This window comes from Coregonus lavaretus, assembly GCF_964263955.1.
Source record: "Coregonus lavaretus genome assembly, chromosome: 36".
Classification (NCBI taxonomy): domain Eukaryota; kingdom Metazoa; phylum Chordata; class Actinopteri; order Salmoniformes; family Salmonidae; genus Coregonus; species Coregonus lavaretus.
The window spans coordinates 8,106,871-8,228,682 of NC_140023.1; the positions used below are offsets into that span (position 1 = coordinate 8,106,871).

The 121,812-nt window shown below is 43.5% G+C and overlaps 7 protein-coding genes and 1 pseudogene across 16 annotated transcripts; 2 read left to right on the forward strand and 6 right to left on the reverse strand.

The window, feature by feature from the left end:
• The first annotated feature begins 8,567 nt into the window (after positions 1-8,567).
• LOC311110880 (uncharacterized protein) lies at positions 8,568-22,273 on the forward strand. 4 transcript variants are annotated; one of them, XM_084153492.1, is made up of 6 exons: positions 8,568-8,582; positions 8,857-9,094; positions 10,344-10,461; positions 10,621-10,831; positions 21,205-21,502; positions 21,650-22,273. In XM_084153492.1, the coding sequence occupies exons 2-6, from the start codon at positions 9,070-9,072 to the stop codon at positions 22,051-22,053; spliced, it is 1,056 nt and encodes a 351-aa protein (XP_084009618.1). In that variant the 5' UTR covers positions 8,568-8,582; positions 8,857-9,069; the 3' UTR covers positions 22,054-22,273. The 4 variants fall into 4 exon arrangements, with proteins under 4 accessions (XP_084009618.1, XP_084009619.1, XP_084009617.1 ...); XM_084153493.1 differs by lacking the exon at positions 8,568-8,582 and having other exon boundaries at positions 8,802-9,094; positions 10,300-10,461; XM_084153491.1 differs by lacking the exon at positions 8,568-8,582 and having other exon boundaries at positions 8,802-9,094.
• An 8,692-nt stretch (positions 22,274-30,965) lies between these two features.
• Positions 30,966-36,415, reverse strand: LOC311110515 (protein ecdysoneless homolog; annotated as a pseudogene). The gene is made up of 8 exons (XR_014615911.1): positions 36,393-36,415; positions 36,108-36,300; positions 35,862-35,990; positions 35,629-35,753; positions 33,389-33,454; positions 33,171-33,280; positions 32,143-32,497; positions 30,966-32,003 (listed from the first exon to the last, which is right to left on the reverse strand). The product of XR_014615911.1 is annotated as a protein ecdysoneless homolog (transcript).
• A 285-nt stretch (positions 36,416-36,700) lies between these two features.
• On the reverse strand, positions 36,701-39,293 carry LOC311110751 (protein ecdysoneless homolog). 2 transcript variants are annotated; one of them, XR_014610722.1, is made up of 4 exons: positions 39,137-39,222; positions 38,522-38,747; positions 37,440-38,402; positions 36,701-37,246 (listed from the first exon to the last, which is right to left on the reverse strand). XR_014610722.1 is itself a non-coding variant. In XM_084153313.1 (4 exons), the coding sequence occupies exons 2-4, from the start codon at positions 38,724-38,726 to the stop codon at positions 37,234-37,236; spliced, it is 336 nt and encodes a 111-aa protein (XP_084009439.1). In that variant the 5' UTR covers positions 38,727-38,747; positions 39,137-39,293; the 3' UTR covers positions 36,701-37,233. The 2 variants fall into 2 exon arrangements, 1 of the variants encoding a protein (XP_084009439.1); XM_084153313.1 differs by having other exon boundaries at positions 38,285-38,402; positions 39,137-39,293.
• Positions 39,294-40,028: 735 nt separating this feature from the next.
• Positions 40,029-49,241, forward strand: LOC311110748 (protein FAM149B1-like). Of its 4 annotated transcripts, none has more exons than XM_084153306.1 (16): positions 40,029-40,113; positions 40,720-40,836; positions 41,086-41,233; positions 41,874-42,016; positions 42,406-42,567; positions 42,787-42,945; positions 43,175-43,356; positions 43,467-43,609; positions 44,014-44,082; positions 44,524-44,636; positions 44,866-45,096; positions 45,715-45,838; positions 45,962-46,087; positions 47,972-48,053; positions 48,136-48,288; positions 48,506-49,241. In XM_084153306.1, the coding sequence occupies exons 1-16, from the start codon at positions 40,067-40,069 to the stop codon at positions 48,586-48,588; spliced, it is 2,082 nt and encodes a 693-aa protein (XP_084009432.1). In that variant the 5' UTR covers positions 40,029-40,066; the 3' UTR covers positions 48,589-49,241. The 4 variants fall into 4 exon arrangements, with proteins under 4 accessions (XP_084009432.1, XP_084009433.1, XP_084009434.1 ...); XM_084153307.1 differs by having other exon boundaries at positions 48,139-48,288; XM_084153308.1 differs by lacking the exon at positions 44,014-44,082.
• A 352-nt stretch (positions 49,242-49,593) lies between these two features.
• On the reverse strand, positions 49,594-59,244 carry LOC311110750 (dnaJ homolog subfamily C member 9-like). 2 transcript variants are annotated; one of them, XM_084153312.1, is made up of 6 exons: positions 59,163-59,244; positions 53,996-54,182; positions 53,745-53,885; positions 53,197-53,451; positions 53,002-53,088; positions 49,594-52,908 (listed from the first exon to the last, which is right to left on the reverse strand). In XM_084153312.1, exons 2-6 carry the CDS (start codon positions 54,167-54,169, stop codon positions 52,798-52,800), a joined length of 768 nt encoding a protein of 255 aa, XP_084009438.1. In that variant the 5' UTR covers positions 54,170-54,182; positions 59,163-59,244; the 3' UTR covers positions 49,594-52,797. The 2 variants fall into 2 exon arrangements, with proteins under 2 accessions (XP_084009438.1, XP_084009437.1); XM_084153311.1 differs by having other exon boundaries at positions 49,625-52,908; positions 53,996-54,187.
• Positions 59,245-60,865: 1,621 nt separating this feature from the next.
• Positions 60,866-74,818, reverse strand: LOC311110516 (protein NDNF-like; the record flags this gene model as incomplete). Its single annotated transcript, XM_084153035.1, has 3 exons — positions 60,866-62,790; positions 73,270-73,394; positions 74,646-74,818. The coding sequence occupies 3 exons, from the start codon at positions 74,816-74,818 to the stop codon at positions 61,376-61,378; spliced, it is 1,713 nt and encodes a 570-aa protein (XP_084009161.1). The 3' UTR covers positions 60,866-61,375.
• LOC311110856 (uncharacterized protein) lies at positions 64,739-70,058 on the reverse strand (the record flags this gene model as incomplete). Its single annotated transcript, XM_084153449.1, has 5 exons — positions 69,838-70,058; positions 69,146-69,215; positions 65,560-65,637; positions 65,258-65,391; positions 64,739-64,872 (listed from the first exon to the last, which is right to left on the reverse strand). The coding sequence occupies exons 2-5, from the start codon at positions 69,166-69,168 to the stop codon at positions 64,739-64,741; spliced, it is 369 nt and encodes a 122-aa protein (XP_084009575.1). The 5' UTR covers positions 69,169-69,215; positions 69,838-70,058.
• Positions 74,819-81,969: 7,151 nt separating the features above from the next.
• On the reverse strand, positions 81,970-100,965 carry LOC311110517 (SPARC-like; the record flags this gene model as incomplete). The annotated part of the gene is made up of 8 exons (XM_084153036.1): positions 81,970-82,007; positions 82,374-82,468; positions 95,907-96,019; positions 96,547-96,701; positions 96,804-96,922; positions 97,031-97,142; positions 99,321-99,393; positions 100,903-100,965. 8 exons carry the CDS (start codon positions 100,963-100,965, stop codon positions 81,970-81,972), a joined length of 768 nt encoding a protein of 255 aa, XP_084009162.1.
• Between the last annotated feature and the right edge of the window lie 20,847 nt (positions 100,966-121,812).

Below are 121,812 nucleotides of genomic sequence, written 5' to 3' on the forward strand. Positions count from 1 at the left end.
AGACTGATAGAAAGAAGAGAACAGCCTTTTGTCTCACTCTGCCATATAGTCAGACCATGAACAACACCCCAAAGCAGGTCTTCCTCATGGACCCCTGTTGTATGACTCCATCCCTCCCAAATCAAATGATTCTATCAATAATTATTCTATATTATTCTACAATCGACAGATCCATTCAACACCTCCAACATGTTCAACAGATATTTAAATTGTTGATATTTTTATGAATACCTATGGCAGTCATAGACACTGAAATATATTAGGGGTGTACAGTGCTTTTTCCACATGTTGTTACATTGAAGCCTTTTATAAAATTGATTTAAAAAATATTTTTTTCCTCAGCAATCTACACAGAATTCCCCATAATGACAAAACAAAAACTGGCTTTTAGAAATGTTTGCACATTTATAAAAAATAAAAAACGGAAATATTAAATTTACATAAGTATTCAGACCCTTTACTCAGTACTTTGTTGAAGCACCTTTAGCAGCTATTACAGCCTAGTCTTCTTGGGTATGACGCTACAAGCTTGGTACACCTGTATTTGGGGAGTTTCTCCCATTCTTCTCTCAGATCCTCTCAAACTCTGTCAGGTTGGATGGGGAGCGTCGCTGCACAGCTATTTTCAGGTCTCTCCAGAGATGTTCGATCAGGTTCAAGTCCGGGTTCTGGCTGGGCCACTCAAGGACATTCAGAGACTTGTCCCGAAGCCACTGCTGCGTTGTCTTGGCTGTGTGCTTAGGATCGTTGTCCTTTTGGAAGGTGAACCTTTGCCCCAGTCTGGAGCATGTTTTCATAAAGGATCTCTCTGTATTTTGCTCCATTCATCTTTCCCTCGATCCTGATTAGTCTCCCAGTCCCTGCCGCTGAAAAGCATCCCCACAGCATGATGCTGCCACCACCATGGTTCACCGTAGGTGCCAGGTTTCCTCCAGACGTGACGCTTGGCAATCAGGCCAAAGAGTTTAATCTTGGTTTCTTCAGACCAGAGAATCTTGTTTCTCATGGTCTGAGAGTCCTTTAGGTGCCTTTTGGCAAACTCCAAGCGGGCTGTCATGTGCCTTTTACTGAGGAGTGGCTTCCGTCTGGCCACTCTACCATAAAGGCCTGATTGGTGGAGTGCTGCAGAGATGGTTGTCCTTCTGGAAGGTTCACTCATCTCCATAGAGGAACTCTGGAGCTCAGTCAGAGTGACCATAGGGTTCTTGGTCACCTCCCTGACCAAGACCCTTCTACCCCGATTGCTCAGTTTGGCCGGCAGGCCAGCTCTAGGAAGAGTCTTGGTGGTGCCAAACTTCTTCCATTTAAGAATGATGGAGGCCACTGTGTTCTTGGGGACCTTCAATGCTACAGAAATGTTTTGGTACCCTTCCCCAGATCTGTGCCTCGACACAATCTTGTCTCAGAGCTCTAAATCAAATAAAATCAAAATGTATTGGTCACATACACGTGTTTAGCAGATGTTATTGCGGGTGTAGCGAAATGCTTGTGCTTCTAGCTCCGACAGTGCAGTAATATCTAACAAGTAATATCTAACAATTTCACAACATATACCCAATACACACAAATCTAAGTAAGGAATTAATTAAGAATATATACATATATGGACGAGCGATGTCAGAGCGGCATGGACTAAGATACAGTAGAATAGTATAGAATACAGTATATACATATGAGATGAGTAATGCAAGATATGTAAACATTATTAAAGTGGCTAGTGTTCCGTTTCTTAAAGTGGCCAGTGATTTCTAGTCTATGTCTATAGGCAGCAGCCTCTAATGTGCTAGTGATGGCTGTTTAACAGTCTGATGGCCTTGAGATAGAAGCTGTTTTTCAGTCTCTCTGTCCCAGCTTTGATGCACCTGTACTGACCTCGCCTTCTCGATGATAGGGGGGTGAACAGGCAGTGGCTCGGGTGGTTGATGTCCTTGATGATATTTTGATGATCTACGGACAATTTCTTCGACCTTATGGCTTGGTTTTTGCTCTGACATGCATTGTCAACTGTGGGACCTTATATAGACAGGTGTGTGCCTTTCCAAATCATGCCCAATCAATTGAGCTTACCCCAGATGGTAAATCAAGTTCTAGAATTATCTCAAGGATGATCAATGGAAACAGGATGCACCTGACCTCAATTTCGAGTCTCATAGCAAAGTGTCTGAATACTTAGGTAAATAAGGTATTTCTGTTTTTTATATTTAAGAAATTTGCAAACATTTATACAAACCTGTTTTCGCTTTGTCATTATAGGGTATTGTGTTGAAATTGATGAGGAAAAATGTGTATTTAATCAATTTTAGAATAAGGCTGTAACGTAACAAAATATGGAAAAAGGGAAGGGGTCTGAATACTTTCCAAATACACTGTAAGCTTATATGATTATACAATACAACGCAACCACACAATGGAGAGGGTATCAGCTTGATTAATTATTTTAATATGTAGAAATGTTCCATGATGTTACTGATAAAGCATCAATCAATCTTGATGAATCCGTCTCACCAGGTTCCATCAAAGTACTCTATCTCCACTGTGTTGTAGTGCTAGTTTGATCAGGCGTGTTACTATAGTACCCTGGCTATGCATTAGGCTCTCTCCACTGTTTGAATACAGAGACCAGCCCCCTTCTCTTCTCAAGTCACATGAGTCTGTTTACTTTGAGCGCTTTGCCCAGATGGCTGCATGGCTTAGGCTACCCCTCAGAGCCTGGTTCCTCTCTAGGTTTCTTCCTAGGTTTCTGCCTTTCTAGGGAGTTTTTCCTAACCACCGTGCTTCTACATTACATTTTACATTTTCGTCATTTAGCAGGCGCTCTTATCCAGAGCGACTTACAAATTGGTTCATTCACCTTATGATAGCCAATGGGACAACCACTTTACCACAATATATTATTATTATTATTATTTTTATTTTTATTTTTTTGGGGGGGTGGGGTAGGGGGGAGGGTAGAAGGATTACTTTTATCCTATCCCAGGTATTCCTTAAAGAGGTGGAGTTTCAAGTGTCTCCGGAAAGTGGTGAGTGACTCCGCTGTCCTGGCGTCGTGAGGGAGCTTGTTCCACCATTGGGGTGCCAGAGCAGCAAACAGTTTTGACTGGGCTGAGCGGGAACTGTGCTTCCGCAGAGGTAGGGGGGCCAGCAGGCCAGAGGTGGATGAACGCAATGCCCTCGTTTGGGTGTAGGGACTGATCAGAGCCTGAAGGTACGGAGGTGCTGTTCCCCTCATAGCTCCTTAGGCAAGCACCATGGTCTTGTAGCAGATGCGGGCTTCAACTGGAAGCCAGTGGAGTGTGCGGAGGAGCGGGGTGACGTGAGAGAACTTGGGAAGGTTGAACACCAGACGGGCTGCAGCGTTCTGGATGAGTTGTAGGGGTTTAATGGCACAGGCAGGGAGCCCAGCCAACAGCGAGTTGCCGTAATCCAGACGGGAGATGACAAGTGCCTGGATTAGGACCTGTGCCGCTTCTTGTGTAAGGTAGGGTCGTACTCTGCGAATGTTGTAGAGCATGAACCTACAGGATCGGGTCACCGCTTTGATGTTAGCGGAGAACGACAGGGTGTTGTCCAGGGTCATGCCAAGGTTCTTTGCACTCTGGGAGGAGGACACAACGGAGTTGTCAACCGTGATGGCGAGATCATGGAGCGGGGCAGTCCTTCCCCGGGAGGAAGAGCAACTCTGTCTTGCCGAGGTTCAGCTTGAGGTGGTGATCCGTCATCCACACTGATATGTCTGCCAGACATGCAGAGATGCGATTCGCCACCTGGTTATCAGAAGGGGGAAAGGAGAAGATTAATTGTGTGTTGTCTGCATAGCAATGATAGGAGAGACCATGTGAGGATATGACAGAGCCAAGTGTCTTGGTGTATAGAGAAAATAGGAGAGGGCCTAGTACTGAGCCCTGGGGGACACCAGTGGTGAGAGCACGTGGTGCGGAGACAGATTCTCGCCACGCCACCTGGTAGGAGCGACCTGTGAGGTAGGACGCAATCCAAGAGTGAGCCACGCCGGAGATGCCCAACTCGGAGAGGGTGGAGAGGAGGATCTGATGGTTCACAGTATCAAAGGCAGCAGATAGGTCTAGAAGGATGAGAGCAGAGGAGAGAGAGTTAGCTTTAGCAGTGCGGAGAGCCTCCGTGACACAGAGAAGAGCAGTCTCAGTTGAATGACCAGTCTTGAAACCTGACTGGTTTGGATCAAGAAGGTAATTCTGAGAGAGATAACAAGAGAGTTGGCTAAAGACGACACGCTCAAGAGTTTTGGAGAGAAAAGAAAGAAGGGATACTGGTCTGTAGTTGTTGACATCGGAGAGATCGAGTGTAGGTTTTTTGAGAAGGGGTGCAACTCTCGCTCTCTTGAAGACGGAAGGGACATAGCCAGTGGTCAAGGATGAGTTGATGAGCGAGGTGAGGTAAGGGAGAAGGTCTCCGGAAATGGTCTGGAGAAGAGAGGAGGGGATAGGGTCAAGCGGGCAGGTTGTTGGGCGGCCGGCCGTCACAAGTCGCAAGATTTCATCTGGAGAGAGAGGGGAGAAAGAAGTCAACGCATAGGGTAGGGCAGTGTGAGCAGGACCAGCGGTGTCATTTGACTTAATAAATGAGGATCGGATGTCGTCAACCTTCTTTTCAAAATGGTTGACAAAGTCATCCACAGAGAGGGTGGAAGGAGGGGGATGAGGAGGAGGATTCAGCAGGGAGGAGAAGGTGGAAAAGAGCTTCCTAGGGTTAGAGGTAGAGGGTTGAAATTTAGAGTGGTAAAAAGTGGCTTTAGCAGCAGAAACAGAGGAAGAAAATGTACAGTGAGGGAAACAAGTATTTGATCCCATGCTGATTTTGTACGTTGGCCCACTGACAAAGGCATGATCAGTCTATAATTTTAATGGTAGGTTTATTTGAACAGTGAGAGACAGAATAACAACAAACAAATCCAGAAAAACGCATGTCAAAAATGTTATAAATTGATTTGCATTTTAATGAGGGAAATAAGTATTTGACCCCTCTGCAAAACATGACTTAGTACTTGGTGGCAAAACCCTTGTTGGCAATCACAGAGGTCAGACGTTTCTTGTAGTTGGCCACCAGGTTTGCACACATCTCAGGATGGATTTTGTCCCACTCCTCTTTGCAGATCTTCTCCAAGTCATTAAGTTTTCGAGGCTGACGTTTGGCAACTTGAACCTTCAGCTCCCTCCACAGATTTTCTATGGGATTAAGGTCTGGAGACTGGCTAGGCCACTCCAGGACCTTAATGTGCTTCTTCTTGAGCCACTCCTTTGTTGCCTTGGCCGTGTGTTTTGGGTCATTGTCATGCTGGAATACCCATACACGACCCATTTTCAATGCCCTGGCTGAGGGAAGGAGGTTCTCACCCAAGATTTGACGGTACATGGCCCCGTCCATCGTCCCTTTGATGCGGTGAAGTTGTCCTGTCCCCTTAGCAGAAAAACACCCCCAAAGCATAATGTTTCTACCTCCATGTTTGACGGTGGGGATGGTGTTCTTGGGGTCATAGGCAGCATTCCTCCTCCTCCAAACACGGCGAGTTGAGTTGATGCCAAAGTGCTCGATTTTGGTCTCAACTGACCACAACACTTTCACCCAGTTCTCCTCTGAATCATTCAGATGTTCATTGGAAAACTTCAGACGGGCCTGTATATGTGCTTTCTTGAGCAGGGGGAAATTGCGGCCGCTGCAGGATTTCAGTCCTTCACGGTGTAGTGTGTTACCAATTGTTTTCTTGGTGACTATGGTCCCAGCTGCCTTGAGATCATTGACAAGATCCTCCCGTGTAGTTCTGGGCTGATTACTCACCGTTCTCATGATCATTGCAACTCCACGAGGTGAGATATTGCATGGAGCCCCAGGCTGAGGGAGATTGACAGTTATTTTGTGTTTCTTCCATTTGTGAATAATTGCACCAACTGTTGTCACCTTCTCAGCATGCTGCTTGGCGATGGTCTTGTAGCCCATTCCAGCCTTGTGTAGGTCTACAATCTTGTCCCTGACATCCTTGGAGAGCTCTGTGGTCTTGGCCATGGTGGAGAGTTTGGAATCTGATTGATTGATTGCTTTTGTGGCAGGTGTCTTTTAAACAGGTAACAAGCTGAGATTAGGAGCACTCCCTTTAAGAGTGTGCTCCTAATCTCAGCTTGTTACCTGTATAAAAGACACCTGGGAGACAGAAATCTTTCTGAGTGAGAGGGGGTCAAATACTTATTTCCCTCATTAAAATGCAAATCAATTTATAACATTTTTGACATGCGTTTTTCTGGATTTGTTTGTTGTTATTCTGTCTCTCACTGTTCAAATAAACCTACCATTAAAATTATAGACTGATCATTTCTTTGTCAGTGGGAAAACGTACAAAATCAGTAGGGGATCAAATACTTTTTTCCCTCACTGTAGAGAGGAGGGAGTGAAAAGATGACAGGTCGGCAGGGAGTTTTCCTCCATTTCCGCTCGGCTGCCCAGAGCCCTGTTCTGTGAGCTCGCAATGAGTCGTCAAGCCACGGAGCAGGAGGGGAGGACCGAGCCGGCCGGGAGGATAGGGGACATAGAGAGTCAAAAGATGCAGAAAGGGAGGAGAGGAGGGTTGAGGAGGCAGAATCAGGAGATTGGAGGGAGAAGGATTGAGCAGAGGGAAGAGATGATAGGATGGAAGAGGAGAGAGTAGCGGGAGAGAGAGAGCGAAGATTGCGACGGCGCATTACCATCTGAGTAGGGGCAGAGTGAGTAGTGTTGGTAGAGAGCGAGAGAGAAAATGATACAAAGTAATGGTCGGAGACTTGGAGGGGAGTTGCAGTGAGATTAGTAGAAGAACAGCATCTAGTAAAGATGAGGTCAAGCGTATTGCCTGCCTTGTGAGTAGGGGGAGACGGTGAGAGGGTGAGGTCAAAAGAGGAGAGGAGTGGAAAGAAGGAGGCAGAGAGAAATTAGTCAAAGGTAGATGTAGGGAGGTTAAAGTCACCCAGAACTGTGAGGGGTGAGCCATCCTCAGGAAAGGAACTTATCAAGGCGTCAAGCTCATTGATGAACTCTCCAAGGGAACCTGGAGGGCGATAAATGATAAGGATGTTAAGCTTGAATGAGCTAGTGACTGTGACAGCATGGAATTCAAATGAGGAGATAGACAGATGGGTCAGGGGAGAAAGAGAGAATGTCCACTTGGGAGAGATGAGGATTCCTGTGCCACCACCCCGCTGACCTGATGTAAAAAGGGCTTTATAAATAAAAGTAGATTGAATTTGATTGATTTCTGAGGTCTTGTGAAGTTTGGTAGGGCGATACAAAGGCCAGCTAGTACACACACTCACATGCATGTTCTGTGTTCACTAACACATGTATTTTCAGTAATTTGTACAGGCAAATTATCAAGTATTTCTTGCTGTTCTCCTCTGCTGGAATATCACAGGAGTGTCAGTTGTGCGGAGAGATAGGAGAGAGAGAGAGAGAGAGAGAGAGAGAGAGAGAGAGAGAGAGAGAGAGAGAGAGAGAGAGAGAGAGAGAGAGAGAGAGAGAGAGAGAGAGAGAGAAGAGAGAGAGAGGGAGAGAGAGAGGAGAGAGATATTATATTACATTTTAAATGTCTCTATTCTTTTGAAATGTTTGTGTGCGTAATGTTTACTGTTCTTTTTGTATTGTTTATTTCACTTTTGTTTAATTATCTATTCCACTTGCTTTGGCAATGTAAACATATGTTTCCCATGCCAATACAGCCCTTTGAATTGAGTGTGGGGGGGGGGGGGGGACACCAACAATGTCACAAGCAGATGTCTGTACCACGCTGTGAATGATCAGTGATGAGATTCCCACCAGGGTTACTGTAGGATTAGACACACCTCCATGCACATATGAAGTCATACTAAGCAGTATGGCATGTCACATTTGTGTTCTAGTATCCTAGTTGAATTATAAAGTTAATCTGTACGGCTACAAATGCTGAGCATAGATCAGACAAATACATTGTTTATTTAGGAATTTAAGAAAAGAAAGTCAATGATAAGACATAGGTCTAACAGAACTTCCATATAGTATGTAAAGCATTCATGACACACACAGGTACAGTGTATAAGTGCTTTTAACACTAGGCTACATACAGTTTAGGTTCTATAACCCATGGGGCGGCGCGCAATTGGCCCAGCGTCGTCCAGGGTAGGGGAGGGAATGGCCGGCAGGGATATAGCTCAGTTGATAGAGCATGGCGTTTGCAACGCCAGGGTTGTAGGTTCGATTCCCACAAGGGGTATGAAAAAAAAATAATGTATGCACTAACTGTAAGTCGCTCTGGATAAGAGCGTCTGCTAAATGACTAAAATGCAAAATGTGTAAGCATATAGCTAGCATAAAACCATGACCAAGCCATGCTATTTGTACAATATGTCAAAGTTTACGACCGTCTACAATGTGGCAAACAGGTATTTTCCAAATAGCTTCAGGGTATACAATGCCTACAATTGCATCCTGGGTAGATAACCAGCTGACATGCATGGGTTAAAACCTGTCAGATTGTCTTATCTGAAAACACAACCGCCTCTCCTTTTAGGGATGATATCAGCAACCTCGGGGTGATCTATTTACATATGGTGTGTAGAACAACTATTATTCACTAATTTTAGAGGGCTACTGTTTCTTGATCCTTTTCTGTTAAACAAAATACAGATGGAGTTTAATGCAATGAAAATGTACAATTATTTCCCTATTTAAGAACATATAGATACATACTGTATTTGTTAGTGGTTTTTGCCCACCAACAGAGACACTACATTGACTGATGAGGTTAAAGTCCATCTAGATGTCAATACCTAACTGAGTGCTTAGTGTTCGTGTAGGTTCTCATGGAAAATGCATTCCGCTCAGGCCATTGGCCATCACACACTCCACCGCTGCCACACAGAACAGAGGACGGGCACCATTTTAAACCTGGTTGGTAAGGAACACGCTTCTGTGGTTAATATACTCACACCAACCTGTTTCATCTGTGGATATTGCTTGGAAAGGAGAAGAAGAAGAGGGAAAATGGAGGATATTGAACGTTGAATAAGTGGAATAAACACCTACTGTAAAAACACCATGATGGAACAATTGAGACTCAATGGTAAGTCCATCAGTTTGACATTTTTCATCATGTACATATTAAGTGTAACAATGTTAGATTTGCTGTTCTTATGCTTGAGACTATTTGAGTTTTATATGGTGCCTATGTCATGTGTTTATGATTCTTGTGTGTGAGGTTACATGCAGACTTGCTATGTACACTACCATTGTACAGTATCATCGTCCCTTCAATAAGTTCAGTTGATCAAGATGTAAAATAAGTATAACATGCATGGTTTATTTACATAATGACATTTCCAATCTGATAATGTTACAAACAGCATGCCCTTTTGTAAAAACAAACCAATCTTCCCACCCTATATTAGAGATCACAGATAGAAAGGTGGAGATGAAATGTCTAGGAAACAACAGAACATTTTCTTTTAAATCAAATCAAAGTTTATTGGTTGCGTAGACAGTTTAGCAGATGTTAACACAAACTCTGTTCAAAAACGTGCACACTTACTTCCTCGCTTCCTTAAAGTAGTCACTGATCTAATACATTTGGATAAAAAAACAAGGGTTCTTGTGTAGCGAAATGCTTATTTTACTAGCTCCTAACAATGTAGTAAAATGACAAACAAGTACACAAATAAAAAAATATTAAAAATAACAAGAAATTAAGAAATATAGAACGAAATAGCACTGCAACAGTAATCCAAATGCAATCTATACATATAACCACCGGAATACTTTACACAAGATATACTAAGAATGATATGTACAGCAGTAGATATATTAGAGTGAGCTATGTCAAGAATCCAGTATATAAATACATATGCAGTGTGTATAAACAGTGTAACTAAAATACAAGGTACAGTAGTAGAAATATTAGAATGAGCTATGCCGAGAATACAGTATATAAATACACAGTACAAAACCCCATGCAAAATGAATAGAATTGTGGGAAATGAGCTATGTGTACAGACAGTATGGACAGTATGTGAATAGAAAAGGTGTGTAGGGCAGCAGTCTCTAAGGTGCAGGGTAGTGTACCTGGTGGTAGCCGGCTAGTGACAGTGTCTGAAGTTCAGGGTTTATAGAGTAGTGTCTGAGTAAATATAGGGTATATTCCATTTATTGTTCTGTCAAAGTGTTTTGGCATTTACAACTACAGTGCCTCACAGCAAAGTTCAAATAATAAAGAAATAAAGATATCAATGTGATTGGTGCCATGGAAGTGATCGGTGATCGCCTAATGTTTAGGGAGGGGAGGAATGATGACTCTCTACCTCCATTACCTGCTGCAGTAGAAGGGTTGATAGTTTGGCTCCAGCCCCTCTTCCGCTCGCTGAGAGGCAGTTGGACTATGACAATGGACCCCAGGGGTACCCACCCCACTACCAGGGGCTGTCTCCTCACCGAATGGTATTCACCTGTTTTCTATAATAGTAGACAATAGTTGAATAGTACTTAATTGTAGACAGTTAATTGCAGTGCATTCCAATTAGTTTCTGTGTTAATCAATAATCTTCTGAAGTACACTCCATCTGTAACACTCTCTCTACCATTGTGTTCCCTGAGCAGTCCTTGGTGGATGAGATGGAGGAGGAGTGCTTGTACACTTAGGAGGCTTTCGTCTGATGTATGGAAGCCTCTGGTGCCATTACTCTGCTTTAGCGCCGCTCTAGTGGTCGTGGTGTTATATGCCCTGGTAGATCGGCTCCGCAGCTTTGTAGCTGATATCTTCATTCCCCAGTACCACTACCCGTTTGCTGTACCAATCACCTTTGTCCAGGTAGGTCACCATTTGCTCAGGGTTATTATAGGAATAATCTGTGTCGGGTTTTGAGTTGTGGTGTTGGGATTTTGCATGAGCCAACATAATGTTTATCATCATCATTAGGCCTTGCTATGTGGTAACTTTTACAAATAATAATGTTGGTAATGAAATGCATTTCTGAAATGTGCTTCTAGTCACATATTCTCAATCTGTTCCCATAAATTAGTATGGGTGCTCCCCTGATGCTAGTATGTTCTGATAGTGTCGTTATATGAGTGACTATGTGTGCTTGTATATTAGGGAGTGTCCATGTATATGTACACTTACAGCAGTGGTTACCAACCTTTTCTGAGTAAAGATGACTTTCTAAATGTCACGCCCTGACCTATAGAACTGTAGTTAGTTTGGTCAGGGTGTGAACATCATGTGTGTTGATTCTATGTTTGTATTTCTATGTTTGGCTGGGTGTGGTTCCCAATCAGAGGCAGCTGTCGCTCGTTGTTCCTGATTGGGGATCATACTTAGGCAGGCAGTTTTCCTGCCTGTGTTGTGGGATCTTGTTTTGTGCTCGGTGAGTTTGGCTGTGTGTGTGTGTGTGTGTGTGTGTGTGTGTGTGTGTGTGTGTGTGTGTGTGTGTGTGTGTGTGTGTGTGTGTGCCCTTCTGATGTCACGTTTCGTTGTTTTGTATGTTTATTCGGTTTAATAAACATGGATGCATTTCACGCTGCGCCTTGGTCTGACCCGTCCTTCAAGTCCGTGACAGAAGATCCCACCACCAATGGACCAAGCAGCGTGCCCAGGAGGAGCAGAGAGTATGGAATTGGAGGGAGATAAGAGAGGATCTGGCCAAGCAGATGGAGGCCCTGAAAGGGATCAGGGTGGAGAAGGAGAGACAGCCCCAATAAAACATTTTTGGGGGGCTAAAAGGGTGGTCGGGGAGCGACAGAGAGGAGCCCCGACCACTGCACTCGTGGGGGCTCAAAGAGGAGTCCGGGGCGCGGAGTGTAAAGGACGGAGACAGTCGTAGACCTCCAGCGCCGGTTCCCAGTCCGGTACGCCCCGTACCTGCTCCCCGCACCAAGGCAGTGGTGCGTGTTCCCAGTCCGGCCCGGCCCGTTCCTGCTCCTCGCACCAGACCAGTGGTGCGTGTTCCCAGTCCGGCCCGTGCCTGCTCCTCGCACCAAACCAGTGGTGCGTGTCACCAGTCCGGTATGCCCTGTACCTGCTCCCCGCACCAAGCCAGTGGTGCGTGTTCCCAGTCCGGCCCGGCCCGTACCTGTTCCTCGCACCAGACCAGTGGTGCGTGTTCCCAGTCCGGTCCGGCCCGTGCCTGCTCCTCGCACCAATCCAGTGGTGCGTGTCGCCAGCCCGGTACGCCCCGTACCTGCTCCCCGCACCAAGCCAGTGGTGCGTGTTCCCAGTCCGGTACGGCCCGTGCCTGCTCCACCGGTGCCTGGTCCAGCACTGGTCAACAGTTCCACTCCGGAGCCAGAGCAGTCCGCTCCACCGGTGCCCAATCCAGCTCCGTTCAACGGTTCCACTCCGGAGCCAGAGCAGTCCGCTCCACCGGTGCCTGATCCAGCTCCGGTCGGTTGCTCCACTCCGGAGCCAGAGTGGTCCGCTCCACCGGTGCCAGTCCAGCTCCGGTCAGCAGCTCCACTCCGGAGCCAGAGCAATCCGCTCCACTGGGATCCGGTGCAGCTCCAGTCAGCGGCTCCACTCCGGGTCCAGACTTCAGCCCCTCTCTAGGTTCGGAGTCTCCCACACCAGGGTCCAGACAGGGCATTGTGGGAGGACTGAGAGGGGAAGCTCCGCGTTGAGGTCCAGACCGGTCCAGGGGTGCAACGCGGAGTCAGTAAGGGAGGAGACGTCAAGCCCGGAGCCGGAGCCGCCACCGAGGCTGGAAGCCCACCCGGACCTGCCCCTGTTAAGTCAGGTTTGTGCGGCCGGAGTCCGCACCTTTGGGGGGGGGGGGGGGGGGTACTGTCACCCCCTGACCTATAGAACTCTAGTTAGTTTGGTCAGGGTGTGAATATCATGTGTGTGTTGATTTTATGTTTGTATTTCTATGTTTAGCCGGGTGTGGTTCCCAATCAGAGGCAGCTGTCGCTCGTTGTCTCTGATTGGGGATCATACTTAGGCAGCCAGTTTTCCTGCCTGTGTTGTGGGATCTTGTTTTGTGCTCGGTGAGTTTGGCTTGTGTGTATAGCCTTCCGACGTCACGTTTCGTTGCCTGTTGTTTTGTATGTTTATTCGGTTTAATAAACATGGATGCATTTCACGCTGCGCCTTGGTCTGATCCGTCCTTCAACGTCCGTGACACTAAATCAAAATGCAAGCCGAGATCTACCGCTCAGATATTTTTTAAACATGACTTAAAAAACGTAAGCTTATGCAACACTAACCAATTAAAAACAATTCTGTAGCAATGAGGTTTGTGCAGTAGTGTGAGAGTGTGATTTGAAGGAGTCAGGCGCAGGAGGGTAAATCACCGAATACAGAGTTTATTCCGTAGGACACAGTTACGCTGGATAGCATCAACAAAATACAGGCACACAGGGAACAATATCCCCGGAAATACAAGGTACGGGTAGCTCAACCGAGCTACACTCAACTCACATAACAATCACCCACAAGGACAAGGGGGGCAGAGGAAACACTTATACATGTACTAATGAGGGGATATGAACCAGATGTGTGTAATACACAAGACAAGACAAATGGAATGATGAGATATGGAGCGGCAGTGGCTAGTAGGCCGGTGACGACGAACTCCGAAGCCTGCCCGAACAAGGAGGGGAGGCAGCTTCGGAGGAAGTCGTGACAAGGAGGCTATAGGCCCAATACATTATATCTGCATATTGGCTATGCTTGAATTGCCCTGCCAATGTTGTTCTTCTCAGACCATTTTGAAATTATATATACACTACCAGTCAAAAGTTTGGACACACCTACTCATTCAAGGGTTTTCTTTATTTTTACATTGTAGAATAATAGTGAAGACATCAAAACTATGAAAACAGGGGTTTACAGAAGATAGCCCTATTTGGTAAAAGACCAAGTCCATATTATGGCAAGAACAGATCAAATAAGCAAAGAGAAATGACAGTCCATCATTACTTTAAGACATGAAGGTCAGTCAATACGGAACATTTCAAGAACTTTGAAAGTTTCTTCAAGTGCAGTTGCAAAAACCATCAAGTGCTATGATGTAACTGGCTTTCATGAGGACCGCCACAGGAATGGAAGACCCAGAGTTACCTCTGCTGCAGAGGATTAGTTCATTAGAGTTACCAGCCTCAGAAATTGCAGCCCAAGAAAATGCTTCACAGAGTTCAAGTAACAGACATCTCAACATCAACTGTTCAGAGGGGACTATGTGAATCAGGCCTTCATGGTCGAATTGCTGCAAAGAAACCACTACTAAAGGACACCAATATTAAGAAGAGACCTACTTGGGCCAAGAAACAATTAGACCGGTGGAAATGTGTCCTTTGGTCTGGAGTTCAAATTTGAGATTTTTGGTTCCAACAGCTGTGTCTTTGTGAGACGCGGTGTGGGTGAACGGATGATGTCCGCATGTGTAGTTCCCACCGTAAAGCATGGAGGAGGAGGTGTTATGGTGTGGGGGTGCTTTGCTGGTGACACTGTCTGTGATTTATTTATAATTCAAGGCACACTTAACCAGCATGACTACCACAGCATTCTGCAGCGATACGCCATCCCATCTGGTTTGGGCTTAGTGGGACTATCATTTGTTTTTCAACAGGACAATGACCCAACACACCTCCAGGCTGTGTAAGGGCTATTTTACCAAGAAGGAGAGTGATGGAGTGCTGCACCAGATGACCTGGCCTCCACAATCCCCCTGACCTCAACCCAATTGAGATGGTTTAGGATGAGTCGGACGGCAGAGTGAAGGAAAAGCAGCCAACAAGTGCTCAGCTTATGTGGGAACTCCTTCAAGACTGTTGGAAAAGCATTCCAGGTGAAGCTGGTTGAGAGAATGCCAAGAGTGTACAAAGCTGTGATCAAGGCAAAGGGTGGCTATTTGAAGAATTTGAAGAACACCTTTTTGGTTACTACAGTTGAAGTCGGAAATGTACATACACCTTAGCCAAATACATTTAAACTCAGTTTTTCACAATGCCTGACATTTAAATCCTAGTAACAATTCCCTGTCTTAGGTCAGTTAGGATCACCACTTAATTTTAAGAATGTGAAATGTCAGAATAATAGTAGAGAGAATGATTTATTTCAGCTTTTATTTCTTTCATCACATTCCCAGTGGGTCAGAAGTTTACATACAATCAATTTGTATTTGGTAGCATTGCCTTTAAATTGTTTAACTTGGGTCAAACGTTTCGGGTAGCCTTCCACAAGCTTCCCACAATAAGTTGGGTGAATTTTGGCCCATTCCTCCTGACAGAGCTGGTGTAACTGAGTCAGGCTTGTAGGCCTCCTTGCTCGCACAAGCTTTTTCAGTTCTGCCCACACATTTTCTATAGGATTGAGGTCTTTGTGATGGCCACTCCAATTCCTTTACTTTGTTGTCCTTAAGCCATTTTGGAAGTATGCTTGGGGTCATTGTCCATTTGGAAGACCCATTTGCGACTAAGCTTTAACTTCCTGACTGATGTCTTGAGATGTTGCTTCAATATATCCACATAATTTTCCTTCCTCATGATGCCATCTATTTTGTGAAGTGCACCAGTCCCTCCTGCAGCAAAGCACCCCCATAGCATGATGCTGCCACCCCCGTGCTTCACGGTTGGGATGGTGTTCTTCGGCTTGCAAGCAACCCCCTTTTTCCTCCAAACATAACGATGGTCATTATGGCCAAACAGTTCTATTTTTGTTTCATCAGACCAGAGGAAATTTATCCAAAAAGTACGATCTTTGTCCCCATGTGCAGTTGCAAACCGTAGTCTGGCTTTTTTATGGTGGTTTTGGAGCAGTGGCTTCTTCCTTGCTGAGCGGCCTTTCAGGTTATGTTGATATAGGACTCGTTTTACTATGGATATAGATTATTTTGTACCTGTTTCCTCAAGCATCTTCACAAGGTCCTTTGCTGTTGTTCTGGGATTGAAAGTGCGTTCATCTCTAGGAGACAGAACGCGTCTCCTTCCTGAGCGGTATGACGGCTGCGTGGTCCCATGGTGTTTACACTTGCGTACTATTGTTTGTACAGATGAACATGGTACCTTCAGGCGTTTGGAAATTGTTCCCAAGGATGAACCAGACTTGTGGAGGTCTACAATTATTTTTCTGAGGTCTTGGCTGATTTTATTTGATTTTCCCATGATGTCAACCAAAGAGGCACTGAGTTTGAAGGTAGACCTTGAAATACATCCACAGGTACACCTCCAATTGACTCAAATTATGTCAATTAGCCTATCAGAAGCTTCTAAAGCCATGACATCATTTTCTGGGATTTTCCAAGCTGTTTAAAAGGCACAGTCAACTTAGTGTATGTAAACTTCTGACCCACTAGAATTGTGATACAGTGAATTATAAGTGAAATAATCTGTCTGTAAACAATTGTTGGAAAAATTACTTGTGCCATGCACAAAGTAGATGTCCTAACCGACTTGCCAAAACTATAGTTTGTTAACAAGAAATGTGTGGAGTGGTTGATAAACAAGTTTTAATGACTCCAACTTAAGTGTATGTAAACTTCCGACTTCAACTGTACATGATTCCATATGTGTTATTTCATATTTTTGATGTCTTCACTATTATTCTACAATGTAGAAAATAGTAAAAATAAAGAAAAACCCTTGAATGAGTAGGTGTGTTCAAACTTTTAACTGGGACTGTGTATATATTTTTAAAAAGAATTGTGTATATGATCACACTGGTAATAGATCATTTGTTGTATAACTTGTGAGGCACAGCTGAGTGAACATAATATTATTATTATTATGTTTTTTTTTTATTGGACTGATGGCCTGCATCTGATGGTCAGTCTGAGGGGAGGTAAGGAGCAGCGGTGAGGCTGTCTCTCACCCGACTCATCGTCCCTCTGCTCTCCCTCCCTCCGCTGAGAAAAGGGGACACAGTCTTCCAGCTGATGGCAAAAACTCAAGTCACACTGCGTTATTACTGCCTCATGCACCAATTCATGTTGTTCCTCCTATGACCAGAGAAAGTGAAATATTCCTCGATAATAAAAAAAGACAGAAGCCGCAAATAATAACAACGCAAGCTTATCAGAACACTTTGTTACACTCATTCATTGCAGCTGCGGTGCTGGTTGTAGTGTGAGTGGAAGTAGGGAGAACGCGCATTTTATGGCTTATAAAAGTGTCTAACAAAGTGTTGACAGTGTTAAATAAGAACTTAAACATGAACTTACTCATAAAAACAGCAGTTCTTTGCTGTATTTATTGAGTCTCTCTCTAGTCATGGTTTTAAAATCTCACAGTATCAACTTTGCTGTGCATTCGAGGTTTCTTTTTACAATCTATGGCTTGAGGAAAATGTGCAGACATGGTGATCAGAGCTATCTGATTGACCAGCGGTAGGCCTATAGGTGCACTTGTGGGAACACTTTGTTCAAAATTGGAACACTTTGCCTTCCCGGCGCTAGGGCTGCTGAATCAAGTGAACATACCGGCAACAGCGCAAAAACCTAAATAAAAAAGGAACTCAAGGGTTTATCATAGTTTTTTTTACAGAAATGTTTGGTGATCGACTAAGAATGCCTTGGAGATCGACCAATTGGTGACCACTGACTTAAACTTACATACAGACACTTACCACCACACACACACCCACCACTTATTCTGCTGCCATACGGTTAATTGTGGGGCTTGCGCAGCAAAAGCCCCATCTTAGATATTCAACATACTGTACTTCTTCTTCTTCTTTAGCACGCTACTCCTCCTACACCATTTAAGCTAGAAACACCATTTGACCACAATCACACAACTTCTGAACACACCTAGCGACCACAACCACACAGCTACTGACAACAACCACACATCTTCTGACCACAACTACACAATTTATGATAACACACCTACTGATGATTCAACTGCTGACCACAACTACGGACCACAACCACACAACAACCACACTACTGCTGACCACATCTAGTGACCACAAAAACATAAATACTGAACACAACCACACAACTTCTAACCACAACCACACAACTTCTAACCACAACCGACTTCTCACCACAACCACACTACTTCTCACCACAACCACTGACCTAAACCACACAACTGCTTACCACATCTATTGACCACAACCACACAACTACTGACCACAACCACACAACTTCTAACCACAACCACATGACTTCTGACCACAACCACACAACTACTGACTACAACCACACAACTACTGACCACAACCACACAACTACTGGTCACAACCACACAACTTCTGACCACATCTAGTGACCACAACCACACAACTACTGGTCACAACCACACAACTTCTGACCACATCTAGTGACCACAACCACACAACTACTGACCACAACCACACAACTTCTGACCGCAATTACGCAACTGCTTACCATATCTAGTGACCACAACCACACAACTTTTGACAGTAACCACACAACTACTGACCACAGCCACACAACTTCTGACCACAAGCACACAACTTCTGACCACAAGCACACAACTTCTGACCACTCAACTGCTGACCACAACTTCTGACCACAACCACACAACTTCTGAAAACAACTACTGGTCACAACCACACAACTTCTGACCACATCTAGTGACCACAACCACACAACTACTGACAACAACCATACAACTTCTGACCACAACCACAGAACTGCTTACCACATCTGCTGACAACAACCACACAATGTCTGACCATAACCACACAACTACTGACCACAAACACACAACTACTGACCACAACCACACAACTTCTGACCACAACCACACAATGTCTGACCATAACCACACAACTACTGACGACAACCACACAACTTCTGACCACTCAACTTTTGACCACAACTACTGACCAAAACCACACAACTTCTGAATACAACCACACAACTGCTTACCACATCGATTGACCACAACCACACAACTGCTGACCACAACCACACAACTTCTGACCACTCAACTTTTGACCACAACTACTGACCAAAACCACACAACTTCTGAATACAACCACACAACTGTTTAACACATCGATTGACCTCAACCACACAACTACTGACCACAACCACACAGCTACTGACCACAACCACACAATGTCTGACCACACAACTACTGGGCACAACCACACAACTTCTGACCACAACCACACAACTTCTGACCACATATAGTGACCACAATCACACAACTACTGACAACAACCACACAACTTCTGACCTCAACCACACAACCTCTGACCACACAACCACTGACCACTCATCTACTGACCACAACCACACAATGTCTGACCAGAACCACACAACTTCTGACCAGACCACAACCACAAAACTACTGACCACTCAACTGCTTACCACAACTTCTTACCACAGCCACACAACCTCTGACCACAACCACACAACTTCTGACCACATCTAGTGACGACAACCACACAACTACTGACAACAACCATACAACTTCTGACCATGACCACACAACTGCTTACCACATCTAGTGACCAAAACCACAAAACTACTGACCACAACCACACAACTTCTGACCACACAACTACTGACCTCTCATCTACTGAACACAACTACTGACCACAACCACACAACTTCTGACCACAACCACACAACTACTGACCACAACCACACAACTTCTGACCAGAAGCACACAACTACTGACCACACAACTACTGACAACTCAACTGCTGACCACAACTTCTGACCACAAGCATACAACTGCTTACCACATCTAGTGACACAACCACACAACTACTGACCACAACTACAGACCACACAACTACAACTTCTGACCACACAACTACTGACAGCTCAAATGCTAATCACAACTTCTGACCACAACCAGACAACTACTGACCACAACCACTCAACTTTTGACAACAACCACACAACTTTTGACAACAACCACACAACTACTGACCACAAAAACACAACTTCTGACCACATCTAATGTCCACAACCACACAACTACTGACAACAACGACACAACTTCTGACATCAACCACACAACTACTTACCACATCTAGTGACCACAACCACAGAACTTCTGACCACAACCACACAACTACTGACCACAAATACACAACTTCTGACCAGAAGCACACACTTACTGACCACAACCACAAAACATCTGACCACACAACTACTGACAACTCAACTGCTGACCACAACTACACAACTTCTGACCACATAACTACTGACCTCTCATCTACTGAACACAACTACACAACTACTGACCACAACCACACAACTTCTGACCACAACCACACAACTTCTGACCACACAACTGCTGACCACAACTTCTGACCACAACCACTCAACTTCTGACAACAACCACACAACTACTGACCACATAACACAACTTCTGACATCAACCACACAACTACTTACCACATCTAGTGACCACAACCACACAACTACTGACAACAACAACACAACTTCTGACCACACCCACACAACTGCTTACCACATCTAGTGACCACAACCACACAACTACTGACCACAACCACACAACTTCTGACCACACATTTAACTACTGACCATATCCACACAACTACTGACCACAACCACACAACTACTGACCACAACTACTGAACCACTACTACTGACCACTACTGACTATCAATGGGCATTTAAAATGATTTAACTATTCGAATAACATAATCAAAGTACAACTTTTTAAACTTCTTTCACATAAATAATTTAAAAAGAGCTTTAGCATGCCCCACAACTTTACTTGTACAGTTACAATCTAGTTATTATTATTATTACTTCTGCTACCAGTCACTTTCTCATAATCCCTGCCTACATGTACATATATACCTCAAATACTCCAGTATCCCTGCACATTGTAAATGTGGTACTGGCACTGACCATGTATATAGCTTCCTCGCTTATTTCTTATTATTTGTTTTTTCTTTATTATATATACACATTTTATTTTTATCAGTTATACTATTTTGATATTGATTACTGCACTGTTGGGTTGAGCTTGCAAGTGAAGCATTTCACTGTACTTGAACTACAGTATATCTGTGAGTGAGACCCTGGGTGAATTCATACAGTACGTGTGTGCACATGCATGATTGGAAGACCCAGGCCCAAGACTAAAAATACCCTAAATCACCTGAGGTTATTTTTCTTGACACTGCAGGACATAATTGGCTACCTCTTGCAATCTCCAGGATGGTTAATGTTTGAAATGGCGAATGATGGCTAATGTTTGCCTATGTTTATGGCATGTCTCTCCCAGGTGCTGGTGACTCTGCTATACTTGCTGGTCCTCCATGCCGTGGGCCTGGCGCCACTGAAGCCCTACTCTCTGTCTCTGGGTGAGCGCCTGCTGGTGCCCTCTATTTGTGGCAGTGCCCAGGCTGTGCTGGGTGTGTGGGCAGAGGCCAATGCCCACTCTGGCGTGTACCCACTCACCATGGGCCTGCTGCCCCTGCTCTGTGTGGGCTGGAGCCACGGCCTGCGGCTGGCACTACTCCCGTCAGTCCACCTAACGGGCCTTATCACAGTCATCACTTTCACCTCCGTCACTATTACAGGTAAATGCGTTTACAGTGTTTAGCTTGAGGGGAAAGTCGTCTCTCTTACCAGCATTGACCAGTTAATAACAGACTCATAGCATCAAATGTGTTGGCTGGTCAATCATATGTTGTGTCAGTACACTAACTCACCCCTTCTCCCTGCAGTGTCTCAGGGTCTCCCGTCAGTGGAGGTTCTGGAGTGTCTCTACGCCCCGCTGGCCCTCCTTCTCCACAGCCTCTCTCTGACCTGGCTGGCCAAGGTGGCTGAGAACGAGCGCCGGCGCCACAGCAGCTCCCATACCTCGCCCTTTGACCTGTACTTCACCCTGATGGTGAACCAGAGCCTGGTGCTGGGTTTCCTGTGCCTGCTGCACCCGGAGGGCCCCCGGGCACTGGGCGAGGGTAGCTGGCATAGCCTGCTATTCATGGGGTACCTGCTGGTCATTCTGCTGCTGGGAGCTCTACAGAATCTCTTGGTCGACATGACCGCTATGGCCTTCTCACCGCTGGCTGCAGCGCTACTCCACACAGCACGTGGATTAACAAGACCTTTGTACAGCCTATTGTAGAGATCCAACATAGAGGAGGATGAAGTTGAGAGACTAGTCAGTCTGAAGTCAGTTTTGCATCCCTCCTAATGATTAAAGGGAGGATTTGTCAAGGATAATCTGATCCTAGATATGTGCCAGGAGCAAGATACATAGTTTTACTACAGTATTATTCACTCTAGGAGCCAAGACTTCAACTCCCATGGTGCAGCACTTGGGACTTTTATTACAATTGCATTTTGTTCCTTGATTGTTAACTTCAACCATACAGGAATTATCAAGTGACTTGAATCAAATCAAATCAAGCTTTATTTATACAGCAAATTTCAGACATGCAATGCAACACAATGTGCCTTACAGGAAAAAAACTAATGAAAAACAATGAAAATAAAAGCTGAAATATTTACTACACAACAAACACAAGATAAAAAAAACTAAAGAATGACACAAACTGAATGACTAAAAAGCAGCCTAAGGAAAAGCAAAGCTAAAAAGATGTGTTTTCAGATCTCTTTTTAAAATGTCCACAGTTTCATTCCCCCTCAGGTTCTCTGGCAGGCTATTCCAGAGGCTGGGGGCATAATAACTAAAGGCTGCCTCTACATGCCTCTTGGTCCTAGGCTTTGGGATAATTAAAAGGCCAGTGCCAGAGGACCTGAGGGACCTACTGGGTACATAACTGAAAAGCATGTCTGACATGTATTGGGGTGCACAATCGTGGATTGATTTAAAAACCTATAAAATAATCTTAAAATTAGTTCTAAACTCACAGGCTGCCAGTGCAGACCTTTAAACCGGTGTAATGTGTGCTCTCCATCTGGTCTTGGTCAGTACCAGTGCTGCAGCATTCTGTATGTTTTGCAGTTGACAAATGGCTTTCTTTGGTAGACCAGACAGGAGAGCATTATAGTAGTCAAGCCTGCTTGTAATAAAAGCATGGATGAGTCTCTCTGTGAGCAGCCTGAGAGAGAAACGGCTGCACCTTGGCAATGTTCCTCAGGTGGTAAAAAGCTATTTTGGTCACATTACTAATGTGTGATTCGAAATTGAGTTCAGCAATCTAAAATAACACCTAGGTTTTTTACCTGCTGTTTTATCTTTATTGCCTGTGAATTAAAATGTGTGGCTAGATTCTCTCTCTGTGCTTTGGCTCCAACAACAAGTACCTCGGTCTTGTCTTGATTTAGCTGGAGGAAGTTGTGAGCCATCTGTGATGGACATTTTTGTTGGTGTTTTCTATTCTATACATATCTATGTTCTATTCATGTGCTGTTCTAATAACCAATTTCTGTGTTCATGCAAGTGACTGACTGAACAAATCCTCACCATTAGTAGCTGCAATTTGGCAGTATGCCCAGACCTTTGTTTTGCGGTATCTCAGTTTCAAGGTCTCATCTTAGAGAGAAGAAGCCTTGTGAGGTATTGGTCTGTCACATGTTATTATTGGTCTGTCACATGTTATGAACCAGTATTGGTCGGTCACATGAATGAAACAAAACACTAATGATGAATTAATTATGCTAAATCATGCAAATATGACTTGTCTGTGTATAGCCGTATATAAGACAACTGCTGGGACTGCCCCGGCAGAGCTTCTGACAGACGTTCACTATGGTGCATTACGTTTGTTGGAACCTCTCCAGCACGCTGACAATAAACAATGATTAATTTAAGATTGACTTCGAGTGTCCCTGTGTAAAATAATTTCCTCAACATTTGGATTTTCTGTATTCACCTACTCAACTGTTTAATGTGCTAGGTAGAGACTTATTATGGACTGAGCATGCCATCTACTGGGGACTGATAGACAGTGCAACCCAATTAATACATATTGATCCCTCAAAAGCATTACATATGAATCTTAAAATAATATACATTTAATAAATATTGAAGCAGAAAGTGATTATCCAACAGAGATTGATAATAAAAAAATAGAGTAACTTTTTGAAGGTATACTAAAATGAAAACAATGCCTTCCAATATGGAGAAATCTATCACATTTGTTTTGTTTTGTTTTAACCCTTGGGGGAAAAGCAGAACGTTGTTTGAGAGTGGTCCGTGTGTATTCGCAGTAGTGATTGAGTTCTTCCTATATGGAAGGAAGTCCAAGTTGAGGGAAACAGATATGGAGACTATTGAAAATCAATGCTGTGCTTTCTGATAACGATGCCAAGGGTTAACATACATAAACTGAACAGTACCGGACCCAAAACCAAACCTTGTGGAACGCCATGTGATATATTTTTTCTCTGAGTTATGTTCACCAAGGGTGACAAAACATTTTGACCGGTTAAATAGGTCCTAAACCAATTTAGAACTGGACCGGAGAGGACAACCCATCTCTCCAGTCTGTCCAGAAGGACATCATGGTCAACAGTGTTGAATGCAGCACGTAAATCCAAGAGCTGTTTGGCATCTGTGTTGGCTCTAAGATAATTTACCACTTTAACTAAGGTTATCTGTGCTGTCGTGGGCACGAAAACCAGATTGGATTATTTATTTTTTTAATAGAGTTAGTTGGCACTTAATAAATAATTTTGCAGTTTGAACACCAATTTCTCCAGAATTTTGCTTAAGAATGGAAGGTTGGAGATTGGCCGAAAATTGCTAAAAGCTGAATAATCTAGATTGCTTTTCTTCAGAAGGGGTTTCATCATAGCAGTTTTTAGTGCAGTGGGGAAAGTGCCTGTGAACAGGGAGTGATTAACAATAGCTTGATATGCAAGATATGCAATTAAAAACAGTTTTGAAGAAGGTGGTGGGGATAGGATCGAGAAGGCAGGTAGAAAGCTTAAGTTGTGATATCACTTTCCTGAGAATGTCTGTGTCAACCAGGGAAAATAAATCCATAGTGCCTTTGCGTGGTAGGCTAGGGCACATATCAAACTTCTCATCAGGTCTTGCTTGACTGATACCAAGCCTAATGTTTGTCATCTTATCTCTGAAATATGCTGCAAACTCATCACATTTAGATGTGGAGGAAAGTTCACATAGGTTTGCGGGGGTAGGATTTATCAGGCCATCAATGGTCGAGAAGAGCACTCTCAAATTATTCTGATTAATAGTGATCAAGTTAGAAAAATGAGCCCGTCTGGCATTTCTAATTGCCTTGTTATATATGCCAAGTTGCTCTCTCGGAATATCATAATGGACCTGTAACTTACCTTTCTGTAATTTCTCTTTAAATGACTAGTTTCCTCACTCATCCAAGGGCTCTCCGTTTGGATGTGGCCTTTTTCAACATTAATGGAGCTATGGTCTTAATAATGCATTCAGTATTACCATGTGCTATGGGCAACAAGGTAGTACAAAATACACAGTGGTGATCAGATAAAAGATGGCGCCGGAGGAGATGGCTGCCGTTTTACTGCCCTCTAACCAATTGTGCTAATATGTGTGTTTTTTCACGTTATTTGTAATTTATTTTGTACATAATGTTTCTGCCACCGTCTCCTATGACCAAAAAGAGCTTCTGGATATCAGGACAGCGATTACTCACCTCGTATTGGACTAATATTTTTTCTTCAGCAAGTCGGACGCGAAGGATATTCTACAGACACCCGACAAGGCCCAAATCCCCGTCATTCGCATGAGAAAGAGACGGAGATATCGTGGACGTAGGTCGGGGTGCCTTGTAAGGATCCGAAGGCGAGCGAGTAATCTGCCTCTTCCCTCACTCCTATTAGCCAACGTACAATCATTTGAAAAAAAATTGACAACCTAAGAGCAAGGATATCTTACCAAGAGGACATTAAAAACTGAGTCATGGCTGAACGACAACATGGATAACATCGGCAGGATAGAACGGCTGACTCCGGTAAGACAAGGGGTGGCGGTCTGTGTATATTTGTAAACAACAGCTGGTGCATAAAATCGAATACTAAGGAAGTCTCAAGGTTTTGCTTGCCTGAGGTAGAGTATCTCATGATAAGCTGTAGACCACACTATTTACCAAGATAGTTTTTCTATATTTTTCGTAGCTGTCTATTTACCACCACAAACCGATGCTGGCACTAAGACTGCACTCAATGAGCTGTATAAGGTCATAAGCAAACAGGAAAATGCTCATCCAGATGCAGCGCTCTTAGTGGCCGGGGACTTTAATGCAGGGAAACTTAAATCAGTTTTTCCTAATTTCTACCAGCATGTTAAATGTGCAACTAGAGGAAAACAACTCTAGACCGCCTTTACTCCACACACAGAGACGCATACAAAGCTCTCCCTTGCCCTCAATTTGGCAAATCTGACCATAATTGTATCCTCCCGATTCCTGCTTATAAGCAAACAAAAACTAAAGCAGGAAGCACCAGTGACTCGGTTAATAAGGAAGTGGTCAGATGACGCAGATGCTAAGCTACAGGACTGTTTTGCTAGCACAGACTGGAATATGTTCCGGGATTCTTCCGATGACATTGAGGAGTACACCACATCAGTCACTGGCTTCATCAATAAGTGCATCGATGACGTTGTCCCCACAGTGACCGTATGTACATACCCCAACCAGAAGCCATGGATTACAGGCAACATCCGCACTGAGCTAAAGGGTAGAGATGCCACAAATACAATTTTACTTGATAAAGCAACATCAACAATAGAGGATATGTCAATAGAAAGTCCCTTGGAAATAACCAGGTCCAGAGTATGGCGGTTATGGGTGGGCCCAGTAACATGTTGGATAAAGTCCATATAGCTCAAAAGATTCATAAATTCAATGGCCTTGGAGTCAGTCTCTTTGTCAACATGAATATTGAAATCGCCCTACACAATGATTTTATCATAGTTCTCAAGGACAATAGACAATAGTTCAGAGAAATCAGTAAAGAAAGTGGGGCAGTGCTTTGGTGGCCTATACAGGGTTATGGCCAGCACTGGTGGCTGACATTTAAACAGTATAGCATGATGCTCAAAAGACCCAAAGTCGCCAAATGAAATGGCCTTACAGCTGAGAGCATTAGTAAAAATAGAGGCTGTCCCCCCACCCTTTTTCCCTTTTCTGATAGAGTATGAAAAGCTGTAGTCCGGGGGGAGGCTTCAAAAAGAGCGACACTACAGTCTGATAATAATAATAATAATAATAATAATAATAATAATATGCCATTTAGCAGACGCTTTTATCCAAAGCGACTTACAGTCATGCGTGCATACATTTTTGTGTATGGGTGGTCCCGGGGATCGAACCCACTACGTTGGCGTTACAAGCGCCGTGCTCTACCAGCTGAGCTACAGAGGACCACCATGATGACAGCCATGTTTCAGTGAGAAACATACATTTAAGTCATTTAGCAGACGCTCTTATCCAGAGCGACTTACAGTTAGTGAATACATATATATATTTTTTCATACTGCCCCCCCGTGGGAAATGAACCCACAACCCTGGCGTTGCAAACGCCATGCTCTATCAACTGAGCTACATCCCTGCCGGCCATTCCCTCCCCTACCCTGGACGACGCTGGGCCAATTGTGCGTCGCCCATGAGTCTCCCGGTCGCGGCCGGCTGCGACAGAGCCTGGATTCGAACCAGGATCTCTAGTGGCACAGTTAGCACTGCAATGCAGTGCCTTACACCACTGTGCCACTCAGGACACTACACATACAATCAACTTTGCGCTCAGTAATGAGGTAATTTACGAGAAAGGTTTTACTTGTGATTGCTCTAACATTTAAAAGTGCCATATTCAATGAGTGTGGGAAACTCTGCCCCTGGGGCATCTGCCTCGAGGTAACCAATGGAATAACAACCACATTATTAATGTTACAACCTTGTTTTCTGAGGTAGATTACCATTTGTATAAACTCACTAGAAGGCAGAGTTAAAGGAACATAAATTAGGTTACTCACAATAACCATAGTGCCATTTCTACAGGAGTAGATATGCTTTCCAAGTCCTCTGTTGCTTATTCTGACAGGGAGAACTGGAGCACTACCAGACCCTGTCCTTCAATCTCTAAAACAGTTTGCGATGTTGCTGGAAATAACCCTGAAACCCCTGCTCCCACAGCATATCAAAGAGTTCACAAAAAATACATTCCTGTCGTGGGCAAAGTTACTTCAGGTACTCGTTCAGGGCAAAGAGTCGGCTGAAATGTTCCGAACCCCTTCTGTAGCACGGGAGGGGACAGAGATATCTTCCTTGTGCTAGCAAGGGTGTTTAAATAAATGTTGTAGTCCTCACTCAGATCGGCTAAAACGAAGGTCGTTAAAACTTGTGAGTGACGATGGTGTCAATATTGGAGTAGTTGGCCAGAACTGTGGGCAGGAGGGAGTTGATGTCATGGACACAGGCTCTTGGGGGACAGTGGACCTTGGTCAGTCCACAGATCGTAGGCAGGCCAAAAACTCTCACCATCGAGCTGCCCACAATGATGGTGGTCGTGATGGAATCCTATGGGGAAGCGACCTGCTGAACTGTGGTGGCTGTGGGGGAGGGGGCCACTGGGCGGCTACTGGCTGTTGGTATACACCCATGATCCATGCTGACTCCCGGGGCTGGTAGGTCCGTCTCAAACGGGGCAAAGCTGTTTGATAGCTGGATCGGATCTTCTCGGATAGATGAAGGGTGGCCAGACTGCCTACCCGATCTACTTCGCTTTGCGAGTGTCTATTCTCTCATGGCAGGCGGAGTTGAGCTTAACATCTGTCCATTGGATTGGGACAGATCAACGCCGCCTGACTCATCGACAGCTTTGCTAAAGGAGGCATTTATAACTGAGATTCAGTTTGCCTGGGTTACAGCAAGGTCGGTGTACTTAGAAAGCAGATTCATATTTTTTCTTAGCCGAGCTAACAGCCGGAAGATCTCTTCCCTATGCTGCTTGATGGTGGTGCATTTAGGGCAAACAAATCCCTGTCCATTTTCCAGTTTCACCTTATCTTCATCTTGTGATTGTGTGGAAATCATCTCACACCTGAAGCATGTGCCCAGCCATGGATAAAAACACAGGTGGGCTAGCACTGCTAGCGTTAGCCTGCTCCGTTTTCATGATGGCATAAGACATAAGGCTCCTACTTTAGAGTGGTGTCATTAGCTAGGTTTCCATCCAATTGGCAACAGAGTTTCATGCGAATATTCTAAAATAGAAATAAAATATGCACATTTTCCCACCAGTTTACACCAAACTGACTTGTTGCAGATAGAAATCAGTGCATAATGACGTAGTGCACACAAAATGTACTTTTTCGATTACGTTTTCATGTATTGAATAAAAATCGGAAGTTGTGTGTTTCCATCGCATTTTCAACTAGTTTTGTCACAAAAACTGTTGCGTTAAATAGCAAATGTGTCTTGGCACATGTACATCTCACAGATAGTGTGGAAAGGCTGTGTGGGTAGGCTCTACATAATTTGATTATTATGGATAAGAGCGAGAATATTTGTATTTGTCAAATGGCAGGCGCGTCAAGATCAGCGTGCACTTTCACCACCCTGTGAAGTTCATCATAACTTATTTTATCTGTAGCCTACTAAATTGCATGGTTTCCTGAGTCGTAGTGGGAGGACCACACGCCATATCATCACGTGGCTCCAAGTTTACTTCGACATGATGGTTTTTATATCAGTATTTGGCGTTTCCGCTGCCATTTCTCACATAATTAATTTTAGAGACACAAAAAGATCCCACCATGTCGAACGAACAAATTATTGGTCTGCATTCATAAAATTGTACCTTAACTTCCTGTTTCCATCACAGCTATCATTAATTTGTTTTATTCTGTATGACTTTACTCGCATAGAAACTGTGGATGGAAACGTGGTTAGTGATAAGATAAATGGTAATAAGCAATACACTCCAAGTCGGTGGACACCAACTGGTCGATCTCCAAGGCATTCCTAGTCGATCAACAAACATTTCTGTAAAAAAAACTACGATATCGTTTCGCGCTGTTGCCGGTAGGAGCACTTGATTAAGCAGCCCTAGAGCCAGGAAGGCAGTGTGCCTCTCCGGCAGGCCCATAGAGCAAATCAAGTACACCTATAGGCTTACCGCTGGCCAATCAGATAGCTCAGATCACAATGTCTGCACATTTTCCTCAATCCATTGACTGTAAGAAGAAAATAGCAAAGAGCAGCTGTTTTAATGAAATGCGTGTTCTCCATACTTCCACTCACACTACAACCAGCACTGACGCTGCAGTGAATTGAGTATAGCGTGTTCCGATAAGCTTACGTTGTTATTATTAGCGGCTTGTGTTTTTTTACATCTAGGAATATTTCACTTTCACTTTTCATAGAAGTAACAACATGAATTGGTGCATGAGGCAGAAATAATGCAGTGCGATTTGAGTTTTCGCCATCAGCTGGAAGACTGTGACCCCTTTTATCAGCTGAGGGAGGGAGAGCGGAGGGACAGTGAGAGGCAGCCTCACTGCTGCTCCTTACCTCCCCTCAGACTGACAATCAGATGCAGGCCATCAGTCCAGTGAAAATTTTAAATATATACTTTTCATCAAGGATCTCTCTGTACTTTTCTCAGTTCATTTTTCCCCTCGATCATGACTAGTCTCCCAGTCCCTCAGCCCCTGCCACTGAAAAACATCCCCACAGCATGATGCTGCCACCACCATGCTTCACTGTAGGGATGGTGCCAGGTTTCCTCCAGACGTGACACTTGCCATTCAGGCCAAAGAGTTCAATCTTGGTTTCATCAGACCAGAGAACCGTGTTTCTCATAGTCTGAGAGTCCTTTAGGTGCCTTTTGGCAAACTCCAAGCGGGCTGTCATGTGCCTTTTACTGAGGAGTGGCTTCCGTCTGGCCACTCTACCATTAACGTCTGATTGGTGGAGTGCTGCAAAGATGGTTGTCCTTCTGGAAAGTTCTCCGATCTCGACAGAGGAACTCTGTCAGATGGACCATCGGGTTCTTGTTCACCTCCCTGACCAAGGCCCTTCTCTGCAGATTGCTCAGTTTGGCCGGGCGGCCAGCTCTAGAAAGAGTCTTGGTGGTTCCAAACTTCTTCCATTTAAGAATGAATGGAGGCCACTGTGTTCTTGGGGACCTTCAATGCTGCAGAAATGTTTTGGTACCCTACCCCAGATCTGTGCCTCGACACAATCCTGTCTCAGAGCTCTACGGACAATTCCTTCGACCTCATGGCTTGGTTTTTGCTCTGACATGCACGGTCAACTGTGGGACCTTATATAGACAGGTGTGTGCCTTTCCAAATAATGTCCAATCAATTGAATTTTCCACAGGTGGACTCCAATCAAGTTGTAGAAACATCTCAAGGATGATCAATGGAAACAGGATGCACCGGATCTCAAGTTCAAGTCTCATAGCAAAGGATCTGAATACTTATGTAAACAAGGTATTTCTGTTTTATAGTTTTTATACATTTGTAAAAATGTCGAAAAACCTGTTTTCGATTTGCCATTGTGTGTAGATTGATGAGGAAAACATTGCAATTTAATCCATTCTAGCCCTAGCACTACAAAGCGGATTCAAATAATCAAAGCTTGATGATTAGTTGATAACCCTGCATAGAGATACACTGCGTCATCCTCAAGGTTTTTCAAATCCCCACATGCAACAATAAAAGTTAACAGTGAGCAAGTCCACATTTTCATCTCAAATGTATTAATGAAATTGACTGGGCTTCGGTTAATATTGAATCATAATATAATAATAATAATAATAAGGCACAGGGTAAGTTTAAAAAATATATATTTTCTGATTTTTACTGCCTTGAAACCTCATTTAACATCATATATTTAGAAAATGATTCCACTTTGTCCCAAAAAGATGCTGGCTTTATTATTAGACTAAGTAATGTATTCTAAGTGCTCTACAAAAAGGCCAGTCTATCTAGGCTGTGCAGACCGTAAGATATAGGTGTTGGGTGATGTTCTTTGCTAGGGCATAATGAGCGGTCAGTGTTTATCATGAGTGGTCATTATTGGAGGGCAGGTGTTTATCGTCAGCGGTCAGAGTTGGGGGGAAGCCGTTGGCTGCTGGGCCTGCTTTATTAGTGCCCTGCTGGAATCATAGAATACAATTGTTATTTTACATATTGATATGCAACATATGCATCCCTAATCCTTCCTCTCTCCAAATAACTCTTTACAGAATTGGCACACTGCAACAAGAAGCTGTAAATATCAACCACATCTCTTACCTGCTCGTTGAAGCTCTGTCCCATTTTGGTGCCCATGAGCTCATGGTCCATCTCGTCCATGTACTTCCTAAGACCTTCCAAAGCATCTGCCCCTTCATCCCCTCGCAGTCCAGAAGGACCCTCCACTCCCTCATCGACGTCATCTAGGTCGTCTGAGTCCAACTCCTCATCCTTAGCCCGAGATATTTACATAGCACACAGGTAAAAAGTACACTGACCACCACTCCTAGCTAGTTCTACTGTGACATATGGCCTTCATATAGCACTTACTACTAGCAACTACATACCCAGTAGTCTGTTCAGTGCACTGGCCATGGAGTCTGGATCAAACACGAAAGGCTCATTTGAACGGGACCTGTAAAATAAACAAAGGCAAATTACATTGATACCCATTACAGTCAGCCAGCCAGCCAGCTAGCATACGTTAGCATTCTACAAAGTATTATCTCATAGCAGTTAGCACACCACATACGGGGCTAAGTAGAACAGTGTGGACAGACAGTCAGTCTCACCAGGGTAGTTCAGCCCCCTCATGTGAAGACATTCCGTTGATGAAGTTCTTCATGCCCTGGGTCACAGCCACCAGGCTGTAGCTACCACCCCCCCCCCCTTCCCTCATGCGTTGGTTTGGTCTGGCTGGGCTTTGAGCAGCCCAAACCCACTCCTCCCCTCCCCCTTTCCTCCAACAGACACTCCAGCTGCTGGGCTGAAATATGGAGATGGGGGCGAGATGAGAGAAAATCAGTGTTTCCATCAACCCTGATAAGCTCATTCTAGCTTATCTTTATGGAAACTGCTTACTTACCCAGTTTACGATATGGGTATGTTCAGTAAAGGCTGAACCCTTCCTCTAAATCAGCAGGCCTTATGACTGTGTGGTTTTATCTAACATGAAAGCCAGCATGCTACTTTGTGGTGTGAACATATCAGTGCGGTAAGTGACATAACTGCAGGTACTTTACTCAATACACCTGAGCTGGTAGACTGAGTGACTGTTGCACTGTAGTAATAGGATGTGTTTTACTCACTGTCCTCTGTGGGTAGATGGGCCTCTCATGTCCTCAGTTCATCCACATTGTAGGGAGCACAGCTCTGTAGCAGCTGAAGGATCTCCTCACCTGGGGCCCTGCCACCGGAGCTACAAACACACACAGGATAGCGTATTCACACACACACATACAGTATGCAGGGACACATGTACACAAACAGACACCAGTGTTCCTGCAGTCAAGCAGAGAGCACTCACCTGTGTGTTGGGGTGACTGACTGCTTGAAGAAGTACTCTGCAGTATGCAGAGCCCTGCAGCTCCCCCTGCCACAGACAACCACAATAACACTACGTCACCAAAGGGGATAACATTATGAATCACTGACAATTGCAATGCTAACAGCCCGACACCGCTATCCTCATTGAAACGTGAAATAGAGAGCTGTTATGAGTAATCTAATAAATATTACTGTTCAGGAGTTTAAAAATATATATATATATATATATATATATCTTACTGGTTAGCTAGCAACAGAGATTAGCAGTCTGGCAAACTGAACAATTATGAAATAATTATTTACTTTTATTTGCAAGATTTCATATCTTTTGTTTCTGTTGCTAACCAGTAATAGAACAATTATACTCAAACATGAGTAATCAGTTCTCTGGGTTAACCATCAATAGAAGCAAATGTCCATGCTGTCAAGATTAAAGCTGTCTAATAACCATTAGGCTACAGAAAGTGCTCTGATGTACAGTCGTGGTCAAAAGTTTTGAGAATGACACAAGTATTGGTCTTCAAAGTTTGCTGCTTCAGTGTTTTTAGATATTTTTGTCAGATGTTACTATGGTATACTGAAGTATAATTACAAGCATTCCATAAGTGTCAAAGGCTTTTATTGACAATTACATTAAGTTTATGCAAAGAGTCAATATTTGCAGTGTTGACCCTTCTTTTTCAAGACCTCTGCAATCCGCCCTGGCATGCTGTCAATTAACTTCTGGGCCACATCCTGACAGATGGCAGCCCATTCTTGCATAATCAATGCTTGGAGTTTGTCAGAATTTGTGGGTTTTTGTTTGTCCACCTGCCTCTTGAGGATTGACCACAATTTCTCAATGGGATTCAGGTCTGGGGAGTTTCCTGGCCATGGACCCAAAATGTTGATGTTTTGTTCCCCGAGCCACTTAGTTATCACTGTTGCCTTATGGCAAGGTGCTCCATCATGCTGGAAAAGACATTGTTCGTCACCAAACTGTTCTTGGATAGTTGGGAGAAGTTGCTCTTGGAGGATGTGTTGGTACTATTCTTTATTCATGGCTGTGTTCTTAGGCAAAATTGAGAGTGAGCCCACTCCCTTGGCTGAGAAGCAACCCCACACATGAATGGTCTCAGGATGTTTTACTGTTGGCATGACACAGGACTGATGGTAGCGCTCACCTTGTCTTCTCCGGACAAGCTTTTTTTCCGGATGCCCCAAACAATCGGAAAGGGGATTCATCAGAGAAAATGACTTTACCCCAGTCCTCAGCAGTCCAATCCCTGTACCTTTTGCAGAATATCAGTCTTGTCCCTGATGTTTTTCCTGGAGAGAAGTGGCTTCCTCGCTGCCCTTCTTGACACCAGGCCATCCTCCAAAAGTCTTTGCCACACTGTGCGTGCAGATGCACTCACCCCTGCCTGCTGCCATTCCTGAGCAAGCTCTGCACTGGTGGTGCCCTGATCCCGCAGCTGAATCAACTTTAGGAGATGGTCCTGGCGCTTGCTGGACTTTCTTGGGCGCCCTGAAGCCTTTTTCACAACAATTGAACCTCTCTCCTTTAAGTTCTTGATGATCCGATAAATGGTTGATTTAGGTACAATCTTACTAGCAGCAAAATCCTTGCCTGTGAAGCCCTTTTTGTGCAAAGCAATGATGACGGCACGTGTTTCCTTGCAGGTAACCATGGTTAACAGAGGAAGAACAATGATTTCAAGCACCACCCTCCTTTTAAAAGCTTCCAGTCTGTTATTCTAACTCAATCAGCATGGCAGAGTGATCTCCAGCCTTGTCCTCGTCAACACTCTCACCTGTGTTAACGAGAGAATCACTGACATGATGTCAGCTGGTCCTTTTGTGGCAGGGCTGAAATGCAGTGGAAATGTTTTTTGAGGATTAAGTTCATTTTCATAGCAAAGAGAGACTTTGCAATTAATCTGATCACTCTTCATAACATTCTGGAGTATATGCAAATTGCCATCATAAAAACTGAGGCAGCAGACTTTGAAAATTAATATTTGTGTAATTCTCAAAACTTTTGACCATGACTGTACATGGGTACAAAACTAATGAGCTACAGTGTCTGCTCAATTTTATATAATATAATATCTATCATGCATCAAATACAAATATTTATACATGTTAAATCAAACAAATATGTGTAAGCAAAGTAGATACTGCATGTCTTGAGCCATGCATCCTTTCTGGCATAGGCAGAGTAATGCATGGTTCACTCACTTTTAAATAGCCATTCTTCTTCAGACTGTTGAGGAGTCCTTTCAACAAGGGGTTACAGCTGATGGAGCATCAGGCTCTGACGATGGCTGTCTGCACTTGGAGCACAGGATCTCAAAGCCATGGGCCTGGGAGGGTCAGAGACAAGTATAACCAACAGAACTATAGAATTATGAATTATCCCAAGTAGTCTATGAGCATTGTCAATATATATAAGTGGGTGGGGGTGAACACACCAGTTTCATGCCCAGCTCTTGGGCACGGTACAGGGGGTGGGAGCGGGCAGGCAGGGTGAACCCACTCCTCCGGTCGGGGGTGAAATGCTGCTGCTGGATCTGGGCGTACAGGCAACGGGTGAACGTCACCTGGAAATACATATAGACAACATGTAAATACAGCACTAACATACCGAAACAAAACTACACTACATAACACACAATACATACATGCGTCAACCAGTCAGAAAGTCAACTTGTGTGTACTGAGGTTAGGACTCGTGTGTCGGGGGGAAAGGTCTGGAATGTCCGACAGGCCTGGAGATCTACTGGATCCCTCAGGTAGAAAGATGACACAGCCGGGGCAACCAGGTCTGGTCGCTGTGCCAACACTGTAGCGATGCCCGCGGGTAGGAAGCAGTGAGCATGATGAAGGTTTGCCTGGATCTTCTCTGGATATCTGTGAAGACACAGAACACCAACTCATGGTCATTATGACAGTAGGCTTGAATGTGTGGCTTGACCTAAACAAGTCTATATACCCTTAAGTACTGTATGTATTTCTGAGCAATCATAAGTAGGGCCAGTCTTTTTTTTTTTTTTTACCAGTATTTCCATCATTATCCACTAGGTTTGCTACAGGTAGAAAATCCTAGGAAATGTTATTTAATTGACACAAGATGTTTCCAATCAATCCCTCAATGTCTACCCTCAAACAGATACCTTACAATCCCTTCAACACTTCATAGTATTGTTTCTGCTGCGTCACTCACCCCTCCAGTCTTTTCTCCAGAGCAGTGCGGTTCTTGGGGCTGGCCAGACAGGCATGTGTGTGGGAGGAGAGCAGGGCCAGAGCCTGGGTCACACTGGGCACTGCGTCCCTGGGCATGCCATCTCCACTACAGCGGGAGGGACAGGGCAGGATGTACAGCTCACCCCTGTGGAGGAACACCTAGCAGACCAGAACCAGGGGGAGAGAGACACACAGTTCGAGTGAGAGAGACAGATGGGCTGACTGATATAGGCCCACAGAGACAACAAACGAAGGGATAATCAGCTATGTGAAGAGATGTACAGACAGAGTGATAAAGTGTGTAGTCATCACACATAGCCCAATAATGGACTAAAGGAGCCTAACGTTACTCCTTATAGTCCAAGGACCTTACATGTTCTGTTTAGAGGCGAATTGGCTCTGGCAGCCAAATACTCTATCTAAACGCGAATCGATTGACAATTGCGGTACAGTTCTAGAAACATTGTCAAGTTGTGTATGGTTCACACTGCAGCTCTTTGCCCAAACTTGAAAAAGGCCTTATTAAGGACAACTCAATTTTCTTCTGACTTCTTTTATTTAATTCCAGTTCTTCCGTCAGTCAGTCAGTCAGTCAGTCAGTCAGGTTGATAACCTTTAAAGGCAAAACACAAAAAGAAATATACATTACTTCAAGTAAGGTCATTTCAAATTAAATATATAATCTCAATGTAGTCATATTATCTAAATTATACTATTTATACTAAATTAGACAATTGGTCTCAATTCTCAACACAAATAAACACCTAACTGGCAACAATTTTACACAACAATGTCCATGTGCCTACCGGTTGAGTCTCCAGAATCCTAAATGAGCTGAATGTGTATGAATGAGTCTCCTCTTTCATGAAGGAATTCCAGTGAAATGCTTTTCCACCAAACATTTCACCACCTGCTATCACAAAGGTGCACCAGTATATATTTTCCCAGGGAAACACAAGCTAATGATGGGTTCCACAATGCATACACTTTTTCGCCCCCTGCTGGTGTTTTATCTTTGAAATAAGTTGAAAATGTGAATGCCTTGAATATGAATACCTGTCTTTTGACGCAACAAACATAAAGCCATCTACCATCATATCACATCAAAATAATTTCACAAATGCAAAATACACACTGTCGTACACTGTTTTAACACAGTTGCAGCCGACAGTATTTTTCAGTGACAACACATTTATGGCGTCCGTCTTCCATTTACACACAGGTGTTCAGATAGCTAATTAGCACAGGTAGTCGACTGTCTTCCATCTGTTTTACGTCAACAACTGCAGTAACATGGAAATATGGCCATGTGGGAACCCTAACCCTATAAAAGGTGTAGAAATGTAACCTTTTGTTTTTTGAAAATTATCGCTGATATGAAATGTTCCTTATGTTTCCAAAACCGTACTGCATGCCTGTTAACTTTTAGCACAAGCGTCGGGGCTCTTAACAAAACTCCCCCGGACAGAAGATACTATCGTCAATAGGCGTTAAATGGGCTACATCACACGTAGTTGTCTAACTCTGTTTTCACTGCTCTCTGGGTTCAACCACTTTGGAAGATAGTCTGCTGCTTCGATCAGAAGGAACTCCCCAGTTGAAACTAACTGGAAGTAATACAGAACTTTGCAGACAGTGTGCTCCACTCTACCTGGCAGCAAGTTCTGGGAAGGCTTGTGTGATCTGAAACAGGAGGTATACGATGAACCACTCATCCTCCACGCTGTCCCCAAACACAGCACTGCCTCCAATGTGTGCAGGAACTCCCCCTGCAGGTACAATCAAGACATGATCACCATTCATTCAGTCAAAGCATCAAAATTATTCATATAACAAATACTTCAATCCTCAAAGAACATTTGTATCCAGGTCAGAACCAGCACTATACCTTTCTCAGTGTGGTACTTGAGGTTGAATGGCTGCTGTTGCCAGATATACTGCATAAGGAGAGGGGCAACCTTTGCCAAAATCTCCTCCACTAGCTGTTGCAGATGTAGTTCGTCAGCCTGTGTGTCTGAGAGGTTAGGCTGAACCAAGAAGAGACAGTACTGGACCATATCCTCTTGCACAGCTATTCTCCTAAGTGGGTCCATAGTGGGGGTGGCTTGATGAACCTATGATATGAGCAATAAGAGAAGTTATGTACCTTTGCTTTGTTATCAGCAGAGACTGTTGTAGGTCAGGTCATACGACATCTGTACAATGACATTTGAACCATAACTGAATTATAGGGTACAAGCTTAGCTTCCAAACTGTTCAGACAGGCAACTTGTCTTTTATCGATAAGCTTATTGTTTAACTATATGTAACTGCCATTGATCACAAGATATCATGATCTCTAAGTCTTCAATGTAAGGCCTACTCTTTAAAACTGAACATTACATGACATTTGCAAACGAAGTCATGTCAATAAAATTAAGCTAGCATTCTAGTCAGTGTCTTTACCAGCTAATCGCATGATCAATGAACATTAACTTAGTCACAGTTCTGAGAGAGGTCTTACCTTGCCTTGTTTATTATGTATATGTTTTAACGTTAGTCTTCAAGGAGTCCCATAAACATAAAATTAGTTGTCAAGTTCTATCGTTCTCATGCCGTTTGAAGCAGTTTTCTTCCCTACCATTAATAGATCTCGGCTATAAAACTACAGTTTTTGCAAATGGTTCCTATATGACACGCATTTATCCCAGAAATAATAATATACCTCGATGAAAATTAGCTTCAAAATTACGATTCACCAAAAATATCATGAATCAATAGACAAGTTGTAAAATGTACAACACATTTGGAATTACATGTTTTATTCTATGCGTAGCCAAAGTTCCACGGTGAGAGACGGACATAATTTTGTAGGGCAATAGGAACATCGCACAGATCCCAGGGAGTTGTAGTCTTTTATATTTTTAGCAAACGGTCATTTTCGAGGAGATCGAAATACATTTCCCGTGAGATATAGGGATAAGAAAGTTGGGTATCCATGACAGCCTTGTTATTGTTGTTGTCGTGCTAATCCTCTCTAGTGGTGCTGGATGCTGTAATGGTTATATTGATTATTATACTGGCGCTGCCTGAAACATAATCTGCTTTACTTTTAGGCCGCGGTTTGTTTCAGTAGATTTCATTGTAGATCAATAATAGGCTACTTTGTGCACAAAGGCGCGGGTTGGTTCTCCCTCTCAGTTAGCTAACAGTAGCTTGCTAGCTAATGTTTGTTAACGTTAGCAAGTTCGCAGCAATTAACGTTACGTTAAGTTCCACATTAAAGACAACTAAACTAGCTAGCTAACTTGCTAGTGTGTCAAGTGTTATTGACCCACGGGCGGGAGAAAATGACAAACCTCTGCCAAAAGAGCAAGTGGGGCAAGGAATCACAGGGAAGCGCGGTGAGAGAGGACAGTCGGGGACGCATGAGCCGATAAAAACGGAGAAAAGGATGATTTCGCGATACACCAGGCGGCCCGTAACGCACAATCTTGAGATGTAAGTAACGTTAATGCTTGCTAGCTAGTGTACAAGCGTATTATTCTTTGCTAACAGTAATTTATGTCATTCGAGATTGAGATATGGTAACCTGATTGACTAACGTTAGATTGTTGGTAGCTACTGATCGGGTAAGAACGTAAAGGAGAATGTATTGATCAGGTCACATGTGACGACAGCCCATCTGTCACTCCAAGTCAAGGTCAGTTGCCTCCATTACACAAAGCGATGCAATAGGAGGATGTTGTTCAATACTGTAAACTGATGATGTAAGGGTCCCACTCCTACCTCATATTTCAAATCAAATCAAACTTTATTTGTCTCCTTTGCCGGATACAACATACCGTGAAATGCTTACTTACAAGCCCTTAACCAACAATGCAGTTCAAGAAAGAGTTATGAAAATATTAACCAAATAAACTAAAGTAAAAAAATAATAAAAAGTAACACAGTAAACACAATAAAATAACACTCCTTGTTTGTTTGGGATCAATGTCTTTTCACAACAATAAATATCAACCCACCAAAGTATTACAATGAAAGATCTATCTATCAATGCTATTGCTTATTTATGTTTTATTAAGCTATATTTTCCCTTCTCTGCAGTCGTGGCTTATCCCGAAGCAGCCTTGACCATCACCCTCTCCCAGAGGAGGTAGACGATGACTTCCTCCCCCAGCACCTCCTCCATGACCTTCAGGAAGCTGTCTCCACTTACAACAGGTATGACCTGTTCTCAAAGAACCGGACAGGTGAAACCAAGTACACTTGTAGGGAGCAGCTATATTGCTTTCCCATATCCTGTTTAGATGTGTGAAGGCAAGGAGACAAAATAGAGGGAGGTAGCCAGTTACATAATCTGAACAGCACAGTAATATACCTCACTGGTCTAAATTATTCCCTGGTACACTCAACAACACACACCACTGTAACGTACAGCAACATGTAAACAATGTCTGTCCTCTTCTGCAGCTCGGAGACGACGTCTGCAGCCGCGAGCCGATCAGACTGTCCAGCGGTCACCACTGGAGACACAACGCGGTCCTGGTCTGGGATCCACAGCTACACAGGGACAGGTATCTCTACAGAGAGGAGCTCTGTCTTCTCCTGGGGCTATGATGTGAGTCTCACCTCGCCTTCTCAGCTGGCTGCCAGAATCATTCAGTTCAAATGCCCGATGTTCTGAGTATTTTGAAGTGCATATATAGCTAGGCCTAGCCATGCTGAATGCTACAATAGTCTTGTATACAGATTACCATTACATTAGCCTAATCATGTTTGTATTGTAATGACTTAGTAATGAGTACAGTCTGCTCTGTCTGCAGAGGTCAGTTCCCTCATGGTTTCGCTTCGTTGTGATGCTGAGATTTTTAGAGCTTGCCTTCAAAAACAAAAAACTATGATTTATTTACGCACAGCCATGTCCTCAGAATGCCTCATAGAACTCATACCCCTGCAGTCCTTAGTTACTAACTTAATATAGTACAGTACACACACACACTTGCCTGTGCACGCACACACTGTCTCTCACAAATACATGCAAATGGTACTACTTGCTCCAGCACAATCACTCACACACAGTCACCTGGGAGCCATAGGGGAGCCATGTAGCCTGCTGTGAAATGAACAGCGCTCAGCGACGTGCAGCTAATAATTGATAAGTAGCTTGAAAAGCAACGACCTTCTGTCATAGTGTGCCTCTCTGTAGGAGCTCCTCTCACTCTCTCTCTCTTTCTACCTTCCCTCTCTCCATCCCTCAGGAGTTTGACAAGGCGGCGTCACGACAGGTGCAGCAAATGTTTGAGGAGATTGACGAGGAGCTTTACGAAGGGCAGGGTGGGGCGCATCTACTGGGGCTGCAAGATGAGTGTCATCAGTGGGCGTTCAGGTTCCCTCACCTACGGTGGGTCCTCACCCTACTCCCCCTCACTTCTCACACACTGTCACACATTACTGCCACTCTAGCCTTGCTCCTTCCACTCCTCACCTGCAAATGTATCACTGAAGGTAATTTGGCTGCAGTAAAGTGATACCTCTTAAAAGAGAAGTACCTAAGATAAATCTGATTTAGATTTGTTTGCAAACCCAAGAAGAAACGACTTACCACATAATGATCGGCCCAAAACCCTTGGGCCCCATACACAATGAGAGAATGGATCATAGGCCATTGGCTCAGCATTACAAAATTCAATTGTTAATAAAACATTTTATTTTAATAATCCTGTCGGTTGGATTCATTGGAGTTGTAATCACTGTTTCACCACCTCTCCACCCTACTATGTGAACCCACAGGATTCTGGGTAGTCAGCTGGTGTGTCCCAGTGACGAGGGCTTCCAGTGGTACGCCACCTCAGGGAAGGGGACTGGGACACCCGCCAGCACCACTGCAGCTGGACAGAAGGACAGCAGCAGTAGCAAGCCACAGGATAAGGACAAGCCCAGCCCCAGCACAGAGTGAGCACTGGATACTCATGCTGTTAACCCATCAATTATAGATGACCGTTAGCGTTGTGGTTTTGTGACCTACATACTGTGTGGCTTGTCAAACAGCAAGTCAACTAAGTAACACAAGGCATACTGGCACTGGCTAGGCTACTTTAGCTAGCTAGAAAGTTAGGACTGATGTTGTTGAGAAACCGATGTCAGGGTGAACCATATTGTTTGTTTGTCCAGTCTGTGTGTGCAGGGGAGAAGGGCTGTGCTGTCCAGGCCCTGTGCGGCAGTTGACCACCCCCCTGGTACTCCCAGTGGATCCAGAGGTCATGACAGGCCCAGGGTGATCGAGGCTGAAGGCCTGATGGAGGAGTACCTGGCCTTTGACAGCAGGGACCTGTGAGTCACCACCCAGCTCTCCTATTTAGGACCGTTTAACTATAGGGCCATTTCAAATACTTGAAAGTATGGTGCACTTGATTGAGCTTGTAGCCTACCTTTGGGATTACCCCAAGGGTTCCATTGTACCAACTAACCTAAAACCAAGCTTAGTATTTGAAAGGCGTTGACATTATTTCGCCAAAGGTCTGTTGTGTTGATGGTTTAATGTGTGGTTTGAACTTTACAGGGATGATGAGTGGGAGCGGGGGTGCATGGGGGCTGGTCGGCGGCGGAACTGCCTGCCTCCGGTGTCTCCCTACCGCTGTCGCAGACAGGCGGCCTTGGACTTGCTGTTTGACGACGTGTGGCGAGAGCTGGTTGGCTGGATGGAGGAGCTGGTCCGCAGGCATTGGGAGGGCTATGTCTCAGGTAGGACCACAGGGCAATGTCTTATAGGCACTTTTGACTTGTCATTGACTTATAAGCCAACAAATCCATCATTGCCAAATTGACAGTATTCTTCCCCATCTTGTTGACAGATGATGAGAAGACTGCAGTGAACTTCAGCTCATCACAGTCAGATGCTGAGAATCCTTTCCTGCTTCTGTCCAGACTTCCCACCCTTCTCCCCAGGCTAGGCCAGAGCAAGGTGCCCCAGCTAACAGGCAGCCTGCAACCCCAGGTCAGTGCCCTGAGAGGGGGGTGAAGGACCACCTCCTCAGAGAGTGGAAAATCCTACTCCTAGGATGTAGGTTTTATGTCAATAAGAAATGTTACTAAGCACTGTGATTGGACTCCATAATAACCTTCAGATGTGTTTGAGAGTTTAGGACAAATTTGGCAAACTGAAAACAGTCACACTGATGCTGAATTGTTTTCCCCTGCTGTCAGTAGTTCTTCTCACTCTGTTTTCAAGGCTATCAATTCATTAACTTGAATCCTTTTTTCTTTCCTTCCTTCTTTTTGTCCCCTACTCTGTCTTGTTCCTTGGTCTGTTTCACACCTTTCAAACCAACAACCTTGTGTCTGTCCACCTCACTCTCTCCTTTTCTCTCTCTCATTTGGTCATCTGTTTCTCCCCCAAAGACCACAAAATCAAGGGTCTCAAAGCACAAGTCCAGACGGAAATCCAAAAAGCAGAAAAAGCCATCCACTGTATGTAACTCTCACCTAGAGCCAAAATGGCACTGATCGACACCATCCACAGTGGCATGTTATTATTCACTCCTAGACTGAATGTGCTTGTGCCTGTTGAATAACACAAAACATACCACATTTAGTCACTTTCTTACTTCTTAACCAACTGTTGAGGTTTTTCTTACATACGTTTCTCTTATTTAATTCAATAATGACTGTTTTGGAATGCTTTTATTTACTTCCCGCTTTAATTGACTATTTTGTCTAATCGTCTGATGGTCTCAAGTGGGTGGTGGTATGTCCTCTCCACTTGGTTGCATGTAGAAAAGCCGAGTTGGAGCTGACTATGGTGACGTGCAAGTGTCCGTAGTGATGATGTGGCTGTAGTTATTTAGGTGAATGACCACTTTTGCCTAGTCTAACTGTATCTTCTTCTGCCTCCCTCCCTCCCTCCTACAGTCCAGTCGGGTACCAGTAGGGGCAGCGGTGACGCATCACAACCTCAACGACCTCATTGTGATCCACGGCATCCCCCTGCAGCAGAGGAACATGGGCGTGATGGAGAGAGCCCAGTATGGAGACTGATCATACTCATGCTGATACTATAAGAATCTTTATTAGTAGAGTGTAGCATAAGGAGCTAACTAGAATCTTTATTAGTAGAGTGTAGCATAAGGAGCTAACTGTAACAGTGAACCACTCATTAAATAAGAGAGCAAGAGATGGTTATTAGCTATGGGTATGTAGGTTTATGCATATGTTACTTTGAGTAAAGGTTCACTATTTACTTCTCCTTCTCAGGGACCCTGAGGAGAGGGTGGTGGTGACCCATCGGCCAGGGTCCAGTGTGATCCCGTCCAGCAAGCCCCGTCCTCGCCGGGCGCTAGAGCAGAGCTCCTCCTCCCTGTCCCGTCCGCCCCAGTCAGCGCTACGCCGTAACCTGCCCCAACGCACCCTCCTGCCCTTGGTTCCCTGCCTGACACAGTCCAGCGCTGCCGGCTCCATGGAGGAGGTAATCCGTGGGACGCGCCTGTGAGTTAACTTAAAGGGGGTTACCCATTCTCCATCTGGTCCCTGTCCTCTTCCATGTAGACCCCCTCCCTCCCCTCTTCTTTTATTGCTCTGAAGCTGGAGAACCGTCTGTGCAAAGATTACTTTGAAAGCTGTTTGCCGTTGAACTCTTGCCTTGTGGCGTTCTGTTCAGCAGAATGGAAGGGGAAGAGATGTGAGGAGTTGTGTGTGACTAAGTACCCTAACAGATGAACTTTTAATCAACCTTGAGTTAAAGAATATCTGCTCCCGAGTGAAGAATATCGGGCTCCCAAGTGGTACAGCGGTCTAAGGCACTGCATCTCAGTGCTTGAGGCGTCACTACAGACCCCCTGGTTCGATTCCAGGCTGTATCACAACCGGCCGTGTTTGGGAGTCCCATAGGGCGGCGCACAATTGGCCCAGCGTCGTCCGGGTTTGGCCAGTGTAGGCCGTCATTGTAAATAAGAATTTGTTCTTAACTGACTTGCCTAGTTAAATAAAGGAAAAAAAAGTGTAATTTGCCTTCGTGTGGAGTGATTTCAGTCTGCTCCATGTTAAAGGGGCTTGTGTAACTTTATAGAAAGTGTGGAAAGTGAACAGGGCTGTTACTCTCTCCAGACCCACACCCAGTGACTGCCTGGCCTCGCCTCTGATGCCTCTGAGCAGGAACACACTCCTTCCCCCCATCGGCACAGGAGAAGCTGAGCCCACGCACTCTGGACAGCACTTCAGACCTACTCAGGTACTGGACGAGTAGAACTCTGCATACTAGTTGTACATCTTGCACTGACTTGACAAAACTTAATACTATCACCTGCTAATAACACAACACTATTTTATTTTGTGTGTGTGTGTGTGTGTGTAGCGGCACAGAGGTTCGTCCAGTCGTGCCCACAGTGCTGTTACAGATGAAGCTGGTAGTTTGCTTCCTCGGGATCGGCTTCATCAATTGGACGTATTCTCCCGTCCCAACACCACCCACACCTACAGGGTATGGCTATAGTCACACACGCTAAAAGTTATTATACCACTACAGAACGATTTAGCCATATTTTGTAGGTTTACAGTCGTGGTCAAACGTTTTGAGAATGATACAAGTATTGGTCTTCACAAAGTTTGCTGCTTCAGTGTTTTTAGATATTTTTGTCAGATGGTACTATGGTATACTGAAGTATAATTACAAGCATTAATTACATTAAGTTTATGCAAAGAGTCAATATTTGCAGTGTTGACCCTTCTTTTTCAAGACCTCTGCAATCCGCCCTGGCATGCTGTCAATTAACTTCTGGGCCACATCCTGACAGATGGCAGCCCATTCTTGCATAATCAATGCTTGGAGTTTGTCAGAATTTGTGGGTTTTTGTTTGTCCACCTGCCTCTTGAGGATTGACCACAAGTTCTCAATTGGATTACCTCCCGAGTGGCGGAGTGGTCTACCCGCCTCTTGAGCTGTCCTGGTTCGAATCCAGGCTCTGTCATAGCCGGCCGCGACCGGGAGACCCATGGGGCGGCGCACAATTGACCCAGCGTTGTCCAGGGTAGGGAATGGCCGGCAGGGATGTAGCTCAGTTGGTAAAGCATGGCGTTTGCAACGCCACGGTTGTGGGTGCGATTCCCACGGGGGGCCAGTATGATTTTTTTTATTTTTTATAATGTAGGCACTCACTAATTTTAAGTCGCTCTGGATAAGAGCGTCTGCTAAATGACTAAAATGTAAATGTGAAAAAATTAAGGTCTGGGGAGTTTCCTGGCCATGGACCCAAAATGTCGATGTTTTGTTCCCCGAGCCACTTAGTTATCACTGTTGCCTTATGGCAAGGTGCTCCATCATGCTGGAAAAGGCATTGTTTGTCACCAAACTGTTCTTGGATGGTTGGGAGAAGTTGCTCTCAGAGGATGTGTGGGTACCATTCTTTATTCATGACTGTGTTCTTAGGCAAAATTGTGAGTGAGCCCACTCCCTTGGCTGAGAAGCAACCCCACACATGAATGGTCTCAGGATGCTTTACTGTTGGCATGACACAGGACTAATGGTAGCGCTCACCTTATCTTCTCCGGACAAGCTTTTTTCCGGATGCGCCAAACAATCGGAAAGGGGATTCATGAGAGAAAATGACTTTACCCCAGTCCTCAGCAGTCCAATCCCTGTACCTTTTGCAGAATATCAGTCTGTCCCTGGTGTTTTTCCTGGAGAGAAGTGGCTTCCTCGCTGACATTCTTGACACCAGGCCATCCTCCAAAAGTCTTCGCCTCAAGCTCTGCACTGGTGGTGCCCCGATCCCGCAGCTGAATCAACTTTAGGAGATGGTCCTGGCGCTTGCTGGACCTTCTTCACAACAATTTAACCTCTCTCCTTGAAGTTCTTGATGATCCGATAAATGGTTGATTTAGGTGCAATCTTATTAGCAGCAAAATCCTTGCCTGTGAAGCCCTTTTTGTGCGAAGCAATGATGACGGCACGTGTTTCCTTGCAGGTAACCATGGTTAACAGAGAAAGAACAATGATTTCAAGCACCACCCTCTTTTTAAAGCTTCCAGTGTGTTATTCTAACTCAATCAGCATGACAGAGTGATCTCCAGCCTTGTCCTCGTCAACACTCTCACCTGTGTTAACGAGAGAATCACTGACATGATGTCAGCTGGTCCTTTTGTGGCAGGGCTGAAATGCAGTGGAAATGTTTTTGGGGGATTAAGTTCATTTTCATGGCAAAGAGGGACTTTGCAATTCATCTGATCACTATTCATAACATTCTGGAGTATATGCAAATTGCCATCATAAAAACTTTTGACCACGACTTTATATTGTAATGGATGAATGTGGAATATGTTTGCTTGCATCCCAGTCAGTGAGATTTAACTCTGGATTATTTTGCAGTCGGACACCCCTTACCGCCGCTCCTTCACAGTGCTGGACAACATTGGACAGGGACGTCCTGGCAGGGAATCTGTGGGTACAGGTGGGCACCTCGTTTTACATTGAATACTGTACACAATTTCTACACATACATTTTGTGGCTGAGTATCTGTCTGGTACCCTAGCAGACTCTTTGGGCATTGGAGTGATGGGCATCAGTCTGGGCATCAGTCTGGGCATCAGCAGCTCCTCCTTCCTGGACTCCTTCATCCACCACCCCTTGGGCCACTCCCCCATCAAGGATGAGGAGGAGCCTGACACACAAGGCCCTCCCCCAGGTCAGTAGGAGCCTCCTGTGGTGGTCCTCATTTATAAAACACGTAGCTGGGTTGTGATCTGTAGTTATGTTTATGAGAGAGTTCAGTCGTAGCCTCCAGTTATCTAACAAGGAAAGTCATTATCTTCAGTCAGATGATTTGAATATTAACTATCAAGATGATTTGAATATTAACTATTAATGCTCATTAAGTCTTGTCTTTTTCCTGCTCTCGTCAGCTCTACTGGTGCCTGTGTCAGTCCCAGCACGCTCCTACAACCGGGGGGGCTTCACGTCCCGCAGTAGCAGACCTGGGTTGTAGCTCCTTCGACCGGTCGTCACTAGTTAACACAGCCACAAAGTCATAATTACGTTTAAACCCCGCCCATTTCTACAATTGATCTTCTTAAAATCTGATTTTAAACCTAACCTTAACCACACTGCTAACCTTATGCCTAACTTTAAAATAAGACCAAAAAGCAATATTTTTTTAAACCAATTTTGACTTTGGCTGTGTTATCTACCTCGGCCCCCTCCACCAACCACACGCCTCAGCACGGCAGGATGAAATGCCCTGCTGCCAGTCCCAATGGGGCCCTCAAACGACACTTTATACAGCAGCAGAAATGTTGTACATTGTACTGTTTGGTGATTTTATTTGATGCTTTTTTTGTTTTTCTAGAGCCCTATTTTTGTATGTTGGTACTCAGCTTACCTGGCTGCCAAAGACAACCTGTGTCATTAATACCTATCTGTATGTTGGTATGTACTGTACATTTGGATGAATATGTCAATGTAATTGTTTATGTTCCCTGATCGCTATACTCTTAAATGATTCTATGAGGGAATTAGTTGTTCTATGAAAATGGTGGCTTTTTGACCAGCCAATTTTTTTACAAATGTTTTTACAAATTAGTCAGATAATAGTTAACGCAGTAACAATGTTAATCAAAAATAAATGACAGCTTATTTTTATGTTTTTACTACATTACTATTTTTTTTATGCTTGTGTTGCCTTTGTCACTGGTGTTACCTATATTTTAATGACAATTCAGGCTTTCCAGAATGTAATTTGAGTATTTACTTCGCATATATAATCAAAGACAGAAAAGGTTAATGATAATTAAAACAAAACACATTCTATAATAACACCAGTGACGGTAACACAAGTGTCAAATCTTCAGACTGTTCTAGTAACACCAGTGAAAAATCTGCAGAAAACATAGAATATCTAAGATAGCGGCCACAGTAGCTGAAACCACACTTCTTAAATTGTAAATAAATGACAATCGTGATTCAAATTTCCTTTTCCCCATACTATAAACTGTGTAACACCAGTGACCGATCTTAAAGCGCCACATGAAATTACCAAAATTAATTCATATTGCTAACATACTGTATGAAGAGAGACTGCAGACTCACCATGTGCTTTTCAAAACAGCTCCAATTTGACCCAGGAAGAAGTTGGCAAGGATGTTGCTTTTTAAAATGTTATATAATGGGGTAACACCAGTGACATGAAATTGAGGGACAGCTATTCCCTGTAAATTATTTATAATAATTAGTTGATATTAGTTTAAATAATCCACTAAATAGCTATACTTTCCTTTGTATTATGACATTTAGTGGGAGAAAAATACATTTTCTACGATATATATATTTACAGCTCTAGACAAAATTAAGAGACCACTGCAAATGTTTCTTAAATCAGCATCTCTACATGTATGACTTCCATTCCAGTGTCTGTACATTCCAACACAGGCACACCTCATTCTACTGAATTAGGTACTGATTAGGTGATCACATGAACCAAATCTTATTTAAAATCAAATCAAATTTTATTGGTCACATGCGCCAAATACAACAGGTGCAGACATTATAGTGAAATGCTTACTTACAGCCCTTAACCAACAGTGCATTTATTTAACGAGGAAAATTATAAAATCCACTGCTGTGGTCATCACTATCCTCTTGCAATAGCACCAGCTGGATGGCAAAAACAGTGCTAATAGTACCTCAAAAGTAATTTTTCATCAAAAAATAACTATTGACCATGCCAAAATAGTTGAAAAGGAAAGTTGAGTGAGGAAAATAAGGGTTCAATTCTGGCTTTACTGGCAGAGGGATACAGTGAGCGTCAGGTTGTTTCCATCCTTCAAATTTCAAAAAACGGTGGTTCATAAGAACAAGGTCAAGCAGCAGACCGGCAGAGGGCGAAAACGACTCTACTGACCGGGATGACCGCCAACTCATTCAAATGTCACTCAACAACTGTAGGATGACATCAAGTGACCTACAAAAAGAATGGCAAACGGCAGCTGAGGTGAAGTGCACAGCGAAGACGGTTCGAAACAGGCTCCTAGGGGCAGGGCTGAAGTTGTGCAAAGCTAGAAAAAAGCCCTTCATCAATGAGAAGCAAAGAAGAGCCAGGCTGAGGTTTGCAAAAGACCATTAGGATTGGGCCGTAGAGGACTGGAGTAAGGTCATCTTCTCTGATTAGTCCAATTTTCAGCTTTGCCCAACACCTGGTCGTCTAATGGTTAGACAGAGACCTGGAGAGGCCTACAAGCCACAGTGTCTCGCACCCACTGTGAAATTTGGTGGAGGATCGGTGATGATCTGGGGGTGCTTCAGCAATGCTGGAATTGGGCAGATTTGTCTTTGGGAAGGACGCATGAATCAAGCCACGTACAAGGTTGTCCTGGAAGAAAACTTGCTTCCTTTTGCTCTGACATTGTTCCCCAACTCTGAGGATTGGTATTTCCAGCAGGACAATGCGCCATGCCACACAGCCAGGTCAATCAAGGTGTGGATGGAGGACCACCAGATCAAGACCCTGTCATGGCCAGCCCAATCTCCAGACCTGAACCCCATTGAAAACTTCTGGAATGTGATCAAGAGGAAGATGGATGGTCACAAGCCATCAAACAAAGCCGAGCTGCTTGAATTTTTGCGCCAGGAGTGGCATAAAGTCACCTAACATCAATGTGAAAGACTGGTGGAGAGCATGCCAAGACGCATGAAAGCTGTGATTGAAAATCAGGGTTATTCCACTCTGAACTCTGAATACTCTCATTAGTATTGTGTTGTTTAAAAATGAACATTAACTTATTTTCTTTGCATTATTCGAGGTCTGACAACACTGAATCTTTTTTGTTATTTTGATCAGTTGTCATTTTCTGCAAATAAATGCTCTAAATGACAATATTTTTATTTGGAATTTGGGAGAAATGTTGTTAACAAAAATGTTAATTTCACCCAAACACATACCTATAAATAGTAAAACCAGAGAAACTTATATTTTTGCAGTGGTCTCTTAATTTTTTCCAGAGCTGTATATATATGAAAAATAGTTTGCAATATAACTGTCTTACATATGTTTTATTAACAATAAAACACTTAAATTAAAACAAAAACATTGTGTCATTATCTTACATCTTTAAGTGTTTTTCATGGTGGTTAAGGCATGGGACAGGAAAGACACCATTTTCGTAGAATGACCCAAATGGCAAGTCCAACTAAACAGGGAGAAACAAAAGCATTTTGCACACTGACATGCTTCGTCAGGCTGCTTTGTACTTTTCTAAGAACATTACTTTTATTTTCCCATGTAAAAAAGACAAGCACAAAACCTCGGGGTTTCACATAGCATACCTTAACAGGGAGAGACAAGACAAGCCTTAGACGCTAACTAAATGGGTAGGTATTTGGTGTTTTCCTCACAAGCGTTTATGTGATGAGGGCTTAGTGTAAGCCACAGGAGACATGCGAGGGAATAAGAGATTCACCTCACTGCAGTAGAAGCCATATGCTACTTTCAGCAGAGCCTAGATCAGTAAAGGCAATTTGTATAGAAATACGTGCTAGATGTGTGACTGAGGGGCATGCAGGTGTCAAGTTTTGATCAAAGGTTTTTGGCAGGGCAACTTAGAAGTTTTCTGCGAAATATAATAGGATTTTTACAAGCACATTTATGTTTCTAGTTCTTTGTGTGCTTACCACAAGTTACAGTGGTGCTTCCTTGCATTTCCTAACTATGACTGAGATGGAAGGGCCTTCTGTACAGAACTGCAGGTCTCCTTTTATTTCTATGGCTTCAGCTCATGTACATTATAGAACAGAGTCAGGAGAATGAACTAACATGGAGGTCTTCTTTGACTTCTTATAGAGTTAGGCTGCACTGGAAGGTCACCCTGGTAGATGGCATTAATAAAGCTTGAAATGCAGCATAGTTCTGTATGGATTCCTTTGGAAGATAATCCCTCTATTTTATATTAAATAATAAAAGGTGTACAAATGCGATTCAAATAAATACAGATGTAATGTTTTTTCAGGCCTCTTCGATTATAGAACACATACAATAAAGAAATGCTGCCTTTGACAAGACACAGACAAGTCACCAACTAATGTAAGATTTGGTGTGGATGTATATGGAATACACAAGTTGCTGTCCACATACATCTACAAAATACTTCTTAATAAGATGAAAGTGATATATACCGTGTCCTCTATACTAAAGGGTTTGAAGTCTTCACTTTTTTCCTTTCCCTCCTGCTTTGGCTTTTCCTCCCTTCTTGGAGTATTTGGCTTCCAGGTCAGAGAGGAAAGAGTTAAAATTCTGCTCTCTGGACTTCTGCTTTTGCTGTTAACAAGACAAAAATAAACACCATTAATGCCTTACCTGAAACCCTAAAACAGTCACCAGTTAATATCTCGGTTGTGTGATTCACCTTACCTTCAACATCATTACAAGACTGTCATCAGAGTCATCGAGTCCCATCTCTCTCTGCATCTCCTCAGCTTCTTGTCTTTCTTCATCAGCCTTTTAGGAAATAACAACAAAGTATTATCCCACAAATGTGAACCAAAACAATTACCAACATAGAGGAAGAGTATGTGTATACAAGCATTTGTATAAAGCACACTGTACCTTCTGTTTGCGTGCTTTCTTCTTCCTGGTGCTTTCCTGAGTGAATGCAGGGTAGGCGGTGAGCTCCCCTGCCTGGATGGCAGACTGTATAAGGGCTGTGATCCTGGGCTCGTCCTCCTGAGTGCAGCACAGGGCCGAGGCCATGATGGCGTCCATGTCCCCCTGGTGCTGCAGGTAAAGCTGCATCACATCCTGCCTCTCCTCCTCCGTGCCTTTGTACTTCCTCTCAAACTCCTGGATGTCCTGCAATGTGATCTAATGAAGAAGAGAGATGGTTGTTAGAACAAATTCTAATTGTGACATTATACTTGGTTTTTATTATACAGGCTGATAAAGAAAGTCAAGAAGCAGAGGGAGATGGTACTAGGTGATGCTGATGACAGTCTTGTAATGATGATTAAGGTAAATTACTCAAAATTACATACGTCCAGTGACTATTTTATGGGTAAGGTATGAAAAATAAAAGTTAAATCAGGACGGCCCAAAAAGTAAATACTGTGTATGGTAAAGATGTCAATCAGCTTTAGCTAGTTATATAGTTAGGCTACCTTAGGGAACAGCAACCTCCAGTACTCCTCCCAGCATCGGTCCTGCTGCAGTGAGTCAGATTCCTCATCCACCAGTCCCTGCTCATCATACACTGCCCTCTGCTCCTTGTCACTCAACACGGCATATAACTTACCCAGCACCTGAAAGGAAGGGGCCAGGTGAGTACAGTAAAATACAACTCTAGACAGTTAACTAGGTGAACTAGTCTAACTGCAGATTTGAGTAGGTGTTTTAGCTGACACTTTTCCACCTGAAATTTCTCTGTTGCCTGCAGGTCTTCGGGAGCACGATCTGGGTGAACCCTGAGCGACACCTTGTAGTAGCTGCGTCGGATCTCTGCGTCGGTCGCCTCTTTGGAGATGCCCAGCACCCCGTAGAGGCTGGAGCTGTTGAACAGTGCTTGACACTGGTCGAGTAGCCCCATCTCTATCTGTCAACTTTACTGGTGGCAATTGAATATCAAGGTTAAAGGGGCAATCTGCGATTGATACAATTTTTAGACTTTTAAATGAATGAGATAGATAGCAAGACTGAATAAAAATATAAACACAACATGTAAAGTTTTGGTCCCATGTTTCATGAGCTGAAATAAAAGTTTCCAGAAATGTTCCATACGCACAAAAAGCTTATTTCTCTAAAATGTTGTGCACAAATTTATTTACATCCCTGTTAGTGAGCATTTCTCCTTTGCCAAGATAATCCATCCACCTGACTGGTGTGGCATATCAAGAATCTGATTAAACAGCATGATCATTACACAGGTGCTTCTTGTGATGGGGAGAATAAAAGGCTTGGGCTTAGTGGGACAATCATTTATTTTTAACAGGACAATGACCCAACACACCTCCAGGCTGTGTAAGGGCTATTTGACCAAGAAGGAGAGTGATGGAGTGCTGCATCAGATGACCTGGCCTCCACAATCCCCCGAACTCAACCAAATTGAGATGGTTTGGGATGAGTTGGACCGCAGAGTGATGGAAAAGCAGCCATCAAGTGCTAAGCATATGTGGGAACTCCTTCAAGACTGTTGGAAAAGCATTCCAGGTGAAGCTGGTTGAGACAATGCCAAGAGTGTGCAAAGCTGTCATCAAGGCAAAGGGTGGCTACTTTGAAGAATCTCAAATATAAAATATTTTGATTTGTTTAACACTTTTTTGGTTACTACATGATTCCATATGTGTTATTTCATAGTTTTGACATCATCACTATTATTCTACAATGTAAATAATAGTAAAAATAACGAAAAACCCTTGAATGAGTAGGTGTCCAAACCTTTGACTGGTACTAATATATATATATATATATATATATATACACTAAAATATATGGACACCCCTTCAAATTAGTGGATTAAGCTATTTCAGCCACACCCGTTGCTGACAGGTGTATAAAATCGAGCACACAGCCATGCAATCTCCATAGACAAACATTGGTAGAATGGCCTTACTAAAGAGCTCAGCGACTTCAAACGTGGCACCATCATAGGATGCCACCTTTCCAAAAAGTCAGTTCGTCACATTTCTGTCCTGGTCAACTGTAAGTAATATATACAGTGAGGGAAAAAAGTATTTGATCCCCTGCTGATTTTGTACGTTTGCCCACTGACAAAGAAATTATCAGTCTATAATTTTAATGGTAGGTTTATTTGAACAGTGAGAGACAGAATAACAACAACAAAAATCCAGAAAAACGCATGTAAAAAATGTTATACATTTATTTGCATTTTAATGAGGGAAATAAGTATTTGACCCCCTCTCAATCAGAAAGATTTATAGCTCCCAGGTGTCTTTTATACAGGTAACGAGCTGAGATTAGGAGCACACTCTTAAAGGGAGTGCTCCTAATCTCAGCTTGTTACCTGTATAAAAGACACCTGTCCACAGAAGCAATCAATCAATCCGATTCCAAACTCTCCACCATGGCCAAGACCAAAGAGCTCTCCAAGGATGTCAGGGACAAGATTGTAGACCTACACAAGGCTGGAATGGGCTACAAGACCATCGCCAAGCAGCTTGCTGAGAAGGTGACAACAGTTGGTGCGATTATTCGCAAATGGAAGAAACACAAAATAACTGTCAATCTCCCTCGGCCTGGGGCTCCATGCAAGACCTCACCTCGTGGAGTTGCAATGATCATGAGAACGGTGAGGAATCAGCCCAGAACTACATGGGAGGATCTTGTCAATGATCTCAAGGCAGCTGGGACCATAGTCACCAAGAAAACAATTGGTAATACACTACGCCGTGAAGGACAGAAATCCTGCAGCGCCCGCAAGGTCCCCCTGCTCAAGAAAGCACATATACAGGGCCGTCTGAAGTTTGCCAATGAACATCTGAATGATTCAGAGGAGAACTGGGTGAAAGTGTTGTGGTCAGATGAGACCAAAATCGATTTCTTTGGCATCAACTCAACTCGCCGTGTTTGGAGGAGGAGGAATGCTGCCTATGGTGTTTTTCTGCTAAGGGGACAGGACAACTTCACCGCATCAAAGGGACGATGGACAGATTCTTTGACAGAAGAGAATCTGTCAAATCCGTCAAATCCTGGGTGAGAACCTCCTTCCCTCAGCCAGGGCATCGAAAATGGGTCGTGGATGGGTATTCTAGCATGACAATGACCCAAAACACACGGCCAAGGCAACAACGGAGTGGCTCAAGAAGAAGCACATTAAGGTCCTGGAGTGGCCTAGCCAGTCTCCGGACCTTAATCCCATAAAAAATCTGTGGAGGGAGCTGAAGGTTTGAGTTGCCAAACGTCAGCCTCGAAACCTTAATGACTTGGAGAAGATCTGCAAAGAGGAGTGGAACAAAATCCCCCCTGAGATGTGTGCAAACCTGGTGGCCAACTACAAGAAATGTCTGAGCTCTGTGATTGCCAACAAGGGTTCTGCCACCAAGTACTAAGTAATGTTTTGCAGAGTGGTCAAATACTTATTTTCCTCATTAAAATGCAAATCAATTAATAAAAAAATTTACATGCGTTTTTCTGGATTTTTTTGTTGTTATTCTGTCTCTCACTGTTCAAATAAACCTACCATTAAAATTATAGACTGTTCATGTGTTTGTCAGTGGGCGAACGTACAAAATCAGCAGGGGATCAAATACTTTTAAACAACACAATGTAACTCCAAGTCAATCACACTTCTGTGAAATCAAACTGTCCACTTAGGAAGCAACACTGATTGACATTACATTTCACATGCTGTTGTGCAAATGGAATAGACAACAGGTGGAAATTATAGGCAATTAGCAAGACACCCCCAATAAAGGACTTGTTTTGCAGGTGGTGACCACAGACCACTTCTCAGTTCCTATGCTTCCTGGCTGATGTTTTGGTCACTTTTGAATGCTGGCGGTGCTTTCACTCTAGTGGTAGCATGAGACGGAGTCTACAACCCACACAAGTGGCTCAGGTAGTGCAGCTCATCCAGGATGGCACATCAATGCGAGCTGTGGCAAGAAGGTTTGCTGTGTCTGTCAGCGTAGTGTCCAGAGCATGGAGGCGCTACCAGGAGACAGGCCAGTACATCAGGAGACGTGGAGGAGGCCGTAGGAGGGCAACAACCCAGCAGCAGGACTGCTACCTCCGCCATTGTGCAAGGAGGAGCTGGAGGAGCACTGCCAGAGCCCTGCAAAATGACCTCCAGCAGGCCACAAATGTGCATGTGTCTGCTCAAATGGTCAGAAACAGACTCCATGAGGGTGTATGAGGGCCCGACGTCCACAGGTGGGGGTTGTGCTTTCAGCCCAACACCGTGCAGGACGTTTGGCATTTGCCAGAGAACACCAAGATTGGCAAATTCGCCACTGGCGCCCTGTGCTCTTCACAGATGAAAGCAGGTTCACACTGAGCACGTGACAGATGTGACAGAGTCTGGAGACGCCGTGGAGAACGTTCTGCTGCCTGCAACATCCTCCAGCATGACCGGTTTGGCGGTGGGTCAGTCATGGTGTGGGGTGGCATTTCTTTGGGGGGCCTCCATGTGCTCGCCAGAGGTAGCCTGACTGCCATTAGGTACCGAGATGAGATCCTCAGACCCCTTGTGAGACCATATGCTGGTGCGGTTGGCCCTGGGTTCCTCCTAATGCAAGACAATGCTAGACCTCATGTGGCTGGAGTGTGTCAGCAGTTCCTGCAAGAGGAAGGCATTGATGCTATAGACTGGCCCGCCTGTTCCCCAGACCTGAATCCAATTGAGCACATCTGGGACATCATGTCTCGCTCCATCCACCAACGCCACGTTGCACCACAGACTGTCCAGGAGTTGGCGGATGCTTTAGTCCAGGTCTGGGAGGAGATCCCTCAGGAGACCATCCGCCACCTCATCAGGAGCATGCCCAGGCGTTGTAGGGAGGTCATACAGGCACGTGGAGGCCACACACACTACTGAGCCTCATTTTGACTTGTTTTAAGGACATTACATTTACATTTACATTTTAGTCATTTTAGCAGACGCTCTTATCCAGAGCGACTTACAGGAGCAATTAGGGTTAAGTGCCTTGCTTAAGGGCACATCGAGAGATGTTTCACCTAGTCGGCTCGGGGATTAGAACCAGCGACCTTTCGGTTACTGGCACAACGCTCTTACCCACTAAGCTTACATTAAAGTTGGATCAGCCTGTAGTGTGGTTTTCCACTTTAATTTTGAGGGTGACTCCAAATCCAGACCTCCATGGGTTGATAAATTTGATTTTCATTGATAATGTTTGTGTGATTTTGTTGTCAGCACATTCAACTATGTAAAGAAAAAATATTTAATAAGATTATTTCATTCATTCAGATCTAGGATGTGTTATTTTAGTGTTCCCTTTATTTTTTTGAGCAGTATATATATATATATATATATATATAGCACTAAGAGCTGGAGAAATTTAACCACTTATATAGCCAGTGGTTCTTGAAGAATATAATGTATAAATCACTCATGAGCTTAGTTCAACTGTAATACCCCATCAGAACCCAGAATAGAAGATTGTTTTTAGGCTAACACTGTATAGCCTCAAAACATGATTAAAACTGCAATTTTATTCTCATGGATGTTCAGTCCTTGTATACTGTATGTATAGCTAGCTTTGTCCATTACTTTGAGTGTTTCGCTGACATACTTCGGTACATTTCGCCAGCCCTCGTTTACCAAAACAATGCGAGGTTACCCCTTTGTTGTTGTTGTTTGAAATGCAGTGCAGAAAGCCCCTGTATATTCTTTCCGACTTTGCTCATGCATGGCACACAACTCACCTAGCTAGATTGATAGCTAACTTTATGAATAGCCAATACATTGTTAAGTAGCCATACTTGTAATTAGCAATCGTACTTAAAAAGAACCAGCTTCTTGGTTATCGGGCACCACAAAGTAATTCAAAACAAATATTGGCTGCATACGTTATTTGTAATCGCGTTTTAAAACCTCTACCTACCTTGAAATCTTATTTAACAAAACGGTGGATAGCTGGCTGAAAGCTTCACTTGCTTTGTTTACCAAATTTGGCGCGCTGTCCTGTCAACAGAGTACGTAGCGTAAACGCACCTCTCTTGGTTACGTTTTTTAGCGTGTTACGTTTGTGGTTTCCACTAGTTACCACAAACACAAAGTAAAATATCATATAAACATAAATTAAGACTTATTAAGCAAATGTAAGGTTAGGCATAATATTAGCAGTGTGCTGAAGGTTAGGGTTAATTTAAAATCTAATTTTAAGAAGATCAATTTTAGAAATGGGCAGGGTTTATTACTTTTTGACTGTGGTAACTAGTGACGACCCATTTGTGTCAATGTGTAATCATTTTTGGCACAGGCTGATGACCACCCATTCTGTCTGTTGAAGCAGGTGCAGTAATTTAAAGAGCGACTTCTCCTAAAAAGCTACTTCTCGTTCTGAAAATGAGCTATGTGGCACCGATAGTGTCAACATTGACTACAAAGTGTAAATAGGTAAATGTTGGTCATAAAGTCAGTCTTGTCCAAAACGGAGATTTGCAAGATGATAGGAAAAAATGTCACTGAATTAAGGATATCCTAACAGTTTTCCTTGGGTTGGGTTAATTTAATCCTGCCCACAGCTGGCAGCACCCAAGTAATCATCCATTCGGAGCATAGCTGCAGGCGACCCCATTGTAATGCCCATGGTCAATTTGGTTTGACATTCGATATTGGTCAGCGCTATCCGGGGTCCTTGGGATAATCCTAACCTTAACCCATACCATCCCTTACCTAACCATTTTCAATTTCAACTTCAATGGGGTAGGGAAGTCCCAAGGACCCCAGATAGCATGGACCATTCCATATCCCTATGGGACTAGTTAGGGACCATAAGTAAATTACACAATGTACATGGGACAATATTTGAAAAGGCCAATAGCTCCAAATTTCAATGACCTAAAAACATCAAACCAACTATAAATTGTAGAAATTCATATACGAATTAAAATCATTTAATGAGACAAGTAAAAGATGTGCAACATTAACATATTGTCCCATTTTACATTGTGTAATTTATTGACAGTCCCTAACTATTCCCAGAGATAGGCTATCCAAAATCAACCAACTTTGCCACTATCACAGACCAGCCAGCTGAAGCTAATTGGCAAAATGATTTGGCTAACTGTTCCCACCTGCAAACACACACAAGAGACACCCAAAAACCAACTAAAGTTAGAATTCAGTCATGGCCGCTGCATTTCTTAATGAGGCTAAATCAGGAAGTGCAGTTGTAATCATGTTTGCCTCTATATCAAGAATATTGTCATCGAAAGTATTTAAATCATGGTCTTTAGATTTGAGATAATGATAAGTTATGATAAGTTAATGATCTTTAGCCTTACTCTTTAGTTTTGTAGTTATCATCTAAGTAGCCTAGAGATAAATAAATGCAAGTTAGTGTAGGGTAGGGGTACATTGATCTCTCAATTTGTTTTCTCAACTATCTGTAAGCAAAGAGACAAGTCAACCAAAAGAGGATAGTGATAAAATGTTGATACCGAGATACAGATACCTAATGTGTGTTTATTGATGTATTTGAAGCATAGCACAATAATACATCAAAGACAATGAAGCTAGTCACTAACTCATTTTATCGACTTCATGCGAAAGTAGAACACATAGATACACATTGACTTTGCGCTAAGCATCAATAGATTACCCTATCTGTGTTTTTAAGCCTGTAGAATATTGAAACAAAACAATGCAGCACTAAATATATACTGTAGGATCTTGCCATAAGTTCTCTCTCACCATTGCAAAGTACAATCAAAGCTCCATCTGCTTCTGTTGCATTTTTTTGGCACAGTCTTCACTGAAAATGTGTATTAATCAAAACTTCTATCCTCCTTTGTACTCAGCCACACAATTAGCTCTTGGACAACTGGCATATCATCAACAACTATAAACAAAAAGGCAAAAAGCACAGCAGGTTACTGAAATGGAATGAATTTTGCTGGTGTGCAGTCGCCCCTCTGCTACTCCTACCCAATCCATGGGTACCAGTGTTCAAATGTGACCAGTCTTCAGAGGGTGTACCACATTTCTTAACAGTCTCCCTCATAGTAGAATGGCTTGTCATGGTAAGTCTTTGTAAATTACCTCTTTGTTTAGTCCAATGCTGCTGCAGACTGACTAGGAGTGGACAGCAGCTCAGCACTCCTTCCTGGTTCTTACTGTCTTGCTGCTGTACTTTATGGGGATCCCCCAGCGTCTCATTAGATAGACATCAAATATGTAGGCCACCCCAGGCTCCAGGCCCCCGATCACGGCTGTTGTGACAGCCCGCCGAGGGTTGAGCTCCTGGAAGTATTTACACAGGACCCTCTCAGTGTCTGACCGTGACTCAGGCCCCAGGCAGGGTGCCGTGCCTCTCTTCTCTCCCTCCCCCAGCCTCTGGCGGTACACGCAGTAAAGGCTCCTCTCCTCTGTGCCCATCCAGGCCAGGGTGACAGATTCACAGCTCCTCAGCCTGTTGAAAGACTTTATCTGCAGAGTGGAGGGGAGCGAAGGTACCCCTTGACGATGGTAAGTGGAGGACGCCTGCATCTTAACAGAGGCCTTCAGCGCTCCTGGAGCAGCTTGTCTGGGAGCCACCTTTCCCTCTTTCTCCAGGTGGATGAGGTAGGAAGGGCTGCCCTGGAGCCAGATCTGAGCCAGGTTTTCTCCCACAGCCTGGGAGCTCATTTCTTGGCCCTTGCTGGAAACGGTGATGTTGATCTTCTCACTGCTTCCGCAGCTCTGGAGAGTGAGCAGGCCACTCTGCTGCCAGCCCCGGGGGCGGAAGCTAAATAACTCCCCAGAGGTTGAGCCTCCATCCCGGAAGGTCACCCACTGGAGCTCCCCTTCCCTAAGTGGTGTGATAGCTTGTCGGGCCTCCTCGTGTGTTTGAGCGAACGTTCCAGTATATGCTGCACTGGTTCCATTTAGCCTGTCAATCAAAAATACGTCAAAGTAGTACTGCGTGTCGGGGACGAGCTCCGAGACAGTGCACACGCTCTCTGTTCCCTTACAAACACATTGGAAATGATCATACTCGTCACGGAGTGCAGCGGGTGATCGGAGCTCAGTGTCAGCATCCCACTGCTGCCACCACCAGTCTTTGAGGATCGGCCACACAGTTACTTTCCTCTGTTTGTTCTTCTTCTCCCTTGTCTTGTCTTTCTCCCGCTCTTTCCTGATGCCCTCCTGGGCGGCACAGAGGTTGCGGTAGTTGTGTTTGCGATTGACGAGGACACAGTAGTCATAGCTGCGTTGGGGGTGCAGCCTTTTGAGGGAGGCACTGGGGGCCCAGCTGAGGGTGACACTGGTCATTCCTACACCCAGGGTGTGGACACGGGAGTCAGAGGGAAGCTGTGGGAAGGCCCACGAGGGCCCAGAGCCCTCATGGAGGTACACAGTAGCCCTGGTGTCCTGGTCCTTGGACCGCAGCCTGAGGATGTAGATAGATGCTGGAGCGTACGAAGGACCTGTGTAGGTGTCCATGGCGTTGCCAGTGTAGGTGTGTATCTTGGCTTCAGTTCCAGGTCCTCTCCACCACACCTCTGGCATACTCTTCTTAGTACTCCCTGTGCAGAAAACACTGTTAAGCCACAGGTCATTACATTTCTGCCCCATACATGCAAATAGTGCCACACACATACTTACACTAACTAGACAGAACATACTCTCACACTCATTGAAGATAGTCTTACAGTTCAATACGTATCTTGATTACTTTTAATTAATACGGTAGTCAACTATAATCAATGAAGTGCCAAAAAGATTTTACCTTATTCATATGAACCCTTTTTCACCATAATTATTCATAGTTTCTCCTAACTTAGAGGGGAACTGCACCTGCTGATTTGCCCTAGTTTTTTTGGCTTGCACCTCAAGAAATGCTTGCAGCATTGAGACACTGACGTGGTTGAATAACTGACGTGATCTTTCTGTCCGGTTTTGCGCCCCCTCGGGCTCGTGCGGCGGGGAAGATGGGCTATACTCTGCCTTGTCTCAGGGTACAAAGTTAGTGATATCGCTTTGGAGGGGGCTGTGCTTTGGCAAAGTGGGTGGGGTTATATCATGCCTGGTTAGCCCTGTCTGTGGGTAACTTTTGACAGGGCCAGTTTCCCCCGGTCGCAGTCTCCATTATCAATGCTGCAGTAGTCTATGTGCCGGTGGACTAGGGTCAGTCTGTCCTATCTGGTGTAATTCTCCTGTCTTATCTGATGTCCTGTGTGGTATGCTCCCTCTAATTCTCCCATCTCTCTCACCGGACACACTGCCTTGTCCTGGACCTGCTGGGTTTCTGTATAAGCACTTTGTGACAACTTCTGATGTAAAAAGGGTTTTATAAATACATTTGATTGATGGCGGCCATGACAGAAGCCAAACGTGAGTTGGCTTGGGGGAGTGGTTTGATGTTGGTGTTACTTGGGTGTGTCCTTTCCACCACAAAGACACACCCATCTGTCAGAACCTTGCCCGCAGCTGTTTCCCACCACTCAATCACAACAAACCTCCTGCAGGTTCTCAACTGGCTTACCTGGTTAAATAAAGGTGAAATAAAAAATAAAAATAAAACAGGTTGAGTTCAATAACTACAGGGAGATGTATGGTGAGATGCTGGAGGAAGCTTTGAATAGGTCAGTAGCCTACAGAGCGATATGGGAAGAATGCAATTGCTGAATTTATGTAGATATTCTAAACTAAGTGTTTTGATAACTTTCAAATGTAGTAACAGGTCCATGAATAAACCCTTCACATAATAAATAAAACAAACATTAAGAGTACAGATTATTTTATGGGACAATATACAAACCTTATTGAGGAAGATCATTTGAAAAATTTAATTGAGTAAATTTATGTATTGGTTCTCTTAATTTTGATAGTAGAGATGAAAATGTAATACATTGAAGGTTATTTGTTGATGTGAAAATCTAATTTTACAGATTTTAAGGTTGTCATTAGATTTGGGGTGGGACGGGGTCGGCAGCGGGTGTCCCCGCTGAAAAGGTTTTAATACCACTGCCATAGAAGCAGTGTTCAGCTAATATAACAATGTACACCTTTCATTTACATTCCCAGCCGATACAGATACTGTGCCTATTGGCATTTTGTCTGGTGGTAATAGGGATACCTTGGCAAACATGTCAGAGTGGTCATACCTTCCTGTGTGTTGTCCTGTATTCAACAGGAGTTCCCTGATCACGGTTCAGAATACACAAGGTTTCTCTCTCCCTATATTGACTGATACCATTCAATAAAAATAAAAAGACAATACAAATAAATGTTGTGTCTAGTTAACTTTTAATGCTGAGTGCCAGGTCTCCATTCAGAAACATTAGAATCAAGCCCGTCTGTCAGTCTGGACTTCATCACATAATCTTGCAAGTCTCCATGTGCTGGCTCCATACATGTTTCTGTGAACACATTCACACATAGTCACTGTTCTATTACCAATGGCAGTTAGGATAGGGAATATCTGACACACAAACAGGTACTACGTTGAAGTTTGAACAGGTCACACTAAACCTACGTCATTCTGGTCTCGCCATCGACGACCGTTGGTGAGCAGGCAAGAGGTGAGGCTGGAGGTGAAGTGTTTGCCAGAGCCCCATTGATGGCCATAGCAGCGTAGATCAGCTCCTGGCCCCTTATCAAAGATACTGGTCAAAGATACACACACACGCACTATCAATGGTGGTTATGACTAGCCTGGCCGACCCAACCTGATCGCTGCGTTCACCTTTTTATTTAACTTAAGATATCATAAAATGTGAAGTGAAATAGAATGGTGAACACAGCGATCAGACTGGTTCCACCAGGTTAGGTTATGCCCTGGACATTATATGCATCTAAGAAATAGAAAATAAGCAACAAATAATGTCACAATTGGGTTATCAAATGTATCAAAGTAATGAAGTGGGTTACCTTCTGTATTTGTACAGAAGGTGAGCCTGTGAAAGCTGTTGCCGCTGATAGGTGAAGGTTGCTAGCCAGATACTTGTGAACAAACATGTGATTGACTGTTCCATTCATAGGAATGCTCACAGGGAGGGCATGTCTGCATGATGCTGATGAGGGCCCCTTGTTGGTGTTCTCTATGCTGGATGTTCGGCTGCAAACTGGACATCTCTCGAACAACTGCAGCAGGCATCTTATGAGGTTGTGTTGACTGGGAGGGCCTGTGACAGGGTGATATAGTAGACAGCCAAGTGGTAAACTGCATTTTGCTAATGCACTTAACAACCAAAATGACTCTACTAGTTGTATTTGCTTGGCTGGGGAATTAGCCTATTAGTTTATCTAGCCGGGTATTTTTTTTATACAACTTTTCACATAACACACATTACCTGTCGTTGTTGATGAAGCCGTCTGTGTCATCAGGGCAGTAAATCGGCCCACTATCAGAGGCCTCATGATGGCGTATCCTTTCATAGGAGTCGAGGGAGAATGCAACAACCGAGGAGGTGTCACAAGGGTACTTGTGTCGCATAACACTTTTATTATGAAGTCTTTTTTTTAAACCTTTATTTAACTAGGCAAGTCAGTTAAGAACAAATTCTTATTTACAATGGCGGCCTACACCGGCAAACCCGGACGATGCTGGGCCAATTGTGCGCTGCCCTATGGGACTCCCAATCACGGCCGGTTGTGATACAGCATGGAATTGAACCAGGGGGTCTGTAGTGACGCCTCAAGCACTGAGATGCAGTGCCTTAGACCGCTGCGCCACTCGGGATGTGTCTTACAAGCTATGAAAATAAGAGAACAGTGAACTAAATTATTTTTGGAGGTCTCTAAACCATTGCAATCACATTGCTGGACATGTTGGTGGTCGCTCAATACGGAAGTGGTCAGATGACGCGGATGCTACGCTACAGGACTGTTTTGCTAGCACAGACTGGAATATGTTCCGGGATTCATCCAATGGCAAACAGGCAAAGCGTCATGCCTTTTATGCTCGCTTCGAGGCAAGCAACACTGTAGCATGCATGAGAGCACCAGCTGTTCCGGACGACTGTGTGATAACACTCTCGGTAGCCGACGTGAGCAAGACCTTTAAACAGGTCAACATTCACAAAGCCGCCAGGCCAGACGGATTACCAGGATGTGTACTCAAAGCATGCCAGACCAACTGGCAAGTGTCTTCACTGACATTTTCAACCTCTCCCTGACTCTGTAATACCTACAGTTGAAGTCGGAAGTTTACATACACTTAGGTTGGAGTCATTAAAACTCGTTTTTCAACCACTCCACAAATGTCTTGTTAACAAACTATAGTTTTGCCAAGTCGGTTAGGACATCTACTTTGTGCATGACACAAGTAATTTCTCCAACAATCATTTACAGACAGATTATTTCACTTATAATTCACTGTATCACAATTCCAGTGGGTCAGAAGTTACATACACTAAGTTGACTGTGCCTTTAAACAGCTTGGAAAATTCCAGAAAATGATGTCATGGCTTTAGAAGCTTCTGATAGGCTACTTGACATCATTTGAGTCAATTGGAGGTGTCCATGTGGATGTATTTCAAGGCCTAACTTCAAACTCAGTGCCTCTTTGCTTGACATCATGGGAAAATCAAAAGAAATCAGCCAAGACCTCAGAAAAAACATTGTAGACCTCCACAAGTCTGGTTCATCCTTGGGAGCAATTTCCAAACGCCTGAAGGTACCACGTTCATCTGTACAAACAATAGTACGCAAGTATAAACACCATGGGACCACGCAGCCGTCATCCCGCTCAGGAAGGAGACGCGTTCTGTCTCCTAGAGATGAACGTAATTTGGTGCGAAAAGTGCAAATAAATCCCAGAACAACAGCAAAGGACCTTGTGAAGATGCTGGAGGAAACAGGTACAAAAGTTCTATATTCACAGTCAAACGAGTCCTATATCGGCATAACGTGAAAGGCCGCTCAGCAAGGAAGAAGCCACTGCTCCAAAACCGCCATAAAAAAGCCAGACTACGGTTTGCAACTGCACATGGGGACAAAGGTTGTACTTTTTGGAGAAATGTCCTCTGGTCTGATGAAACAAAAATAGAACTGTTTGGCCATAATGACCATCGTTATGTTTGGAGGGAAAAGGGGGACCCTTGCAAGCCGAAGAACACCATCCCAACCATGAAGCACAGGGGTGGAAGCATCATGCTGTGGGGGTGCTTTGCTACAGGAGGGACTGGTGCACTTCACAAAATAGATGTCATCATGAGGAAGGAAATGTATGTGGATATATTGAAGCAACATTTCAAGACATCAGTCAGGAAGTTAAAGCTTGGTCGCAAATGGGTCTTCCAAATGGACAATGACCCCAAGCATACTTCCAAAGTTGTGGCAAAATGGCTTAACAAAGTCAAGGTATTGGAGTGGCCATCACAAAGCCCTGACCTCAATCCTATAGAACATTTGTGGGCAGAACTGAAAAAGCGTGTGCGAGCAAGGAGGCCTACAAGCCTGACTCAGTTACACCAGCTCTGTCAGGAGGAATGGGCCACAATTCACCCAACTTATTGTGGGAAGCTTATGGAAGGCTACCCAAAACGTTTGACCCAAGTTAAACAATTTAAAGGCAATGCTACCTAATACTAATTCAGTGTATGTAAACTTCTGACCCACTGGGAATGTGATGAAAGAAATAAAAGCTTAAATAAATCACTCTACTATTATTCTGACATTTCACATTCTTAAAATATAAGTGGTGATCCTAACTGACCTAAGACAGGGAATTTTTACTAGGATTAAATGTGTATGTAAACTACCGACTTCAACAGTACATGTTTCAAGCTGACCACCATAGTCCCTATGCCCAAGGAAGCGAAGGTAACATGCCTAAATGATTACCGCCCCATAGCACTCACGTCGGTAGCCATGAAGTGCTTTGAAAGTCTGGTCATGGTTCACATCAACAGCATCATCCCGGATACCCTAGACCCACTCCAATTGGCATATCGCCCCAACAGATCCACAGATGACGCAATCTCAATCGCACTCCACACTGCCCTTTCCCACCTGGACAAAAGGAACAGCTATGTGAGAATGCTGTTCATTGACTACAGCTCAGTGTTCCAACACCATAGTGCCCACAAAGCTCATCACTAAGCTAAGGACCCTGGGACTAAACACCTCCCTCTGCAACTGGATCCTGGACTCCCCGACGGGCCGCCCCCAGGTGGTAAGGGTAGGCAACAACACGTCTGCCACGCTGATCCTCAACACTGGGCCCCTCAGGGGTGCGCGCTTAGTCTCCTCCTGTACTCCCTGTTCACCCACGACTGCGTGGCCAAACACGACTCCAACACCATCATTAAGTTGACGACACAACAGTGGTAGGCCTGATCACCGACAACAATGAGACAGCCTATAGGGAGGAGGTCAGAGACCTGGCAGTGTGGTGCCAGGACAACAACATCTCCCTCAATGTGAGCAAGACAAAGGAGCTGATCGTTGACTACAGGAAAAGGCGGGCCGAACAGGCCCCCATTAACATCGACGGTGCTGTAGTGGAGTGGGTCGCGAGTTTCAAGTTCCTTGGTGTCCAAACACACAAAGACAGTCGTGAAGGGGGCACGACAACACCTTTCCCCCCTCAGGAGACTGAAAAGATTTGGCATGGGTCCCCAGATCCTCAAAAAGTTATACAGCTGCACCATCGAGAGCATCCTGACCGGTTGCATCACCACCTGGTATGGCAACTGCTTGGCATCTGACCGTAAGGTGCTACAGAGGGTAGTGCGTACGGCCCAGTACATCACTGGGGCCAAGCTTCTTGCCATCCAGGACCTATATATACTAGGCAGTATTTTCTTAACTCTTTCTTGAACGGCATTGTTGGTTAAGGGCTTGTAAGTAAGCATTTCACGGTAAGGTCTACACCTGTTGTATTCGGCGCATGTGACAAAGTTTGATTTCATTTTTATTTGTTATGATACCCACCTTTGCTCCTTTTGATAGGGCATCCGTTCATGACCAGGTGATCAGTCTGGCACCCAACTGTGCACTTTATCTAACAGAAAAACAGGGTCAACGATTGTCATCATCCCTCAATTATAAACATAGCTCAAGAAATAACGTAATTTCATTTGGATCCTAATTCTATGCTTTACAGATGTAGACTGACCTGCTCCAGATTGGATTAGATTCAGGCCGGTGACGCCCTTACACTATGCAACCAACTGTGACCCATTTTGCTATGGCCCTGGGCTGGTTTGAGTTTGTTGCTGCTAGTTAGTACACTGTTGTTGTCAGACATGAGTTAGCTAGTACCACCATAGCTAGCTGCATTCAGTATTCATTTGTGCCCTAGACATGGGTTGCATCTCGCTAGCTAACATATGGTGGTCCCCTTAATCTTCGTTAGCTGGCTAAAGTTATACTGCATCTAAAGTCAATCTGGTGACACCCGAATCGTCACAAAAGGTTGTCCTACTAATTATTTGCCTTCTTTTGAAATGTCATCGTGTTTCCAAGCCAAATCCGAGTTGTATTGAGGTAGGTAACTAGCTAGCTAGTTGGTAGCTAGTTAGCTAAAGTCAGCTATGATAGCGATGATTGTGATAATGATTATCAAAATATACATAACCAGACACATAACCAGCAGTCTATGGTCTAGCTACCGGTATACTCACCACCACTGGGGACCAATGAACTCCAACCACCTATTCCACATGATAGGGTCCTTCGGCAGGGCATGCAAACCATAATTGTTGGCTGTGCAATTCTGCTGGAAACATGTATTTCATGGCAAATCCGTATAGGGCTTTTCAGTCTCACGGCGGTGATCCTTTGAACGCGTTGGGGGCGATGAAACAATGAAGCCACATTCAATGAAGGGAAACGAAGGGGCGATGTGCACGTGGAGTTTGGCAAAAGGGGGCATGATTTGTTGACATTGTAATCAGTGGCGGTTTTACACGGAGGCCCGTGCCTCCCTGGAAATGTCCCTGGCCACCCCTGTGGCCCCCCCGTGCTGACCAAATAAAAAATTATGAATTTATAACTATTTTACACGCGAGCGCCAAAAGCGGAACTAATGCAACGCTCTACACGGCAACGTTCTACACGGGTAAATTAGAGTGGCGCACCCGAAGGTCGAAGGTAAGCAAAACGATTTAATATCATAAGTGACTTGTTGTTCTTGCACATAGCCTACATGTTCCTTTTGTTCCTCGCACATAAATCAAATCAAGTTTTTAAATGTCTGGTCTCGATTTGTTTAGAAATGTAATCATATCTAAGCAAACTCATCGAAGCAGAAGCAAATATCCAAATGTTAGTAGGCTATCCTTGCTAGGTCTACACAATGTTGTGATGTTAACCACGTAACTTCATCCGTCTTGGCTGTTGCATCGCGATAACAAATACATTTTTAGTAAAGTAATCAACAGGTTATCTGCCAGTGTTAAGTAGGGAGGGATGGTTAGGTAACAAAATGTAATGCATGCCCCTACGTTTTTTCTTCTTCTAATAGTTATCATGAAACGAGGAAGGGACATAAAGTCATTTTTTGCCCCAGCAAACAAAAAAGTTAGATAGAGTTTATGATTTTATTCTTTTGAATTATCTCTGCCAAACATCTATCTACTACAAATCTTCAAGCTCCACAGATGTTTTATGGCATCCACTAAACCTCTTTAGATATTTGTAAATTATACAGTGTGATACCTTTCAACGAAAGTTTATTTTATTTTTTACCAACTATGATTTTTCCTTTTGAAAACAAGCAAAGCAAGAAAAAAAAAGAAACAAAATCACTCCAATCATTGCACACTTGTGTCGTTCAGACTTTGCAGGTCCAGCTTTGACATGATGATCTAACTAACACTAATATTGTAACTAATATTGTAACTGAAATATGTATGATCCTATGATGAGCGATTGCTTACTTCCCTTTCACTCTTAAAAAATTACTGAAAAAAAACGTGTATAAAAAGGTATATGTAGTATATGTTTGTTTAGTGAGCATTCATGCTGTCATTTTTTCCTAATGTGAACTATGGTGGAAATGTGCTGTCCTAAATGGACTTGCCCATATATGTTGTAAAGCCTTTTTTTGTACACCTGCTCATCAACTGACAGTGAAGTACACAAAGACACAGACACACACACACACACACACAGACACCTGTAATATTCTTGTTTTCATGTTGTTGCTGATATCCATCAGTGTTGTTCATATTGCTACATTGTGTTGACATGATTGTTGCTTTTAAACGAATGTTAACTTAATGTTTATTGTCTGCATCCTATTGGACTACTGGATGTTAATGTGTAACACGTTTCCCTGTTTATGTGCTTTAGCAATACTGTATGTCAATATGGTCATGCTAGTAAAGCCTCTTTGAATTGAATTTCTTTTCTGATTTGGTTTATTTTACCTAAATGGATACAGGGTAGTGTGTTTTGTTTATAAATCACTCAGAAAGTTTTCTTTCTTAAAACAAAATGTGGAATCAACTGTCCACATTAGTGGGGCTTCCATAAATAGGAAATGGCACATTGTTGTACCCTTTGTTGTATCCTGGAGTTTTGTTCACATTGAATATGAACCCTGTATTTGTACCCTGTACTTTTTATTTTATTTTTATTTTTTTATTTTTTTATTTTTATGGCACTATCTCTCTTGCATCTGCACTCTTGTACAAAATACGTGTTATAATAAATGTCATATGATTTTAAAGTAAAATAAAGTTTATAATCTTTGAATATCATGTGTTGCCAGTTTTTTTATGTGTGCCCCCCTGATTAAACACTGGCCCCTCCTTGGCCCCCCTAGTAAAATGTGTCTAGAACCGCCACTGATTGTAATCCAAACCCAACCTTCATTTACTCGTGAAGCACTGAGGTTCCAAACTCCGTTTTAGACTAGACTGACTTTATTACCAAATGTATCCAATTTACACTTTTTAGTCAATTTTGACACTAGAATACATGTTTCTGACTCATATCAATGCCACACAGTCTGTTTTCAAAGGGTTTAGTTGGTTTTAGGGGCAGTCACTCTTTAATAAGGAAATAAAAGGGGACCAAATGTTACACAATCAAAGTGAATAATTTAGGCAGAGGTTGGGAAGCCTTGGGTTCACACACTGAATGATTTACACTGAGTGTACAAAACATTATGGACAGCTTCCTAATAATTGTTTTTTTTTGTTGTCTTTTTTTTGGTATTTTATTTTATTATTATTTTTAGTCATTTAGCAGACGCTCTTATCCAGCGCGATTTACAGGAGCAATTAGGGTTAAGTGCCTTGCTTAAGGGCACATCGACAGATTTTTGACCTACTCGGCTCAGGGATTAGAAGCAGCGACCTTTCGGTTACTGGCACAACGCTCTTACCCACTAAGCTACCTGCCGCCCTTTTGCTGGCCCCTTTTGCCCTCAGAAAAATACTCATGTTTTGTACACAGTGTATGTGTCACTGTTGGAGGATGTTGCATGACATTATTGCTAGCCTAAAAAGGCTACTTGTTAGTTTAATCGATGCACAAAATTTTTTAAGCACAACCAGAGATTATTATAACATTTAAAAGAAAATTAATGTATTTATGTAGCTTAGACTTATATGTTCTCTATTTTGTCCCTCAAGTTATATTTTTGCAACTCTTGAAGAGGTTTTCACCAGATATGCTCGGGTTTCACTTAGCCCATAGTATCACAAATAAAAACTGCAGAGTCTGATCTTGGGCATGAATATGATACATTTTCAATGGAATCCTAAAGGTCCAAATTAAGCTGAATTTCAGTTTACACTGTACAGGCTAGAACTTGCATGCCGTTCTGTACAAATCTATCTATATTGCTCTTAGAAGTCACTGTATATGTCTTATTTTAAATGGCAAATGTTTTAACTCAAGACCAATGGATTGATTAAGTCTCTCCTATCTTGTAGACATTTATGACTAGGGTTAGTCTTTTAATGGCCACTATGTAAAAAATAAATGGCTCCAGTGTGAATTGGATTATGGTGTAATGAAACCGAATTGATATGAATAGGAATTGCATGTGAGTGGGTGTTGTGTGTAGTTGCTTTTATTGTCTATCAGTGTTTCACACTCACAGTGCAGACTCTTAGGCGGTTTGTCCTTCAGGGTTCGGGCTTCAAGGGTCCATTCGATGGGGAGGTCACAGGGACTGACGGTCACAGACATCATCGCAACCTTCTTCTTCAGTGTGAAGTACAGCCTGCACGAAGATAGGTACCACACAAAAAAGTGTTCATGTCTTTTTCGTCCCCCATAACACTAAGAAAGGTACTGTAACATGTAGCCGTCAAAGCATTTCCAAAATGTACAAAATGTCTACCAGTTTTTTTCTCTCCATACGCTGATAAACCCATAAAGTAAACAAGGAAAGGTCAACTAACAATCTGTGATGAGCTTCCATGGACCTGCGCTGTACAGGTGGAGATCTCTTTGCTGTAACCATCTAAAATCGTGCTTAGCATGAAGACAGCAATGTTGCTTTGAATGTCAAGCTATTATAGGACCATGAAACATTTGTCATTGCATTGCTATAATAGATATCCCTCCTCACCGTGTGGGATGACAATCCACAGAACTGCAGACTTTGGACACACAATGGCACACTCCATGTTAAAATTCACATCTCCATGTTAGACCCTACACATCTCTGTGCTTAGACATTATGGTCTCCTTCTACAAGCTTATTGTTGACCTTCACAATATAATTAGATTCAAACTCACCAACTGACCATTACATCATTATCACCGACTAATTCTGACATCATTATTTGATCATCTTTGTATTGTCGCCAACATCACTCATCAAGGTGAATCATTCAATATCGAGACGTAACATAATTGACCTCTATGTTATAATAGCCTCCAGAAAATCATCATTCTTTTACATGTATGTTCTGGATCAACTGCTGCTGTTTCTCAACAGCTGTGCCATGCTGACGTTGTCAAGGGCAATACTTGGTTTAATTGATTGATTAATTAGAATCATCATTAGCGGATGTTTTTCTCATTTAAAAATTGTTTTGTTTCATTATGCACAAATGCATTGATGGACAGACTGCAGCTCACACGGATGCCCATATTCCAATTTACAGCTCCCAGTGTTAGAGCTCTACCACTGGCACTGATCAGCAGAGCCTGGGCCAAGTGGGCTGCTCTTCCTGCCCATGGGGCCACTGCACTGAATCACTGCCTTTCCAACAACTAAAGAAATGGATATTAAGATTAAGGCAATCATTGTTGTTGCTCAAACCCATGAAGAATTACACAGGAAATTACCGTTTAGGTACCTTGTAATTATATAGCCCTTTGTAGTGACAGTATAAAGTTGGACAAAGACAGGATATTAAACAGAGGCCTCTCTTAAGTATTTCAATATATGTTCAGGACATGGAACATAAACATTTACTGTGCAATACTATCCACCTCCCCTGGAAGGGTCTCTATACTGTACCTTCGGGTCCGTCCTTTGGGCAGATGTATGGTGGTGACCTTTCCATCAGGCAGCCAGGCGGTGGGGCGAAGTGGCACCTCGTTCTCAGGAGCCAGAGCCGAGTGTCCTTGGGGCCAGGGGGGGCCACAGAGGAGAGCCACGGCCAGCCAGAGATACCAGGCCATCGCTGCCATCATTCACACTCAGTCACCACTATGCCGTCCCCCAGGAACTGAAAGAACAGGGGAAAGGTCAAAAGCATCCATCAGTTCCATCACATACAGTTCTGCTCCTACCATTCATGTACTAAAGAGGTCTAGCAGCAGATTATTCATTAATATGAGGAAACATTTCCACTGTTCACACGGAATTATTCATGCAGGAAAGCAAATTGTCTTGCTATAATACTCTGGATCTGTATAGCGCAGCTTGACACTTAGTGAAAAATCCCTCATCGTACGACTTTCAAGTGTGAAGTGGATTGCAAATATCACTCATGGGTTTGTTCTCTAAATATAGGATATTTTTTCATGGTCTTTACATCCCTTGTTATCGGAGAAAAGCAGCCAATTTAGTTTGGATCGACGTAAACAACACCTGGAGGTGCTTTAGTATAATCCAATTGGAACACAGATTCTTTTGACAAAAGCAGACAAAGCTGCAAAAACTTTGAAACAATTTTCAGATTGGGATGTTTTTTTCTTTCCTGTTCTCGCTGTTGTGATGATTTGTAGATATGATTACAGGTCTTGGCTCTCGTCTCCAGAGAGAAAATGCATTCGTTCAAAGTCACAGTCTTCAAAAACGTCCTCTTTTTGGCGTGTGTTTGTCAGCGTCAAGGCTGTGCCCTGCAGATCAGATGACAATCGTACGTAGGCACTAGGCAGATGCATCTGAGTCTTGATCAGGCCCTGGGACCTCCAAGTTCCACACCAACAACAGCTGCATCATTACAAAGTATGGAGGATCTCATTATCCCAGTAGAGGAGTGAGCAACCCATAAAGCTTTTACAGAGAGGGAGGAAGATGTGGAGAAAGAAATGAGAGAGGGAGGGGGAGTGAGAGAGATTGAGAGAGAGAGTAATGAGAGAAATGAGAGAAGGGGGAGGACATGGGGTCCAGAGTAACCGAGAATGAGAAATGGAGAGAGAGAGAGACTGTGACAGGAAAATAAGAGAAAGTGTGATGGAAAGAGGCACACAAATGAAGCTGATTGGTGTTTACTACAGCTCCATGTCTAATGGGCTCATAACTGGTGTCACGTGCATACTATTAACCAGACCTCTGCCCCCCCTCCCCCCCCCTCTCTCTGTCCCCTTCTCTCTTTTTCTCTCTCTGTCCTCTTCTCTCTTTTTCTCTCTCTGTCCTCTTCTCTCTCACACACCCCTTCTCTCTCTCTGTGTGTGTGTCTTTCTCTCTCTCATTCAGTCTTGTTTCTTCTCTAAATGTGACTGCTGATAAAATATGCATACGTCTCCTCAGCAAATGAATTTTCATAAGGCAAAAGGGCCGGGTCATATACTCTTAGAAAAAAGGCTTCCAAAAGGGTTCTTCAGCTGTCCCCATAGGATAACCCTTTTTGGTTCCAGGTAAATCCCCTTTTGGTTCCAGGAAGAACCCTTTCGGGTTCCAAATAGAATCTTCTGTGGAAAGAGTTCTACCCAAAACGGTTCTACTTGGAACCAAAAGGGTTCTTCCTGGAACAAAAAAAGGGTTGTTCAAAGGGTTCTCGTATGAGGAAAGCCTAAGAACCCTTTTAGGTTCTATACAGCACTTTTTCTTCTGAGAGAGAGAGAGAGAGAGAGGTGAACTTAACCAACAGTCTCTATAAATATACTGCTTTACACACACGGTCCTCACGGACAGTGATGGTGGCGCTGATTCTCCTGCGACAGGATTGGGGCGTTGAGTTTATTACCATGTCTCTCTTTCTTCCTCCATCACTCATTTCTGTCTCTCTTACAGTAAGCCGCTCCTATCTCATTTCTTTATTTTTGTCTGTTTTGTTTGTTTTTCAGCACTAAATGCACATTTATTTAAATCCTTCTCTTTTTCTCTTGTATAGCCACTATCTCTAATCAGCTTTCACTGTGTCTCGGTGCTCACAGGCCTGGAGTCAGTTTCAGAGTGCTCAGTCCTACTGTACGTTATCAGTACAGACACGGTGTCAGATGCCTTCTGTCCTAGACTCAGGGGTCCCATCTGCCTCCTGTGAGTGGGTTGGAGGGACAGATTAAATGGCATGGGTATGTCCCCAAAGGATTTGGTGTACCCTCACCAATATGGTTTGGGGGGGGTTTGGGGGTACATGATATGGCGAGGGGGTGGGAGGTAGAGGGTAGGGGGAGCTGGATCTTGATAGGATTTTATGGCTGATTTTTACCCCATTGCTAGTGTCTGAGTGTGTTAGCCTTCTCTCTCCCTCATATCCACCACCCCTTCTTTCTCTCCCTCTCTCCCTCTCTCTCTCGCACACACACCCACACCCACCCACCCACACACACACACACACACACACACACACACACACACACACACACACACACACACACACACACACACACACACACACACACACACACACACACACACACACACACACACACTCCTGCTGGATCTTCATTACATAGGTCCTCTTTCCTGCTGCTATCACTTCCCACTACACATTCACACTTAGCAACTCTTATGGGAAAGTAGAGGAACAGACTGAGATACAGGCTGACAGAGAGACACAGAGAACAAGACAGGTTGACGGACAGAGAGCCAGACAAATGATTGACAGACAAGCAGTCATAGTCAAACATACAATGGTTTAGAGGAAAGCTATGTAGAAAATGATGTAAGTAAAAACAAGAAGAAAGACATAAAAGCTTCACTATCTGCGTCATCTGTTTGTCCCACCGACAACAAACGCAAAGTACTCCAAACCCCCACACAGCTTTCTCCAACCTCCTAAGACTGAGAGAAAAAAAGGCTCTGATGTAGAAAACAAGTTTGAATAATATCCAGGCTTGTTTATCGATGTGAACATTTTCAAGATGATGCACACACAGGCACTTGACAACAACAACATGCGTGTCCTTACCTCACAGTGCACTCCAGAGCAGAATACGAAGGATGAGAGGAGAGACGGACGGGAGGAGGATGAGAGACGGACGGGAGGAGGAGCTCGAGCAAACACTCAGGTTGTTGTTGGACGCCCCCTTCCCTTCCTTGGGGTTTGCCTCTCTGCTTTAATAGGTGTCCAGCTACCACAGCACAACTCCCAGTGTGTGTATGTTCAGGTCCCGAGGCACAGTATTGGGTATCTGCAGGTCCCACTCAGTCACACATGGAGCCTTGCTCCGTACGTGTCCTAGAAGATCTGTGATCACTATGTGGATGTCAGCCAGTCCGTGAGTAAAGCTTCTCTCTCTTCTCTCCTCTTCTCCTCTCCTCTTTTCTCCTTTTTTTCTCTCCTATTCTCCAGTCCTGTTCAGAGCTCACTGGTAAGTGAGCAGCACAAATCAAACAGAGGTAGACACATGTGTGTAGTGTGTGTGTGAGTGAGTGAGAGTGAGGGGACGGATGGTGAGGTCGCAGAGTGGGGGTGGTGGTGAGGGGAGTGTGTGCAGAAGAGAGGGGGGGGGGGGGGGGTTTGTCAGGAGCAATGGGAGAGGGTGATGATACAAAACTTGCCCACATTAACCATTCGCTGGAGGATCTGATAAGATCTGTATTGATTATGAACTGGGAGCTTGAGGTCACATCTTGTTCTGCCATTTGATTTGGTGCCAAGATTGCCTCTAATTGACTATGAACACAAGAATAATGGCTCAACAGACAGAAGACATGTCAATGAAATACCACCCCAGCCAGTGACAGTAGCACAACATAGCATAGTGTTGTGAACTGAAAATGTACACTAGGCAGGGCAAGCAATGTCTAAAGCCGGGAACTAGGTTGGAGTGGTGCGGTGTGGTGTGAGGAGGTACGGGGCCCCCTAGGGGACAAATACAGCTTTCAGAGGAGCAAGGAGCACATTGACATCAGTGGCTCTCCAACCCCACCCACCCTCCACTCTCATCTCCACACAAAGACACACAATGGAGAGCCTCATGTAGGGTACTCTCTGCTCCGATCTTTAATCAATATCGTCAGAAAATGGAAGAGGCCGTTTGCATTGTGTGCTACTCCCCTCTCTTTTCTCTCGCCAGGGCTTTTCTGACCCATTCTTTAGCTACTTCAGCAAGGTTATTGAGGAGCTCTGAATCGAGCCAGTTCACCCAGAGGGAGTATTGTCTGTCATTACACTAACCTGAGAGCCCTCTGCAATATGGGGGCTTAAAGCAATACCTCCTGCAAATGTATTAATGAGAATATTAGTGATCGGTGCAGTAGCAAAATCGGTCTCCCCTTTTAGGAAGGACCCCTCACTGCTGCTGGACTCTCTTTCAAAGCTATCAGCTACCCCCCTCTTTCTCCCTCCCTGGCCCACTTTAGAGTCCCTCTGAAGTTTTAAAAGTTGAAAATCTGGCTGAGCACAATATGGCTGATTCTTTGAAGGCTAGATTCTGATTAACCTTTGGGGGTTATAGCCTATTTACAACTGACTGTGTGCATATTACATTTATTTCAGTGCTGCTGTTTAGTGGGGGAAATGGATCAGCATGTCCGAAGGTAATGTCAGGAAAGTATTCCTGTTCCAGAATCCACCTCTGTCCCTGTTGTATCTGTAAGGTAACTCAGCCTGCCTGCTAGCCTATGACAGGTATACCAGACACCAACAAAACGCAGACCCTCTCTCCTTTTCTTTCTCTTTCTTTGGTGGGGTCTGCGCCATCAGAGCTGGCCTGGATATTTCTTTTGATCCTACAGCTTTCCCTCTCTTATGTTGCCTTTAATAATTTATCAACAAACAGTCACTGGACTAACTCCGTCCGCTGAGAGCGACAAAAACCAAGAGAGAAAATGTCATTTAAATAATTGCATGAAAGAAACTGCACAATTGCCACTTTCATTCATTATTTATGTCTGCTTACAAGTCATGCATAATGCAGGCACCGTCTTTATGACGATCATGTATTAAATATAATGTTTTTAGGGATGGGGGCTCAGTTGTACGAGACAAACAGCATGGTGACTGTTTGTAGAGTGACTGGATGTAGCAGCACAGTGCTGCGACTGTATTGTGGAGTGTTGCCTGGAAAGTGTTTGAGATAGAGAGAGAGAGGTTGCTAGTTGACAATGGGTTAACAGGAATCTTTATTTTTAACAACGTATCATCACCAGCCACCCATCTGCTCCTGAGCTGGCAGAGGGTCCCTAGAGAGAGACAGAGAGAGAGAGTGAGAGAGAGAGGGAGCGAGAGAGGGTGAGAGAGAGGGAGAGAAAGAGAGAGAGGGAGGGGGAGGACAGAGACACACACTATCTCACCATCTCAGATCAGATCACCACGGGTAGGGGGGAAGGTTGGGTTGGGGGATGTGAAAGATCTAGCTATACAACATCCAACATGTGACAACAGAAAGAGGACAAGAAGATTGTAGGTGAGTGTGAGTAAGTATGGGGGGGGGGGGCTGTGGATCAGTTTTTTCCTCCCCTGGGTGTGGGAGACGGGGGGCGGTGGAGTTGGAGGTGGGGCAGGTCTTGAGGTAATGAGTGGGAATGTATTAATGTAGGGGATGAACACACAAAGGAGGGAGGGAGGCACGGACCTCCAGGGGTGGCCCCAACAACTCATTTCATTTTCACAGATAAAGGAGCGAGTCCCCTGGGATGGGGGGAGCAATTGAAGGGGGCATGGAAATTGTATTCAGAGCTCCTTTCACCTCACCGTGGCGACTGTGTTAACAGCTTGATGTGCAGGTCACTCATTAGTAAATACAGCCTGCTCTCAATTGGCTGATCTCCGATCACATGCCTATATCTCTTTTTTTACAGCTCCTCTCACTGTCTGTTTTTTCCTCTCTTCTTTTTTAAAACTCTGATATGTTTTACTGCCTCCAGTGGTCTCGTCTTAATCAAAAGTGATGAGAGCGAATCTGAGAAGTCAGGAAAAAAATCTTGTTTTGATTCTTTGGGTTATATTTTTCTGGGCACATTGCAAATCTCATTCCTCATTTGCCCCGTGTCTGAGAAGCATCTGTATCTTCTGTTGAATATTGAAATATCTCTCTCTCTTTCTCCTCCCATCCTCCCGGCGAAGCAAAATGTGAGGGCTAATTAGTCCAGAGACACCAGTGGAACCGAAGAATCCACCCCGGGCCACGCACATCCCCTATTGATCTTTTAGAGAACACGCACGCACAGACAAAACAAAACACAATAAGAGCTGTGGAAAAGCTGAGGCAACAGAACAGATACCTCAATATGATGTACTGGACTGTGTAAGGGCTGATGATTTGGCTCTTTGACCTTACAAGAGGCCATTATTTCTTCATTTCCTGCCTTCTTTTGACAGATATAATATGCTAATATTCCCACAGCATCAAACCTCTTCTCGGTTACTATTTTTCTCCCACTTCTCTCAGACTATTCCATCCCCCTCTTGTTCTTTCTCTCATTTCTGATCCATTTTTCATGCATTACTTTACCCACCCCATCTCTACTCCCCATTTACAGTGCATTACTCCCCTCTCCTTCCATAAACACACTTTATTATTTCCCTCCTTCGTTTACAGTGCATTACCACACTCCTCTTTCTTACCCCGTCTCCCCTCCCAATTATCCCTCGTTCACTTCCCTGGTCACGGCTTCTCACACTAAGCTTCCTCTCCTTCCATCATCTCTTTTCTATCTCTTCCCTCCATCATTCCTCCATCACAATATCCCACTGTCTCTGTGAGTCTTTCTTCATCTCTCTCTCCCTCCACAGTAATTGGATGCTTGATCCATGCAACACGTCCTCTTGGTTCTTAATGAGCCCCTCTCTCCTCGGGCCATCCCCATACACACTAAGAGGGCAGCCAGGACTCATTGACATTTATTACAGGCCATTTCTCCCACAGTGGACTTCCCAAAACAGATGACGTCGTAAATAAAAAAACAAATGCAGTACTGAGTGTGACATTTAGAGGGAGTAGTGGAAATATGATACTGGTAGTGGATAATTAATTGATGCTGATGATTGTAGAATGTAGATAGCAGTGATAAACAGATGCACATGTAGACAAATCAAATTCAAATCAAATCAAATTTTATTTGTCACATGCTTCGTAAACAACGGGTGTAGACTAACATTGAAATGCTTCCCAACAATGCAGAGAGATAAAAATGAGAAATAACAGAAAAATAGTAACACGAGGAATACATACAAAATGCGAGAGGAGAGGTGTTCATATCGAGGTCAAAGGTGGTTGTCGGTCTACATGGGACACAGCTTACCGGATCCCATTTTCATAGCTGTCAGAGAGAGAAAGAAACATTTGCTATAATCATTTGTTGTAATCAAAGCATTTGCTGTAATCAAATTTAGTTCAATTAAAGACTAAACAAATGACACTAGGATTTAAGGCTAATGGTACTGGTACCCCGTGTATATAGCCAAGTTATCATTGCTCATTGTGTATTTATTATTACTTGTATTATTACGTGTTATTATGTTTCTATTATATTTCTATTTTCTTTCTCTCTGCATTGTTGGGAAGGGCCCGTAAGTAAGCATTTCACTGTTAGTCTACGCCTGTTGTTTACGAAGAATGTGACGAATACAATTTGTTTTGATAATGTAGCATAATTTGGATAGTGAGGTTAAGGGATTGCACCCACACATGAAGCTGTGGAACCACATCTCTGAGCGATCCACCAGACAGGAGATCCATTCATGCAGGGTCACCTTACTGTTCTTGTTATGGTCACATGACCTGTATACAAAGAATATACATACACAATATCACATAAAAGATTACTGTAGCTCTGTTGGAATAACATGTATAGATAACTTTGACACCTTTTAGAAACTACAGGAATGATGAAGTCCATCCAAAAAATCTTGGCTCCTGGACTCTGTCCACACATTTCAAGGCTGCCTTGAGACAATGACTTATCAATAATATAATATAATATAATATGCCATTTAGCAGACGCTTTTATCCAAAGCGACTTACAGTCATGCGTGCATACATTTGTACGTATGGGTGGTCCCGGGGATCGAACCCACTACCCTGGCATTACAAGCGCCGTGCTCTACCAGCTGAGCTACAGAGGACCACAATGACCCAAGCCCATCTTAGATAATCCCTACCATTGTGTCGTTGTTGTAATGCTGCAGCAAATGTATGTACATTATCCCAGGGGCGTTGGCAGTCACAATGTAAGAAACCTAATTTATGTCCCTCTAACTCCCCTGAATGCCTCTGTCGATCCTACAGCTATTGTATACAGTAATCATGTGCCTATGAACCTGAGTTATACTGTTAGCACTGAGGCAGTTTGCCCTAGTAGGAAGTGCAGCTCACCCTGCACTATCAGCTCAAACATAAATAACATTGTCATGTCTACTTCTGATAAGCTTCCCAGTAAAGCAATAAAAACAATCAAGCATCCCAGAAAAGTGCTAAAAATAGCCCACATTAACATATGTAGCCTAAGAAAAAGGTTAATGACAATAACTTGCTTGTAACAGATCACATTCATATTCTGACTATCTCTGAAACTCACTTAGATAATAAATGTGATGATACAGTGGTAGCAATACATGGTTATAACAACTACAGAAAATACAGAAATGCCAATGGGGGGTGGTGTTGCAGTCTATATTCAGAACCACATTCCTGTAATGCTTCGAGAGGATCTCATGTTAAATACTGTTGATGTAATATGGCTACAGGTTAATCTGCCTCACCTAAAGCCCATTCTTGTGGAAAGCTGCTATAGACCACCAAGTGCTAACAGTCAGTATCTGGATAACATGTGTGAAATGCTTGATAATGTATGTGATATCAACAGAGAACTATATTTTATGGGTTACCATAACATTGACTGGCTTTCATCAAGCTGCCCACTCAAAAAAAAAGCTTCAAACTGTAACCAGTTCAGGTTATCAATCAACCTACCAGGGTATTTACAAACAGCACAGGAATGAAATCAACAATATGTACTGATCACATCTTTACTAATGCTGCAGAAATCTGCTTTAAAGCAGTATCCAAATCCATCAGATGTAGTGATCACAACATAGTAGCCATATCTAGGAAAACCAAAGTTCAAAAGGCTGGGCCTAATATAGTGTACAGTGGGGGAAAAAATTATTTAGTCAGCCACCAATTGTGCAAGTTCTCCCACTTAAAAAGATGAGAGAGGCCTGTAATTTTCATCATAGGTACACGTCAACTATGACAGACAAAATGAGAAAAATAAATCCAGAAAATCACATTGTAGGATTTTTTATGAATTTATTTGCAAATTATGGTGGAAAATAAGTATTTGGTCAATAACAAAAGTTTCTCAATACTTTGTTATATATCCTTTGTTGGCAATGACACAGGTCAAACGTTTTCTGTAAGTCTGGTCAAGGTTTTCACACACTGTTGCTGGTATTTTGGCCCATTCCTCCATGCAGATCTCCTCTAGAGCAGTGATGTTTTGGGGCTGTCGCTGGGCAACACAGACTTTCAACTCCCTCCAAAGATTTTCTATGGCTAGGCCACTCCAGGACCTTGAAATGCTTCTTACGAAGCCACTCCTTTGTTGCCTGGGCGGTGTGTTTGGGATCATTGTCATGCTGAAAGACCCAGCCACGTTTCATCTTCAATGCCCTTGCTGATGGAAGGAGGTTTTCACTCAAAATCTCACGATACATGGCCCCATTCATTCTTTCCTTTACACGGATCAGTCGTCCTGGTCCCTTTGCAGAAAAACAGCCCCAAAGCATGATGTTTCCACCCCCATGCTTCACAGTAGGTATGTTGTTCTTTGGATGCAACTCAACATTATTTGTCCTCCAAACACGATGAGTTGAGTTTTTACCAAAAAGTTATATTTTGGTTTCATCTGACCATATGACTGTTATGGCTATGGTTCAACCCAGCACTCAGAGAAACCAACACGACAAAGGGAGTGGAAGAAACAAAAATGTTTTAATAAAAGTTCAAATTGTCTTAGTCCAAAAACAACTGAAGTAAAGGAACAGAGTGGGCTAGTCGGCTCCGGAGGAAGGAGAGGCTGAGGCAGGCAGGCAGGCAGGCAGGCAGGCAGACCGACCGGCAGGAAGGCAGGCAGGTTGGGAGGTATGTCCGAACTGAAGACAAAACAAACGACAGGTAAAGGAGAGTGGAGAGCCAGGCTGAAGACAAAGACAAAAAAAACTTTACTGGTGAGCCAAGTTACCGCTCTGGTAAGAACAACGATCTGGCGCCGGTGGAGAGCCATGCCCAGGAATAAGTAGTGCAGGTTGATGAGAGAATAGGATGCAGCTGCGTAGGCAGGAATCACTGGAAACAACCCGCAGCTGCACAGGAGAGGCAGATCCTGAGCACGCCCCCTGCTCCACTCCAGACACACCCACATAAAGGGGACAAACACACATACAACAGAAAAAGAGGGGACAAAACAAGGAGGAAGGGAAACAGAAAAGGGAGAGACAAGCTGCCCACATAACAGTACCCCCCCCTCAATGGTCGCCACCTGGCGACCCACCAGGCCTGTCAGGGTTGTCGTGATGGAAGTCCGTGATCAGCTGAGGATCCAACACAAAACGCTTAGGGACCCAAGACCTCTCCTCTGGTCCATAACCTTCCCAATCGACTAGGTATTGGAGACCCCTACCCCGCCTCCGAGAGTCCAGGAGCCTACTGACGGTGTAGGCCGGATGGTCGTCAATGAGGCGAACAGGTGGAGGTGGATCAGCCGGCGGACACAAAAGGCTGGAGGACACAGGTTTCAGTTGGGAGACGTGGAAGGTAGGGTGTATCTTCATGGCTGAAGGCAACTTCAAACGAACCGCAGCGGGGTTAATGATGGATTCCACCACAAACGGACCCAGGTACCGAGGAGACAGCTTGCGTGATTTGGTACGAAGAGGTACGTTCTTAGATGACAGCCAAACCTCTTGACCAGGATGAAACACAGGTGCGGGAGTCCTGCTCCTATCCGCTGTTGTCTTGTTCCTGTCGGTGGTCCGAAGCAATGCTTCCCGAGCGTCGCTCCACACTCTCTGGCAGCGGCGGAGGTTCTCCTGAACCGAAGGAACAGCCAATTCCTTCTCCTGAGCAGGAAACAGAGGGGGTTGGTAACCCATGGTAACCTCGAAGGGTGAAAGACCGGTGGCAGAGGCGGTGAGGGAGTTGTGGGCGTACTCTATCCAGGGCAGATGTTTAGCCCAGGATGATGGATGTTGAGCAGCCACACAACGAAGGGTTGCTTCGAGGTTTTGATTGGCTCTTTCTGTTTGACCGTTGGTCTGGGGATGAAACCCTGAGGACAGACTAACGGAAGCACCCAAAGCAGAACAGAAACCCTTCCAAACACGGGAAGTAAACTGTGGGCCTCTATCAGATACGATGTCCACAGGTATTCCATGGGGACGGAATACATGTTGGACTAGGAGGTCCGCTGTCTCACTGGCAGACGGTAATTTTGGTAATGCTATATAGTGGACAGATTTAGAGAATCTGTCCACAATGGTAAGTATAGTATCATTACCTTCAGACTTGGGTAGGCCGGTGACAAAATCCATGGCAATGTGGGACCAGGGACGGCTGGGAACTGGGAGGGGTAGCAGCAGCCCCGAAGGGGACTGATGGGAGGCTTTGCCCCGAGCACAGGTTGAACAGGCTGCCACAAAAGCCCGAACGTCAGTTTCCATTGAAGGCCACCAAAAATGTCTCCTAAGCAGCGTCAACGTGCGTCTCATCCCAGGGTGACCAGCAAAACGGGAGGTGTGAATCCACTGCAACACCTGAGACCGGACCGTCTCGGGAACAAAGAGTAGGTTGGGAGGACCATCACCCGGTCCCGGGTCCGTGGCAAGTGCAGTCTTCACAAGAGACTCGATCTCCCACTGAACAGCCGCCACGACGCATGAGGAAGGCAGGACTGCCTCAGGCTCGCTGGTCTCCGAAGGGTCAGCAAACTGGCGGGACAAAGCATCTGGTTTAACATTTCTTGACCCCGGTCTGTATGTAAGAATAAAGTTAAACCTACTAAAAAACAGGGCCCATCTGGCTTGGCGTGAGTTGAGTCTCTTAGTGGCTTGGATGTAAGCCAAGTTTTTGTGGTCAGTCCAGACCACAAACGGCAATTCAGCTCCATCCAGCCAGTGCCGCCATTCCTCCAGTGCAAGCTTGACCGCCAGCAGTTCCCGGTTTCCAACGTCGTAATTCCGTTCTGTGGGTGACAATTTCTTGGAGAAAAAAGCACAGGGGTGAAGCCTTTGGTCAGTGGGGGAGCGCTGGGAGAGGACTGCTCCCACACCTGAGTCCGACGCGTCCACCTCCACAACAAACTGTAGAGAGGTATTGGGGTGTATCAACACGGGGGAGGTGGAAAACAGTTCCTTCAAAACCCCTACCGCCTGCTCCGCCTCAGGGGACCACCGAAAAGGGATTTTAGGAGATGTGAGTCTTGTAAGGGGTGCCACCACTCTACTAAAACCCTTAATGAATCTACGGTAGAAGTTAGCAAAGCCCAAAAATCGTTGAAGTTGCTTACGGGTGGTGGGTGTGGGCCATTCCGTCACTGCCCGGATCTTCTCGGGGTCCGCCTTCACCTGCCCGCTCTCAATTATGAATCCAAGGAACGATGTAGACTGTTTGTGGAACTCACACTTCTCTGCCTTGACGTACAGCTTGTTCTCCAAGAGCCGTTGAAGGACTTGACGGACGTGTGACTCATGCTCCTCGGGTGACTTGGAAAAAACAAGAATATCATCCAGGTATACAAAGACAAAACGGTTCAAAAAATCCCTAAGAACATCGTTCACCATGGCTTGGAAAACCGCAGGGGCATTTGAAAGCCCAAAGGGCATGACCAAATACTCAAAATGTCCCAGTGGAGTGTTGAAAGCGGTTTTCCACTCATCTCCCTTTCGGATTCGGACAAGGTGATAAGCATTCCTGAGGTCGAGCTTGGAAAACACTGTGGCGCCATGCAGAGGTTCAAAAGCTGAGTTGATGAGTGGAAGGGGATACTTGTTTTTAACAGTTATGTTGTTTAAACCCCTGAAATCGATACAGGGGCGTAACGACTTGTCCTTCTTTTCCACGAAAAAGAAACCTGCACCCAAAGGAGACGACGAGGGACGGATTATGCCCGAGACCAGAGAATCACCAATGTACTGCTCCATTGCCTCTCTTTCCGGTCGGGACAGATTGTATAACCGACTAGAGGGCAAGGGAGCACCAGGGAGCAGTTCAATAGGGCAATCATAAGGCCTATGTGGTGGTAGAGACAGAGCCTTGTCCTTACTGAAAACCTCCGCTAAGTCATGGTATTCTTTGGGGACAGATGACAGATCAAGAGGAGCTGAGGGAGGAGTTGGGTTACACTTAGTGGGGGGAACCGCTGACCTCAGGCACTCGGAATGGCAGTTAGTGCTCCAACTGAGAATGGTGTGACGTGTCCAATCAATTTGTGGGTTGTGAAGAGCCAACCAGGGGAAGCCAAGGATTAGGGAGGTAGCTGAGCCAGACATAACTCTTAGCTGAATGCTTTCACAATGATTGCCAGAAATCACTAGGGAAACGGGGGTGGTTTGATGAGTTATCTCCGCGAGGAGGCGCCCATCAAGGGCTGTGACCCGGATGGGGGTAGGTAGTGGCTCCATGGGGATACGAGCTTGTGTAACGAACTGGTGGCTAATAAAGTTATCTTCTGCACCTGAGTCTATGAGAGCTGAGAGTGGCAGGGAATGACTCTGGAAACGTAAGGTTACAGGTACTTGTAATCGGGGAATGATGGGTTCAGGATCTAACTCTGGGCTCGCAAGTAGACCCACCGTTACGAGCGAGCCTTGTCTTTTGGCCGCTTAGGGCATGTAGCCAGAATGTGTGTGGCGTCTCCACAGTACAGGCACTCACCTGCCTGGAGGCGCCGTTGCCGCTCAGCTGGAGGTAGTCGAGCTCGACCCACTTGCATAGGTTCCTCCTCTGTGCTCGGGATGGAATCAGGAACAAGAAGCTGCCGACTCCGGAGAGGCGAGACTCGAGTGGTTGAAGGCTGGGGAACTCGTCCTCCTAGATGTGGCCGATCGCCTCTCTCCCGACGCCTCTCCCGCAACCGATTGTCTAGCTTGATGGACAGGGAAACGAGAGAATGTAAATCATGTGGCTCATCACGAGCAGCCAGTTCATCCTTAATGGCTTCATTCAAACCGTTTAGAAATGCTCCTTGAAGTGCCACATTGTTCCACTTGGAGTCCGCTGCCAACGTCCAGAACTCAATAGAGTACTCTGCCACACTGTTAGAACCCTGCCTCAAATTAAAAAGTATCTTGGAGGAATTACCCACATGGTCAGGATGGTCAAAAACAGTCTTCAATTTAGCAGAGAAATCAGCAAAAGTCAATCCAGTCAAAGTTTGATCTGAGCACACAGCCTCAGCCCAAACCAGAGCTTTCCCTCTTAACAGCCCCAGAACATAATGTACCTTAGATGAATCAGTAGAAAACGACAGTGGTCTCTGCCGAAAAATCAAGTCACACTGAAGCAAAAATCCCCGGCACTTGTCCAATTCTCCATTGAACGGTTCAGGCGACGTGACAGGGGGTTCCCGACGGAACGAAGCCTGCCTAGTGTCCGAGGAAACAACTTGGGGTGCATCAAACTGGGGGTCAGAGAGAGATGGAGAACTGATAACAGACAATTTAGAGACGTGTGTAGTTAACTGAGTCACCTGGTTCAGCAGTTGATGATTATCTTCCACAAGAGTCCGAATCAACTGGTCATGCTGTCCTAGCAACGTTCCTTGAGCCTGGATAGCTTGTTGGAAGCTGTCTTTGTTTGCCCCGTGCTGTTTCTCTGTTGGGTCCATGGCCAGATCGTTCTGTTATGGCTATGGTTCAACCCAGCACTCAGAGAAACCAACACGACAAAGGGAGTGGAAGAAACAAAAATGTTTTAATAAAAGTTCAAATTGTCTTAGTCCAAAAACAACTGAAGTAAAGGAACAGAGTGGGCTAGTCGGCTCCGGAGGAAGGAGAGGCTGAGGCAGGCAGGCAGGCAGGCAGGCAGGCAGACCGACCGGCAGGAAGGCAGGCAGGTTGGGAGGTATGTCCGAACTGAAGACAAAACAAACGACAGGTAAAGGAGAGTGGAGAGCCAGGCTGAAGACAAAGACAAAAAAACTTTACTGGTGAGCCAAGTTACCGCTCTGGTAAGAACAACGATCTGGCGCCGGTGGAGAGCCATGCCCAGGAATAAGTAGTGCAGGTTGATGAGAGAATAGGATGCAGCTGCGTAGGCAGGAATCACTGGAAACAACCCGCAGCTGCACAGGAGAGGCAGATCCTGAGCACGCCCCCTGCTCCACTCCAGACACACCCACATAAAGGGGACAAACACACATACAACAGAAAAAGAGGGGACAAAACAAGGAGGAAGGGAAACAGAAAAGGGAGAGACAAGCTGCCCACATAACAATGACATTCTCCCAATCCTCTTCTGGATCATCCAAATGCACTCTAGCAAACTTCAGACGGGCCTGGACAAGTACTGGCTTAAGCAGGGGGACACGTCTGGCACTGCAGGATTTGAGTCCCTGGCGGCGTAGTGTGTTACTGATGGTAGGCTTTGTTACTTTGGTCCCAGCTCTCTGCAGGTCATTCACTAGGTCCCCCCGTGTGGTTCTGGGATTTTTGCTCACCGTTCTTGTGATCATTTTGACCCCACGGGGTGAGATCTTGCGTGGAGCCCCAGATCGAGGGAGATTATCAGTGGTCTTGTATGTCTTCCATTTCCTAATAATTGCTCCCACAGTTGATTTCTTCAAACCAAGCTGCTTACCTATTGCAGATTCAGTCTTCCCAGCCTGGTGCAGCTCTACAATTTTGTTTCTGGTGTCCTTTGACAGCTCTTTGGTCTTGGCCATAGTGGAGTTTGGAGTGTGACTGTTTGAGGTTGTGGACAGGTGTCTTTTATACTGATAACAAGTTCAAACAGGTGCCATTAATACAGGTAACGAGTGGAGGACAGAGGAGCCTCTTAAAGAAGAAGTTGCAGGTCTGTGAGAGCCAGAAATCTTGCTTGTTTGTAGGTGACCAAATACTTATTTTCCACCATAATTTGCAAATAAATTCATAAAAAATCCTACAATGTGATTTTCTGGATTTTTTCCCCTCAATTTGTCTGTCATAGTTGACGTGTACCTATGATGAAATTACAGGCCTCTCTCATCTTTTTAAGTGGGAGAACTTGCACAATTGGTGGCTGACTAAATACTTTTTTTCCCTACTGTATAAGAGGTCATAAATTACAATGCGTTTTGTAGTAATTCCTATGTTGATGATGTAAAGAATATTTGCTGGTCTGTGGTGTGTAATGAGGAGTAACCAGACGCTGCACTTGACACATTTATGAAATTGCTTACTCCAGTTACTAATAAGCATGCACCTATTAAGAAAATGACTGTAAAAACTGTTAAACCCCTGTGGATTGATGAGGAATTTAAAAAATTGTATGGGTGAGAGGGATGAGGCAAAAGGAATGGCAAATAAGTCTGGCTGCACAAACGATTGGCAAACGTACTGCGAATTAAGAAATCATGTGACTAAACTTAATAAAAATAAAGAAGAAACTATACTATGAAACAAAGATAATTGATATAAAGAATGATAGTAAAAAGCTTTGGAGCACCTGAAATTTAAGGTGACAATGACAAGCCACCTTTACTGAGGATAACAGCAGACGATATTGCCACTCCTATTTGCCATATCTTCAATCTAAGCCTACAAGAAAGTGTGTGCCCTCAGGCCTGGAGGGAAGCAAAAGTAATTCCGCTACCCAAGAATAGTAAAGCCCCATTTACTGGCTCAAATAGCTGACCAATCAGCCTGTTACCAACCCTTAGTAAACTTTTGAAAAATGTGTGTTTGACCAGATACAATGCAATTTTACAGTAAACAAAATGACAGACATTTACATATTAGTCATTTAGCAGACGCTCTTATCCAGAGCGACTTACAGTTAGTGAATGCATACATGTTTTTTTGTTTGTTTTGTTTTTTGTCATACTGGCCCCCCGTGGGAAACGAACCCACATCCCTGCCGGCCAAACCCTCCCCTACCTTGGACCAATTGTGCGCCGCCCATGGGTCTCCCGGTCGCGGCCTGCTGTGACAGAGCATGGACTCGAACCAGGATCTCTAGTGGCACAGCTAGCACTGTGATGCAGTGCCTTAGACCACTGTGCACACTTATAGGGAAGGACATTCAACAAGCATGGCACTTACACAAATGACTTTTTGGCTGAGAGAAATTGATGATCAAAAGATTGTGGGAGCTGTTTTGTTAGACTTCAGTTTGGCTTTTGACATTATCGATCATAGTCTGCTGCTGGAAAACGCATATATTATGGCTTTACACCCCGTGCTATATTGTGGATAAAGAGTTACAGTTGAAGTCGGAAGTTTACATACACTTAGGTTGGAGTCATAAAAACTCATTTTTCAACCACTCCACACATTTCTTGTTAACAAACTATAGTTTTGGCAAGTCGGTTAGGACATCTACTTTGTGCATGACAGAAGTAATTTTTCCAACAATTGTTTACAGACTGATTATTTCACTTATAATTCACTGTATCACAATTCCAATGGGTCAGAAGTTTACATACACTAAGTTGACTGTGCCTTTAAACAGCTTGGAAAATTCCAGAAAATGATGTCATGACTTTAGAAGCATCTGATAGGCTAATTGACATCATTTGAGTCAATTGGAGGTGTACCTGGGGATGTATTTCAAGGCCTACCTTCAAACTCAGTGCCTCTTTGCTTGACATCATGGGAAAATCAAAAGAAATCAGCCAAGACCTCAGAAAGAAAATGATAGACCTCCACAAGTCTGGTTCATCCTTGGGAGCAATTTCCAAACGCCGGAAGGTACCACGTTCATCTGTACAAACAATAGTACGCAAGTATAAACACCATAATGACCATCGTTATGTTGGAGGAAAAAGGGGGACGCTTGCAAGCCGAAGAACACCATCCCAACTGTGAAGGACGGGGGTGGCAGGATCATTCTGTGGGGGTGCTTTGCTGCAGGAGGGACTGGTGCACTTCAGAAAATAGATGGCATCATGAGGAAGGAAAATGATGTGGATATATTGAAGCAACACCTCAAGACATCAGTCAGGAAGTTAAAGCTTGGTCACAAATGGGTCTTCCAAAAGGACAATGACCCCAAGCATACTTCCAAAGTTGTGGCAAAAAATGGCTTAAGGACAAAAGTCAAGGTATTGGAGTGGCCATCACAAAGCCCTGACCTCAATCCTATAGAACATTTGTGGGCAGAACTGAAAAAGTGTGTGCGAGCAATGAGGCCTTCAAACCTGACTCAGTTACACCAGCTCTGTCAGGAGGAATGGGCCAAAATTCACCCAACTTATTGTGGGAAGCTTGTGGACGGCTACCCGAAACGTTTGACCCAAGTTAAACAATTTAAAGGCAATGCTACCAAAAACGAATTGAGTGTATGTAAACTTCTGACCCACTGGGAATGTGATGAAAGAAATAAAAGCTGAAATAAATAATATTATTCTGACATTTCACATTCTTAAAATAAAGTGGTGATCCTAACTGACCTAAGACAGGGAATTTTTACTACGATTAAATGTCAGGAATTGTGAAAAACTAATTTTAAATGTATTTGGCTAAGGTGTATGTAAACTTCTGACTTTAACTGTACCTGTCAGAACACAGAGGGTGTTCTTTAATGATAGTCTCTCTAACATAATCCAGGTAAAATCAGGAATTCCACAGGGCAGCTGTCTAGTCCCCATACTTTTTTCAATATTTACTAATGACATGCCACAGGGTTTGAGTAAAGCCAGTGTGTATATGTATGCGGATGACTCAACACTTTACATGTCAGCTACTACAGCGAGTGAATTTACTGCAACACTTAACAAAGTTCAGGAGCAAAAAAAATATATATATATATATATATATATATATATATATATATATATATATATATAATATAATTATTGTAAAATTAACTGTGTCCATAAGGTGTAGATAGTAAGTATAGACCGGAAGTAGAGGCCTGGGCATTGTTGTTCACTAATTTACTCCATGTAGGGAAAGGATGGCGGGGTTGAAAAGTAATAAAGGGGAGTATATATATAAAAAACATGGGGGATTGGAAGTGATGCAGACAATTACATTGATAGAAGATACAATCTATCTGCAATATTAAGCTGATCCATCCCCCCCCCTAAAAAAAGAAGAAGAAAAAAAGAGAAAAACAAAGAGCTGCGATCAGTTTCAGAATGGGTGGCAAAAATAAGTTAGTCCCAGATATTTCAAAAACTAAAAGCATTGTATTTGGGACAAATAATTCACCAAACCCTAAACCTCAACTAAATCTTGTAATGAATACTGTGGAAATGTGGAAGTTGAGGTGACTAAACTGCTTGGAGTAAACCTGGATTGTAAACGGTCATGGTCAAAATATGTAGATGCAACAGTAGCTAAGATGGGGAGAAGTCTGTCCATAATAAAGCGTTACTCTGCCTTCTTAACAATACTATCAACAAGGCAGGTCCTACAGGCCCTAGTTTTGTCGCACCTGGCTACTGTCCAGTCGTGTGGTCAGGTGCCACAAAGAGGGACTTTAAAAAATTGCATTTGGCTCAGAACAGGGCAGCACGGTTGGCCCTTAAATGTACACGGAGAGCTAACATTAATAATATGCATGTCAATTTCTCATGGCTCAAAGTAGAGGAGAGGTTGACTTCATCACTACTTGTTTTTGTAAAAAGTATTGACATGCTGAATGCACCGATCTGCCTGGTTAAACTACTAGCACACAGCTCAGACACCTATGCATACCCCACAAGACATGCCACCAGAGGTCTCTTCACAATCCCAAAGTCCAGAACAGACTATGGGAGGCACACAGTACTACATAGAGCCATGGCTGCATGGAACTCTATTCCACATCAGGTAACTGTTGCAAGTAGTAGAATCAGATTGAAAAAACAGATAAAAATACACCTTATGGAACAGCGGGGACTGTGAAGAGACACTCACACAGGCACAGACACACGCATACACATGATAACATATGCACTCTACACACACGTACACATGGATTTTGTATTGTAGATATGTGGTAGTAGAGTAGTGGCCTGAGGGGCACACACTTAATATGTTGTGAAAAGTGTTATGAAATGTAATGTCATGTAATATTTTTTATTGTATATAACTTCCTTAATGTTGCTGGACCCCAGGAAGAGTAGCTGCTGCCTTGGCAGGAACTAATGGGGATCCATAATCCATAATAAATACAAATACACATAAACAAACATATACTGTTGCAAATAAACACCCCCCCCCCCCCCCCACACACACACACACACACACACATGCATGCACACACGCAGGCACACACACATACACAAAGGACTTATGCAAACAAACACATCTGCATACAATATGCACAGACTGACATTAGTCTTCACCCACACAGAAACAATATCTTTGAAGGGTACCCTTTCCATTTGTGCTAATCCACACACAGTGGGAAGCACAGTGCGTAATAAACATTAGTAAACAGCCAGCCAGCCTCACTCCCACAAAACCTGTCACTGCAGACTGGCAACACACACCAGCTTTACGACTGAGGCGGGAGAGGGTTGGGGGGGGGGGGGGGATAGACTTAGTAGGGAGGAAAGAGAGGGATGAGGACATGGGGGGAGGGAGGGATGGGTGAGATAGAGAGGAGAGTGTGATGAGTGGGAAGGGGGGTTGTCTGGGTAGTAGAGGGAGAGGGGGGGGGATCACAGGAAGGGGGTTGGCACAGAGGATGTCTGCTGAGGATGGGGTGCAGAGAGAACATGAGGATGGGAGGTGCAACATGGAATGGGGGCGAATGACAATTTAACCCTCTACATTCAGGAAATCATTTGACCTTCTCTTTACAAATAGGTAATTTCCCCCAATTTCACATTTTTCCATAATGTTCTCAATTTATCAGTTGAATTTGAATTTTTTCCTGTATTGACTGAGATGAAATTATATTGACAGTTGGCAACTGATAAAGACACAGATGAACATAATGGGGATTTGTATGTGTCATAATTTGTATATGGTACGTAGAGAATAAAAAAGATAAAGTCTAAGTGTGTATTCAGAGTGGGGCTCACTGGAAGAAGGAGGTAGCACAGTGCTCTAGAGGCATTCTCTTGTAGCGTAACTTCCTCAGGTCCCTCCGGCTCAGCTTTCCATCCTTGTTCTTGTCCAGCAGGGCAAACCTCTGCTATACAATTCAGGAGAGAGAGGAGACATCTAAGTAGAGGAATATTGAATGACAAGAATGAGCTATACAGCTCAGGCTCTCCTAATGCCAATTTACCTAAAAGGAGGATGGACAGAGTCTAGAGAGGGAGGGAGGGTTAAAGATGTGGTTTGTTGAATAGATAAAGGTAGGGCGACAGGTCAGGAAGGCAGGGATGAGGATATAAATTACCACCCAGTTATCTTTCTTATTTAATAATTTAGTGATTATTGACTAAGTCTATTTATACTGGGGTTCCTGAATGCCCCCTCATTCCGAGTAGTGGAAGCCCACACAATAAGCTACACAGGAGCTTTTTAACCTTAAATGACATCTGCTCCCGGTAACTGTAACAATTTCATACCACAACACAAATCATAGTGCTCTTGTGCCAAAGTGCTCTTTAATTTAGTTAGTGATAAGTGTAATCAGGTGCGGTAGAGCTTGCGAACACTGCAGCCCTCCAGGACCAGAGTTGCCCAGCCCTATTCCTCTGCCTTGTCTGTTACCTGGGCTAGTTGGGAGCGCTGGGCGTGGCTCAGGCAGCTCTGGGGCGGGGAGTAGGGGGCGTAGGACTCTCCCATGCGACTCAATAGGAGGAACCAGTCCATGAGGCGGTATGGGAACTGGCCATACTCCTCCTCTGTGCAGTTTGCCTTGGGAACTTGGAAACAAACATAAGCAAGCATGAAGTGGAAACTGGACTTGAAGAAGGCTTATTATGTAGGTACAGTACTGCAGTACTGTGTGTGTTTGTGTATCCTACCCAGACAGGGCCCTATATGAGCCATTCCAATGTGACGTCTCTTGCGGCAGGCTTCTCTATGCAACAGACACTCGTTCCCATAGGTCTTTCCCAGAACACTGCACACTGGTGCCCCCTGCCTGCACACACAAGTAATTACAAGCATGATGACTAATACTGTAGTCAGTGTAATGCACGTTTCTGTTTCACTTGAATACAACTGAATGAAGTTAGTGGTGTGGTCCTACCGTGGGCAGGTCTTAGGACACACACACTTTGGGAAGAGGACTCCGTTGTCCTGAACCACCTGGCACCAGGAGCCCATTGGACTGTGACACTTCAGAAGCTCACATAGTAGGACTAGCATATGGAGAGATGGAGAGATGGAGAGGAAGGAAGGTAGGTGGAAGAGACTGTCATGCTTTGAAAAGAAAATCAGTGGATGCAGAACTACAATGGGGTTATTTGCAGTCTAAAGATCAATGATTATTAAACATCAAATTTGACTATAAATGTATGAAAATGTTAAAATATATGTTTATTTTGGGGAATTAAAACCATTTACTTGTGTTACAAAAGGTTGATAAAAGAGAAAGTGTTACTGCTTGATAGAAAGTGTCTCTTTGCAATCATTACCAATTTGGCACTTTTAGGGTTAACCCTTAGTAAACCTTTGAAAAATGTGTGTTTGACCAGATACAATGCAATTTTACAGTAAACAAAATGACAACAGACTTTCAGCACGCTTATAGGGAAGGACATTCAACAAGCATGGCACTTACACAAATGACTGATTGGCTGAGAGAAATTGATGATCAAAAGATTGTGGGAGCTGTTTTGTTAGACTTCAGTTTGGCTTTTGACATTATCGATCATAGTCTGCTGCTGGAAAACGCATGTATTATGGCTTTACACCCCGTGCTATATTGTGGATAAAGAGTTACAGTTGAAGTCGGAAGTTTACATACACTTAGGTTGGAGTCATTAAAACTTGTTTTTCAACCACTCCACAAATTTATTGTTAACAAACTATAGTTTTGGCAAGTCGGTTAGGACATCTACTTTGTGCATGACACAAGTAATTTTTCCAACAATTGTTTACAGACAGATTATTTCACTTATTATTCACTGTATCACAATTCCAGTGAGTCAGAAGTTTACATACACTAAGTTGACTGTGCCTTTAAACAGCTTGGAAAATTCCAGAAAATGATGTCATGGCTTTAGAAGCATCTGATGGGCTAATTGACATCATTTGAGTCAATTGGAGGTGTACATGTGGATGTATTTCAAGGCCTACCTTCAAACAAAATAAATCAGCCAAGACCTCAGAAAAAACATTGTAGGCCTCCACAAGTCTGGTTCATCCTTGGGAGCAATTTCCAAACGCCTGAAGGTACCACATTCATCTGTACAAACAATAGTACGCAAGTATAAACACCATGGGACCACGCAGCTGTCATACCGCTCAGGAAGGAGACGCGTTCTTGGTGCGAAAAGTGCAAATCAATCCCAGAACAACAGCAAAGGACCTTGTGAAGATGCTGGAGGAAACAGGTACAACAGTATCTATATCCACAGTAAAACGAGTCCTATATCGACATAACCTGAAAGGCCGCTCAGCAAGGAAGAAGCCACTGCTCCAAAACCGCCATAAAAAGCCAGACTACGGTTAACAAGTGCACATGGGGACAAAGATCGTACTTTTTGGAGAAATGTCCTCTCGTCTGATGAAACAAAAATAGAATTGTTTGGCCATAATGACCATCGTTATGTTTGGAGGAAAAAGGGGGTCGCTTGCAAGCCGAAGAACACCCATCCCAACCGTGAAGCACGAGGGTGGCAGCATCATGCTGTGGGGGTGCTTTGCTGCAGGAGGGAATGGTGCAATTCACAAAATAGATGGCATCATGAGGAAGGAAAATTATGTGGATATTTTGAAGCAACATCTCAAGACATCAGTCAGGAAGTTAAAGCTTGGTCTTCCAAATGACCCCAAAATGACCCCAAGCATACTTCCAAAGTTGTGGCAAAATGGCTTAAGGACAACAAAGTCAAGGTATTGGAGTGGCCATCACAAAGCCCTGACCTCAATCCTATAGAACATTTGTGGGCAGAACTGACAAAGCATGTGCGAGCAAAGAGGCCTTCAAACCTGACTCAGTTACACCAGCTCTGTCAGGAGGAATGGGCCACAATTCACCCAACTTATTGTGGGAAGCTTGTGGAAGGCTACCCGAAACGTTTGACCCAAGTTAACCAATTTAAAGGCAATGCTACCAAATACTAATTGAGTGTATGTAAACATCTGACCCACTGGGAATGTGATGAAAGAAATAAAAGCTGAAATAAATCACTCTCTACTATTATTCTGACATTTCATTCTTAAAATAAAGTGGTGATCCTAACTGACCTAAGACAGGGAATTTTTACTAGGATTAAATGTCAGGAATTGTGAAAAACTGAGTTTAAATGTATTTGGCTAAGGTGTATGTAAACTTCCGACTTCAACTGTATATATGTTGGCGCTTGTCTCACCTGGGTCCACTCTACCTAGATATGGTCTCAGACTGTTCTCAGCCTGCCTTTGTTTGCGCTGGGCTCTGCCTCCCTGAAACACACAGAATTCGGGAGCAAAAAGAGACAGACCGCTCTGTTATCAGTTTGTAACATTGAATAAACTCAGAACATGTGTTTGTCTTTTCATGCTGTGTTCTTTGAAACCGCTGTACTAGTATAGCATATTTTAGCGCCTAGCCACTCAACATGAGTTGATAACTTAACTTCTCTGTTTTGGAGAAGGACTTTTGTGTTGAATTATATGTTGGATGGTTGGGTTCTCAGACAAATAGAGGCCAAGCAACAGTCAGAACCTCTCCCAAATTATTAGATTGATCTTCAACCATGATAAATCTGTACATGCCTGACAGTCTGCCACTGATAACAAATCATTTCAAGCCAATCCAAGTCCTTTCACTGTTCATATTGAAGCTATGTGAATCGATGACTTGTCTCCTCTATAACCCCTGTAGTGTATGAAAACCTGACTGGCACAGAACAGCCCCCCTGGGAGGGGGATGCTCCAAACCCCCCAACCCCAAATTCCCACTATCCTCAATCCCCTACTATGGTCTTTGTAGTCTGAGCCAGACCCACATCTGCCCTGAACCTACGCCCTGTTCTCATGAGAAACAGATGCATTCCCACTGGGCACACACTGGTTGAATCAACGTTGTTTCCACGTCATTTCAATGAAATTACGTTGAACCAACGTGGAATATACGTTGACGTCTGTGCCCAGTGGGTTGTGACCCAAAAGACTGGGGCCTCAGCTCCTTCAGCTCCTTCAGCTCCCAAAGCCCAATTGTTTCATTAGTCCATTGTTGATGTAGTCCCAAAAATGTTCAGCATGTCAGCAATCAAGTTTTCAAGATATATCACTTTCAAAATACAGAAATACAGCCGGTATGATATCATATGATATCTGTATTTTGAAAGTTATATATCTTGAAAACTTGATTGCTTATATGCAACATATTTATGGACTATATTAACAAATACCAAAAGATAGTTTTTGGGTGGAGTTTTCCTTTAACATTAATTTATCGCCTAACAACTCCAACTTAATTCCATCTCAATAACAAACAGAGGAATGCTGATCATCCTCCAACTCATTCAAACATGTGGGACAATTTCTCAATGTGTATGCTACATGAAAAGTTGTCCTATTTCAGTAAAGACCTACTATTTTTCCTTCAGTTGTTTTGACATACCAAGTGATTTCCTCAGCTATACACACATTTTTACCAGGTGCCTGGCTGGATATAAAAGTATGCGTTGACGTCTATGAACATTCTTCAAGGTATAACAGTCCCAACTTTCCATCCCACTTGGGACGTACTTAGTGAGATCAAAAATGTAAAACGTTGCAGATAGATATATAATGAATAAAGCTGACAACATTCACTATTCTACATGACAGACGATAGACTGTGACAGACAAACAATTATATCTGTTCTACAATCTTCTGTAACATTTCTGTCTGAACCTTCTGTAATAATGCACTCTTCTGAAGAGGTCCCAGCCTCCTAATGTAATGAGGAGAAAGGTTATACTCACCATGGCCAGGTCAGGGTGAAAGGTCAGGACCAGCAGAAAGAGCAGGTTCATAGTCAGGAGCATGGTCAAGTGTCAGGCTGAACGCGAGAGAAGGGAGTTTCTAACAGTCCTGCAGGAGAAATAAACCAAACAGAACTATTTCACTGACATGGCCAATTTATGTATACTACTTGTATATCAAATTAATTAAATAAAACGTTTCCTTTTATATGATTCACTGTAAAATAACCCTTACTGAAGAGTGAAAGAGAAATATAACTTTGAGATTGTTAATTTATCCAGATATGCTTGGACAACAGACACAACTTTTCTTATTTGGTGTAATTTCCCTCCATTATTTACCAGTCATTCTAATAATCCAGGAAAAAACAATGAGGCTCAGTTAGAAGAAAGCAATAATTTCCAATTACTGTGCTGTAGGAGACAGATTGAGTTACATGGAGAGGAAGACATTAGACATCAACAGAGGAAGTCATTATATGGAACAAGTCATTTTCCCCCACTGCTTCAGAAATCTTACCAGAGTTTCACTTGCTTCGATCCTCCGTTGCTATTCCCTTGTTGTTCTGCGTCTTGCCAGCTGCATACCCTTCCCTCTCCTTTTCACCTGTTCCTTAAAGGTATCTGTTTTCAAATTCTGCTGCCTATACTTTCTCCCTCCTTTTATTTGATCTCCTATTCTTACAATCCTGCCTTATCTGCCCCTCCTCTCCCCTCCTTTCTACCTCCTCCTCTTAATCTTCAGTTCACAATAGCCCCCTGTTTATAGGCCACATCAGCAGACCAAAATACTCAGAGACAATATATGCACCTTCAGTCAGTCAATCAATTAGACGAAAACAGAAAATGCCATTCAGACATACAGTAGGTGTTGTGAGAGGGTTTGTTAGAGGGTTTAACTTTACCTATGATGTAAAGAAAAGGACGAGAGAGAGAGAGCGAGAGAGAGAGAGAGAGAGATATATTGGCTGAATCCATGTGTGCTCTGGCCTGTAAATGTATGTGTCTGTGAAGGACTGCCAGCCTCAATGAGAACCAGTTCCTCTTTCCCCATAGCCGTGGAAAGTAGGTGTGCTGAGGGCAGGGACGGCTTGTTCAATAGGGCGATATGGGCGACGCACTGCCAAACGGGAAAAGGAAGGGATTTTTTTTCTAATCAATTATATATAAAAAAAAAAAAAAAAAATATTTTTTTTTTTTATAAATTTATAAAAAATTATATCACGGCAACAGCAGTTATCAGTGTTCACGTCTGATCTGCCAGCCACTAAATGTCAAATCAGGCTAAAGTCGTGCTTCAAATGGCCCCGCCCGTTTTTTGGGCGATTTCAGTCAGGTTGAAAATCGCCCAGAAGTCTGTCATAGACTCCCATGTAAAATCTATTTTTGTCACATTTCAAAGCTTTCAATACATTCTCTATGGGTGTCTGTGGGCTTGCACTTACGTGCTTTCGTCATACATAACGTAACCACGAATGAACGTAACTAAGAAAAGACCAGGTAGCAGCCTCAATCAATTCACTACTACTATCAAAATGGCTAGGCTTCAGTCCAACTCGATTGTGTCTTTGAAAGAAGTTCCTTTTTGTCGGCGAACAAATTAAGATAAATTGGCAACGAAACAATTAGGACCTCCCAGACCAAATTTAATAATTCAACAGGTGTCTACTAAAGGGGGGAAGTCCTACACCCGAGGATTTTCCCAAAATTGGTATGAACGGAAAACCTGGCTAGCAGGCTGCGATGTAGCTAATGCAGTTTTTTGCTACCCCTGCTTACTCTTCCACCCTGAAGGCGGCACAGCAGACAGCACCGCTTGGACAGCGACTGGTGTAACCGACATGCACCATCTTTCAGAAAAGATTAAGAAAAATTAGCTGTCAAAGACCCACATATAGCTGTTTGAGATTGTCTGCTTTTGGGAGAGTGAATATTGCCACTCAACTGGATGAGGGATACAGGCTAGCTGTCCGCCGCCACAACGATGAGGTTAGCAACAGCAGAGTCGTGAACACTGTCTACGAGAATCGAGACGACCTCATATAATGTTTTGAAGCCATCCGGACGGGTTCATTGGGTTCATTTGACCAGCACACCTTGAGAGAGGCAGCTGGCTACGTGAGGATACTACATGATGAAGATGTAATTTTTTTCCTGCGGCTTTTTCACAAAATCATGCCCCACGTCGACATTCTGTACCAGAAGCTACAGAAGAAGGACATCGATGCTGTCTCTATCAAACGTGCCCTCGACAGCTTCACAAGCAAGTGCAGGCCATAAGGTAAGATTAAACAGATATCAAAAAATGTGGTAAAAGCTCTTGTTGATCCTGCAATCTGAACAAATACCAAGATGCTGTATTTTCAGCTGATATTTCATTTGTTTATGGAAATGCATATTGTTTATGCAGTGTTGAGGAATGTGAAAGAACACCCTTGATTATTTTTACTGTGATAACTTATTTTGCTTTTGTAAGCCAACACTTTTGAGATCAGTCAATAAATGCTTCTGGTATTGACTTATATGCTGCCCCTGTCTTCATGTTGTTGCTGGACATATCTTTTTAAAAATGTGTGTAGGTCACCTAAATCATCAGAAAAATTGCCCTCCCTGAGAATTTGTTCAGGAGCCGCCACTGGCTGAGGGTGCTGCAGCACAAACCTGAAAAATCGGAAGAAAAAAACAATTACTAGTCCTGTATTAGTCAGAAACAACAGGTGTAGACTAACAGTGAAATGCTTACCCTTCCCAACAATGCAGAGAGAAAGAAAATAGAGTAATAATAGAAATGTAAAAATCAAATAAATAAAAGTAATAAATACAATACACAATGAGTAACGATAACTTCGGTATATACACGGGGTACTAGTACCGAGTCTATATGCAGGGGTATGAGGTAATTGAGGTAGATATGTACATAAAGCTAGGAATACAGTGACTAGGCAACAGGATAGATAATCAAAAAAAGTGTCAATGCAGATAGTCCGGGTAGCTATTTGGTTAACTATTTAACTAACTATTTAGCAGTCTTATGGCTTGGGGGTAGAAGCTGTTCAGGGTCTTGCTGGTTCCAGACTTGGTGCATCATTACAGCTTGCCGTGTGGCAGCAGAGAGAACAATCTATGACTTGGGTGGCTGGAGTCTTAGACAAATTTTAGGGCCTTCCTCTGACACCGCCTGGTATAGAGGTCCTGGGAGTGTTGTGATCACAATGGACAAAGATGTGATGCCCCTAGCAATTGTATCTTCAGTTTTCAGAGAAACTTCTAGGTATGAACATCCAATATTTTTTCCTAAATCCTTATAAAGGGACACACTTTACGCAGTTTGTTGGGGGCTGAAGATAGTGAGATGGGGAGATGACTGACTGACTAGGGGGGCAATGTCAGGAGAAGCTTAACACTGTCATCTAGTGGTCATTGTGATGCATGACTACTATACATATTTGATTAGACATATCAGTACATTTTTACATTTGAGTCATTTAGCAGACACTCTTATCCAGAGTGACTTACAGTTAATGAGTGCATACATTTTTCATACTGTACATGAATAACTTGGTTTATAGTACTGTACATGATCCCACAACAGAACCTCCATTTGTATCACTGTCTTTTCTATTCGAATGTAAGTTCTTCCCTTCGTTTATTGGTTGTAAACGTTTAGACCAGAGAGCTCTCAGGTTTCTCACTAGATTCAAATGTCATGACCTTCTGAAGCTTCCCTTCAGATGGATGACCATCAAAGGGGATTTGAGAGGTAACTGCTAAGAGTGGAACGAAAACATGCACTGTCATCCCTCTGAAAATTGTTCAGTGTAGGTGTATTTATGTGAGAGAGAAAGAGTCATAGGCTGTTTGTGTGTGTCTGTGTGAGTGAGAGCGAGCTAGAGAGAAAGAGTGAAGGTGGGGGTTAGGGACCATGGTAGGGACGTATACAGGAACGTTTATGATTAATTATGTGCAGAAATGATCCAACCCCCATTTTCATGATGTTTTTTATGCAAATGTTTTACATACCTTACTCTCTGATAACACATATGCCTGCTATCCATACTGTATATCCCATATGTTTGCAAAAACTGATACTAGTGAGTGTGCACATTTACCCTGAGGGCGGGATGAAAGTATGACAGCTGACATCAGTGTCAACAGCGCTAATGAGAATGACTGAGGTCGAAGCTGGGGAGGGTAGAATAACATGGGTCATTACTCATGTCGATCATGTAGCCTAGTTATTCAAATTGGGTAAGATATGCAACATTTCTAACACCTTTTACTTTTGTTATCGAACCTTCCAAACGGGGGTTCTACGAAAACGAAATATTTGCACCACTTGTTATCTGACACATTGAGATTAGAGATGTCTCCAAGACAGAGTACCACAGTATGAGACATAATACCCATAAAACCTAGCGGTCAAACAGGGAAATGGTTCCAATCATTTTTCCACCATACATTTTTCCCATAGGGGGTTTTAGAAACATTTAAAATAAGGTCTCGTGTAGGCTTATCCTGGCATGACGTTTTGATAACTGTGTAAATCTCTCTAGGACAAGGTGACTTTTATCAATATATTCGACTGTATTTACCCCCCAAAAATGAAACACTAATTAGCTGCTAATGTGGCTATCATAAAGAACTTCAAATGCCATGATGATTGGGATGAGACTGCTGAATCAAGGCAAAGGTAAGAATCTCTGGATTCACTATCTAATGTTAGCTAATTGTAGTAATGAATAAATTGACAACATTTCTTCAAATGGACAATTCTGTGAACTGTCTTGTGCAAGTTTTAAATTGACACAATACCTGTTAGCAAAGGTGTCAGCTAGAGATGATGTGCAGGAGCTTGCAGGGATTTGTAGTTTTGCATGTCTACTTTGATGCTAATGAGCCTTTTCGAATCTGAGAGTAAATAGAGCTGAATATATTGATAAAAGTCACCTTGTCTGAGAGAGATTTACATGGTTATCAAAACATCACGCTAGGGTAAGCCTACACGAAACACAGACCTTTTTTTGAAGTGTTTCTAAAATCTCTTATGGGAAAAATGAATGGTGGAAAAACGATTGGAACCGTTTGACTGCTAGGTTTTATGATATTATGACACCTCCACCGTGGGACTCTATTGAGTTCCAGGTGACGTCTGAACGCTCCGCCCATCGAGTAGAAGAGGATGTTGGAATGATAAAGCATCATGCGTCTAATCTCCTTTGAGATTCCGCTGAACTGTAACGTAAGATTTAGTTTTATTCGAAAAAAATAGATGTTTTCTGATGGACGTTTAAATTATTTGACGGCACGGGCACGTGGATACATTGTTTCTCTGTATGACTGTTGCTTCCGAACATCATTCGACGTTATCGTTAGATTGTATCGGTGTTGACAAGATAATGCTGTAGTTTGCGTTTATCATGGCTAAAGTGCAACTAACCTCGTCCCCAGGCTATTGCGCATATAAAGCGGAAGTGTCTGGAAACGAGATTACAGCGCAAGCTGGGGGTATTTCCAAGATTCTTTACATTAGGCATATTACAATTACAATTGTAACCACATTTCAACGTCAAGACTCAAGCGAATGTTTTCTTGAACAACCAGAATAGCTTAGTATGCTTTAGTGAGAAAAGGCGGTATAATCCTCTTTCTGCCATTTTTTTTGTTCACATTCTAAAGAAAACTGTTCTTATATAAACAAACTTGGCGATGGTGATTCCAAGAGGATAACTTCAATTTCAGGACAGCCACTGCCTTCGTTGGACCGTGGACCCTAGTAAATCTGACTGAACAACTTCATAATTTTGTTCTTCCAGGTAAGAGTCCATTTCACTTTTAAAAAGTTTATATCACTATGCTAATTTAAAATGTACCAAAATCTACTACTCTGTAGTAATTTTCTTAGTCCATGGTATTCTGAGCGCATGTCACCTGTTATAGGGAAAGAGGAGATACCGTATATAAACATACAATATTAACATGATAACCACGATAACATGTCAATAACAGAAGTCATTACTCAGGGTAATCCTTTGAGTCCTTCAGTAGAAGAGTAAGGAATATAAAGTACAATACATGGATTACTTGTAAATTGTTTTACATGATATTTTCTAGAATGGGTATAGTATCAAAACTTGACTCATTGCAATGGCTCATATGGCTGTTCTCTATCTTTCATCACTGTTGTGTTTAGTCATTGATATAATATGTGGTCCTCTGTAGCTCAGCTGGTAGAGCACGGCGCTTGTAACGCCAAGGTAGTGGGTTCGATCCCCGGGACCACCCATACACAAAAATCAATGCACGCATGACTGTAAGTCGCTTTGGATAAAAGCGTCTGCTAAATGGCATATTATTATTATTTAAGCAATAAGGCCTGAGGGGGTGTGGTATATGGCCAATATACCATGGCTAAGGGCTGTTCTTAAGCACCACCAACACGAAGTGCCTGGATTCAGCCCTTAGCTGTGGTATATTGGCCATATACCACAAACCCCCTAGGTGTCTTATTGCTCTTATAAACTGGTTGCCAATGTAATTAGAACAGTAAAAATAATGTTTTGTCATACCCTTGGTACATACCACGGCTTTCAGCCAAAAAGTACAACAACAAAAAAACAAAGATGAGGGAGGGTGATTATTTTATTGATGAGTAATGCCTTATTTCTATTACAGCATATTGGATGACTGTCATTCATATTCCATTCACAGAGCTCAAATGTAACATCAATAGGTTTAGGCTACTACATGATACTCAAATTTTCCCTGTACCCATCATGAGGTTGCTACAACCTAGCCTATGAATGAAAGTTTACAATGTAGGTGCACAGGTCGAGAGAATTTTGAGTAACCAAGGTGACAGACAGTAACACATTCAATACCGCCTTAGTCCAACAGTTGCAAATGAGAGTTTCTATTGGACAAATTCAGGTATGTTTATCCCCATTTTGTTCCGTTTGCTTCCATTTAAGAAATGTTTTTCGTTGATCACACGCAAAGAGTTCACTTTCATAGCAGCCACATAAAAACATCACAATCACTTTGCTCGTTGTTTATATAATTCCTTCTCGCAACTATCTACGCGTTCTCCTCCTTTCACCTTTTTCCTTCGCTTGTGGACTTCAGTGCACAACACATCAGCTATCTGTGACCAGGCAAAAAACGTTCTAAGCCAAACCTTCATATCATGACCGCTAACAGCTACACGCAGCCTACATCGTTGTCACGTCATAGTCAACTAGAACTACTAGAACTAACGCATTAGTAAACCCGCTACAATCTTGCAGTACAGTGTACAGTAAGAAAACTGTTTAGCAGTTACACCGGCGGGCCCCTGTGGTAATAAATTAATAAAACCAAAAGCTTACCTTGACTTGGAAGAGTTCCAGTGTTGGATAGCCATAGCCAGCTAGCTAACATAGCATCACTCTCTGTTTGAGCTGGGTGTTTGAGTAGGCTAAACTTGCTAGCTGCATAAGCAGTTTAGCAGTTACTCAGGTGGACCCCTGTGGCAATAAATTAATAAAACCAAAAGCTTACCTTGACTTGGAAATGTTCCAGTGTTGGATAGCCACAGCCAGCTAGCTAACATAGCATCCCTCTATGTTTGAGTAGGCTAAACTAGCTAGCTGAATTGGCTAGCTAAGTGAAAGTAAAAAAAATAAAATACAACCAAATTCTCTCTCTCTCTCTTGCTTCTCCTTAATTTAGGAAGAAGTCATTTTGTTCAAAACTGTTCAACTATTGTATTTCTCTCTCTTTGAGTCAACTACTCACCACATTTTATGCACTGCAGTGCTAGCTAGTTGTAGCTTATGCTTTCAGAACTAGATTCATTCTCTGATCCTTTGATTGGGTGGACAACATGTCAGTTCATGCTGCAAGAGCTCTGATAGGTTGGAGGACGTCCTCCAGAAGTTGTCATAATTACTGTGTAGGTCTATGGAAGGGGGTGAGAACCATGAGACTCCTAGGTTTTGTATTGAAGTAAATGTACTCAGAGGAGGACAGAAGCTAGCTGTCATCCGACTACACCATGGTGCTACCCTACAGAGTGCTACTGAGGCTACTGTTGACCTTCATTACAAAACAGTGTCTTTTAATCAATTATTTGGTGACATGAATATATTTAGTATAGTTTTATCTAAAAAGCATAACTTTTTTAATGTTTCACTTTTTATTTTTATGAAATTCACTGAGAAGGATGGTCCTCCCTTTCCTCCTCTGAGGAGCCTCCACTGGTGTGCAGCCTGCGCAAGAAACAGAGCAGAGCTCATGGCTATTCATGGAAGCCAGGAGATGCTAAATGTTTTTATGTTAATTTCTGGTCAATTACCATGAGACCGGTAGTTATTTGCATGACAATCCCCAGCTGACAATTTCATGACCACTACAGCCCTAGTAGCAGAAAAACAATTCTGGGGCCCGTAGATTTTCCTGATCTGGTAACCTAACCAGGTAAAACTCCAGACCTTATATGATATGATGTGATTCATCTGTTTTAAAAGGGTTTAATATGGGCTAGGTTTAACATGGGTTATGATGGGACCAAAGTTTTTCAAATCAGGTCACATGGTTTAAAAAAACTCTTGGAAAAACCCTGTCAAACTGCAGCAACCTTGTACTTGTTCATATTAATTATATTTAAAAAAGGGGTTTTTTCTATACATAGAGAAAGCAACATGATTGGACAATAAAACTCACAGGGCTGAGTCTGTCAGCTATTGTGTTTATTGATTAATTCCAGTTAATGATTTTGGATTGAAAAAGTCTAGGTAGCCTAGTCAGCCCAAGTTTGAATTTAGACCAAATGTGATCCTATTCACATTTTCTCACAAGCAAATGGACTATAAATACACAGCGTTACGGCTTCGTATACCCTAGCCAGAGGGACAGGGCGCATACTAGGCTAGACTATACAGCTGTTATTGACAGTAGCCTACAGTTGATCAGACTGAAAAAGTCTCATTTCCATGCCATACAGCATGTCAGATCTCTATTGTTTAGATGTATAGGCTGCTACATTTAAGGAAGAGTTTTTGCTTATATCTGTCGGGAGTGATGTGTTATCACGCTTGCTAAATAAATACTGGAGGAAAGTGGAGAGCGCGCCTTGAGCTTTGTGCGTTGTGCCTGCACGACCTGCGATTTCTGTGAATCTGATTGACCAAGACATGCAAAGAGCCTGAAGCAACACCCCGTTGTGAAGGACAGAGAAATTGTGTTGAGTTGACAAATCATGAGGCAAATCGGTCTAAAAACAACTTTTTAATGTTTGCGTCAATATATTTTGTTAAACTAAATCAATAGTGGTGTGGCGCTGCCACACATAATCGAAAAATGCTGTGGCAAATGCCGCCTCCTCACACGTTTTCCGACGGCCCTGCATGCATCAACCGAGCATCCTAAGGCCAATAGTACAATCGCTCTCTTTCCCTACTGCTCTCCAGCCACGCAGAAGACACACTGTTTTATGCAACGTTATAACCCTGGGGATGTTACTGCACCATGAATGGTTATGTTATGCTTAGACATTTATGTAATAGTGTTATAAAAATAACCATGGGAATTATGTAACTGTTCATTGATGTATTATTATTCATATTTTTTGTTCACATTTGTACTAGAGGGCACTTAATGTGACACTCCAGATCTTTTGTATAATTTCAGCCAGTAGTTTTGATAGTGGCGCTCACAAGCCAAAACGGATCCCTGTTTTTGTGTACTACGTCATCCATTTTGTATGATATGTAATTTTTTAAATAAAAATTAGGATGATACTGTATGTTATGAATCCAATTCTCACAATATGTTACGAATTTGTTGTGCTTAAGTTCCCTGACTGCATCTTTAATACACATGATCCCAATACATAATCCACCAAGACCATTTATTGTCAATCAATGACACGTGATACTGTCTGCCAAGTGAAATAGATAACCCAGACAGTGCTAAACTCCCTGTACCATCACCCCAAATGTACATAACAAGTGGCATTCCTCTGACTGTGATTGTATGCATTGACAGTTTTGACACTCCATAGTGTAAGTGAGCTGGACATTCCTTGGTGCTCTGATGGAGGCTTTCTCCTCCTCTTCCACATATCTCTGTGTGTGTTCCCCTGGCACCTGTCTGTGTAGGCCCCAGCCTGCTGCGTTGGCTACTTTGTGTTTACGACCACACTACCCCACAACAGCTGAATGTCTCCACTGAGGGTCTGCCCACGGAGGACCCCCACAACTCGTAGGATCAGGGTATCCTCGGGTCGTGTCTGTGTCTGTGTATATATGTGCGTGTATTTCTGATACACACACAATATGTCATGGCCAGTGTGTGAAAGCAGAACAAACCGGTCATACCCAGCAATGGTGGTGTCCCTGAAAAACTGTCTAGTTGAGCAGATAAGATGTCATTACTAGACCACACCGCCATAAAGGTTACATGCAGCAGTGTTTAGTCACTGCACTGTGTCACTGAGAGTCAAGACTTTACTTGGATCTCAGGGACTTGAATTTACAACTAACCTGCTATTTGTAAGGTGAGTGAGCATTGGATAACTGAGTATTTAACAGCTTGGTTTAATGTTGATCTCAACACCTTTATTGCAAGAGTGGCCTGGCAATGTAATCTCATGTCTGTTGTTTTTAATTGTATTGTGGATTAGCAATTTGTTATAACATTACTATAATAATTGAATGTCTGACCCCGGAGAGGATTTTGGTAGCAGTGCTCAATAGAAGACTGTGTGTGTGTTTCACCTTCTAGTACTAGTAAAAAATGAATGCCAGAGTGGCCCACAAACCCCACTCTGAAATTATACGTTTCAGTAGAGCTGGTTGTGATGTGGGGGTTGATCAATCAATCAATCAATTTTATTTTATATAGCCCTTCTTACATCAGCTAATATCTCGAAGTGCTGTACAGAAACCCAGCCTAAAACCCCAAACAGCTAGTAATGCAGGTGTAGAAGCACGGTGGCTAGGAAAAACTCCCTAGAAAGGCAAAACCTAGGAAGAAACCTAGAGAGGAACCAGGCTATGAGGGGTGGCCAGTCCTCTTCTGGCTGTGCCGGGTGGAGATTATAACAGAACCATGATTTGACTTTGACGGTAGTCTGATCCGTTTCTCTGTCTCCACACTCTCACTATGGGGCCTATCATTACAGCTATCTTTAGCACTGCTTATCACTTCTATCTGACAGTTGAGCTGGGTGTTTCACGGTCCGGTGGAAGGTGTGCGTGGCTCTGTTTTTAGTCTCTCATTGTCAATAATAGCAACATTTAATCACTTATCTTTCTCACCTAAATTAGTAATAAACAAACTGTCTGAATGTACAATTAGACTTTCCACTAGCCAAAAGCAACACTGATGGGTAAGATTATGCAACTCTGTTTGATTGGGAGCACCAGGTGTGGACAGTGTTTTGAATCATAGGATGTTTATGAGCCTCGTTGCTGACTGCCATCTTGGCTCTAATGTGTTTGGATGACAAGCAGCATATGTGCTGTTTCTAGTTTCCTAGTAATGCCCTCCAGCTCCCAGTAGCAGCAGGCAGGTCCATTGAGACCTTCCTATACAAGGCCCCAGAGGCCCCCTCCATTAGGCCTGCATGTTGTTTCATTCAATAATACCCCAGCCCCCCTCCCCCATGTCATGTGATAATAGTTTCAGCATAGGGTCTGCTCTTTGCCCCAAGGGCTAGGGCTTGGACCTATAAGTGCTGCTTATGAATTGCTGCTGCACTCTAAACTGGTGTTTTTTTTTAGAAAATGTGTGTGTGCATGTCCATGTGTGTGAACAATGTCCTATATGCAAGAGCTTTAGTATGCTGGCTTTGGATTTGTGCACTCTAAACTGCTGAGTCATTCCAATTCCAAACATCACCATGTCTAATGTAGTCTGTTGCGCTCCTAAAAAAACCTCTTATGCATTTAAAATAGCTGTCCAATATGCAGGCTAATGTGATGCTTAACTGTCATGAGGGTGTTTTCCAGAACATATAACCCACAAGAAAGCGAGGATGACATTCAGCATCCTCTTTGAATTAGTTTCTCCTTGCGTCCAATATTGGAGTAAATCCATTCAACTATTTTTCATGTTGTTATTCAACATCGCCATAAACATTCCACCTACTGTAAGCTGTTATTCTCCCCAAAGAGTTTGCTTAGGATATGCCAAGTACTCACTGTGAGATGGGAGTCAAGACTTTACCTCTACACAGCCTCTCTAATAACATATTTATGAGATGGTGACATTTGAAACCAGTGCTCTCCTGTTCAATAGCATGCCCCTCCTACTGGCCAAAGACATGGAAATGAGACATTTACATTTTAGTCATTTAGCAGATGCTCTTATCCAGAGCGACTTACAGTTAGTGAGTGCATACATTATCTTTTTTATTTTCCCCCGTGGGAATCGAACCCACAACCCTGGCGTTGCAAACGCCATGCTCTACCAACTGAGCTACATCCCTACCGGCCATTCCCTCCCCTACCCTGGACGACGCTGGGCCAATTGTGCGCCGCCCCATGGGTCTCCCGGTCGCGGCCGGCTACGACAGAGCCTGGATTCGAACCAGGATCTCTAGTGGCACAGCTAGCACTGCAATGCAGTGCCTTAGACCACTGCGCCACTCGGGAGGTGTGATAAAAGACTAGGCCTCCCATTTTAAACACATTGTGGACTAAGAAGCTATAGGGTGTGTATTGAATCCAACTGCATTAGCATTGATCGACATCACTCTCATACCCCCGATTAGGATCGGCTAGCATCCATCATATGACTCATAAGCAGTCATGGTTGTCTGATCTGGTTACATATGTCAAATGAGATACGAGAGAAGTATCGTATCACTTTACAGCGAAGGGAGGGTTCATTCATGTGAGTGATGTCATCATTGTGGCTGAGGACTGCAATGGAAGTGATTGAACTTGTGGCATGTCTGTTTTGAGTCTGCCTGTGTCATGTGAGGAGAACCCTAAACATGTCAATTAAATTACGCTGAGCTTTCACCTCAGTGACTGTCAGTGCAGTGTTATTGGTATGTTTGTCTGACCTCTACTGAGTTAGCAGGTAGGGAAAGTAGTAAAGTACAATAGTTGGTGTGCTTTAGTGGTTATACAATTGTCAAATAGGGGACTGTTGCCCATGACAACAATGACAAATCCAATCAAATTTGATTGGTCGTGTACACATAATTAGCAGACTTTATCGCGGGTGTAGCAAAATGCTAATGTTCCTAGCTCTAACAGTGCAGTAACACCGGACAATACAAAACAATACATACAAATCCACAAAATATAAAGAAAGGAATTAAGAAATATAGAAATATTACAACGAAATGTCAGAGTCCGAATATAAATATATATGTATATGATGGTGTGTATAGACATTATGGGCAGTATATGAATAGAAAAGGTGTGTACAGCAGTAGTGGGTAAAACATGATGTAAACATTATTAAAGTGATCAGTGTTCAATGACTATGTACATAGGGCAACAGTCTCTAAGGTGCAGGGTTGAGTACTGGGTGGTAGCCGGCTAGTAACGTTGACTAAAGTTCAGGGCAGGGTACTGGGCGGAGGCCGGCTAGTGGTGACTGTTTAACAGTCTGATGGCCTGGAAATAGAAGCAGTTTATCAGTCTTTCGGTCCCAGCTTTGATACACCTGTACTGCCTTCTAGATGGTATTGAGTGAACAGACCATGGCTGGGGTGGCTGAGGTCCTTCTTCACCACACTGTCTGTGTGGATGGACCATTTCTGGTTGTCAGTGATGGGCACGCCAAGAAACTTGAAGCTTTTGACCGGATCCACTGTGGTCGATGTGGATGGGGGCATGCTCTCTATGCTGTCTCCTGAAGTCCATGATCAGCTCCTTAAGTTTGTTGACGTTGAGGGAGAGGTTATTTTCCTGGCACCACTCTTCCAGGGCCCTCACCTCCTCTCTGTATGCTGTCTCATCGTTGTTGGTAATGAGTTGGAGACGTGTGGGGCAACGCAGTCATGGGTAAACGGGGAGTACAGGAGGGGGCTGAGCATGCACCCTTGTGGGGCCCCGTGTTGAGGATCAGTGTAGCGGAGGTGTTGTTGCCTACCTTCACCACCTGGGGATGCCCGTCAGGAAGTCCAAGACCCAGTTGCATAGGGAGGGGTTCAGACCCAGGGCCCTGAGCTTAGTGATGAGCTTGGAAGGCACTATGGTGTTGAAGGCTGAGCTGTAGTCGATGAACAGCATTATTACATAGGTATTCCTCTTGTCCAGATGGGATAGGGCAGTGTGCAGTGCGATGGCGATTGCATCATGCAAATTGTAGTGGGTCTAGGGTTATCGGGTAAGGTGATATGATCCTTAACTAGCCTCTCAAAGCACTTCATGATGACAGAAGTGAGTGCTATGGGCCGGTAGTCATTTAGTTCATTTACCTTTGTTTTCTTGGGTACAGGAACAATGGTGGACATCTTGAAGCAAGTGGAGAAATGTTATATGTCCATAAACACTCCAGCCACCTGGTCTGCACATGCTCTGAGGATGCGGCTAGGGAAGCTGTCTGGGACAGCAGTCTTGCGGGGGTTAACACACTTACAGTGGGGAAAAAAAGTATTTAGTCAGCCACCAATTGTGCAAGTTCTCCCACTTAAAAAGATGAGAGAGGCCTGTAATTTTCATCATAGGTACACGTCAACTATGACAGACAAATTGAGAAAAAAAAATCCAGAAAATCACATTGTAGGATTTTTTATGAATTTATTTGCAAATTATGGTGGAAAATAAGTATTTGGTCACCTACAAACAAGCAAGATGTCTAGCTCTCACAGACCTGTAACTTCTTCTTTAAGAGGCTCCTCTGTCCTCCACTCGTTACCTGTATTAATGGCACCTGTTTGAACTTGTTATCAGTATAAAAGACACCTGTCCACAACCTCAAACAGTCACACTCCAAACTCCACTATGGCCAAGACCAAAGAGCTGCCAAAGGACACCAGAAACAAAATTGTAGAGCTGCACCAGGCTGGGAAGACTGAATCTGCAATAGGTAAGCAGCTTGGTTTGAAGAAATCAACTGTGGGAGCAATTATTAGGAAATGGAAGACATACAAGACCACTGATAATCTCCCTCGATCTGGGGCTCCACGCAAGATCTCACCCCGTGGGGTCAAAATGATCACAAGAACGGTGAGCAAAAATCCCAGAACCACACGGGGGGACCTAGTGAATGACCTGCAGAGAGGTGGGACCAAAGTAACAAAGCCTACCATCAGTAACACACTACGCCGCCAGGGACTCAAATCCTGCAGTGCAAGACGTGTCCCCCTGCTTAAGCCAGTTAATGTCCAGGCCCGTCTGAAGTTTGCTAGAGTGCATTTGGATGATCCAGAAGAGGATTGGGAGAATGTCATATGGTCAGATGAAACCAAAATAGAACTTTTTGGTAAAACCTCAACTCGTCGTGTTTGGAGGACAAAGAATGCTGAGTTGCATCCAAAGAATACCATACCTACTGTGAAGCATGGGGGTGGAAACATCATGCTTTGGGGCTGTTTTTCTGCAAAGGGACCAGGAGGACTGATCCGTGTAAAGGAAAGAATGAATGGGGCCATGTATCGTGAGATTTTGAGTGAAAACCTCCTTCCATCAGCAAGGGCATTGAAGATGAAACGTGGCTGGGTCTTTCAGCATGACAATGATCCCAAACACACCGCCCGGGCAACGAAGGAGTGGCTTCGTAAGAAGCATTTCAAGGTCCTGGAGTGGCCTAGCCAGTTTCCAGATCTCAACCCCATAGAAAATCTTTGGAGGGAGTTGAAAGTCTGTGTTGCCCAGCGACAGCCCCAAAACATCACTGCTCTAGAGGAGATCTGCATGGAGGAATGGGCCAAAATACCAGCAACACTGTGTGAAAACCTTGTGAAGACTTACAGAAAACGTTTGACCTGTGTCATTGCCAACAAAGGGTATATAACAATGTATTGAGAAACTTTTGTTATTGACCAAATACTTATTTTCCACCATAATTTGCAAATAAATTCATAAAAAATCCTACAATGTGATTTTCTGGATTTTTTTCTCTCATTTTGTCTGTCATAGTTGACATGTACCTATGATGAAAATTACAGGTCTCTCTCATCTTTTGAAGTGGGAGAACTTGCACAATTGGTGGCTGACTAAATACTTTTTTTCCCCACTGTAAATGTATTACTCACGTCGGCCAGAGAGAACGAGAGCTGACAGTCCTTGTGAGCGGCAGTGGCCTGCGTTGGCGGCACTGTGTTTTCCTCGAAGAGGGTGTTTAGCTTGTCCGGGAGCAAGGCGTCGGTGTCCACAACGTGGGTGGTTTTCCTTTTATAATCCGTGATTGAATTGCGACTCCACTTCGTCTCTGTACTGACATTTTGCCTGTTTAATTGCCTTACGGAGGGCATAGCTGGACTCATCCATGTTCCCAGTCACCCCCTATGCACTTCCTGATGAACTCAGTCACAGAGTCAGTGCATACGTCAATGTTATTCTCAGAGGCAACCCGGAACATATCCCAGTCAGCATGATTAAAAACAACCTTGAAGCATAGATTCCGATTGATCAGATCAACGTTGGACAGTCCTTATCACGTGAACTTCCTGTTTAAGTTCCTGCCTATAAGAAGGGAGGAGCAGAATGGAGGCAAGATCTGATTTGCCAAAGGGAGGGCGGGGGAGGGCTTTGTAGCCGTCCTGGAAGGGGGAGTAGCAGTGGTCAAGAGTTCTCGATGAGCAAGTAGCGCAGGCGATGTCTTGATAACTTTGGTAGTGTATTCCTCAGATTTGCTTTATTACAGTCCCCAGCTACAATAAGACAGAAGAGAAACAGATTTGACAACAGAGGAGATTAGTTGAGATATGACACATTTCAGTTGTAAGTGGTACAGCTCTCCTGTCTTGATCTTTATATGCGATCTACTGAAGGGTCTCCAATGAAATGTTGGTGTCATCTTGCATGTGGATGCATTTGCTGTGTCTTCTCATGTTGTGATATGGGCAGGTTGTGCGATCATGTTCACGTTGCCATAGAATGGGCAACCAGCTGTCTTCCTTTGTGCTTTTGGCAACATGATACTAGGGTATCTGATACTAACTTCCTTAAAAAGGTATTTGACTTTAGTATATGAGCCAGGCCACTCATCGTTCTATAACAGAATGGTGAACGCAGTGACCAGGCTAACTCATAGTAGCTCGATGTACCATTTCTCAATGTAAATTATTTCCATATTTTCTTTGTGCTGTTCACAACCCTGCAGTGTAATTGAGCGTGTCTAAAGTACATGAAAGCTGGGTCATATGAATGTCACATGACTTCCACACAGTGGTACAGCCACAGAAAGCAAGGCTTATCTCTCTCCACACAAAATAAGGTCCCCTGGAGGTAGCGGGCCCCTGGGCACATGCCCTGCGTGCCTGTTCGGTAATCCGGCCCTGCTCCTTGTAACATGTCTTTGCTCATGCATTGCAAGGGACATTCCTCCTCCACCAGGCAGGAATAAAGACATGATTTCCACATCAGCAAATAAAGAATATGGCTATGTGTTCTAATATGTCAGAAGTACAGATTTGATGCCTACTTTAGAGTTGAAGTCGTTATTGAATTAATAAGAGCGTCTAATGACCGTAACTAAAACTACCAATGGATTCTCACCTCTACCCTTTTATCAATGGCAAAAGGCATGTGAGCGTAATTATTATATTATTTTCTATGGGTGAGAGAGTAGAGTTAAGTATGTCCTCCTGTCACTCCATAAACTCATTTTTAATGACTTCACTGACAATGATTGACACCACTGATGCTACTGCAGGACACTCATCAGCCTCGCTCTCCCCTGCAGCCAATCAGAGGCCTAGAAGTAAACGGGTTGTCAAACGCACTGCAGTCTTCTAACAGTGGTTGATGTTGAAGGTCATGTGAGCACTAACGCCTGCACACTGCACAGGACACGGCTGAGTGTTAAGAAGATAAGAGAGTGCTGTTCTTGGGAAATGTGATTTTAATGATATAGCTGTTGAAATCTGAGCCTTTTCAAATCACATTTCCTATATTAAAATCCTACCCTGACTCCCACTGCAACATTGCACAGTGGCCATTATCTGGAACCACACATCACATTAGTGAGTCATTATAATGTTTAATGGAAAAATTTGATTAAATGTTTTTGAGGGTGATTCTGAGTAGCTAGTAGCTACTGTATCGCTATTAGTCATTTACTCTCGATCTTTGATCCAGTAATCAATAGACTAACCTGAATGGGATCAGTGATTGATAGAGACATATGGTAAATTCACCATATCATTTAAAAGCTTACAAGCAGGTTGTCAAACTAGTTTATAATTTCTTTAAAAAAAAACGTTTTTGAATTAAAAGTATTTTTAAAAACCTTTTTTAACGTAAATTATCTAGAAACGCGTCAACTCTGATTTTTTTCATATTCGCATATGTTGTAGACTAGACCCTACTTTACATAATCCGAGGTTTTTGTTTTGTACCTGCCATCGGTTGAATTGAATTCAGGGTGGGTCAGTGGTGTAGTGGAGAGTATACGCCGTATACCCACTTATTTTTCAGTGGGAATTGCGTATACTCACTACTTAATCCCCATGATGCATATCCAAGTAGTGTAGTGGAGGTATACGCAGTATCAATTAGTAAGGCTGATGGAACAGATCACAATGTTTAGCTCACATTTTTAGCGCAGCAATGTGCACACGTCAATAGGCCTATGCACGAATGTTCCAAAATCTTTGGAAAACCACCATTCTAAAATGCGCACGGTTTTATGGACAGAGATGGAAATATCTGTTAGAAATGTAGAAAGAGGGGAGATTTAAAGATTCAACAACTATCATGTGTTGCTAATATGACTAGGAAAATGCCTTTGGCTGCTAGACAATGAAAGAAAGTTGAAAGAAAATCAAAGGAACAGGAGAACGCATATGAGGAAGTCTTTCTTTATAAAATACAGTGCCTTCAGAAAGTATTCATACCCCTTCAATTATTCCACATTTTGTTGTGTTACAGCCTGAATTCAAAATGGATTACAAAAATAATAATTCTCACCCATCTACACACAATACCCTATAAGTGAAAACTTGTTTTTAGAAATGTTTGCAAATATATTGAAAATGAAATACAGAAATATCTAATTTACGTAAGTATTCATACCCCTGAGTCAATACATGTTAGAATCACCTATGGCAGAGCGATTACAGCTGTGAGTCTGGGTAAGTCTCTAAGAGCTTTGCACACCTGGATTGTACAATATTTGCACATTATTCTTTAAAGAAAAATTCAGGCTCTGTCAATTCTGTCAATTTATTGCTAGACAGCCATTTTCCATAGATTTACAAGCTGATTTTAAGTCAAAATTTTAACTAGGCCACTCAGGAACATTCAATGTTGTCTTGGTAAGCAACTCCAGTGTAGATTTGTCCATGTGTTTAAGGTTATTGTCCTGCTGAAAGGTGAATTTGTCTCCTAGTATCTGTTGGAAAGCAGACTGAACCAGCTTTTCCTCTAGGATTTTGCCTAAACTCCCTAGTCCTTGCTGATGACAAGCATACCCATAACATGATGCAGCCACCACCATGCTTGAAAATAGTGGTACTCGGTGATTCGTTGTGTTGGCTTTGCCCCAAACATAATGCCTTGTAGTCAGGACATAAAGTAATTGCTTTGCCACTTTTTGTTTTTGTTTTACTTTAGGGCCTTATTGCAAACAGGATATATGTTTTGGAATATTTATATTCTGTACAGGGTTCCTTCTTTTCACTCTGTCATTTAGGTTAGTATTGTGGAGTAATTACAATGTTGTTGATCCATCCTCAGTTTTCTCCTATCACAGCCATTAAAATGAATGTCACCATTGGCCTCATGTTGAAATCCCTGAGTGGTTTCATTCCTCTCCGGCAACAGAGTTAGGAAGGACGCCTGTATCTTTGTAGTGACTGGGTGTATTGATACATCACCCAAAGTGTAATTAATATCTTCACCATGCTCAAAGGGATATTCAATGTCTGCTTTTTTTAAAACTCATCTACTAATAGGTGCCCTTCTTTGCGAGGCATTGGAAAACCTCCCTGGTCTTTGTGGTTGACTCTGTGTTTGCAATTCACTGTTCGACTGAGGGACCTTACAGATAATTGTATGTGTGGGGTACAGAGATGAGGTAGTCATTCAAAAATAATGTTAAACATTATTATTGGACATAGGTTGCATGGACTCACTCTATGTGACTTGTTAAGCACATTTTTACTCCTGAACTTATTTAGGCTTTCCTTTAACGGGTTGAATACTTATGGACTCAAGACATTTCAGCTTTTCATTTTTAATTAATTTGTAAAAACATAATTCAGATGAGCCCTGAATTACATACTGTACATTACAGAAAATACACACATCAAAATATAAATACAAAATGCAAGCAGAAAGAAAAACACTGTCATAAAAAACAAACACATTTATCAGTAATAAGGTCCTCAATCAGCTTTCTGAATTGCCCTAGAGGCACCGGAACATCAACTTTAAGAACATTCTGAAGATTGTTCCACAAATAAGGTGGAAGAAAACTAACAGCTGATTTACCTAACTCAGTAGAGACCAAAGGAATTTCCAGAGTTCGCCATCCCTGAGACCAGGTGTGGTAAATTGTCTAAAACTAGTAAACTACGTGACATCAAAGAGGGCCAACCAACTTTCTGGTAGAGAATGCAGTGATGAGTACGAAAATTGTCGCCCTTAATAAAGCACAGTGGGCTATGATAAACTGCATCTAACAGCTTTAATGAAGTGGCAGCTGCGTTCATATAGATGATGTCACCATAGTCTAGGACCGATGGGAACGTCGACATTCCTAAATCTGCTTTCTACTATTTAGCGAGAGGTAGGACTAGGG

Excerpts from the sequence above, each read along its gene's own strand:
- LOC311110880 (XM_084153492.1), top strand. The coding sequence starts at position 9,070 with ATGATGGAACAATTGAGACTCAATG. Across the intron at positions 9,095-10,343 it reads GGAACAATTGAGACTCAATG|TAGAAGGGTTGATAGTTTGG; the intron begins GTAAGTCCATCA and ends TACCTGCTGCAG. Across the intron at positions 21,503-21,649 it reads CACCTCCGTCACTATTACAG|TGTCTCAGGGTCTCCCGTCA; the intron begins GTAAATGCGTTT and ends TTCTCCCTGCAG.
- LOC311110751 (XM_084153313.1), bottom strand. The coding sequence starts at position 38,726 with ATGGACCCACTTAGGAGAATAGCTGTGCAAGAGGATATGGTCCAGTAC. Across the intron at positions 38,403-38,521 it reads CAAGTACCACACTGAGAAAG|GGGGAGTTCCTGCACACATT; the intron begins GTATAGTGCTGG and ends TTGTACCTGCAG.
- LOC311110748 (XM_084153306.1), top strand. The coding sequence starts at position 40,067 with ATGATTTCGCGATACACCAGGCGGCCCGTAACGCACAATCTTGAGAT. Across the intron at positions 45,097-45,714 it reads GTAATCCGTGGGACGCGCCT|ACCCACACCCAGTGACTGCC; the intron begins GTGAGTTAACTT and ends TACTCTCTCCAG. Across the intron at positions 48,289-48,505 it reads CACACAAGGCCCTCCCCCAG|CTCTACTGGTGCCTGTGTCA; the intron begins GTCAGTAGGAGC and ends TGCTCTCGTCAG.
- LOC311110750 (XM_084153312.1), bottom strand. The coding sequence starts at position 54,169 with ATGGGGCTACTCGACCAGTGTCAAGCACTGTTCAACAGCTCCAGCCTC. Across the intron at positions 53,886-53,995 it reads AGGCAACAGAGAAATTTCAG|GTGCTGGGTAAGTTATATGC; the intron begins GTGGAAAAGTGT and ends CCTTCCTTTCAG. Across the intron at positions 53,089-53,196 it reads AGAAAGCACGCAAACAGAAG|GCTGATGAAGAAAGACAAGA; the intron begins GTACAGTGTGCT and ends ATTTCCTAAAAG.